The 142944-nt window shown below is 41.7% G+C and overlaps 6 protein-coding genes across 11 annotated transcripts in view; 4 read left to right on the top strand and 2 right to left on the bottom strand.

Annotated features, from left to right (window-relative positions):
• Positions 1-10485, bottom strand: part of pus10 (pseudouridine synthase 10) — a 10753-nt gene extending 268 nt beyond the window's left edge. The window contains exons 1-19 of one of the 2 annotated variants that reach the window (XR_007111233.1): positions 10364-10485; positions 9346-9473; positions 8968-9243; positions 8794-8880; positions 8670-8704; positions 8453-8567; positions 8292-8353; positions 7487-7532; positions 6757-6821; positions 6600-6685; positions 5674-5799; positions 5386-5442; positions 5212-5288; positions 3675-3730; positions 3399-3516; positions 2413-2555; positions 1599-1698; positions 556-687; positions 1-459 (exon numbers count right to left, since the gene is read on the bottom strand). The exon at positions 1-459 is cut by the window's left edge and continues 268 nt beyond it. Coding sequence is in view for 1 of the 2 variants with exons in the window: in XM_047574967.1 (XP_047430923.1) it covers positions 649-687; positions 1599-1698; positions 2413-2555; positions 3399-3516; positions 3675-3730; positions 5212-5288; positions 5386-5442; positions 5674-5799; positions 6600-6685; positions 6757-6821; positions 7487-7532; positions 8292-8353; positions 8453-8567; positions 8670-8704; positions 8794-8880; positions 8968-9243; positions 9346-9471 (1614 nt within the window). In the remaining variant the exon portion in view is untranslated. Of the gene's footprint in view, positions 688-1598; positions 1699-2412; positions 2556-3398; positions 3517-3674; positions 3731-5211; positions 5289-5385; positions 5443-5673; positions 5800-6599; positions 6686-6756; positions 6822-7486; positions 7533-8291; positions 8354-8452; positions 8568-8669; positions 8705-8793; positions 8881-8967; positions 9244-9345; positions 9474-10363 lie in introns of both variants that reach the window. The other variant, XM_047574967.1, reaches the window with a different exon arrangement.
• Positions 10486-11191: 706 nt separating this feature from the next.
• On the top strand, positions 11192-19962 carry cct4 (chaperonin containing TCP1, subunit 4 (delta)). Its single transcript, XM_047579128.1, has 13 exons — positions 11192-11481; positions 12102-12154; positions 12244-12333; positions 14033-14141; positions 14526-14790; positions 15712-15844; positions 16815-16954; positions 17053-17149; positions 17959-18069; positions 18164-18294; positions 18551-18785; positions 19593-19706; positions 19827-19962. The coding sequence occupies exons 1-13, from the start codon at positions 11364-11366 to the stop codon at positions 19839-19841; spliced, it is 1611 nt and encodes a 536-aa protein (XP_047435084.1). The 5' UTR covers positions 11192-11363; the 3' UTR covers positions 19842-19962.
• A 994-nt stretch (positions 19963-20956) lies between these two features.
• Positions 20957-30696, top strand: fam161a (FAM161 centrosomal protein A). The gene is made up of 7 exons (XM_047576023.1): positions 20957-21309; positions 23329-23597; positions 25025-26227; positions 26412-26579; positions 27555-27654; positions 29699-29841; positions 29934-30696. The coding sequence occupies exons 1-7, from the start codon at positions 21154-21156 to the stop codon at positions 30205-30207; spliced, it is 2313 nt and encodes a 770-aa protein (XP_047431979.1). The 5' UTR covers positions 20957-21153; the 3' UTR covers positions 30208-30696.
• Positions 30697-31740: 1044 nt separating this feature from the next.
• On the top strand, positions 31741-53573 carry xpo1a (exportin 1 (CRM1 homolog, yeast) a). Its single transcript, XM_047579326.1, has 25 exons — positions 31741-32424; positions 32916-33048; positions 33276-33377; positions 33893-33965; positions 34050-34111; positions 34213-34257; positions 34361-34542; positions 35388-35436; positions 35688-35807; positions 37142-37270; positions 38777-38935; positions 40182-40364; positions 40461-40599; positions 41757-41938; positions 42027-42183; positions 42282-42445; positions 42547-42681; positions 45902-46085; positions 47022-47128; positions 47492-47686; positions 47785-47953; positions 48557-48691; positions 49639-49798; positions 50358-50454; positions 52692-53573. Exons 2-25 carry the CDS (start codon positions 32923-32925, stop codon positions 52836-52838), a joined length of 3201 nt encoding a protein of 1066 aa, XP_047435282.1. The 5' UTR covers positions 31741-32424; positions 32916-32922; the 3' UTR covers positions 52839-53573.
• A 1350-nt stretch (positions 53574-54923) lies between these two features.
• Positions 54924-129745, top strand: usp34 (ubiquitin specific peptidase 34). Of its 4 annotated transcripts, none has more exons than XM_047577616.1 (78): positions 54924-55308; positions 66982-67072; positions 68467-69028; positions 70259-70309; positions 74573-74722; positions 75496-75563; positions 78965-79157; positions 79995-80056; positions 80569-80650; positions 80775-80867; positions 81584-81709; positions 81946-82075; positions 82841-82971; positions 83181-83911; positions 86610-86824; positions 86908-87026; positions 88130-88257; positions 88641-88730; positions 89518-89613; positions 89731-89813; positions 90557-90711; positions 91489-91602; positions 91732-91831; positions 92079-92241; positions 92649-92775; positions 94111-94261; positions 94941-95041; positions 95178-95393; positions 95789-95914; positions 96016-96138; positions 96644-96727; positions 96819-96905; positions 97010-97210; positions 97290-97372; positions 98431-98471; positions 98560-98684; positions 99476-99628; positions 100547-100651; positions 100815-100870; positions 100960-101264; positions 102734-102897; positions 103001-103066; positions 103184-103330; positions 103531-103587; positions 103790-103867; positions 103953-104047; positions 104146-104318; positions 106486-106636; positions 106739-106817; positions 106904-106957; positions 107041-107136; positions 108230-108294; positions 108406-108481; positions 108901-108948; positions 109043-109108; positions 109415-109495; positions 110169-110254; positions 110554-110722; positions 111739-111813; positions 111899-112050; positions 112694-112847; positions 112940-112984; positions 113106-113210; positions 114191-114338; positions 114487-114791; positions 115641-115970; positions 117311-117468; positions 117562-117640; positions 117951-118077; positions 119345-119452; positions 119554-119658; positions 121162-121286; positions 121968-122091; positions 122175-122254; positions 122339-122479; positions 123904-124044; positions 126897-127053; positions 127945-129745. In XM_047577616.1, exons 1-78 carry the CDS (start codon positions 55266-55268, stop codon positions 128721-128723), a joined length of 11049 nt encoding a protein of 3682 aa, XP_047433572.1. In that variant the 5' UTR covers positions 54924-55265; the 3' UTR covers positions 128724-129745. The 4 variants fall into 4 exon arrangements, with proteins under 4 accessions (XP_047433572.1, XP_047433571.1, XP_047433570.1 ...); XM_047577615.1 differs by having other exon boundaries at positions 104146-104351; XM_047577614.1 differs by having other exon boundaries at positions 100776-100870.
• A 3324-nt stretch (positions 129746-133069) lies between these two features.
• The window catches only part of LOC125003843 (cadherin EGF LAG seven-pass G-type receptor fmi-1-like), a 16076-nt gene continuing 6201 nt past the window's right edge, over positions 133070-142944 (bottom strand). For both annotated transcript variants that reach the window (XM_047578071.1, XM_047578070.1), the window contains 9 exons: positions 141895-142058; positions 141532-141683; positions 141136-141443; positions 137899-138009; positions 136529-136717; positions 135233-135372; positions 134973-135038; positions 133964-134000; positions 133070-133875 (listed from right to left, as the gene is read on the bottom strand). In XM_047578071.1, coding sequence (XP_047434027.1) covers positions 133988-134000; positions 134973-135038; positions 135233-135372; positions 136529-136717; positions 137899-138009; positions 141136-141443; positions 141532-141683; positions 141895-142058 — 1143 coding nt within the window. In that variant the 3' untranslated portion in view covers positions 133070-133875; positions 133964-133987. The remainder of the gene's footprint in view (positions 133876-133963; positions 134001-134972; positions 135039-135232; positions 135373-136528; positions 136718-137898; positions 138010-141135; positions 141444-141531; positions 141684-141894; positions 142059-142944) is intronic.

The raw sequence follows: 142944 nt of genomic DNA, 5'->3' as shown, positions 1-142944 counted from the left end.
TTGGTGAAAAAAAAATTTAAGCCAATTAACTCAAACTCTTCATCGTTTATTGTTGAGTTTTTATCAATTAATGACGAAACGCAACAACTTGAAAACACATGAATATGAACGGAAAATAGTTTTTTAGTTCATCTTCACCTCAGTGAAAACCCAAAGGTAAAATAATAAATACTAAACTAAACTTACACGTGGAAAGTGTTATGAGTTTATTTATTATTTTTTATTGTGTCTGAGGGTCTGAATGAGGAAACAGAAGAAAAGTTTTCCTCTGATGGAATAAAAACATTTTTCCCCGGTTCGTTAAATCTAAACTATGTGATAAAAGAGTTAAACGTGAACTAAACCTCCGTCCTGTTCTCAGAGGTCCAACTTCCCACAGATGTAAATGACGTAGATGATAATGGAGTCAAGCTGAAGATTAAACTAAACTCCTGGATGAGTCCAGGCTCGCGTCTCCTTTTAAGGCTGAAGGCACAGATCTCACCGGTCACATTTAGACGCAAGAACAGAAAATCCTTCCATGCGTCGCCCTAAAACTGAGCCACCAGGAGGTTTCTTCTTCTTCTCCTTCTCCTTGTTTCTGGTGCGTTCTTGTTCTCCACTGTCGTCCTGAAGGAAAACACCTCGGTCTAAAGAAGAGGTCGGCGTTCACTCTGGGATGGCGGGAGGCCAGTCCACGTCCACAGACTGAGACAGGAGACAAGAGGAAAGGCTCTTTTATAGTAAATATAGGACACAGTGACCTAACCACGTAGCCTACGCTGAGTTTCCATTCCCCCTAGAAATGCACAAAACCTAAATATCTCAATAAAAATAATACATAAATAATAATAAAATAATAAAGTAAAAACTACGTGAGGTTTAAGGCTCTTTTATAGAACTACGGGACATAGATGGCGTAACCTATGTAACTGTAATGACTCCTCCCCAACACAAGGCGGCGCTGTGTCTTTTTAACAACTCAGGTTCACTTTTGTTTCTACTTCCTGCTTCATTTTCAACAATTGTTGCATTTACATTCCCCTTAGAAATGTAAAAAACCTGAATATCTCAATAAAAAAAAAAAACTTCTCAAATATGTAATAAAGTTAAAACACTTTTACTTTCTCGTGAGGTGGTTTTTCAGACGCATCGATTCATTATCACACAGGATGAGATGATACAACCACTTGTGCTCAGATTTGAGGCAAAACACATTTAGAAGCCAACTTAGAAACCAACCAGCAGGCTAACAGCTAGCACTGAGCTAGCAGTGAGCTAGCAGTGAGCTAGCACTGAGCTAGCACTGAGCTAGCAGCTAGCACTGAGCTAGCACTGAGCTAGCAGTGAGCTAGCAGCTGGCAACCAACAAGAAGACAGTAGCTAACTAGCCTAGCTAATAGCAGTGGGGCCTCCCTTCTGTCATGTTCTCCCTCACACTCATTTCATTGTTGTGTGAAGTTCACACTCTAGGTAATATAGAAATATTTCACTTTAATTCGTTTCGTTTACTTTCAGGACTTAGTAATTATTATTATTATTTTTATTTGTGGCAGAAATGATGAATATTCTGAAGGTTTCAGATTCTTATTTCCCGTCCCGCCGCCTCGTTGTCCCACCTCCACGTCCAGCTCCAGGATGTCCGTGTCCGTCTTCAGCAGCTGACACAGGTTGGGTTTAGTGCGGCCGAAGTCTCCGTGGACGAACTCTTTCACGTAACTGTTGCTGCAGATTTAAGGAGCTTTTTCTCAAAAAAAAAAAAAAAAAAAAAAAAAACATTCACACAAAAACCCACATACGCGGTAGATTTACAGTATCACTCAGAATTTTCTGCGTTTCCACACAAAAATTGCTCAAAACTCAATAAAATTAATGAAATGGAGATATTGAGACTGAGATATGATTTATTCCTAACTACACTCTGCAGGTATTTACAGAGGGAAGTTTTCATACATCATCCAGAGCCTGATTTATAGAACATTTATAGAACATTTTACTCCTTAAAAACATGGTTAAAATTGATTTTTGTGGACTTTTGATACTATTTTGTGATTAATTAAGATGAAAAGAAACAGATATCCAAAAATCCCTCTGTAAATACCTGAAAATCGAATACGTTAATAAAATAAAACAAGAATTTTGAACCTCAGTTTAACCATTACTCAGATTTTTGTTGTGGAAAATTATGCAAATTAGCGCATATTTAAGTAGATGACTCCTCAGTTGCATATTTAAATATACATTTACAGAAAACTTGCAATACAAAAAAATATTGGATTTATGTAAATAACCAACTGGAGAACTTTCATCTATTGGTTAAATTTTTACCGTATTCATCTATAATGTGTTGAATCAGTCGATGTTATTACGATGATTTTTTTTACACTCAACGCTGTGTGCGCGGTTAAAACGTGAGATTTAAAGTGAGGATACGTCCCAGCTTGCGTCTTCAGCCCCAGGTGGAAGTGATGCGGGTCCAGGAAGCGAGCGTTCATGCTGTGGATGACGCGCTGTCGGACGGCCAGCGCCCGCCGGTGCAAAACCCTCAGAGGAGTCTTCTGGTCCAGAGTCAGATCCTGGAGACAAGACAAACAAGACAAACAAGACAGACTCATTTTATTTTTAGTGTTTTCACAAACAAGAGCGGCTTCGATGGTTTTTAAATCCTCAACAATTTCAGAAAAATGACTCAAAACTTCACCCAAGTCCTGAAAATAGACGGATGTTTGGTGGTTTCTTCTCATCAACTGATGCTACAACTTTTCTATTGTATTAAAATCAGGACTTTGACTTGTTCCTAAACATTCATCTGGTTCTTCTCTAGAACCACTGATGTTCTCTGGCTCGTTGTCGTCCTCCATCAACCAGTTTCTCTTCACATTCAGACTCTGATTTAACCTTTAAATTAACTAGAGATTCACTCACTGATATGTGATATTGGCTCATTTTCCTGAATAAACAAATTTACAAGTAAAATATTTCTGTTTCATGTGTTCGTATATGCGTATTTTCTGAAATGTGAAACAAATTCACACAGAGTTGTTTTCCATCTTTCTAATTCCTCTAATGTTTGTTTGGCTGGTTGTTTTTGTCCTGTGTGAGTCGGTGCTGATTAACGAGGCTTTAGTCTAAAATATTAAAGATTAAAATCAGCTTTCTGAGTTAAACTTGAGTCCACATTTCACTCGTTTACGTCAAACTCACATTTACCAAACATTAGATTCAGTATCGGGTGTGAAACATACGGCCCGTGGGCCAAAAGCGGCCGTTCCAGAGGCTCTAACCTGGTCCACGGGATGAATTTGCAAGATTACATAGAATAACTGCAACGAGTCAATGAGACCCAGAACTAAAGAGCAGAGTAATGTTGCACACAGATGAAACACAGTGTGTGTGTGTGTGTGTGTGTGTGTAGTGACCTTGATGTCGTCGATGAAGGCGATCTCCTCCCTGTCGATGGGTTTCTGGGTCCAGACCAGCGCCGTGTACGTCTTCGTCTTCTCCTCCTCCCCCTCCTTCATGCGACTCATGGCCTCTCTGCAGTTCAACATTTCAAGTCAAAGTCAAAACTTCCTCGTCCGTTCTGACATGTGCAGCACTAATACACTAAAAACAATCCTGTATATACTAAGTAGACTAAAAAGAAATAAAGTGGAGTTTAATAAGAAACACAAATGTCCTGGTCTGGTTCTCACCTGGAAACGATCTGCAGGTCTCTCACTCTGATTTTGTCGGAGGATTTGTTAATGATCTTAAAAAGAAAGACAAGAAGTAAATAAAACCGAGGACTTTTATATTTAATAAGAATACAGGACGTTAATGATGCAGCATCGTGTTACATACGAAATATTTATGTGTTTATTGTTTGTTTTATTCGTTTCCTGTGTGAACTGACCTTAAAACCATATAACTTTTATCCTTATCTTAGTTTTCTTTTTAAATCTTTTCCTCTTTCATTGTTTTATCTTTTACTTTTTTCTTTTTCTTACCCTCTAATGTTTTATCTCATCTTATTTTTATGTTATTTTACATTCTATATTAGTTTTTCAGATATTGCAATTAATCTTTTCTTTATCTTATCATTTGTCTTAATATCATCTTATCTTTTATCTTATCTTATATTTGTCTTAAATAGTATTTTTTTTGTTTGTTATTTTTTATATATTTTTTCTTATATTTATTATCTTTTATCTTATAAAGGTTTTCTACCTTTTTTCTTAATTTACCTTATTTTTTCTTTTCTTTGATATTTTTTCTTATATTTTATCCAAACTAATTTTTTATCCTACCTTATATTTTATCTCATTTTACATCTTATCTTGTATTTTATCTTATGTGTTATTATTTCTTATCCTTTATAAAAATTATTATATTTTTTCATATATTTTGTCTTATGTCTTATTTTCTCTTATCTTTCATAATTTTTTTCTTAACTTTTATCTTATTTTCATCTTAGATTCTATATTATTTTTTTTTTCTTATCTTATCTTCTATTTATTTATTTCTTATCATTTATCTAATCTTTTCTATCTAATCATGGAGCCTGATCGCTTAACTTTTAAATCACGTTTATAATGAGTTTCCTCCACGACTTAAAGACACAGAAAACCTCTGGACGATACATCTTTCTATATCTCAGGAGCAAAATGTACTTTATAACTTTTATTTTATCATTTAATAATTTTGGTATTTTTTCAAGTGAAACACATTATTTTCTTTCTCGTCATCGTTTCTGTGCAGTACTTGTTTTTTAGCAGCAATACTCCCTGTAGACTTATCATTTAGTTAATTTGCTAACGTAGTTTGATATAATGTATTATTATATTTTGTATTGAACTTGTCCTGCTGCTATAACGACTAAATTTCCCCTCAGGGATCAATAAAGTCTCGTCTTGTTTTATTCTTTAGTCTTCGGGCAGATAATAGAGACGAGTCGGTGGGTTTATGTCTACGTCTGTGGCTCCGCTCTGATACTGCTAAGCCATTAATTAGGTTTTTATTTACCCTGGAACAATAACACATAATAATATATAAGAAAGGAAGGATGAAGTTTAACATTGGCTATAAAATATTCTGTCTCTACGCTCAGATTAATTTAAAAACCAACGGATTTCCTTGGCTCCCAGATGATGAATCTTAATATTTTCTATCTAAATGTCTAAAATTATTTCCCCGTTCACTGCGCTGACTGTAACAGCAGAAACACTTAGAGTTAATGGAGACGTCCAGCACCTCCTGCAGCTGCTTCATCTCCTCCTGGTTCAGTCTGGATCTGTGAGGATTCAGCAGCTCCATCGCGAACGGTCGTCCTGCAAAATAAACCCGGAACAGGACGTTTTTTTATTATTTAGAATAACACTGGAGGCGAGAAGGATCCACTGCAGACACTTATTTTAACTTTCTAACCATTTCCAAGAGTTCGGACGTCCACGTCTTCTCTGCCGGATGAGGAGAAATTAAATCCTGTAACACGTGGGAAACTAAAATGAGAAGATTTCATCACATTTCACTGTCCTGACTATGATGACTGCGCTGATGGTCTGACTCCAACAGACCGATTAATCGCAATTAATCGCGATTAATCGCAATTAAATATCATTAATTTTTAATCTAAATTAAAAATAATCGTGTTTCATTTTGCACGAGCGAACAGATGAAACCTGAACGATACTGAGACGTGAAGCGTGGACTCACCCTCGGCCCTGAACGCCGCCAAGATTGGAGCTGCGATGAGCTCCTCCACCGACGACTCCATCCTCCTCTCCCCGTCGATCACCCAGGGAGTCTGAGGGAGACTGCGGCAAAACTTGTTGTATCGTCCTGGACACGAGGAGCAGAAATCAACGATTAGGATCTATAGTAATTCATAATAACATTTTAATGTGTGAATCGGCTACGTCAAAATTTCTGTTTTTTTAAAAAGAGTTCAGTTTAATTCACAGCTTTTCTTCTGTCTCTTTTCATCAAATCATCACAAAGTCTGTGTTATAAATTAAAGTCCGGACAGATGTTAGGTTGTAAAGTCCAGATGTTTCTCATTCATTCACAGAAAAAAAAACTTCAAACCCGTCAGAAGAATGAGATGCGTGGCAGTATTTTATTAAGTGATGCATTAATGCATAGATATTTCAGTAAAGGGATAAATGGAGACAGAAGACGTTATCTTTCAGTCAGCACTAAACTCATTCAGAGATACAGGAGCTGTCGCCACATTAGCCAAGACCTGTCAATCATAGTAGGCTCCGCCCCCACAGCTGCTGAGCCAATCACGAGGCTGCATATTACACACTGACTCTGTCAGGTTCCCGACAACTGGACGAGAGCCTGTTCAATCCCCAGGTGAAACCTGGACGCACGCTGTGATATTAGCAAAAAAGAAGCTAACAGTGTAGCTAGCTCCCATTAGGCCAGAATGGATCAGAAAAACGTTGAAGACCCCGGTTTATGTCTATATGTGTTCATCACTGAAGGTGGGGTTGATTTAAACACTGACTGATTACATCATGTTTTAGTTTTGGGAACATTTTAAATCTATTAAACTTAAGTAATTAAAGCTGTCACATGACGTAGAGGTAATTTCTAACTCAGGTAAAACTCCTCCTGAGTAAAATATAGAGTACCAGCTATGAAGACGGACACGTGGAGACACTGGACGTCCTGAGGGCTGCAGCTGCTGGTCGTCCGTGCTGGAGGACAAGGGTAATGTCTGGGGAATAAAAAGAAAAGCTTAAAATGACACGTTTTTCCCCAGTAAACTGAGAAGTGACGTGAACTTACTTGAGAAATCTGGCGTCGGATATCTTTTCCAGAGCTTTGACCACGGCCATCCTGGTGAAGACAGACTGACGAGACAAGAGAAGAGTCACTTCTGACTCCAAAATGTTTTTCAAACTGATGGAGGCTGATGGAGACATTAAGTAGGAACCCCCCACCTATTATATTGAATTTAATTTATAAATATACATTATTATTATCATTTTGCATTCAATATTAAGCCAGCTAATAGGCTAGGAACCTATGTAGAGCTACTGTTAGCATGGAAGCTATAAAGAAAAAAAGGTGCAGAAACAACATAGGACGGATGGTTTTAATAGTTTCATGATTATTATTATTTTTTTTCATCTGATATGACGTTGACTCAGTAGGGAGGAAGTACACAGAGTTGTCTGTGATCTCTAATAAAACCCCAGTAGAAAGTAATTAAATCTATATTCTTGACCTGAACACATATGCTGAGAACAGACAGTTCATGTTCTACGTACTATGAGTTTCAGATGTGTATAGTCTGTATAAAAACAGGCTGCACCTCGGCACCATCAGTAGCATTTAATAATACTCCACAGAGTGTTGTTAGATGGGATAGCATCTAATAGCAGGTATTTTTCTGAAGCTAAAGGTCTAATAACTTCATCAAATAGTTGATGTGCAGCCTCCTTCTATTATTCTGTTACCACAGGACGTTTGGTGAAGTTGTTCTGATCAACTGATTATTTCACTCGTTCCTCACCTGTTTGTTCTTGGTGGGTCTGAAGCAGTCAGGACACGTCGTTGCCCTTTAGGAAGTACAGAAGCAGAAGATCATCATCATCATCTTCATTATCTTGTTCTTCCTGTTTTACTTTATTATGAGGTAAATTTGCTTTTTGTAACCATATATTTATATATATATATATATATATAAATTTGGACATCATGTCTCCACTTCCTTGCATTTTGCCAAACTGATGCTACTTTCTCAGAGATATGGGCGACGCCATCTTGCGACTTTGGAACTTTGGAGTCTGATCAGTACAGTCTGAGGGCGGAGCCACAATATTTATGCCCCGCCCACACTTCCTCCAGACTATGAACTACCTAAAATTTAGTTTGGCACAAGTCTGGCCCACTGACATGGAGAGGGAGGAGCTTATGACCTATACTGCAGCCTCCAGCCACCAGGGGGAGCTCTACTTGCTTTGGCTTCATTTTACAGGGGTCCATCTTTATATAGTCTATGGTTGGTGGGTATAAATTTACTTTTTACTGTTTTATTTTAAAGAAATCACAAAATACGTCACATACCTGAGTCATAGGATTAAGAAGGGTGTTTTTTGATCCACATAACAAATTAAATGTGAATTTTTGTACCAGATAAAGTAATTTCAGACATTTGTTTTTTTAAAAATACCCTTTTTTTTGTATGTGGAACTCAACAGCAGTTTGTTTTTCCTTTAGCTGCCGTTTCTTTATTTGAGTTGTGCTCTTGCTCTGTGTTCATGTAAAAGTTAAAACTCAGAGGTGACACTGAGGGTAAAAAGGTTTAAGGGACTCACAGGAAGTGGCAGTCGGCGTCCGTCTCCGCGTGAGTGAACTCCACGCCGACCTCGAACGGACTCTGTAACAAATCATCCCTTGAAACACCGTCTTTAAAGTTTACTTCATCTGACATCATCATCATCATCATCATCTTTCCTCCTCCGCTTCCTCTGCCTACCCTGGTAACCACGGCGACGCCTCCCAGCTCCTTGGAGACCAGGCCCTGCATGATCCACTTGAAGGCCTCCTTCACCTGGATGACGTCGTCCTTGTCCTGCACCAAACCCTTCTCTCTGGAGGAACAGAGATGCAGCGTCAGTCAAACCTTTTTATTTTGAGTTGTTTTTTTTTTTCTGTCTCCATGTTGATCCTGACTCATGTAGAAGTCAATTTACCTGACTTCCTTCTTCACATGGAGCCAACAGGAGTGCTGCAGGACAAAATACAGAATTTATTATAATAGTAAAAACAGGCACATGTATCAATATAAATTCAGGAAAACGTTCCTAATATATTCACCTCGCGAACACACAGCTGAGCAGGAAGAGAAACAGACAACACCAGCGTGTCAAACTCATATTTTTCCGCCTTCACCGCCTCTGACATCTGTAAAAAAACACCAGAAACAGGTTCAGCTCAAACTAAACTAATGTGCCATCGATAATGAACATTTTTTCAGGACGTATAAAGCACCTTTGCGGCCGGGACAGGGCCACAGTGTTCCTGCAGGACTCCCAAACACACCACGCACACGGGCGACCCCTCGTCCTTCGGTCCGTCCACGGCGGCGGCGGCGGCGTCTCCCTCGGACCCAGCGGCCGTCACGCTGGGCTCTAGTTTTGCTCTCTTGCTGGGGGGGTCGTCAGGTGTTTCTGGTTCTGCTGCAGCTTGAGGCTCCGATGCAGCTGAATCTGGACATTTGCCATTTTCCGCGTCTGCCACGAAAGCTTGAAGCTCCTTGAGTGTTTCCTGTGTAAGATGCATGTTTAAATGTCTCTCACACACAACAAATTTCAATCTCTGAACTACATCTTTTCTCTTTTTTAAAGTGTGTCCTGGACATGGTGCTACCTGTTGTGGTTGTCGATAGGCGGCCTGGACGCTGACGCAGCAGAATCTGAGGATACAGCGAGGGCAGCAACCAGCAGACAGCAGCTTCCGGACGATGGGTTTATCCTTCTCCTTCAGGGGCAGCATGGCTACAGGCATTCAAACACCGATCAGGCATAACATTATGATCCTAATATAGTGGTCAACACCTTGTGCTGTTCTTCAAGTTGTTTTTAGTTGGGGAGGCCTGGTCTGGTCTAAGTGGGTGCTACATGTCTAAGCAACATCCAGACGAATTAATGCCAGGTCCAAACGTTTCCCATTATAACACCGAATTATCATAAAATGGTTTAAATCTCAGGTCTTCAACGGGGGGTGCGCGACCCCTAGGGGGTCTGCAGAGGTACTGCAGGTCGCAAAATCTTTGGTTGATTAGACATTTTTATATATTTTGTTTAGTTTTTCACAAGAAATTTAAAGTCCTTTAACATGAATCCAAACATATTTTAGTAAAGGCATAAGGGAAAGCGTAGTACCGAATGCATAATGATAATGTATATTTATGAAAAGCATTAGGCTGAGTCTAATTTAGAACATATATAGTAAGAAGGGGGTCACTAATTAATCCCTCCATCAGTTTGGGGTCCTTGGCCTGAAAAACGTTGAAGACCCCTGGTTATTCACTTCTCCTATCAATGGTTATAATATTGCGTGTATGTATATATATACATGTATAATTACAGCAGTGTGTAGCAAAAATAAATTCATGTTTTGAAGAGTAAAGCTGACCACAAGCTGTTAGCTGTAGAACTTACAGGAATGTATAAATTAATAAGATACTCAGGCAAAACAGGCGAGCATATCTTAAATCACAATCTGACAGAGGAGCTCAAAACAACCGCTGTTAAATCATGCTTCCTCCCCAGACTGCACATGCTAAGCTAAGTTAGCCAACACTAAGCATTTAAAAGACACGCTGCAAAAAACCTGAACGGAACTAGCAAAGTGTAATGATGCTAAACACGCGAAATGAACCTACCTTACACAGAGTTATTAACTGGGTAATCCCTAAATATATATTTAAGAAAAAGAAAGTAGACTGAGTTCATCCAAACATGTTCTTCCCTTCACGCACAGCGTTCAAGACAAAGCCAATCGATCCAAGATCAAATCAAGGAGAAGATTTAAGAGAGACAGAGACTCCAGAGACCCCAGAAAATAAAATCAAAATATAATGTACAACTATACTTCAGTCCACGGAAGAGAATCAGGGCCACCGCTAAATATTTATTCATTTACTTTATTTCTATTTCAGCTGGCACGAATGAGGCCAACTCTTCCAAGTTTGTGTGGATTATCCTTCAGAACAGTCGTGTATTTGTATTTCGACTTTTTCCTCGACATTGTATTTTTCTTTCTTGACATTTTATCTCGATTTTTTTTCCCATCAACATTATATTTCGTCTTTTTTCCACATTGTAAGTCGCCTTTTTTCCTCAACATTATCTTTTTGACTTTTTTTTCTAGACATTTCAGTTTTTTTCTGGACATTGTATTTCGACATTTTTCTCAACAATTTGACTTTTTTTCTGGACCTTATATTTCGACTTATTTCTCTACATTGTATTTCTACCTTTTATTCTCGAAGTGCATGATTATAAACAAATCCACCTCCTCTCATTTATTATTATTTTTTTTTCGCATGGGTGGTCCTAATACTCTTCCGGAATTCGGGGAAATTACTGTAAACTACGCGTTTAGACATGATACGAGCAAAAATATAACCGTACAAAAAAACAACAACAAAAAAATCATAAATTAAATTAGTAACATCGGCAATCGACGCCTTTTGTCTTCAGACGTCATCTCTAAGCGCCGGGTCCTTCTTCCTCCTGCTCTGGAACCTTCTGAGCCGGTACCGCGGCGACACCTGTTAATCTGAGTCCATCCGAGACCGAACCGCGGTGTTTCAGCTCAGGGACTCACTCGTCCCGTCCTGAAGATTCATCTTAACATTCTCCATCGATTATTAAGTCAAGATGCCAGAAGCGATGGCGGCACCGAGGGTCTCAAACGGAGGCAGAAACAAAGGGGGGGCGTATGTGGACCGCGACAAGCCGGCCCAGATTCGGTACAGTAACATCTCCGCCGCCAAAGGTGAGTTAAATTACACCAAATGCACATGAACCGCTAAACTACGGGCCTAAATATCCCCTTTCCGGTTCCATTCGTTCATTCTTGGTTGGGCGGACCCGTTATTCTCAGCAGTGTCACTTAGCGTAACCGGGTCCGAAATCTCATCTACCGAAGTCCAAAATTTAAAAAAATATATGTTCTGATAGCAATAAATAAAAGACTGGCCACAATATTTAGTTAGTGTTCAATATGTTTAAATATCGACATCAATTCGGCATATAAATAACACATAAATTAACTTCTCTAAAATGAACCTCAAATTTTGGCCCCTTAATGCTTCTTTCAAAGCAATTGACAGCAACTAACAATGCGAGGCTTGAATTTGCAAAATTTTGACTGGAGTTTGGTGTGTGCTCTCCCTGCAAGATGCTCATGACTCGACACAATCTCTGCAGGAGCTTGCTGCAGACTATATAAGGCTATATAAGGAAGCTAACATGCTAATGTCCACACCCTCCGATGAGTTGACATAAAAGGACACAAAATGGCGTGATTTAGGCTTTTGTTGCAAAAGAAGCTGAATGGAACTGGTTTGATTTGAAGATGTGTTGTCACTGATCACGTCCATCTTTGTTTGACAGCTGTTGCAGATGCCATCAGGACAAGTCTGGGACCAAAGGGCATGGACAAGATGGTCAGTGAACAGCTTCTAGCTTTACATGAACTTTACCCAGCTTCTCGGACATGCGTTTATTTCTTTTATCATTCATTTATTTATGGCAGATCCAGGATGAGAAAGGTGACGTGACCATTACCAACGATGGGGCCACCATCCTGAAGCAGATGCAGGTGCTCCACCCTGCCGCCAAAATGGTACGTTCCACCTCTCAGACTGTTGCATCTTGCTGGTGAAAACCAAATGTTGGTGCTTTGTTAACCCGAGAACACGAACGTCTTCATCACTAACGTCGGGTATGTTTTCACCCATTAAAAAAATACATCAAAATATGCAAAAGTACAACAGTATATGGTAAAATTAAGCACGTTTCTTTTATTTTTAACTGTAAAACGTCTCATACAAACAAAAAAAGATATCTTTTAAAGTTTGTGAAATATTAGGGACTCATTAAGGAATAGTTCCTTAAAAAAAATAAGAAATAATGCAACTAGGAACTTGAAATTCGTTCCACCCGATCCTGGGACATGCATCACTGACAATTATGGGAAAATGACAAATTGACTATTAAAAAATGTTTTTGACCCATTGAATTTCTTGGGAATTACCACTAAATGATATTTATTCATAAATATTTCACTAAATAAGAATTATATGCAATTTCCAGGAGCGTTCAGTTATCTCTAGTATCAATAATAAATATGTGTATCTGTGATTGCTGAAGTAAAACTACCTTTATTTATGTTTCATTACTCCGACGTTCGTCTTCTAGGGCAGTGGTTTCCAACCTTTTCCGACTCGGGGCGCATTTTTAAGTCTCAAAACATGAGAAACAAGCTGACATAGAACATGTAACATGTTGCAACACCTTCAGTGTTACAGCTTTAAGGAGCTTTCCATCAGAAGCACACAGATACCGGACATGACACGTAAGGGTCCGTCTGTAACAGGCTAATTAATAAATCATTCATAAATAACGGTGTCCGTCAACAATGGAGAAACACATTCTCATATATAACAATTTGACACCAGATATAAGATTGAAACAAAATCCAAATATCAAAAGAAGCTTATTAAATTGATAGGTTTACAAATAAACACAAACACTTATTATTGGATCCCCATTAGCTGCTGGAGCTTCTCTTCCTGGGGTCTCAACAATTTCATCAACCAAACAATGCAGCGAACATAAAGTACAGGTCTAGACAGATGAAACTTCAATTTAAGCAAAAGCAACAACATCAAAGAAACAAAAGTAAAACATCACATCATTCTTCCTTATGACTTTTTCCTTTTAAAATAAAAACTGCGGTGGATCATGTTTAGGTGTCACGGTGTTTGTGTTTGTGTTTGTGTTTGACATGTCACAGAACACAACCAAAACCCACATATCAAGACGAGCTGAAACTCATTTAATTTCCCTCCGACTCCCACAGACACTCAAAAATCATATTTCTTTTGGAAATGATTTTTGGGAGCCCACTTGTAATACTTTTGCTGCCGACGAGTTGGGAATCAACTAATTAACTGTTGTAGAAATTGTGATAAAGAAACGTGGAGATAATTTCTAACACTGACAAAGCAAGTGTCGTTTATTATACGGAAACTCTGCAACGTGACACAGCCCCTTATAATAACTGATATAATAACTGGCATTGCTACCTTAATGATGAATTATGTCCATAAAGTCCACTACACACGTCCCCCCAGAATTCACCGTAACAAAAGTAATAAGAGGAAGCGTTGAATAAAGATTATTAACGATGAGGCCGTAACGACATCTCAGAATCAGGGCATGGTCAGAGAACTTGGCGCTCATCATACCAGAGGCCTTGACAGGAGGTGGACAAACCAGGCTCGGTGAACTTTTCTGACGTTGACCCGTGTGTCTTTCAGCTGGTGGAACTGTCCAAAGCCCAGGACATCGAGGCTGGAGACGGCACCACCTCCGTTGTAGTGATCGCTGGAGCTCTGCTGGACGCCTGCTCCAAGCTGCTGCAGAAAGGTGAGAGGAAAAACATGATTATTAACTACACGTAAATAAAAAATGTTCTTTGTTTTCATTTATTATGCAGGGGGAGCAGGAAAATGTGAAAGATTTGCAAATTTAACATTGAAAGTTGAACTGTTGCTGAAAAAGCTTCGGCACATTTAAAGTTAGAAGATGCAAACGTGGAAATAAATTAATTTTACAAATTCAACAAGTGAAGTTAAACTGATCATCAGTGGCTGGATCCATTTTATTTTTTTAAATCCAAAGTCTTCATCAAGCTGGACTTATTTCACTTGGTTCGTTTTGTTCTTGGTTTAAAGTTTATCTGCTGTAACCATAGAAACCGGAGATGAGTTATTGCCACTAGATCATTAACGCGTCGCCCCGTTCTTTCAGGCATCCACCCGACCATCATCTCGGAGTCGTTCCAGAAGGCCATGGACAAGGGCGTGGAGGTGCTGACGGCCATGAGCCGGCCGGTGCAGCTGAGCGACCGCGAGACGCTGCTCAACAGCGCCACCACGTCGCTGTGCTCCAAGGTGGTGTCCCAGTACTCCAGCCTGCTGGCCCCCATGAGCGTGGACGCCGTGATGCGGGTCATCGACCCGGCCACGGCCACCGGCGTCGACTTAAACAACATCAAAATCATCAAGAAGCTTGGGTGAGTCACTTTATTTAATTAATTTTTAACCCTTTATGGGGCAAGGAACCGTATTTGGTAACTTCGTCACATTTTAAATTGTGTCCCCGTTCCTCGAAGCATGAGGTTTTCATTGAGCCGATCAGAGAAGATAAGGAAACATTCTCAGGTCTTATCAGGGTCTAATGTGGTCTACAAGGTCCACCTCTGCATGAACTTGAACTGCATGAATTTGCAAAAATTTGAAAATTGCATAGAAATTTCAAATGAAAACTTCTATTCTTAATGTTTCTAGTGTTTTACCAAAAGAAGTGAACACAACACTGAGACCCAGAACTAAACAACAGACAACAACGAGCCCAAATAATTTTTCTTAACCCTTGAAGACCTGAACATGCGCCTACCCATTTAAAAAAACTTGGTATTTGAATTACCTTAACTCACCGAACACTGGGAAGTTGTGCTTTCTAGGAAAAAAGCTGCCATTACGGTAATGATGACGCACCGCTGCTGTCGGCTGCAGGTTGGGGAGCGATGGGAAGACCAGGAAGAGAGAGTTGTTTGTAGGTGTTTGTTGTTGGTAAAAACAAAGTTAATTATACACGTGATCTCACAAAAGTCTTCGAGACAAAAGCACAACTTCCCAGTGTTCAGCCACACTGTGCGTTACGGTAATTCAAATACTGCAAGCTTTGATGTATCACCAAGCTTAAACAAGCTTTAAAGGGTTTAGATTTTATTTTTTAAAATACTTTTTTAAATGTAAACCTTCATGTTAACATTTGTTTACCACTTAAGGACAAGGAACCATATATTGGAAATAAATTAATCCTGATTTTCTCCATCAAAATGAAAAATTGAGAAAAAAAACAGTAAAACTCCAGGGTTGAAATGTAGACGTATGAAAGGTTAAAGCTTTGTTCTGTGTTGTGTTGCGTTCAGAGGGACCATCGATGACTGTGAGCTGGTGGAGGGCCTGGTCCTGACCCAGAGGGTGGCCAGCACCGGAGTCAGCCGTGTGGAGAAGGCGAAGATCGGCCTCATCCAGTTCTGCCTGTCTCCTCCCAAAACTGACGTGAGCTTCATCGCTTTACTCTTTCACACTGAACTCTGTCTTTTATCTCACGTGGAAGCTTTAAAATGAACCTACTCTCTCATCTGTCTTCATATTTTATTCCTCAGTATCAGTACATACAAACAAAAACTTAACAAATGAATATTTTTATCATGATTCTGCATCTGGTTCAAACTTCTTTAGTCTTAATTTTCTTGTACTTGATTATTCATTCAGACAGAAAGAAAGAAAGACAGCACAGTTTCAGCTTCAACATCATTTTGTACCAACAATTATTCAAGATTTTTGTAAAAGACATTTACATTGACGAGGTTCTACGTCTTAATAAAAGCCTTTAATGAATATGACGGTGTCCCAACTATTACAAACAATACACCAGTTTTTATACTGTGTTGATGGGCCGAGTAAAACTAGACTTGTACGAAGTAATTTACCGCACACACTCTGGTGGAGATCACTGGCCAGCTTCAAACGCTCGAAAGCCAAAAAAACTGTGGAAATAGTTATAAATATCTTTGTTGTTTGCAAAATTTATTCATAAGCTTTTGAAATTCATACTTTAGATTCGCAACGTAAGTTATAAAAGTGGTTCGTTAAATAAGTTTGTGGTTTTCACAGTGAAAAATCTAACTTTTTACTGCTCGTATCTTATGGTTCCAGCTGGTTTTAGGTCCAATGTGTTAATACAGTTTGTCGAAATGAAAAAATACTTGTAATATGACACAGGTGAGGTTCTGCTGAAAAGAATGAAACCAAACAAAGTCGTGTAAACCTGTTTTCAAGATGAGATATAAAGGTAAAACCAACAGTAGTAAAAAATTCTCTGGACTCCAGAGGGTTCACATCCTTCTGGGTCATATATGAGACAGCAGCAGCAGCTTTGTGGAGTCATTACAGGATTCAACCAATACATTTATTCAGAACAGTTCATTTTTTTAACTGTCCTGACCCGTGTTGTGTGTGGCTGCAGATGGACAACCAGATCGTGGTGTCGGACTACGCCCAGATGGACCGTGTGCTGCGGGAGGAGCGCGCCTACATCCTCAACATGGTGAAACAGATCAAGAAAGCCGGCTGCACCGTGCTGCTCATCCAGAAGTCCATCCTCAGGTAGGCCGGCCGTGCTAAGCTAAGCTAAGCTAAGCTAAGCTAAGGCGCTAATGAGAGTCTGCGTGTCTCGTACTGACGACTAAAGTGTCCCGTGACAGAGACGCTATGAGCGACCTCGCCCTGCACTTCCTCAACAAGATGAAGATCATGGTGGTGAAGGACATCGAGAGGGAGGACATCGAGTTCATCTGCAAGGTGAGCGTCAACCACGTTCAGGTCCTCCCACGTTTGCGCCGCTTTTCTTTTTCACGTTAGCAAGAACGGAACATTTTATAACCAGAGAACAGATCTGAGGAGACTGTTTCAACAACAATGAGACGACCCCCAAGACCAGGAATGGATTTTACATGTTTTTTCCCTCCTCTTCTCTTCTTCTTTTTATTAGTTTTGTATTTATCTAGAATCAGACTTTATGAGTGTGACCTGAGGTCATGAAATCCTCTCCTGTGCTTCTCACAGATGAAATGGGTTCATCCTGAGCACAAAAGGGTCTAGAGGAGCTGTGAAGAACTATAATAAGCTATTAAAATATTATTATTTTCAATTTCAAACATGTTCTTTACTGAACTATGTTGGATTCATTTTAATATGTATTTAAAGAAATTTTAATTTCTGGGGGGAAATTAAAATATATATAAAAATGTCTAATCAAATATTTTACCACACCCCCTGCAGTACCTGAACGCGTCCCCTAGGGGTCACTGCACCCTCTGACCTGTGCCATACACGGGCTCACCAGCGAGGGGGGCGGGGCTTACTGTGTAGAGGAGGCTTTGATTGACAGGTGTCGGCTAGTGTCAACGTCATTTATCCATTTACTAAAATATGTTACATTCATGTTAACGTGTACTTAAAGAAATCTTAAATAAATAAACCTATACATTTATAAAAAAAGATTTTGCGACCTAAAGACATAACCCATTACCCATAACCCCATGTCGGAGCAGTTTTCCACATTTATTCCTCAACGGTGAAGTGAAACGAAGCCTCTGTTTCTCTTTCAGACCATCGGCACGAAGCCCATCGCCCACATCGACCACTTCACTGCGGAGATGCTCGGCACAGCAGAGCTGGTGGAGGAGGTCAGCCTGGACGGCTCCGGCAAACTGGTCAAGGTACGAGCCGCCCCCCCCCCGGTCCGTTCTAGGTCGCCGTCAAACGCGACCCGAGCTGCCGTTAAACCTTGTCCTTGTCGCCTGTCGGTCACAGATCACAGGCTGCACCAACGCCGGGAAGACGGTGAGCATCGTGGTCCGAGGGTCCAACAAGCTGGTGATCGAGGAGGCGGAGCGCTCCATCCACGACGCTCTGTGCGTCATCCGCTGCCTGGTCAAGAAGAGGTGGGTCAGAGACCGAACGCACGACACACTCTCCCTCTGACAAAGGCGCTCTGGCATCTGTTCGTCCTGCCGGAGCGTAACAAACAGAGGAACAGCACCGTGGAACGTTCCCCCCCTTATTCACTCCTGGTTGTTTGAATCAGCAACTTGGCTGGAGAGCATTCACACATCTGTTTTAATTAAAGAGTCTTAAATACGAGCTTAAATATTTGGTTGTGTTGACGTCTCCTCCTCCTCCTCGTCCTCCGTCCCTCAGGGCTCTGATAGCCGGTGGCGGCGCCCCGGAGATCGAGCTGGCCGTGCGTCTGGCCGAGTACTCGCGCACGCTGGCCGGCATGGAGGCCTACTGCGTGCGGGCGTACGGCGACGCCCTGGAGGTGATCCCCTCCACGCTGGCGGAGAACGCCGGCCTGAACCCCATCTCCACGGTGACGGAGCTCCGCAACAAACACGCGCAGGGAGACAAGATGGCCGGCATCAACGTCCGCAAGGTTTGGGCTGCTCTCCCTGGTTCAGTGCGCACACCGATCAGCCACAACATTATGACCACCGGCAGGAGAAGTGAATAACATTTAAACCATCTTGTGACGAAACAAAGTTCTGCTGGGAAACTTTTGGACCTGACGTTCATTCATGTAGATGTTATTTAGACGTGTAGCCCCCACCTAGACCAGACCAGACACCCCCCCACCCCGTAACAATGACACTGCATGATGGCAGCAGGATGCAGCCTGATACAGACACACGCAAACAAATGGTTTAGGAACAACTAGAAAAAAATATGAAAGGCACCTGGCCTCCAAATTCACTAGATCCCAAAGTGATTAAGTATCAGGACCCTGTTTTCAAAGACCCCACTCCCCCTACTAACACCAGAGGACACCCTCAGAAGACCCATGTCCACTCTCTGATGAGTCACAATGGTTTTGGAGACACAAGGGAAACTTACACAATATTAGGAAGGAAGGAAGGTGGTCATAATGTTATGCCTGATCAGTGTCTATTGTAGAAACAATTCCAACGTATCTATTAAAATGCCAAATATTCACTAGTTCTCATTTTTCACTGCAGAAATTTGCTTTTTTTTTAAATTATTTCATTATTTACAGACATTTTGCAAAGAATTTGTCTCTTAACTGGAAAAATAGAAGAATTAATTAACATTGACCCCGAGAATGAATCCATGAATGTGTGCATAACTTTAAAAATCTACTAAAATACTACAAACACGAGGCTGCAGGATTATGATTGTTTTGTTTTGACTCATTGAACTCACCGGTTGAGTCTGTGTGCGACAGGGAGGAATCTCCAACATCCTGGAGGAGCTGGTGGTGCAGCCACTTCTCGTCTCCATCAGCGCCCTGACTCTGGCCACAGAGACGGTCCGCAGCATCCTCAAGATCGACGATGTGGTGAGTCCCCCCCCCCCCCCCCACCACCAACAACACATCCCAGACTGAGAACTGGTTTTTAGCCGTGAGCTTTGAGTCTCGTTTGTTGGTCGGTAATAAAATCGTTGTCTGTCGTTTCAGGTGAACACCCGATAAAAGTCTGCTCGTACCGCGAGGGATCAGCGGACTCTGTCAGCGCCGTCTGTTCAGTTCAGCTCTAGTTGTTCACGTTACATAATTTAATAAAAAAACGCTTGTTTTTTTTGTTGACACTCCAGCTCTTGCCTGTGTTTTTTCTTTCTTTGCAGTAAATTAAACCTGTGTCCTGATCCTTTACTCTATTTTACTGTAGTTTATAATATGTGTTTGGACTTTGTTTTGGCACAAGAGTGAAATAAAGATTCACACACAAGGAAACTAAAGCGTTGTTGACATTACAAATCTTTAAGGCTACAACTAGTCCATAGTTAAGTTTGTCTAAACCGAAGGTTCCTAAAAATATTCTACACATTTTAAAACCATTTGAACTATGATTTATGATAAAGAGCAATAAAGTTGACTCAATAGTCATTTGTCGTAATATAAAACTAATTTTATAGACAAAAACAAAAAATGAGCCAATATTACAAATCAGTGAGGTCCACCTCTTGGATTACAAAATAATTTAAAGGCTAAATCAGAGTCCATGTGTTCACAAGTGTTTCCATCAATGTGATGAGACTCGAGTGTGTTTCAGTTCCTGGTTTAGTTTAAATGAATCAACAGACAAAGGAGCTCAGTAAAAGAGTTGTTGTTGCTCATCAGGCTGGAACAGGTTCCACAACCATTTGTTCCCCTCCACAGGAGTGGTCCACCAACACACATCACTCCATCATAACATCATCAGATGTTAATGTTGATGAATCCACTCAACAACCAAAGACACTGCTCCCTGTCCACAAAGAACATTTCTATAAAACCATTAGGACAATGTTTAGTGGACAGATGAGACCAAGGCAGAATAGTTTGGTTTAAATGTTTGGGCATCGTCATGTTTGGAGATGAACCAACTCTGCATTCTTAGCATCAGAACCTCATCCCTCCATGAAACATGGTGGTGCATGTCCTAGTTTGGACCTGTTCTGAATGTTCTTAATGAATTGTGAACTCTAAAAGAAAAAAAAGTGTAATATTTTTGCTTTATTTGGTTCTTTTTGTCTTCTTCCAGGACCTGTGTGAAAATCATTTTCACTCAGAAATGTAAATTATTGTGAAGCTCTTAATTTGTAGCGACGAAGCTCACGTCATTTCCTCCCACTCTCCGTCGTCACTTCCTCTCCGACCAACTTTGCCCGTTGCTAAGGAGAGCACCTGTTGCCTGGTTACCACCTAACAGCGAGTCTCCTCTAACTTTTCACGCTTCGTAATAACCAATGAAATAAGAATTTAAATTCACATAAAAACGTAGATTCGGGTCCCCGGGGTTATTATGGCGAATCCTCACCGGACTAATGTTTTGGTCACTTCGTGTCTGAAATCGCCGGTAAACCCTCAAACCAAAGCGCCGTTAGCGTCCTATGAGCGGGAGCGCGTCCTGCCGTTCACCGCCTCGGGACACATGGACAACAGGGACTACGAGAAGGAGGTAAAGACCATTTAAAACTCTTTTACAGAGCATTAATAATGGTTTTCAGGGGCTCAGAAGCTCTTAAACTACATAAAACACAGCCAACTAATTACACCTGGTTGAAAACCTGGTTACAATTAAACTGAAATAATCATTTTAACCATTATATTATTTATCTTTCTGTGTTTAATGCCTCTAAATATACGATCAACTTTTCTCTTTTTTTGTTTAATTTTAAATAACTTTTCCTAATTTAATGTGGACACTGACTCTGACAAAATATATGTCATTATTCTTGATAACAGTTTGAATTTTATAGCTAACAACAGTATTTAATTATAATTATAATTTTATTTTAAGGTAAACCAGTGAGATTTTATGCCATTAAAATGATGGCGATCTGCATATTTCTCCATAGTCTTGTAACAGGTTTTCTGGATGTATATGTACATATATTATATAGTGTATTGTTTTATCTAAAGAGCTATTTAGATAATTAGTCAACAACAAAACAAACATAAAGTCTCTGACACATAAACTCGGGAGGTTTCAATTAGTGACCCCGAGTATAAGGAGCCTGATCTTGTCCAGACTACAGGGAGTTGACAGTTTCAGGTCATGTCCGTGTGGTGCTAATGGAGGAGAAAGGAAAGGAAGGGGGGGTTGATTTGTTAAACTCGTTGTCCGGACTATTTTTAGATTTCCGTCTTGACTAGATTACCAGACGTGGCGGTCGGTTCGTAATCCCAAACACTGTTTCATCCCCTGGACCTCGTCGCTGGAGCTGCAGTTCAGATCAGCTCACAATGAAAACTCTTATTATATTATCATAGTTTGAGCAGTAACGAGGCAGACCGCGTGGCCCTTGAGCTCTTTCACGTTAAGCTGCCTTTTGTGCTCCACCATATGGCCCCATGTCTCCACCACGGTAATGAGCTTAGACGTGCTTTAGTGCCACGGAGCAGTTCTCCTCTGCTGAGAAAACAAACAAAAAAACTATATGCACAATATTTACAGTTATAAAGTAAGTGATTTAAGTGGTTTGCAGGCTGTTTTACCCAGTGTTTTTGTGACCTCTGCGCTCTTTGGTAGTTTTGTTTACCACTCGGCCACTGGGAAGGTTCAGTAGTGTTTTGTGATTTCACCATTTGTGGATAATGGGTGTCACTGTGGTTCCAAGGCTTCAGACCGATAGATCTCAGTTACTTTCTGTCTGATTTGTTCCTGAGGATGTTTGAGGTCGACTTCACTTTTTCAGACGGGTCCTAGGCGAATGATTTCTAGACTGAGAGCAGGTGCGGCAGTAATCAGGCCTGGGTGTGGCTGGAGAAACTGAACTCAGGTGTGATAAAACCACAGTTACGTAACAATAACAACCTTTCGTTTTGTGTACCGATATTTAAATTAGTTTGATTATGTGAAACATTTAGGAAGGACAAGTGTAAGTAAATACAATAGAGGAAAAAAATCCATGAAATGAAATGGATTTACAACCGATAACTAAACAACCATGTGCAAATGTACCACAAAACAAAAAACATGGTGGTTAGGGTAGCACCCTGTAGAGCACAGGTGTCAAACATGTGGCCCGCGGGACAATAAGCGGCCCGTCAGAGGGTCCGATCTGACCCGCGGGATGAATTTACAAAGTGCAAAAATTACATTGAAGACATTAACTCCAAATTTTCCAATGAAAGTAACTACTTTTCCTACGTTTCACACAATTTTAGAGAGAGCTGTGGACATGACACAACACTGAGACGCGCAGAAATTGCAGAAACATCTGGTCGTTCATAAAAGATTTTGTAATAGTTCGTTAAATGTAAACACTTTCATAATGTACTTGTTTGTGCTAAAACAAAGGGAAACATTTGAAGTTGTCATTATTTGAAGGTCCGGCCCCTTTGAGATCATATTGTTTCTGTACGTGGCCCCTGAACTAACAAGAGTTTGACGCCCCTGCTGTAGAGTAACCTCCATAAAACACAACTTTTAAAAAAATATACTAATAAAATGAGCTTTTCTTGACCGTTGCAGCTGGAGTGTGAAGACTCTGGCTCGGATTTCTGCGACGAGGACCGTCTGGGGAGGGGGGGTCCGCGCATGATGAGCGACTACGAGGCTGCAGGAGACCACCTGGACCTGGGGGAGATCTTCTTCTCCAACGAGGAGTACTACAGCAAGCTGGAGGAGCTGAAGAGGGCCCACCTGCGCACCATGGCCGAGCTGGAGAACATGTACTGGCAGAAGCTGCAGCTCAGGACCGTGGAGCCGTTAGACATGACGGCGCTGAACGCAGGACACGGGTGGGTGACCACTTAGAAATACAATACGGTACAAGTATACATCTAGTAAAATAAAATAAAATGTAAGGACAAATCTGATAAAATAAAATAAAAATAAAATATAAGTACAAGTATAGTAATATAAAATAAAAATAGAATTTAAGGAAAAATCTATTAAAATAAAATAAAAATAAAATATAAGTACAAATATAGTAATATAAAATAAAAAATAAAATTTAAGGAAAAATCTGGTAAAAAAAATAAAAAAAAATTATAAGTACAAATATAGTAATATAAAATAAAAATAAAATATAAGTACAAATATAGTAATATAAAATAAAAAATAAAATTTAAGGAAAAATCTAGTAAAATAAAATAAAAATAAAATATAAGTACAAATATAGTAATATAAAATAAAAATAAAATATAAGTTCAAATATAGTAATATAAAATAAAAAATAAAATTTAAGGAAAAATCTAGTAAAATAAAATAAAAATAAAATATAAGTACAAATATAGTAATATAAAATAAAAATAAAATATAAGTTCAAATATAGTAATATAAAATAAAAATAAAATTTAAGGAAAAATCTAGTAAATAAATAAAAATAAAATTTAAGGAAAAATCTAGTAATATAAAATAAAAATAAAATATAAGTTCAAATATAGTAATATAAAATAAAAAATAAAATTTAAGGAAAAATCTAGTAAAATAAAATAAAAATAAAATATATAGAGATAGGTTGTCCATGATGGAGAGCAGTTTGTCCAGTGTTCTCCTGTCCCTCACTGACTCAAATGTCTCCAGCTCTCTGCCGACCACACGTCCAGCCTTTCAGATCAACTCACCTAATCACAAGACATCACCAGTCCTGCCATTTATGTGTGTAGATGAATAATTATTAGTCATTCCCTGTGGATAAGCAGCAAAGCTTGTACGACTAAAGCATTACCAAATTATTTTTTCAGAACCTGACAAACTTCAGCAGGAGTTGATCCTTTAACACATCACAATATTATAACTATGAGCAAACATCTCAACCACAATCAATTAAATCGTGCACAGAGGTGGAACTGGACGCAGTGATTGTTAGATTAGAAAAATAAGTGGCAAAACAGCAGCTGTTTGAACAACAGACTCAGATTTTTAAGAAAAAATAAACAGGTCAGGATGGTTTAGATACGAGGATTTGCAAGAAGAATTATATCGGTTTAATTCTACTTATATGTTGCTCTGGGTTCCAGGAAGCTCTGGTGGACATTTTTCAGTTCTTAAAAGTCAACAAGATGAAAATAGATGAATTGACAAAAAAAAGAACTTGAGCGTAAATCCTGGTTTTAGTTGGAGTGAGCTGCGTAGGAGATGATTTATACTTTCAACACCTATTTGTGTTCGGTGCTTTGACAACAAACTGATTTTGTGTTTTTTTTCTGTGGCTAAAACGCAGGCCGGCAGCTTCACACCGTGGTTTGAGGAAGTCGCTCTCAGCCGTGGAGCTCAGGTGGGAACAGTCGGACTCTTCGGACGAGGATGCGTCCGGCAGTAACGACGTGGAGAAAGGCCTCCTGTTCTCCCCCAAAGAGCACATCAAGAACATGTGGAGGGACTTCAAGCTGTCGCCGTACAGTCGACGCCTGTCCTCCTCCTCGCTGCACAGCCTCCCAGGAGCCCAGAAGAAATCCAAAAGGAGGAGGAGGAGGAGGAGGACGCAGGAGAATAATGACGAGGAGAAGGAGCACTGGAAACACAGGGTGACCGTCCCCAAACCCTTCCAGATGACGCTGCGCGAGGCCGAGAGGAGGAGGCGCGGCGTGAAGACGCGCTCGGAGGTGGAGCTGGAGAACACGGAGCTGCGGAGGCAGCTGGAGGAGCTCACCGAGTGCCAGAGGAGGTTCCGCGCCAGCCCCGTCCCGGCTCACGTTCACCTCCCGCTCTACGGGGAGCTGCAGGAGCGCAACGAGGAGCGGCGGCGAACCATGCGCGAGCGAGAGGAGCGGCATCTCCGGACCGTCCAGAAGCCCTTCAGCTTCCTGGAGCGGGAGCGGCAGAAGAAGGAGCAGAGGCAGAGGTGTCAGCCGCAACCCTCCGAGCGGGAGAAAGTGAAGCCCTTCAAAGCCAAGCCAGTGCCCAAGTCCGTGTACGCGGCGGCGTCGGGGGAGCAGATGAAGGAGGAGCAGCTGTATCGGTCTATAAAGATACAGATGAGAGCTGAGGAGATGCTCCACGGCGCCTCCATGCCTCCCAGCATGCTCGCGCGGCGCCTCAGCGACCGCAAGAAGACCAAGGACGGCGAGGGCGACGACGGCTTCTCGCACAGGCCGCACATAAACAAAGAGGTGCCCGACTTCGAAGCCAGCCACCGGCGCTTCCAGCAGCACCTGGAGAAGCGGAAGGAGACGAAGCCGACGACGGCGTGCGAGCCCTTCCGGCTGAGGACGTCCCAGATCCCCTCGCGCCGGGACCGCGTCCTGGCCGACATCGAGAAGGAGCAGAGCAGCCCCCGGGCGCTCCGCTGGCCGTACGCGAGCCCGCCGCGGGCCGGGCCGACCCGCACGCCCAACTCCAGCCTCTGTTCGTCCCTCTCCGGCAGCCTGGAGCTGCTCCCGGCCAAAGTCACGGACGCCACCAAGAAACGCCACGAGGCCGTGAGGTACCACCTTAGTGCCTCCTAGCGTTTCAGCCGACATAGAGAGAATCTCCCGCTTAGACGTAGAGGCCTCCTGTGTTTGAACTCCTTCGAGACCGACCCCCCCCACCTCCCGCCCAACCCTCCCTCCCTCCCTCCCTCCCTCCCTCCCTCCACATGTGACCACCCCCCTGTCTCCCCCGAGTAGAAAGGCGCTGGAGCAGAGGAGGAAGGCGGAGGAGGAGGAGGAGCGCTGGAAGGAGAAGCAGAGGCAGAGGGAGAAGCAGCTGCAGAGGTTGGTTCAGAAACGAGCTCAGGCCAACGACCCCCATCTGGCGCTTTCACAGACCCACCAGAGCAAGCTCAAAGAGTTCAGGTACCTACAGAGCAAACACGGGGACACGCCCGGACTTGGTTTACTGTGTCATCGAGACGTACAGTTAGGTCAAGAGAGAGAGAAATAAACAATGACAGAAATCAAGAAAGAAAGAAAGAAAGGATGGATGGAGGAGAAAGAAAGTCATATTTGTGTGTAATTCATTACATAATGCAAATACACTCACCGGCCACTTTATTAGGTACACCTTGCTAGTCAAAGGTTGGACCCTCTTTTTTCCTTCAGAACTGCCTTAATTCATTAATTCACACTTTCAACAAGGTTTTGGAAACATTCCCCAGAGGGTTTGGTCCATATTGACATGATAGCATCAAGTAGATGCTGCAGATTTGTCGGCTGCACATCTGTGATGAGAATCTTTGACCTGTTCTTCGCTGACAGGAGCGACACACGTGGTGTGATCTCCTGCTGCTGTGGCTCATCTTCTTCAAGGTTTCACCTGTTGTGCTGTGTATTCAGAGATGGTTTTCTACATTCCTTGGTTGTAACCAGTGACTATCATCTCCAACCAGTCTGCACATTCTCCTCTCACATCAACAACAGCCGCTCACTGGATATTTTCTCCTTTTCAGACCATCCTCTCTAAACCCTAGAGATGGTTGTGTGTGAAAATCCCAGTAGATCAGTTTCTGAAACACTCAGACCATCAACCCGTCTTACACCAACAACCAGACCACGTCCAAAGTCACTTAAATCCTCTTTCTTCCTCATTCTGATGCTCAGTTTGAACTCCAGCAAATTGTCTTGATCACCTCTACATGAATAAATACACTGAACTGAAGCCATATGATTGTCTGATCAGATATTTGTGTTAATGAGCAATTGAACCACCTAATAAAGTGGCCAGTGAGTGTGTTTTTACATCTGTTTTTCTGACTAAAGTTGTCCACGAGCTGAAGGGGCAGAGGTGGAGGAAAAAGAAAGAGCTGATCGGTGACTCTGTGCTCTGTGCAGGAAGCAGGAGGTTCAGAGGAGGAAGGAGTACCAGCAGGAGGTGAAGGAGATGAAGGCGAGGGTGAAGGGACGACCTCTGCTGCTGGAGCAGGTCGCTCAGGTGAGCACATAAACATGAACATCGTAGCCCTTTTAACGTGTGAACGGTGTTTGGTTGTGCCCGTCTACAGATAACACGCTAACGACGCCGCTCACGTTCATTTACGAGGCTTAATGCGGCAGGAACGGGTTAAACGAGGTCAGTGCACGGAGGAGGAAAGATGAGCTTTATTTAGAGCTTTAGCTCCTCAAATTAGAGAAGGAGACGACACGTCTGAAAGAGTCACTGGACGTAGCACATGCACTCACTTCTAGGAACAGCAAAGAAAGAAAGAAAGGACGAATGGAGGAAAAAAAGGAAAAGAAAGAAAGAAAGAGAGAAGTACAGTGGGGGAAATAAGTATTTGATCCCCTGCTGAATTTGTAAGTTTGCCCACTTCCATAGAAATGATCAGACTCTGGTTTTTATGGTTGTTTACTGGTTATGGGTATAGACAGAATATCAGTCGAAAATGCATAAAAAACACACAATCTAAAAGTTATAAATTGTTATGTATTTTATTAAGGGAAATAAGTATTTGATCCCCAAGCACAACACAAGTCAGTACTTTGTAGAGAAACCTTTGTTGGCAAGCACAGCGATGAGACGTTTCTTGTAGTTGGTCACCAGGTTTGCACACAGCGCAGGAGGGATTTTGGCCCATTCATCTTTACAGACAGTCTCTAAATCCTTCAAGTTTCTTGGCTGCCTCTTGGAAACTCGGAGCTTCAGCTCCCTCCACAGGTTTTCGATCGGGTTAAGGTCTGGAGACTGACTAGGCCACTCCATGACCACTCCTTTGTTGTCCTGGCAGTATGTTTTGGGTCATTGTCATGTTGGAAAACCCACCCACGAGGCATCTTCAGTGTTCTTGCTGAGGAAAGAAGGTTTTTGTCCAAGATGTTACAGTACATGGCTGCATTCATTGGCCCCATAATGCGGTGAAGTTGCCCTGTACCCTTTGCTGAAAAACAGCCCCAAAACATGATGTTTCCACCTCCATGCTTAACCGTGGGTATGGTGTTCTTTGGGTCATACTCACGTTTTTTCATCCTCCAAACACGGCGGGTTGAGTTAATGCCAAATAGCTCAACTTTGGTTTCGTCAGACCACAGCACTTTCTCCCAAGCCTTCTCTGAGTCATTTAGATGTTCACTGGCAAACTTAAGGCGGGCCTGTACATGTGCCTTCTTGAGCAGGGGGACCTTGCGGGCACTGCAAGAGTTCAATCCATAACGGCGCAGTGTGTTGCCAACTGTTTTCTTGGTGACGGAGGTCCCAACTGCTTCCAGATCATTAACAAGCTCCTGCCGTGTTGTTTTAGGCTGCTCCCTCACCTTTCTCATCATCATCCTCACTCCATGAGGCGAGATTTTGCGGGGAGCTCCAGACCGAGGACAGTTGATGGTCCTTTTATGGGTCTTCCACTTGCGAATAATGGCACCAATAGTTGTCACCTTCTCACCAAGCCTTTTGCTGATGGTTTTGTAACCTATACCAGCCTTGTGCAGGTCTACAATCTTGTCCCTGACATCTTTTGACAGCTCTTTGGTCTTGCCCATGGTGCTGTAGAAGTTGGAATGTAAGAAACTGATTCTTAGAGCAGGTGTGCTTTATATACATGACGAGTTAAGATCAGGAGTATTGGTAATTAGTTGACTGAGCACAGCTGTGTGCCACATGCGCACCAGCCAATCTGTAGGAGCCTGAATTCTAAGTGAATTGTTGGGGATCAAATACTTATTTCCCTTAATAAAATACATAACAATTTATAACTTTTAGATTGTGTGTTTTTTATGCATTTTCGACTGATATTCTGTCTATACCCATAACCAGTAAACAACCATAAAAACCAGAGTCTGATCATTTCTATGGAAGTGGGCAAACTTACAAATTCAGCAGGGGATCAAATACTTATTTCCCCCACTGTATGAACAGAGGAAACAGGGAGTGAGAGACAAAGATGAGAAAGAAAATATGTCAAAAGAAAGAAAGAAATGAGACAAAAACCAGACAGAAATGGAGAAAGAAAGAAAGATGATGCATCGTGTCTTTCCTCCTCCAGAGAAACGCCCGACAGGCAGCAGAGAAGCGCTACACCGACGCCCTGCATGGATGTGATGTGACGGAGGAGTTCATCAGCAGTAAAGCGGACGAGTCGGGACCAGCTCCACCCAGGACGTCCTGGTCCAGCACCGACACACACAGGTGACCCTGAAACTACCAACGTTCAGAACTACCAACATTTAATGCAGAACCAGGAGATAAATAACTGTTCATTGTCTCCATCCGTTCGTTAGTGAACTGGAGGAGGAGGACATGGGGTACAAACCTGTCCACTACAGGAAGGTCTACCTGGACGACGAGGACGACGAGGAGACGGGCTGCAGGGACGGGGGGAGGCAAGAGGAGGGCGACGAAGCCTCGATCGCCGCCTCCAGAGCCGACGAGGAGCAACGCGAGGACGATCGGCGCGACTCTGAGGGAAGCTGCCACTACTCAGACGATCACGAGGAGTTTTCAGACGACAGCGAACACGAGACGGACACGAGACAGGACAGAGACACAGAGTGACAACATCAGATAGCATGGGACAGAAGACTGGACCGAGTGTTACAACATAAAAGAAAGAAAGAAAGAAAGAAAGAGAGGAAAAGGGGAATAGGAGAGAAATAAATGAGAAAGAAAATATGGGTAAATAAAGAAAAAATTAGACAAAAATGGGAGAAAGGAAGAAGGAAAGAAGGAAAAGGTGAATGGAGGAAAAAGGATGGATGGAGGAAACAGAAATACATGAGAAAGAAAGAAAGAACTCATGGTAGTGAGTTCACAATAAACACTCGTAGTGAGAAATAAAGTGAGAATTTCATCGTTTTGAAACTTAAAAAACTTAAATTAACACATCTAGAAAATGTGAATCACTGCATCGTGAGAGTTTTGTGCATGAGGTGAAAAAGCACAAATGTTCCACTAAAGGTTGTGACTTTTCATTTGTACAGAAAACACACTTTGACTTGACATCATAGAAAAAGTACAAAAGTTAAATAAAAACATGAGTGTTTCTGTTCGCGTGTTCAGTGTAATAATAATTCTGATAAAAATCAGATTCTACCATTCATGTCAAAATGTTTTCTCAGGATTAATTTATCAACAGACCTTAAGGAAAACACACAAGTCTGTCAGTCTGATGTCAAACAAGAGCAAATATGTTAATATGACATGTTTCTGTAATATTTACAACTTGCTGCTTTAGGGTTTTGGATGTTTACACTCGTCATCCTGGACAGACTGGATATAAATGACTCAACACATCAGCAGACTTTCACACAAGTCCTGAAAGTAGACGAAGAAAACCTCAATTAATATTGATATTATCCATATTATATTATGTGTCTGTATATGACTGATCAGCAGTTACCAGAAACATTTAGTCACCAGGTGTCACTGACTTTTACAACTTTAGGTATGTACATGTTAATAATTTCTTAAACTTGAACAAATAAATGTACAATTGTAATATTTTTTGTTTTATTTGGTACCTTTTGTGAACTTTCAGGACTTGTGTGAAAATCTGCTGATGTTTTGAGTCATTTTCATGCAGAAATGTAGAGAATTGTTTGTATTGATATGAAATGTTTTCATTTTCCCAAACCAATAAAAACCACACATTCAAAACAACAACATGCAAGTCTAAAAGTGCTATTTCTTTTATCAAGACAAAAAGGAATAGAGAACATTTTATTTATTAGTATTATTTTATTGGTGGGAGTCCGGAGCTGAGGGAAAGATATGTCTCAGAGTGGTTGAAGACAGCAAAAATATGCGATGGTAAACTGCGAGGAACTATTATTCAATTTAAAGAAGAATAATATAACGAACATTTTCACTTGTTTTGATTTATTTTTAATGAATTTAAGGGGTTTGACTGAGGTTTAAGGTTGATTTTCTTGTCGTATGATCAGAATGGAGCCAAACACAGGGAGGGAGGGAGGGAGGAGCCTGAGCCAGACTGACAGCTCCTCCCAGCCTATGACAACGCACTGCGTCACCACACGGAGAGCCAATCGCGTGCCGGGTGGGCGGGCACATAGTCCAAATTTTACGCGGCGCGCGGCGGGCCGAAGCACCGAGAATGAATATCCTGGTCTCAACCGGTTTGAACCGGTCCGTGGCTGGAAGCATGAGCTTAGAGGAAGAGCAGTTAAACACCTCTGCTTCCCCACAGTGTGTGCGAATAGATCCAGAAATAAAACTCCGAGACTTCTCTTTCACTTCGCGACTATGACCCGGAATACCGCCTCAAGCGTGAATCCGTGAATCTGTGTTTTGTTAGCTTAGCTCAACTTTACATTAGCCAGCAGACCTAAATCCTCATTGACTTTTCCCATTAGCACGCTAGGTTGCTACTAGCCTTGGTGGGGAGTAGCCACTGGAGATAGCCGAGGGGAAAGATATGTTTCACAGTGGTTGAAGGCAGGAAAATTATGTCGCGGTAAACTGCGAGGAACAATTTATACATCAACGAGACTCGATAAGTATCCGACGTGAGGACGTCTTTTTTTTTTTTTTTTGTTTTTTTAAATTCTGAGTGGAAAGCTAACATTAGCTTTCAGCTATCGAACGTTAGCTGCAGTGTAACGTAAACGTGTGAAATGAGATTACGTTACATGGTTGTTTAGAACTTATTCTGTTTTTTGGGGGGGAAAAAAAAAATTGACGTTTCCATCTTCATCTACAAGACGCGCCACTTAATTAAATCCTTGTTTTCTACGAGCGGACACCACATACCAGGTAAGTTAACATCGCCAGCGTGGGCTAGCGTTAGCATGCGTCCATTTAAAATAAATAAGTGACTAAGGTGGGGGATTTGCGCTTTACGCTTTTTTTTTTTTACTGGTGCCTTCGCGGTCAGTTTCTCTGTGTTTTCATTGCGTTTCTGGTGATCTCAGACCGATCCAACTCTCGGGCTGTGTCTATGCCCCCGGTTCGCCAGGTGGTGGCGCTGTTTCGCATTTCATTTTTCACGTTGCCTTGAATGCCAATGTCATAATTTCACCACGAGGGTTGACTGAAGGTTCAACCTCGGTGCTTTGGCACATTATAGCTGAACGAGAATAACTGGTCTTCTTCCTAACCCATGCTTACAAATCGCTCACCTTTCCAGTTATTTAATTGTGGCAGCATTCAACGAAATGTGCAATTAAACGTCTCGCTTGTGACACCCGCTTGTACCTGTGCATTTAATGATGTGTCTTTTTTTTTTTTTTTTATTTGGCCGTCAGAGTCTCTATGCCAGCAGAAATGACGATGTTGGCAGATCACCCAGCCAGACAGCTGCTGGACTTCAGTCAGAAACTGGACATCAACCTGCTGGACAATGTCGTGAACTCCATGTACCATGACATTGGATCCCAGGTGAGGACGGTTCCTGTCCTGTGTTGGACAGGAAGAAGCTGCTGTATCTTTTTTTCGCCAATCTTGTCAATTTTTGTTGCTACTTTCTGCTTTATTTTCAACAACGGCGACTGCAACTTTGGCCAATTTTTGCCAACATTAAAGCAGAAACGCACTAATACTACTCGTGGAAGGAAAACTGAAAGACTTATTGCTTATGAGGTGTTTGTTGTGTTGCTCTCTCGTAGCAACGCGTGGCCCAGGAAGTGCTCACCAACCTGAAGGACCACCCAGATGCCTGGACGAGGGTCGACACCATCCTGGAGTTCTCTCAAAACATGAAAACTAAAGTCAGTACAGTTGCTGAACTCTCACGAAGCTTTAGCGATGAATGTTAAATGAAAATTATTGAAGTGTTTTGTGCAGTTATTGGTGTGATGCATTTGTCATGATCGTGTTATCCACAAGTTTGGAGTTCTCATTGTATTTCCACCATGTTTATTTGTTCTGTTATGACTCTGCGTTCATGCAAATTATACAGTTCTTTGACTTTTCTCAAGACCAAACCCAGTTGCTGCCGACAGAAGAGTTAAATGTTTAACTTTATCTCCCAAAGGACTTTGTCTGGGGGGGAAAACTGAAGTGTTTAGGGTTAGTGTGTCCTCTGCTCTCCTTGGTTGATCACAGACATCATTTATAAACAAAACTGTCATTTCCATTATTTTTAAATGACGTTTTTGTCGTGTGCTGCATGTGTGGTCTAACACTGCGTTTTGCTTATTTTCTTGTCTGTCAGTGAATGTGGTAGAAGAATATTTCAGACGACTTTTTCTTAGCACTGAAACGTCTCTGTTTTTCTCCTCAGTATTACGCACTCCAGATACTGGAGGCAGTCATCAAAACACGCTGGAAGATTCTCCCCAGAAATCAGTGCGACGGTAAGATCAGCCCAAGACGTGAAGCGGATCACGAAGATGATTTAGTTTAACTTAAAAAAACATCTGTGTTTCATCTGATTTCAGGAATCAAGAAGTATGTTGTTGGGTTGATTATCAAGACTTCATCTGATCCCGCAAACATGGAGGTGCGTTAACATGATGTTTGTACTTTAACGTATCAATGTGATGTCAATGTTTTTATGCTGCTTATTAATAAAATCATCCCTGTTTTCATGTGCATTCACAGAAGGAGGGCGTGTACATTTCAAAGCTCAACATGATCCTTGTACAAGTGAGTAAACATTTGATTGTTTGACAGATGACAGTAAAAATGATAACAGAAATGAAGCGATGGGTCTGATGACGCTGAGTCTTTCTCCTCCGGTCGGGTTCAGATCCTGAAGCAGGAATGGCCCAAACACTGGCCGACCTTCATCAGCGACATCGTGGGCGCAAGTCGGACCAGCGAGAGCCTCTGTCAGAACAACATGATCATCCTGAAACTGCTCAGCGAGGAGGTCTTTGACTTCTCCAGTGGCCAGATGACCCAAGTGAAGGCCAAGCATCTCAAAGACAGGTAACCGTGCTTCAACACTAGCGTTTTAATTAATAACGTCACTAATGTCGGGTATATAAAAAATACTTCTCATCAAAATATGTTGAAGTACAACGATACATGGTACGCTGAAGTACTTTTCTTTTATTTTCAACTATATAATGTGTCAGAAATCAAAAACAAGATGTTACTAAGGGCTTTAAAATTTGCAAAAAATTGAAAATAAATAAAAATAAATAAATAGTGGAGCTAGTAACTTCAAATTCCTTGCACACGTGGGAGAAATAGTCATAAAATGTGACTTTTTGAGTCAAAAATGAAGAATTGGCTTTAAAATTGCACGTTATTTCAATGCCTGATTTAATACACAAACACTAAGGACAAAATTGGAGCCAGGAGATACTCGTAGCTTAGATGGTGTCAGTGTTTACACGTTTGATTTACAGGGATGTGGTTTTAATATTTTCAATAATACTGTTTTCTGAGAAGGACGTGAAGTTTTCAAGTCTGAAGCCTGTATGTACCATCACTGGTCTGTCTCTGCTGGTTGAATATGTGGCACAGCTGAGAATGGTGTTGTAAAAAATAAAAATGGAGACGAGTTGTTTGTGTTACAGTCTTAGGAATGTCTTCCACCCTTTTTTTTTTTTTCCTCTCTAGTGGGAACAAATGATTTAACTGACTTCTCTTGAAACTGAACAGAAACTGAAAGTTAAAATGATCTCATCTAATTGCCAGGTTGTTTGTTTAGGCGGCGGCTGACTTTAACAACCAAATCACTGCTTCAGCTCTTGCCTTGTTGATTTAAAATAAACAAAAAATAAAATCTCTGCTGTCACTAATGTTCCCACCTCTTTGTTTTTCAGTATGTGCAACGAGTTCTCCCAAATATTCCAGCTGTGCCAGTTTGTGATGGTAAGACACAAGTGACACCACACGCAACTTGATTCATCCACAAGGGAGAAAATAATGCTTGGTCACAGTAGCTCAGTTGCACATTAAAAAAACAAAAAAAAACAGATGTAAGGTTTATATAAGCACAAATATACACAATTTGCATGTGTAGACGTGCAAAAACAACAAGTAAATATACACTATGTACATACAGGGAGGATAAATGAGAAGTGATTGCTGTTCTCACGTTTACTTGTCTGTTTATCGTGTAGGAAAACTCCCAGAATGCACCACTGGTCCACGCCACACTGGAGACTCTCCTCCGCTTCCTGAATTGGATTCCTCTGGGCTACATCTTTGAGACAAAGCTCATCAGCACACTGGTGTACAAGGTAAACCGCTGTTTATTCATTAATTAAATAAAAAAAAAAAAATACATGTCTGATTTGGCTCAGAAGGAAGATGAGATGAGACTTTATTTGATCCCTGTGGGGAGAACAATGGTGCAAAATACAATTGCATCAGGTTTAAGTAGCTAAACAAAAGTTGAAAAAAACTACAACTCATGTAAATTGAGGGTTGAGGTGGTAACTAGTCATTCATGAATATCATGAATGAAAAACAACCTTTCGCAAAAGCCCTGATCCCCCAGTTACTGGTGCTAGTTCCATCCCCAGTTACTGTTGATAGCCCCGCCCCCCCTTAGTTACTGTTGCTATCCCCGCCCCCCTTTAGTTACTGTTGCTATCCCCGCCCCCCTTTAGTTACTGTTGCTGTCCCCGCCCCCCTTTAGTTACTGTTGCTATCCCCGCCCCCCTTTAGTTACTGTTGCTAGCCCCGCCCCCCTTTAGTTACTGTTGCTAGTCCATCAAGCTTCTTGACACCGGCAGAGTCTCGACACAGAGTCATGGTGGAGAGAAGTGAACCGATACCTGTGCGATTTCCTGTAGATGGAGGCAAAAAGCTGTTACGTTACGCAGCGGAAGGATAAATCCAAGATATTAAAATGTGCAACGAAGGGGAAAAATACGGTTATTGAGGTGGAATCTGAGAAACCCCATGACCTCGACCTCAGATACAGTGAACACAGCCTCAGGTTCATTCACAAAATGCTACATGAAAGATGAAAACAAAACCAGTTTAAATCGCCTGTTGGGACGTTATGTTCAACTTTGATGTAAACTGACGATACGTTAGCGAGAGAGAGTTCACCGCATTGAGACCCAACGCAGCTACTAAAGTAAGCTAGCTAACTTTAAGTTAATTAGCACTAATTAGGCACTAAAATTACTAATATTCGCCAACATTAACCATAACTTATACGAGCGTCTTGCTAACTCGGCGATAGCTATCACTGTAGCTTTAGCCCGTTCTAGCCTTAGCTTGGAGCAGACGCCTGTTTATTTTCTTCAGATTTAGTTGGAGTTGATGCTTCCACTGATGCACTTCAGGCTTTTTCAGCTTTGGGAAGAACACGACTCCCTCAGCCAAATTCTGGGGCTACGTAGTGTTCACACCGCTTCACCGTTAGCTTGTCGGAGGCCGGCGGCTTAATGGACATTATTTACATAGTAACATTTGCTGAGATGTATGATTGGACAATGACCATTTGTGGGCGGCGTTTTGTGAAATGTCGATTGAAAGTAAAAACGTGACAACTTTAATGTTTTAATCAACAGAAGAATTTATAAATGTTGAGTTTTAACTCGTCCGGTTCCCGTTTCAGTTCTTGAACGTGCCCATGTTTCGCAACGTGACGCTGAAGTGTCTGACGGAGATCGCCGGCGTGAGCGTCAACCAGTACGAGGAGCAGTTCGTCAACCTGTTCACTCTCACCATGTGTCAGCTCAAACAGGTACGAAATCACTCTCAGCGCCACTTTGGCTGATTACAGACTCAGACGACGCACGCTGCGTTATCACACAGCTCCCAGCTCGTACCGAGGGATTACACCTGAACAGCACCTTTAATGTGCGTTAAATTATCACATTTATATCTATATATTATATTATATATGAGCACCACGTCCTGGTCCTGGATGATCCCTGCAGAGACTTGTCTGAAACCTTGTGGCCTCATCAGCGTTATAGGATCCGAGCGGAGGACGCTGCTTATCTTTTACCGCTTCAGCTGTTTATTTATCCCACGTACGGGAAATGTCCTTGTGAGTTTATACGTAACACAATAATGACGTAAAAATATACAAAAAATAACAACACTCTGAAACATGTATAGATACTATAGGTACTAGTTGTGGTCTGATGTTAAACTCTCTTGTCGTGCTGTGTAGGAGGTTTCTCATCTGTCTTCATTTACATTTTTCCTTTCATGTTGTCTGTGAGGAAAGTCTTTATTATGACAGTACATGTTTCTATAACAGCCTGAAGCACTAGATCCTTCTACTTGTATGATTCGATGTCACGTTCACCCACTGACATCGTGTTCCACTTCTCCAGCCTCAGAGATCGTAGCTCTGCAGTGACATAAGCATATTAACGTCTTACGTTTGCACCGCCAGGATTTTCTTTCCTTCATGGAGGCTTCAGAAGAAACGGCAGCTTTTTTAGTCTGGAATGTGTTTTAAATGTTTCGTTTTAATATTTAGTTTGTAAATGAAACCTCCTCCTGCTAATGAAAAACCGCCACCGTGACATGAAGTGAAACCAGACGACAAAACATTTCCATGTAACCTGTCACCTGGGAAAAGTCTTAAATTTATGTCTAATTTATAATGAAAAGCTAAAATTTGCATTAGCTTTTTCACTTCAAAATATGTATTTAAACTTTGAATTTTTATACCTAAGAGTTAAATTTAAATGTAATATATAATAATAATAATAAAATAATAATAATAATACTTATATATAACAATTATATAATAAATAACAAATTTAATAATATAATAATAATAATTATATAACAATAATAATAATAATAATAATAGTTATATAATAATACATTTTTCATTAGCTTTTCACTTCAAAATATGTTTTTAAACTTTGAATTTTTATACCTAAGAGTTAAATTTGATAATATAATAATAATAATAATAATTATTATATATAATAATTATATAATAAATTTAATAATATAATAATAATTATATATAATAATAATAATTATATATAATAATTATATAATAAATAATACATTTTTCATTAGCTTTTTCACTTCAAAATATGTTTTTAAACTTTGAATTTTTATACCTAAGAGTTAAATTTAAATTTGATAATATAATATAAGTGTTAAATTGATTTGAACTAAAACACGGCATCGATGCATTTATGTCCAAACAAGTGAAGCTGAAGACACGTTTTTAGAGAAGATGAGTGTTTGACGTCGTGTTTTGCTGCTTGTTCAGATGCTTCCCCTGAACACTAACATCCGAGTGGCCTACTCCAACGGCAAAGACGACGAGCAGAACTTCATCCAGAACCTCAGCTTGTTCCTCTGCACCTTCCTCAAAGAGCACGGCCAGCTCATCGAGAAACGGCCCAACCTGCGCGAGACGCTCATGGAGGTAGGAGGACGCGTTAAAAGCCCTGTAGTTTGTTTATCTGTGTGGTAAACAAACCTACTGCCCCACATGTTGCCTCTGAGTCACTTCCTCTCTAACGGGGTTATTAAACAGAAAACTCCCTTTCCTCTCTGCTGACTTGTTTTCCTGTCTCGCTGTTTTTTTTTCTTCCTGTGTCTGTGGTGTCCTGATTACACCTTTCCAGTGACACACATTTGGAAGTGATCACAGTGGGAAGTGGATCTGTCCTCTCAGTACGGACGGAGACGGAGGATGAAAATGTATTTTTTACTGCTGTTAGACAGAGAGAGAGGGGTTCAGTGATACTCACTCCGGGAAGGTTAATCATTCAGGACACTGAGGTGTGAAAACAGAGTGAACGATGTTCAGTTCTATAATATCTAGAGGCTGAATCTGTGACTCGTGTCAATTAAAGAGCTGCAGTTTAAAGAAAGTTAATGTGATGCTGGCAGAGATGCTTTAACTTCTAATGAGTGAATGTCAGACAACAGACATGCAAAGATGTTTACACTATATTTGCCCTTTACACTGATCAGCCACAACATTATGACCACTATCGGTAGACCATCTTGTGCTGGGAAACCGCATAGCAACGACAACGACCTACTTCATCAAATCAAATCGTACAAAAATAAAATGTAACCCAAAGTGCTTCACACAAATAAAAACCTATAACATCACAAGAAATGAATCGAGAACATGCACACACACAATCAAATTTACACTCTACAGAGACATGACAGCAGGAAGCAATCTGAGACACACACATGGTTCAGGAACAGCTCAAAAAAAACATGAAGAGCAGCACAAGGTATTGACTTGGCCTCTGGATTCACTAGATCCCAAACTGATCAAGTATTTGTGGGATGATCCACAGACGCCCCCTCCCCTCAAAGCCCCCACTAACAACATTGTGTTACCAGACACCTCAGAAGACCCACATCCATCCTCTAGATGAGTCGCAAGGGAAACGTACACAATATCAGGAAGGTGGTCATAATGTTATGCCTGATCAGTGTATATGGTCAAGTTTAATCAACATTACCTCCATCAAACAAGCTCTAGTTCAAGCTCCTGTCAGACTCTTGAAGACGTCATCCTGACTTTAACACAGTCTCCTTCTCTAAAACGAACCTATGGATAAGAGGTTAAATCTGTTATATTGTGTTATATCCTGTGACGTCACCGCCCTGTGTCCTGTGTCCTGTGTCCTGTGTCCTGTGTCCAGGCGCTGCACTACATGCTGCTGGTGTCGGAGGTGGAGGAGACGGAGATCTTTAAGATTTGTCTGGAGTACTGGAATCACCTGGCGGCAGAGCTGTACAGGGAGAGCCCCTTCTCCACGTCCAGCACCCCGCTGCTCTCTGACGTCCCCCCGCGCCGACACCTCTACCTGCCAGTTCTGTCCCAGGTGCAGTTACGACCTGTTTATCCTTTTCATACGGTCACGAACGATCCTTTCGCCTTTCGTTGACATCTTGTCGCTTCCTCCGACGTCTTCGTGCAGGTGCGTCTGCTGATGGTGAGCCGCATGGCGAAGCCCGAGGAGGTGCTGGTGGTGGAGAACGACCAGGGGGAGGTGGTCAGGGAGTTCATGAAGGACACGGACGCCATCAACCTGTACAAGAACATGAGGGAGACTCTGGGTGAGTTGGTGAAGCTCACGCTTCAGTTTGAGATCCTTTAAAACCGTCTCTTTTATTGTGAAGTTCATCTTGTAGCATTAACGTGTCTGGTTGACGGTGCCTCTACTTATAAATATATAATATTATATTTTAATACTGCAGGAAATGCACACAAATGCCTTTTGAAGGTAGCATACAGCCTTGTACCAACTCCACCTAAACACTCTGGAGTTCATTTGTTTCTACTTCCTGCTTCACTTTCAACGATGGCGACTGAAACTTTCCCTGAACGTTGAGTCGTACAAATGTCTCTGAGTTAACTTCACATATTCTTTATTGATCCAAAACACTCGATTAAAAAAAAATTGCTGAGATGGAGAAACGGATGAAAACACTAAAGCAGAAACATGCTACTACTGAGAGGACCAGTCACAGCCCTTGTGGTCTGTGGTTTAACGGCTCATGTGACTGGTTCAGACGGGACCGTTTTCAATGGTCATGCTTTTAAAAACGCACGGTGCATTGTCACTGAGAGTAGTTTGCTCCTCCACCTTAACCACCAGCACGTCTCTGAATATCAAGACTCTATGAATCAGAGCATAACTGGAAGACAGTCACAACCTTTCATCTAATGGGATATAAACATGATTTACATTTCTCTGTAAATGTTTCCTTTTTCTTAGGGTGTTGATATTTTAAGTGTCTGTGTATCATATGTTTGCCTTTAAGTCGGGAATCTTTTATGTTCTCATAATGATAATAAAGACGCTTGATTCTAACGCGGGGCCGTGCAAACCTGTTTTACTGCTAGTGTGGAGTCATTCTGCAATATTTACTCATGGTCACAGTAAAACAGTCCATCCTGAGTCGATCTGCTGCATTAATTCCTCTCTCAACCAGTAGAAAATGTTGCGAACATCTGATTATGCATGAAAAAAAAAATAGAAATACGGTCGTGTGCATGTTTGGTCGAACTGTGGGTTACTCTTGTATCGATCAAGTGACTGAGTCGTTTCAGTATCTCAGAGTAACTCCTGCTTTCATCACTACTGCTCCTACAGAGACAGAGAAACAAGACAGTTTCAGTCATGATGGCAACAACTAATAAGTTTGTTGGTCGATCTGTGTTGTCGTCCTGAGCTATATCCAGTTATTCCCTCCTCTCTCCCTGCGTGTAGTTTACCTGACGCATCTTGACTACGCCGACACTGAACGCATCATGACGGAGAAGCTGCACAACCAGGTGAACGGCACCGAGTGGTCGTGGAGGAACCTGAACATGCTGTGCTGGGCCATCGGCTCCATCAGCGGCGCGATGCACGAGGAGGACGAGAAGAGGTTCCTCGTGACCGTCATCAAGGTAGAGATGGCGGACGTTTTCCGTGCTGTGACAGAACGTGTCGGCGACGAGACGGTGACGTGAGCTCACAGTTTGAATGTGTTCGCAGGACCTTCTCGGCTTGTGTGAGCAGAAAAGAGGCAAAGACAACAAGGCCATAATAGCGTCGAACATCATGTACATCGTGGGCCAGTATCCGCGGTTCCTTCGCGCCCACTGGAAGTTCCTCAAGACCGTCGTCAACAAGCTCTTTGAGTTCATGCACGGTGAGAAACGCGTCCGATGAGTCGGCGCCGCTTCATTGAGGCTCCGCGGTCGACGAGTCTCGTCCTGATTCGCTGTCCTCCTCTCCGTCCCCACACAGAGACACACGACGGCGTGCAGGACATGGCGTGTGACACCTTCATCAAGATCGCCCAGAAGTGCCGCCGTCACTTCGTCCAGGTCCAGGTGGGAGAGGTGATGCCGTTCATCGACGAGATCCTCAACAACATCAACACCATCATCTGTGACCTGCAGCCTCAGCAGGTGAGTCCCGTCAGTTTCCCCAGAACCTGGTTTTAGGGTTTAGCAGACGCATCTGTATATTCGACAGTGAGTCGGGGGTTAAACCTTGTCTTTGTCTGCAGGTGCACACGTTTTACGAGGCCGTGGGCTACATGATCGGAGCTCAGACCGACCAGGCCGTTCAGGAGCTTTTGATAGAGAAGTACATGCTGCTGCCTAATCAGGTGTGGGACAGCATCATCCAGCAGGCAACCAAGGTGAGAGCAACGCAGAGGAGATAATAATAATAATAATAATAATAATAATAATAATGATGATAATAAACTTTATTTCACAGATAAACAAATCACAAAGTGCTTAACAAGTACAAAAAATGAGAGCAAATACCAATGAAATAAAAATAAAGTAGATGTAAAACAATCAATAAGAAACATTAATTAAAACATTAAGCATGTACATGTATACACATATACATGTATATGGTATAACATATACCGTATATACATGTATACACGTATATACATGTATACACGTATATACGTGTATACACATGTATATACGTGTATACACATGTATATACGTATATGTACACGTATATACGTGTATACACATGTATATACGTATATGTACACGTATACACGTGTGTATACATGTGTATACGTGTATACACGTGTATACGTGTATACACGTGTATACGTGTATACACGTGTATACGTGTATACACGTGTATACGTGTATACACGTGTATACGTGTATACACGTGTATACGTATACACGTGTATACGTGTATACACGTGTATACGTATACACGTGTATACGTATACACGTGTATACGTATACACGTGTATACGTATACACGTATATACACGTGTATACACGTGTATACACGTGTATACACGTATACACATGTATACACACGTGTATACGTGTACATATACGTATATACATGTGTATACGTGTATATACATGTGTATACGTGTATATACATGTGTATACGTGTATATACATGTGTATACGTGTATATACATGTGTATACGTGTATATACATGTGTATACGTGTATATACATGTGTGTATACGTGTATATACATGTGTGTATACGTGTATATACATGTGTGTATACGTGTATATACATGTGTGTATACGTGTATATACATGTGTGTATACGTGTATATACATGTGTGTATACGTGTATATACACGTGTGTATACGTGTATATACACGTGTGTATACGTGTGTATACGTGTATATACACGTGTGTATACGTGTGTATACGTGTATATACACGTGTGTATACGTGTGTATACGTGTATATACACGTGTGTATACGTGTGTATACGTGTATATACATGTGTGTATACGTGTATATACATGTGTGTATACGTGTATATGTTATACATGTGTGTATACGTGTATATGTTATACATGTGTGTATACGTGTATATGTTATACATGTGTGTATACGTGTATATGTTATACATGTGTGTATACGTGTATATGTTATACATGTGTGTATACGTGTATATGTTATACATGTGTGTATACGTGTATATGTTATACATGTGTGTATACGTGTATATGTTATACATGTGTGTATACGTGTATATGGTGTGTATGTATATGGTGTGTATGTATATGGTGTGTATGTATATGGTGTGTATGTATATGGTATACATGTATATGGTATACATGTATATGGTATACATGTATATGGTATACATGTATGTATACATGTATATGGTATACATGTATGTATACATGTATATGGTATACATGTATGTATACATGTATATGGTATACATGTATGTATACATGTATATGGTATACATGTATGTATACATGTATATGGTATACATGTATGTATGTATACATGTATATGGTATACATGTATGTATGTATACATGTATATGGTATACATGTATGTATATATACATGTATATGGTATACATGTATGTATATATACATGTATATTGTATACATGTATGTATATATACATGTATATTGTATACATGTATATTGTATACATGTATGTATATATACATGTATATTGTATACATGTATATTGTATACATGTATATTGTATACATGTATATTGTATACATGTATGTATATATACATGTATGTATATATGTATATTGTATACATGTATATTGTATACATGTATGTATATATACATGTATATTGTATACATGTATATTGTATACATGTATGTATGTATACATGTATGTATGTATACATGTATGTATGTATACATGTGTATGTATGTATACATGTATGTATGTATACATGTGTATGTATGTATACATGTGTATGTATGTATACATGTGTATTGTATGTATACATGTGTATGTATGTATACATGTATATTGTATGTATACATGTATGTATGTATACATGTATGTATGTATACATGTATGTATGTATACATGTATATTGTATATATACATGTATATTGTATATATACATGTATATTGTATATATACATGTATATTGTATATATACATGTATGTGTGTATATATACATGTATGTGTGTATATATACATGTATGTGTGTATACATGTATGTGTGTATACATGTATGTGTGTATACATGTATGTGTGTATACATGTATGTGTGTGTATACATGTATGTGTGTGTATACATGTATGTGTGTATACACATGTGTGTGTGTATACATGTGTGTGTGTATACATGTGTGTGTGTATACATGTGTGTGTGTGTGTATACATGTGTGTGTGTGTGTATACATGTGTGTGTGTGTGTATACATGTGTGTGTGTGTGTATACATGTGTGTGTGTATGTATACATGTGTGTGTATGTATACATGTGTGTGTATGTATACATGTGTGTGTATATACATGTATATTGTATACATGTATATTGTATACGGTGTACGTGTGTATACGGTGTACGTGTGTATACGCTGTACGTGTGTATACATGTATACGCGTATACGCATACGCGTATGTATATACGTATACGTATATACATATGTGTATATATATATATATATATATATATATATATATGTATATATATATATGTATATATATGTATATATATATATGTATATATATATGTATATATGAAAGCACTTTAAATGCGGGGCCAGATAATCGGGGTCACTCCTCCTTTGTACATTACCAGTAACTTAAGTTACTAAATGCTTATTTGAAGTATTTTTCTGTCTTTAGTTTCTTCTTCAGTTGTATTTGCGTTTTCTTCCCTTTTGAATGTTCGAAATAAATAAAACTAAACTAAAACTTGTAAGACAAGAAAGTCTTGGGCCACGTTATAGCAGCATTTGGTCCTTTCCACCTGTCACAGGTGAGAACTGAGGGAGGAACCATATTCACATCATTGAAATATGTTTAAAAATGATAGAATGACCAAAGTATTTTAAAGGTGGACGAAGCAAAGAGCATCATGTCATAAACAAAACATATTAATGTAACATCTGTAACTTTGTGCTGCAGAACGTGGACATTTTGAAGGACGCGGAGACGGTGCGTCAGCTGGGGAGCATCCTCAAGACCAACGTCCGCGCCTGTAAAGCCGTGGGACACCCCTTCGTCGTCCAGCTGGGACGGATCTACCTGGACATGCTCAACGTCTACAAGTGTTTGAGTGAAAACATCTCCTCGGCCGTCCAGACTAACGGTGCGTGTGTGTGTGTGTGTCTGTGTGTGTGTTTGTTTTGTCCTAAATATTAAGACTTTTTCACTATTAAAAACAAACGTAATTAAGAAAGGTTGACGTTAACTGTCAGACGGAGGTGTTTTAGTTTAGGGGCCACGGAAACAGTTTGATCTAAAGGTGCCTCACCAGTAACACAATGAAACATTTCATGAACAGTTACCTGAAATACCTGAACAATATGTTATATTTACTAAAAGAGTGAAACAGATCAGGATCATAGAGCTGCATGATTATTTAATCACCATTATTTATCATGTTGGGGAAAACATCTGTATTTTTATTGAACTACTTTTAACTAAACAATCTGTGAAAAGTTTCAGTGCAAAATGAAACTTTAAATAAGAATAAATGCTTAATCATATATATATATAAAAAAAGAAAAAGAATCTCCCGTGGTCTCAGGGAATAAATGTTATTACAGAGTGAACTCACAAAGAGCAGCTCATTCCCGTTCTAATGGAAACAATCACAGCTGAGACAGAAAAGGCAACAACACAAACACTGATCGACGTTTCCTTTCACCACGATGCTGCTCTTCTCTAACTGGAGCCGTAGCTTCTTCACATGACGACTCTCTCATCAGTCCACTCAGAGACTTCAGGCTGTTGTTATTTACGCTGCTTAATGAAGCTTCACCCATGCGTTGGTCTCCTGGTGGATGAGACACTGCTCGATTAGATCTGCAGCCTTTTAAATGGAAACACCACAGACGATCAGGTTCATTTAACCGTGTTCACAGTTAAAATCTGATTCATCGTGCAGCTACTTTTATTTAAAAAGGGCATTCGTTGTATTGTTATATTGAAGCGTCCTGATGTGCAGTTAAACCCACAAACCTTCATAGTTGGACGTTAGTGACACTCTCTTGTTACACTCGTTGTTGCTCCTCGTCTACAGGGGAGATGGTGACGAAGCAGCCTCTGATCAGGAGCATGAGGACGGTGAAGAGAGAGACACTGAAGCTGATCTCAGGCTGGGTCAGTCGCTCCAATGACCCTCAGATGGTGAGACCGGCCTCCTCCTCTCTCTGTGCTGTGATAGAAGACGGTTTAAAACGTGTTTTAATGTGTGTGAATAAATAATAACAACCAGTAAAACGTCTCTATGGAGCAGCTTAAATTTAAAATAGGCTAAATGTGAACTGGAAGTTGTCACAGCTGCAGTAAAAATGACCCTGAATCACATCTACTTCATGTGTGACTTAGAAATTAAATAACAATTATCTGTATTTAATGTGATTCAATATTTTCAATCATTAGATCATAGTATGGTTTTTTACTGAGTATATGACAACAAACATCTGGAATCTTCTTCTAAATTTGCCCTGAACGTGATTTAATTTTTTTATTTTTGTTGTTTTATTCCAGGTGGGAGAGAACTTCGTGCCCCCCCTGCTGGAGGCCGTGCTCATCGACTATCAGAGAAACGTCCCGGCCGCCAGGGAGCCCGAGGTCCTCAGCACCATGGCAACCATCGTCAACAAGCTGGGCGTCCACATCACGGGCGAAATCCCCAAGATCTTCGACGCCGTCTTCGAGTGCACTTTGAACATGATCAACAAGGTGAGTCTGGGCCCCGGGAACCGGGATGAAGAGGAAGACGAGACGAGGTTAAGTGACTCGTTCTAACTGCCTCTTGCTTTTCCTCCTCGTGTCGTCAGGACTTTGAAGAGTTCCCAGAACACAGGACACACTTCTTCTACCTTCTGCAAGCCGCCACGTCCCAGTGCTTCCCGGCTTTCTTATCCATCGCCCCGGCTCAGTTCAAGCTCATCCTGGACTCCATCATCTGGGCCTTCAAGCACACGATGAGGAACGTGGCCGACACAGGTCTGAACCCACCTCAGCTCCTCTTACACGATTAATCATCAGATACGTCTAAGAATGAAGTCGTAGCCAAGACGAGTCTTAAAACCTGATAGTCCCAATTAAAGGCCTGAGAAATTACGAGCATATTTTGCATTGTAGGTTTTGAATTACGTTCTTTTTACGTTTTTTTTTTGGTGGCATTCACAGTTAGATCCATTTAGTTCTTATGAAATATAACTATTAACAGTAAATAAAGCTACAAACGTGACTCAGCCTGGTTCTGAATGTGTTGCTGCACCGTAGCGTTGGATGGATTTTAGTCGCCTTTGGGATTCGACGCTTCTTCTCTTACATGAACCTTGTTGTCAACTTGAGAAATTTAATCACGCTGGTTTGAACGAACCGTGTGCAGAACAAACCTTTTGTTTAGGACGACACTTAAACTGTGCAGCCTGGGTGTGAAGGCTTTTACGTTAGTGGAGCAGGGATCAGGTTGATATTTAATGTCGATACGTTTTGTTATTTTGAAAGTAATTCTCTGTCTCTGATTTAAAAAGTCCGACCTGCAGGAACCTTGTGTTTAAAGCCCTCATTATTGTGTTGTTTTGTGGTTTTCTCCTGCAGGTCTCCAGATCCTGTTCACGCTCCTGCAGAACGTGTCTGCAGAGGAAGCAGCGGCGCAGAGTTTCTACCAGACCTACTTCTGTGACATCCTGCAGCACATCTTCTCCGTGGTCACCGACACGTCTCACACTGCAGGTAAACACACCGGCCCCGTGGACACTGCGCTTATTTAACTCTGTTTTCCCCCAAATTAAATGTGTTTATTATCATTTCTAACATGTTCAGACACACATCACGTACACGAACTCTGATATTTCTTCCTTTTTTTATTGAAATGCAGCAGTTTAATGTCTCATTTTACTCTTAAATTAAAGCATAGACCAAATAAAATAATAATCATTGAATCAACATATGCATAATGTGTTTATGCATCTTTGTCTGATTGTGAACACTTGTAATATTCTTTCTTTCTAAAATGGAAATGAAATATTTTTCAGAGAGTTAATTGAGGAATACGTTGAAAACTGAAAGATGAAATTAATTTATTGCAAAAGTATAGGAAAAAAAAATGAGCCAACCAAAGTTCATCAGTGTCTCTGTTTATTTCTAGCTCAAATGCACGAATAAAGAATCTGCTCTTCAGCAACAAAGGGTTCGAACAAGCAAACAAAAAATAAACACATACTTATTATATATTTTTTTTTAAGTGCAAAGGACTTTTATAAATAAAAATGACCATTCAAAGATAGAAAACTGCTGCACAACAAACCAACATAAAGTCCAAGTCATTCAGTTTTACTCAAGAAACTCAAAGATCAGTATTTTTCCTGTTGAGCTGTTTGAGTCAATAGGACCGTTTCTTTATTAATGAGAAACTAAAGTTCAAAATTAATTTAAAAATAAACCCAAAATGATTAAAGAGATGTCCCACAGGATAAACTGTAAACTGTTTCTGTGCTGGTAGAAAGTTCTTCAGGTGTATTTAAAGTCCACACGGTTCAGTATTAAAGGCGACTCCTCTTATATGTTCCACAACACATCTGGTGTAATAGCAACTGTTTGTTTCATGTAATACGTCCCTGGATTTATCAACTATCTGGTGACATGGCTCCTTACGCTGTGACCTTGTTCCTGCTGTGCAGGTCTGACCATGCACGCCACCATCCTGGCCTACATGTTCAACCTGGTGGAGGAGGGGAAGGTGAGCGTGGCTCTGAGCGCCGCCAGCCCCGCCAACAACCAGGCCCACGTGCAGGAGTACATCGCCAACCTGCTGAAGACGGCCTTCCCCCACCTCCAGGAGTGAGTATCTCTGCAGCTGTGACGCACAAACCAGGTTTCTCTTCAAAAGCAACAGCGCGTTCTTCTATAACACACTTATGATGAGGAGGTCGGGTTTGACACGAGTTTAGAGAATCTCACCCACGTATGAAGTAAAGCATCGTTATGAAATGATCGGAGAGGTGATGTTTCTGTCGTTCTGTGTGTGTCCGTCTACATCAGGGGTGTCAAACATGAGGCCCGGGGGCCAAAACTTGGCCCGCCAGAGCGTCCAATCTGGCCCCGTGGGATTAATTTGCAAAAATTACACTGAAGATATTAGCTGAAAATTTTTGACAAAATAAGAAATTTCACAGTTGTTCATTACATGTAGCTGTACTTTTTTTGCACTAAAGCAAAGGGAAACATTTGGAGTTGTCGTTATTTACCAGGTAATAAACTATTGGGTAACTGGCTCCGCCCCCTTGAGGTCAAATTGGGCTGTATGTGGCCCCCTGAACTGAAATGAGTTTGACGCCTCTGGTCTACATGCTTGTGCTGATTGGATGTCGTTCTTTTTTTTTTTTTTTTGTGTGTCCAGTGCCCAGGTGAAGGTGTTCGTCACAGGTTTGTTCAGCCTGAATCAGGACATCCCGGCCTTTAAGGAGCATCTGAGGGACTTCCTGGTTCAGATCAAGGTGAGTGACCAGATGAAGAGGAGCCCTGTGTTCTTCTTCCCATTTAATCACATACTTGTATAGATGTTTCAGTCCCTTGTGTCGAGATCTCAGACTAAACACAAATATGAGCCGACCAGCAGGTTAGCGTTCAGCTACCAGCTATAAATATGAACTTCGACCTGAAAGACTCTTTCCTCCCCAGCGCCAAAATAAAAAAAAACAAACATCATTGCGCTGCTGAAAATAAATATACTGGTTTATGCTGATACCGTTACGCTAGTTAGCTCTGTTATCTAGCCTGGTAGCATGAAGCTGCCTGAGTGAGCGTCATATTACTTTGAGGCACCGTAATGTTACTGACTCGTTAAAGTGATTAGCATAGCACTATTTAAGCTAGTTATCCTAGCGTTATGCTATCTTTAGCTATTACTAACTCATTAAAGTGATTAGCATAGCACTATTTAAGCTAGTTATCCTAGCGTTATGCTATCTTTAGCTATTACTGACTCGTTAAAGTGATTAGCATGGCACTATTTAAGCTAGTTATCCTAGCGTTATGCTATCTTTAGCTATTACTGACTCGTTAAAGTGATTAGCATGGCACTATTTAAGCTAGTTATCCTAGCGTTACGCTATCTTTAGCTATTACTGACTCGTTAAAGTGATAGCATAGCATATTTAAGCTGTTATCCAGCGTATGCTATCTTAAGCCATTACTGACTCGTTAAAGTGATTAGCATGGTACTATTTAAGCTAGTTATCCTAGCGTTATGCTATCTTTAGCCATTGCTGACTCGTTAAAGTGATTAGCATGGTACTATTTAAGCTAGTTATCCTAGCGTTATGCTATCTTTAGCCATTGCTGACTCGTTAAAGTGATTAGCATGGTACTATTTAAGCTAGTTATCCTAGCGTTATGCTATCTTTAGCTATTACTGACTCGTTAAAGTGATTAGCATAGCACTATTTAAGCTAGTTATCCTAGCGTTATGCTATCTTTAGCTATTACTGACTCGTTAAAGTGATTAGCATGGTACTATTTAAGCTAGTTATCCTTGCGTTATGCTATCTTTAGCCATTGCTGACTCGTTAAAGTGATTAGCATGGTACTATTTAAGCTAGTTATCCTAGCGTTATGCTATCTTTAGCTATTACTGACTCGTTAAAGTGATTAGCATGGCACTATTTAAGCTAGTTATCCTAGCGTTATGCTATCTTTAGCTATTACTGACTCTGTTAAAGTGATTAGCATGGTACTATTTAAGCTAGTTATCCTAGCGTTATGCTATCTTTAGCTATTACTGACTCGTTAAAGTGATTAGCATAGCACTATTTAAGCTAGTTATCCTAGCGTTATTCTATCTTTAGCCATTACTGACTCCGTTAAGGTTTTTAGCATAGTACTATTAAGCTATCCTGATTTAGTTATCCTAGCATCTCCAGCAGCACAGGGCTGCATGTGGATGTCTGGGAAAATATAAAATATAATATCGACCCGATCAGTCGATCTTTATTTACAATAAGTGTTCATATGGAGCCAAATATTACGATTAACAATCGGTTTAGAAGCTCAAACCGAATGAAAATGCTTCAAATAAACAGCTCAGTCAGAATAAACAGCTTCACAGGCTAAAATATTCCTTTTCCCAAACCGATCGAAAGTCATGTTAATGGAGAATCGGCTCCGTTCAGTCTGCACGTAAATGTGCAGTGACGTTCGATTGACGTTTCCTCAACTGGACACAACAGCTCTGAAAGAACCAGACGCTCAGACGGAGAGAAAAATAGAAATATTGAACCGTTTTTAAAAAGGTCCATCAAAAATTAATTGAAGCCTGGATCGAACCGAAGCATGAAACAAATTCAGAGCCGCTACAAAAAAACCTTAAAGACTTAAAGAAGTGGAAATGAGCCCACCAACGTTCTGAATCAAACCTTTGCTTCGATAATAAAACTGTAAAAACAACAATGACTACTACGGCCTCCATCTTTGATCGGTCACACGTTCTGATTAAAAGTTCATGTAAACATCAGATCAGAGTCGATCACTTCACATATAAACAGCTGAAACGACCAGAACGAGAATAGAGTCTGAACGTGAACCTGGCTCCTGTGATCATAGAGAAATAGCAGAATCCCGTCACCTGGACTCATTTTTAACTCCTGGGAACTCCCCTGGGAAAACGTCGGCTCGGCCAGTTTGAACATAAAAGCTTTCTAAAGCCCCGACCTCCTCTGCTTGTGTGGTCCCGCAGGAGTTCGCTGGCGAGGACACAACGGACCTTTTCTTGGAGGAGAGGGAGGCGGCTCTGCGCCAAGCGCAGGAGGAGAAACACAAGCTCCAGATGTCTGTGCCCGGCATCCTCAACCCCCACGAGCTGCCCGAGGAGATGTGCGACTGAAGCGAAAAGGTGGCTCCTCGTTGACGTGTTTGTGTGCGAGTTTGTGTGTCTAGAGAAAAAAAAGAGAATGTGTGGCTCCGAAAAAAACGGAGCCCAGCACTCGGTTGTACGTCGACCAAATCAATGTCAATATGTAAATGAGAGTCTTCCCCTCCCGTCCCTCCACTGGCACCGATTATTCGTTTCTTTTTCTCTTTTTGTTCTCCCTACAAACTTATTTTATATAAAGATTTTTTTTTTTTTTTTTGTGTAACATGTCATCTTTTGGTAATTATTTGCTATTGGAGCTTTGTGTTTGGCCATGCATGAAGTTTGGAAGAATTAAAGGTTATTTTAACGCCTCATCACTCACTCACTTCACCTCCCTCCTCACCACCTTTACTTGTTAATATGTAATATATATAATGTTGAAACACATGCGATGGTTATTGGACAGGTTGCGCTGGTTTCGGGAGTGCGGCCGCGTGCGCTGTTCAGGACGAATGTGACGCTCAAGGGTAGAGTTGTGCTCCCTTGCTTCCTTTTTTTGTCTTGTTTCAGTTGGTCTGTGTGTGTGAACTGTTTGGTTTTTTGTTTCTGTTTTTTTTTTTTTTTTTTTTTTCCTCTGGCTCTCTGAGTGACTCAGAGCTTCACCGGCTCTGCTTTTGGATGAGAAGGAACGTTGTGTGCATATCATCCTGTTTGTAAAGCTGTGTCTTAGTACTCTGAGAATATAAAGTGGCTATTTTTACAAAACACTCTTGTGTGACTCTTCTTTGTCAAAGTGTCCGGATGAAAACGTGACAATCCCTCAATGTTCTTGAGGCCGACATTTGGAAATGATTATTTGAGAGAACTGTGGGTAATGAAGCCTGTTTAGATTTAGATGTAGACTGATCAGCCACAACATTATGACCACTGACAGGAGAAGTAAACTACATTTAAACCATTTTGTGCAATTCAGTGTTCTGTTGGGAAACTTTGGGACTTAACATTCATTCACATGGATGTTACTTAGACGTGTAGCCCCCTCCTAGACCAGACCAGCCCCCCCCCCCCCCCCCCCCCCCACCCCACCCCATAGTGATGACACTCCTTGATGGCAGCAGGACACAACCTGACACAGACACATACACAAAAACACTTTAGGAACAACTGAAAAAAAATATATATATATATATATATTAGGAAGGTGGTCATAATGTTATGCCTGATCAGTGTATATTACCTTATAATGATCATTTATGTACCGAGATTGTAAGACTTCTACTGACATTGTCTCAAGTTCAGCTCATAGTGGATAACATGCATTAAAAATATTCATTTCATCACAGATAAAGAGGAGGGACAAAGTTTCTGCTGTGAAGAAATGTGAAAAAAAATGTCAAATAAAAAATAAATTGTGCACTGATGCAAAGTCATTGAGGGGAAAGAACGTTACTTTTGGTTATTAAATAGTGTAATAATATTATATTTCAATTTTGGAACTGGAATATGCCTAAAATATAATTCAAAGAACTACGAAGGACAGACTGATATATCCATAAATTTAAATACATATAGAATAATTTTAACTGTCATTGCACACAAGTTACAATCAATTTTGTTTGGCAGAAATCTCTAGTAACAACTTGAGGTCGGGTGTTTGTAAAAGTAATATATACTGTATATATATGAAATGGATAAAACATTTTAAATAAAATATTGGATATTAAAAATGAAATAAAACTGCAATTAAGTACATTGAACCAACCCTCTCCCAAAAATCTTGTGCAAAAAAATAAATAAATACATTACTAGTTACAGTAAGTGTGTCAGGAATTACACACAGATGCTAATTATTTTAATAAAACTCAATATTAAAACATATTTCTGTGAGATTCGAAATATCATAAAATAGAAGAATAAAGTAAAAAATAAAAATGTAAGTCATCAATATCTGAGTTCTGTGTAATATAATAATCACCGCATTTGCCCTTGAGATCTCCAGGAAAGGTTGTAAAACGAGACTTCTTACGCAAGGTATCGCGAGACTGCGAAGAAAGACGAACGGGCGAAGGAGACATGGCGGAAAAAGCCGAACCGTCTTCATGCTGTGTCCCCTCCTCCCTCCCCTCCTTTTTCAACATGGCCGCCGTGTCCACTCTCCTAAGTGACGCTCAGATCGGAGACTGACTCCATTTCCACCCTCCAGTGCCTCTCAACTTTTGGTGTACATCAACTTTGCGTGGATGCAAGTCACGCTCGCCACTTCGGGCTCTCCATTTAGTGGCATAACCTTCACCAATCACTCCCTCCACTGGGCCTTTTTTTTTTTTTTTTTTTTTTTTTTTTTTTACCCCCTAAAACAACCAACTGCCAGCCAACAACAGTTTCCAGTGCAATGGTTTGAGGAGGTGCACTCAGTTTTTTTCTCCCCCCTCTCCCCTCCTCTCCTCTTCATGAACGATGTGCGAAAACTGCGCCGAGCTGGTGGAGGTTTTAAATGAAAGTAAGTAAACAAATCCGTTTTATTTACACCAGTCGACGCTGGAGTTAGCATTAGCCGCTAGGTGTTAGCATCGGGTCCTCCACTGGAAGCTGGGTGCTAGCTCGGTGGCTAGCCAAATTAGGGTGACCAGCCGTCCCCGATTTCTGGGGACAGCCCCCGTTTCGGATGACATGTCCCCCGGCCAAGGGTGTCCCCGAAAATGTATCCGATTTTAGCGTTTTATGAATGAGGAAAAAAAATATTGCGCGTGAACTAGAACAACGGTTATTACGGTAGCCGGATAGGAAGCGCTAGTAGTGAGCATGTTGCGCGCAGACTCAAACTATTACGGTAGCCGGTTGCCCTGCTATTGACGTTACAGACATAGCAGTTTAAATATGTTTAAATGTTAACACACATGCCCAAATAAACCGGAATTGTCCCTGTTTTTTTTCCCATATAATTCTGTTGTTTTTCATCTCCGAGCTGCAAATGTCCTCGGATTTCAATTTCAGAAATCTGGTCACCTTAAGCTAAATATAAACTTTGCCTTTTCGCATTTCCATCCCGACTTTGCCACAACAATACAGCGCAAGTAGCGAAATGTCGGCTGGTTATTTTTCAAGCCGATGACAGTCACGTCCGAGTGTCAGGACTGAGGAGGTTTTTTGATACGAATGCAGATGCAAATTCACCCCCTCTTTCTCCTCACCAGTTTTTTTTGGGGCCTGTCTGTCAAACACTGAACTCCAGCTCCCGAATTAACTCATTAATCATTTATCTTGTGTGTGTGTGACATTACAGCCACGAGTTAAGATACTTCGGAAGAGGTTTTAGCCGATGCTGATGTTTATGGAGCTCACACGAAGACGATAATTGACATTTTTTCATGGCGAGTCTGGTGTTAAATGTTGCTCCAAGCCAAACCCTGAGATTTAATGGCTGCATCGAGGCGCATATTTTGGGACCTAGCACCCCGTTAATCCTCGACATCTTCAGTGTATTCCCCCCCGCATTTACCTCGGTTTGCTGGTGAATTTTAATCTACTTTTCCCACGGCATTTAAGCGTTTAATCCACGGGGCTAACTCAAGTCATCACACGTAAAATGCTAGGTTGCTAAATTGCTAAAAATGCTGCTATGCAGGCCCTGCTTCGTGTAGGGTTGCGTGAAGAGCAATTAGCAACACGTTATTACAGTATAACACCTTAAAATAACGTTGTTGTTCTTTGCATGGAGGGATTTTTGCTTTGTTTGTTGTTGTTGTTTTGTGTTTTTTTTGGTCGTTTTTCAGTTGTTTGTCCAGCCTATTGTGTCATGTGTGTGAAGTGAAAGCTCCTCCCTGTAGGAATACTCTATGAAACAGACCTGCACCTGAACGCAGCATGGCTCAACTAACTGAGGAGGACACAAAAGAAAATGTGGACGATTTTATTTAGACAGTTCTCAGTCTTTTCATTTGGTTGAAAACAAACAAACATTGTCTTCAGTCGTCTTAAATGTAAATATAAGTCGAGTTGTGGCCACTTGTTTCTGGACTGTCCTCATTAGTACAGAACACGTCTCAGAGTAGAAAGGTTACAGACGCATTATTGTGTATTATTATTACTCTGTTACTCCCTCTGGTCTTTGGTAGCTTCATGATGATGGAGAACAGAAGGTTGTCTCATCCAGGTTCAGTACTGTTTCAGTGTGGTCGACCACTAATGTGTGATTGGTCGTCTTGGTAGTAGCGCGTTTCCTCTATCGTGTTTCCGGCCGCTTGTCCATCTCCGCCATTATCAAATTGATTGTTTTGGATTATTAAAGAATCTGTAAGGTTAACTGAGGAGGTTCGGAGATGCAAACTCGTGCTCGGTGAAAGTTACAGTTGTGTTTCTGCTGTTGTCGTTCTTCTCCCTGGTGTTGGATGGGGTTGAGGTGAGGACTGGTTCATGGGGAGACGAGACCTTCCACAGAAAAAGAAAAACACTTTGTGGACCAGACTTGGCTTTGGTCAACAGGACATCGTTGACCCAAAGAATGACACTAATAGGTGGTTTAGACTTCTGCGTCAATTTGACGAAGAGCTGTGATTGGTTCTCTTGGTAGTAGCGTGTTTCCTCTCTAGTATTTCTAGCTGCTTCTCCATCTCCACAATTTTGGATTTGATTGTTTTGGATTAATAATTAACTGAGGAGGTTTGGAGATGCAAACATTTGTAAGACTTGTGTTCTGCAAAATTTCGGCGAATGATTCAGTCGCCATTGTTGAAAGTGAAGCAGGAAGTGGAAACAAAACTGGCTAAAAAGACACAGCGTCGACTGGTGTTGGGGAGGAATTGTTACAGACAGAGACGGACTGTGTTGCACTGGTGTTGGCTACGTGATTAAGTTATCGCGTCTAAGTCCTGCAGCACCATAAACAATATGTCAATATCTATTTTGACACAATTTGTCATACTTTCTTTTAATTGAGCAAAAACATGAGTGCAGTTGTGAGCTTGAATCGTGAACCCTTGTTCCTGGACTGTTGTTCTCATTTGTCTCAACGTAAAAAAAAGTTACAGACATATTATTGTGTTTATTATGACTCTATAACGTCCTCTGGTCTTCTATAGCTTTTGCTGCTGTTCTGGTTCTTCAAGAGAGTCAAGAACTCGCACAGAAAAAGAAAAAAAAAACATTTCTTCATGGACTAGACTTGGCTTTGGTCAAGGGGACATTGTTGACCTGCACATGAATGCAGCGCGGTGCACAAATTCAAACTAAGGAGGACACAAGAAAATCTAGCCGATATTATTTTGCAGATTTGCTCATTGAACTGTGACCTCCTGTTTTTGGACTCATTGTGGCTCAAAGGGAAAAAGGTTACGGACAGATTATTGTGTCTTATTGTGCAGCTATTACATCTCGTTCAGATTCTTATTCCACAGGAACTCGGTTCATGCGAGGAGGATGGTAGCTGACATGAGATGGGTACTGGTGTGTGTTTGTGTGTGTGCGGTCGACCCCTGACGTCGAACAATGAGACCACGTCTTGAGTTGAAGCAACGGCCGGTCACGTTCTTCCACTCTGGCTTTTGGGCACGGAGACATAGTGGAAACAGGAAAGGGCCAAACACAAAGCGTTTCTATGAAGCTGGAAGGACCCTATTGTTTGGAGCTTTTTCCCCTCAAATTTGTACCTCGGACCAAAACAATCGAAATCAACCCAAGCTCAGACGCACCGTTTATTTGGCTTCACAGCGAACTTTGAATGAGCGATTGTCCTTTAGTTGTTGTTAACTCCGTGGGACCTTGTTGCATGTCGGAGACTTGCACTGAAGCTCAGCTGCATTTACTTTTGGACTGAGCAGACACCTGGTTCACAGGACAATCGAGACGAAAGTTTTGCGATTGGTTCCGATTATTTTGCAGAACTCCACCCTCTCCAGCTCCGTTCATTTGTCCCAGGACAAAAGAGTACGATTGTCGGCCCGAAACGAGCCGACCTGAGGGATAAACGAGTCGGGTGTGACATCACCCTGAAACACCTGCTGCAGAGGCTTCATGTTCTGGACCGTGAACAGCAGACGGTCGTTAGCCTCGTTCCCGGTTTGCACGATTTCTGTTGATCCTCTGGAAAACTTCATTAGAAGTTGTTGTGTGTGTGTGAAATTCAGACCAGTTCCCGAAGAAATCCAGCTTTATCCGTGTGCATGTGTGCGACGTAGGGCTGCCGAGATTAGTCGACCAGTGGGGCCGGACGGTTTGGCCAAAAAATGTCTGTCATGGCATTTTTTTCCAAAATTCTGACGGTATATTATGATTTTTTTGCATTTTTTCATACATAGTCACATGGTCACAACATTCTACTGATTGAGAGAGGAATTAATGCAGTAGATTGACTCAGGTTGGACTATTTTACTGCGATGATGAGTAAATATTGTAGAATGATCCCACACTAGTAGTAAAACAACGTGTTAGCGCTGTCTGCTGATGTGAATTGGTGACATTTACAGTTTAGATGTAAAAATAGAAAAGAAAAAAAAACGAGAAATCAGGGGCGTTTGATCTACCTCACAAACCCGAAACCAAATACGACATGCCGGTGTATTAAAAATTCATATTATAGCGAAAAAATAAATACTGGTATTAGTTATTAACCACCTAGCTCTAACGATTAGTCACAATTACGCCCACTATCAAAATCGTTTTTGAGTAATTAATAATCAACGTCATTGTTTACTTTCTGTTTCTCTGTAATCTATGACTGTACCTTCCTCTGCCTGGTCGGCCTTTCTGTCCTGGCTAAACGAAAGCCTGAAAGCTTGGGAGAATTTCACCCAAAACATAAAAGAGGAAGAACGTGCGAGGCAGAACTTGTTTTTCATGGCAGCACGACAGTGAAGCACGAGCATCTGAAAAGGAAACACGTTGTGGCTGATTCGTTTTCTGATGAAGAGGGACAGTTGTCTCAATAATTAGGCTAATTAGCTAGTTAGCTGCTAGTTAGCTGCTAGCATTAACCTCAGCGTTGGGTAGCTATGTGTCTGTATATTGTAGCTGTAAATGTTAACATTGACTTAAGGCTAACCATGATGCTATCATTAGCCTTAGCACACATAGGTTATGTGTTCAGGGCTCTGTAGTCTCACACGTTTCAATAAGTTCACGCGCCCACGTGATGAAACATTAGTAACTTCGCCTGTATGTGAAGAGAGTAGAGAATCAGCCAATCAGAAAACAGTGTTTTAAAGCATTTAAAAATAGTTTGATGCCCGACAAGAGTGAAATATGTTTACAGGTATTTCTTTTTGTTGATATTTTGTACTCTCACTAGTGTGTAGTGTTCATCGCGCATAGTTTTTGGTCCCATTTTAAAATGCGCCACACATTCACAGGCCTCTGCCTTCAGTTTAATTTGCATCATATTTAAATATGTCAGAGATGCTGGTTCAAGCTTCAGAGTTCATTAAAAGTTGAATGTGCTGTTTTAATCATCTTCAGCTGTAGTTTGCGGGTCCGTTAATGCTTCTGTAAGAGCAGCTGCAACGTACTTAGGATCCGATTAGTCGACTAATCGCTAAAATAAACAGTAACTTAAAATGATGGTTTGCGTCGGCCCTGGTGTGATGACAGGTTCTCGCTCCACCTCAGCTCCACCTCAGCTCCACTCATGTAGATGTGGGCTCGTTTGTGTCTAAAATCAAAAATCAGGTCTTAGGTTTGCGTTGATATTGAGTGGAAAATACCTGAAATACTGTTTCTCTGGATGATTGTTGAGACTGAGTAAAAATGATGTTTAGTGTTGATTTTAAAGAACATTTAGTGAAGATGAGTCCGATTTGGTTTTATTTCGATTTGACACGATCGAGTGTTGAGTAAAAATTATGCTACGCTAACTTTTTGGCATCTCTACATTTTCGATTTCCATCTCCTCAATGAGTTTATAGTGATGGAAGATTAAAAAAAAAAAAAAAAAAACAGAACATTTCCTTTCCACTCATTCGTGTTGAAGGTTGCAGACACACACCACACATACAGCGTGTTTCATCTGTCCCTTCCCAGACTCTGAATGCTGCCCGATGAGCCTTTTCAACACTTTAACAATGAAAACTGTTGAAGTTTGGCGTTTGTTTTGCGGCGCTGTGGGCTGTGGGCTGTGGGTACGAGGCCTTTAAAACGTCGATTCGCAGCGGTGTAAATAACTCTGGTGGGCTGGTGGGGATGGGGTGTCCCACAGTGGGGTGCTGTCAGCTGTGACGGCTCAGTCAGCGTGACTGGCAGCTCCATGTGTTGTGTCTGTGGGTGACCTACGACCCCGGATTTGCAGCAACAGCAAGTGTTTGTGTCTGCGAGAGAAGCAGAACTCCACGTTACAACGGTGGGATCAGTGGTCGCCGGCTAATCCGCGTGGTTGGACCAGAACACGTGGACATATTCACTTCTTTTTTTTCTGTGTGTGTGTTAACTGAAAACCACCGGGGTTAGTTATGGAAATGACTATAATGTTCTTTATTCTGTATTAGGATCCTCATTAGCTTCCACGAGGCGGACGCTGGTCTTTCTGGGGTTCACACAGCAAATTCAGAAACAAGACAAATGTTTAAATTGTACGATATAAGAGAAAACACACAATAAATAAAATATAATAATAATAATCATAACAAATAAGTGAAGTCATCCTGGAGTAAAAATCAAACAACAATAACCAATATAAATGATAAATCTATACAGTTACTTTCCATGTACTTACCTATATAAGACAATATGAATTAATGTTTAAGTCCCTTTTTAAAAGAAAATCTACTACTGGTGTGTCTGACATGAAATGGGAGCATATTTCATCCATATTTATGGGAAATTACCACAGTAGCACAGAATTAGGCAAGAATATATATCAACAAAATACAGATTTGAAAATAATTTGGATGAATATACAAAAAATAACAACATGGACTAGGATGTAAAAAATGCTAAAAACTGGAATATAATAGAAATGCTAATATATATATAATATAATTACTAAGATACATGCGTAAACTGTATAAAGTACAGTCCTGTAATATCTATGTCAGACTTCTTTAAAGTAAGTTTTTATTTTTTTTGGCCCCACAAACCAATCCAGATCTTTTAATATTCAACATCAGACGATCTGAATCCCAAACTTCCCCCCGTGTGGATTCCTGAAGTCTCCCCTCGTCTTCCTTGTGTTCTCCCAGAGTCGGCTGGACTCAGTCCACTAAATCTTTCTGTGGTGGTTTTGTTTTATTGAGGACCTAAAATGAATTAATAACTACTAAAGATCCGACCCGGTCGTTTTAAAAGCGCGTCGCAGGCTACACTCTGTGTCAGTCGTCCTCTGGGACAGTGATCTGACTCAATTTGAGCTTTGCTACAGTGAATCCAGTTTGTCTCTGTGAGTTGTTTGTCCCACAGTGGGACGGACACTGGAGACGGTGGAACAACCGATAGATTATCTGGACTATAATGTGCTGAATGTGCTGTGAATAAACAAAGTGTCCTACAACATTTGGGATTTAGCCCAGTAGCGACGTTTGTCCTGAAAACACCACGAGGCATAAACCATGAAATGTAGAGACGTCCCCTCTGATCTGATCCGTCTCATTTTAACACATCATCTGATCTCAATCCAGATCTGATCTTAACTCTCTTGTAGATTCCTAAACTCTGTCCTCGTCATCTCCAAGGGTTTGACTAGATTCAATCCAGTAAATCTTTCTTTAAGTCGTAGCTTCTGGTCCTCCAACGCTGCCATAAACTCCCTCACCCTCTCTGGGAGACTTTACCTCCAGGAAACTTTTCTCTTCTTTCAAACAGTGTTTGTCGGTGTTGAATGTCGCTGCTAGAACTGACTGATGATCAACGACTGACACCTCAGCGAACTTCCACACTGGAAAATGAAGACAGAAATTCGTAAATTGTGCAGGTTCTTCCACACGGCAGACGTGTTTAGTGATTTTAGTTCTTCTTCTTCTACTACTTTGACTTTTAGCAGCTTTGACGCCAGACAGTGAAGAAGACGAAGACTTGGCTAAAATAAATAACGACTAAAGATCTGATCCGATGCACGTTGATATCGATCGGGACATAACTCGCTTTTAAGAATCTTTCATTTACAAACTAAACCATTGTTAAAAATGCAGCAAGCATCAAAGATAATTTTTGACTTGCTAGAAGTCAAAAATTTTCAATAAAAGGCTCATTCACGCTTTCACGACTTTGTGAGACGCTGTTATTCGTGCCCGTGTTTCTTGCCTTTAGCTCATTTCTAACTGTCGGCTGTGCAGAGATATCTAAAAACTTCTGATGCTCATCTGTTAAGAATAGCCAAGAATAGTCGTCTTCAAAATTACCTCAAACCCAGAAGGAAAGAAGAAAAAAACAAGTTGCAGCGGAACTTTTTTCGAGACATAAATTTTTGAAATAACGTCCACGACGAGACGTATTTGAACATTTCAGCCCTCGGGTTGAGCAAAGAAACAATCTGAACTTTAGAGCTGAGATTAAAAAATGAAACATGGCCGCCAAACTAACGAGAGAGGCGGAAACTGCTGCTGCTGTTCTGGTTGTGATTGTTTGGTTTCTGGACAGATGAAGTGTGGAGCTGATAACGCGTTAACCTTGAGATTCCAGCTCTGTTAATAAAATGTCAACTGTTGCCAGAACAATGTGTTGCTCAGTATAGAAACCTCATCATTACTGAGGGTCGTGAAGATTGTTTCTCTGAGTCGCTGAGTTCACGTTGATCCAGACTGAGACGCTTCACTCAGCAGATACGGTCAAAAGGTTTATTACTACTACTACTACTTCTTTGTCTTTTTTGTCTTCGTCTTCTTCATCTACTACTACTACTACTACTACTACTACTACTTCATCTTTTTAGTCTTCGTCTTCTTCATCTACTACTACTACTACTACTACTACTACTACTACTTCATCTTTTTTGTCTTCGTCTTCTTCATCTACTACTACTACTACTACTACTACTACTACTACTACTTCATCTTTTTTGTCTTCGTCTTCTTCATCTACTACTACTACTACTACTACTACTACTACTACTACTACTACTTCTTCGTCTTTTTTGTCTTTGTCTTCTTCATCTACTACTACTACTACTACTACTACTTCATCTTTTTAGTCTTCGTCTTCTCCATCTACTACTACTTCTTTGTCTTTTTTGTCTTCGTCTTCTCCATCTACTACTACTTCTTTGTCTTTTTTATCTTCATCTTCTTCATCTACTACTACTACTTTGTCTACTACTCCATCTTCTTCATCTTCTACTATATTGTTTACTGCTTCTTCCTTGTCTACTACTTCTTTGTCTTCGTCTTCATCTACTACTACTTCTTTGTCTTTTTTGTCTTCGTCTTCTTCATCTACTACTACTACTTTGTCTTTTTTGTCTTCGTCTTCTCCATCTACTACTACTACTTTGTCTACTACTCCGTCTTCTTCATCTTCTACTATATTGTTTACTGCTTCTTCCTTGTCTACTACTTCTTCGTCTTCTTCATCTACTACTACTTCTTTGTCTTTTTTGTCTTCGTCTTCATCTACTACTACTTCTTTGTCTTTTTTGTCTTCGTCTTCTTCATCTACTACTTTGTCTTTTTTGTCTTCGTCTTCTCCATCTACTACTACTTCTTTGTCTTTTTTGTCTTCGTCTTCTCCATCTACTACTACTTCTTTGTCTTTTTTATCTTCATCTTCTTCATCTACTACTACTACTTTGTCTACTACTCCATCTTCTTCATCTTCTACTATATTGTTTACTACCTCTTCGTCTACTACTTCTTCGTCTTCTTTGTCTAGTCCTATTTCTTCATCTACTACTACTTCTTCGTCTACTACTTCTTTGTTTTTGTCTACTACCATTTCTTCTTCATCTACTACTACGTCTTTGTCTACTACTACTTCTTCGTCTTTTACTACTCCATCTTCTTCAGCTTCTACTATATTGTTTACTGCTTCTTCCTCGTCTGCTACTACTTCATCTTCGCCTGGTACTACTTTTTCGTCTTCTTTGTCTACTGCTATTCCTTCATCTACTTATTCGTCGTCTATTGCTACTTTACTACTACTACTTCATCTACTACTCCTTTGTCGTCTTTGTCTACTACTATTTCTTCTTCGTCTGTTACTACTCTGTCTACTACGTCTTCATCTACTACTTCTTTGTCTACTGCTTCTTCATCTTATTTTTTGTCTGCTACTGCTACTACTTCTTCATCTTCCTTTTCATCTTCTTCGTCTACGACATCTTCTTTGTCGACTACTACTTCTACTTGGTCTTCTTTCATCTACTTCTACTTGTTCCTCGTCTTCTGCCAACAAACAGAGGAACCAAAATGACCCATGGATCTAGTGAATTTGGAGGCCGTGTCAACACCTCCTCCATGGCCATGTCCAGGTCACTGGTGTGTGAATGTGACTGTACGTTGTGTGATTGGTCATAGTTCTGTGGGAAAGTTAAATTTCAGGAAATGATCAAATTGGAAATGAAGCGTCAGTGTGGTCTCTGGTATTTATCGCTGTTCTGTGATTCATTGGGTTGGTGAGCAACGTGTTAGGCTTGATCAAGTGTCTCAGATGCGTCTAGGGACGTCTGTGTGGGAATTGTGGTCGATTCAGGCGGTTTACAAAAGATGGGATCAGTATCTGTCTTCAGCCAAGTCTGATGTTTAGTAGTTATTTATTTTAGTTCTGCCATGAAACAAAAGCACATCCCTCTACCGTCAAAATCTCTTCTTCTTTGTCTTTTCCATCTTCTTCGTCTAAAATAAGATGAACCAAAATGACACATGGGATCTAGTGGATCATACCCAGAACAAGACTATTGGCACATTTCCACCGGCGCGGTATTTGCGTGTTTCCACTAGCACGTAGGTCCTTGGTACCAGGTACTATTTTGGTATCGCCTCAGCCGTGATTCCAAGCGAGCCAAAGCGAAACTAAAACATAACGTCACCCAACTGCCTTCCACTGATTGGCCGACGAGTGTCGTCACTGGAAGCGAGTGAGTTACTGTCAATAAACATAAGGTTTCGACCCCACCACTTTTTAAAACCTAGCCTGCAGCCGTTATTGTACAGTGTAAAGGCTACCAAGCTAGCGTTATCAACCATAAGCCTACCCTCTAAAATCGTCTTTTTGCTGCTCGTCTGTTGTTGTTCTGGTCTTCTGGTTTTGCGCGTGGCTTTGCGCGGTGTAAATGACGTCACGTCACAGTTTCGTGCAGTTATGACGACTATGCCCACGTCAAGGAGGTACCACCCTGGTGCCGAAGCCTCTGGTGACTCTAATAAAGTGTACAGATAAAAGCCTTTTCCTTCAGTTTCATTGAGTCCTGCTTGGACGACCAAAAAGTGTCAGATTGGACCCTATTGTTGCTGTTTTTTGTTTTTTTTTGTTTTGTGTTCAGGTCAGTGATTCAGTTGGAGACACTTGATGCCCATAAACTGGGTGCGACTGCTGTGGCTCATTGAAAACCTGCACAGTAACGGGAACTTTAGACACGAGCCGTGGTGCCAGTATTTAATATCTGAGCCCAGCGTCGATATGATCTGTCTCTGTATTGTTCTTGGGATTATTTTTTTATTTTTAGGACCATTTTGTTTCGTTGTTTATCATCTAAAGGAGGAACGTTTATGTTTTATGACTCAAATTCCTTCACACTACATTTATCTTTAAATGTATCTTTAGGTACAATTTAAATGTGTCTGTATGAACGTATACACACATACTGCAGATATTCTGTGAATAGTTTTTAAAACACACTGCTGGAGGTCAAAGGGGAGTCAGTGCTGTAAATTTAGATGAATAAAATGTTTAATTCTTACAATACTTGGTCAGAACAAGTAAATTAAAGATACATTCTCACAACATGTGGTAATCTTTTGACATGATAGATATGAATCCTCCTCCTGTCTCCAAAGACTCTTTTCTTATGATCTTATAAAAGAACTTTGATATAATATACACACGCACCGATCAGCCACAACATTATGACCAATGACAGGAGAAGTAAATAACATTTAAACCATCTTGTGACAATTCAGTGTTCAGCTGGGAAACGTTTGGACCTGGAAATCATTCATGTGGATGTTACTTAGACATGTAGATGTAGGAGATACTTAAATGTGTTGTTGTCATTTTGTCAGGTTCCACATAGTAACAGGTACATTGTGTGGTTTCTCGTCAGTATCGGATGCAGACGGCAGTGAAGGAGGCTTCCAGCTGAAGAAGGAACATGCCCTGCGGGTGCTGGGTTACATCAGCTCCTGGACTCAGAGGTCAGTGCTGAAACGGTTTTAGTGGGACGAACAAAAAGTGAGTCCATTCATTAGTGACCAAGACAGGAAAGGAGAAATACCCAAGATCCAGATTGCACATAGCCCTGTTCCACATTACGTATTGCACCTAAGCCCTATTGCACATTTCAACTAGAATAACCAGACATCAGGCTATTACTGCCTTACTGGCTGGTTCCATCCTTACAGGACCGGGTTGATCTGAGCCTTCAGATGCCAATAAAATGTTTGTCCTTGGGTATTTTGAAGGTTCACTTCCATCCGTGCAGGTGAAAAGCTGACATGACGTCACAAAGCATTGGCACAGTAATAAAGCTAAGGGGGCTAAGCTAATTAAAAATTCACTGGCGCCCAAATGAAGCACCCATATCTGAGTAAGTCTGTGGGGGTTCTCAGTCATCCAGGTCGTGGTAATCCAAAAAGGCAACTGGACTCTACATATCTGAGAAGTTTTTTGGTCTGGTTACTACCGCTGGAATCGGTGTCATTATGGCACCGAGTATCGGTTCCCATCCCTATAGCTGAGCATTAAGATCAGGGATCAAGCGACAACCCCACAGAAAGGTTTTCACCACTGAGCTGCTTGGTCAAAGTACATGACTTCATTTCCAAAGTTCCCTCCTTACATCAAACTTTCAAGATGGCTTCCTGTTTTGTATGACATCAGTTATAGATAAACGACGATGTTGGGGATTCACAGATTCTGTAGAATTATGAATTACCCCCTGATACCTCCTCTTCTATTGGTGGAAAACCAATCAGGAAACGAAATGTCAGTGGTTTCTTAGGAAGAGGGGAAAGTTGTGGAGAAGAACCAAGAGATTTGGGACTTTTAGATATTGTTACTGATTGGTGTTGTAAATAGCTGAACACAAATGTGTCATGCATTTCCTGCATGTCAGTGTAAATAGTCCTAAATAGCTTTGTAGTTTGCTAAATTTGCACACAAGCCTTTGAAATTTACACTTTAGATTTGCTTATTAAGTTATAAAAATGGTTTGTTCCACATGTTTGTGGTTTTCACTGTGGAAAATCTAACTTGGTCTTACTTGGGTTTTATGATTTTAGTCTGGTTTTAGTCCCAATGTGTTGGTACAGTGCAAAATGAAAAGAATGAAACCAAACTAGGAACGAGGTGAACAGTTTTTAAGGTGAAATGTAAAGGTAAAACCAGAAGTAGTCAAAATTATACTCTGGACTCCAGAGGGTTAAAGGGGAAACCAACACAAAAAAAGTGTTTAATTTGCTTGATGATCTGAGACATTCAAGTGTGACAAACATGCAAAAAGAAATTCACACCACTGTTACACATATGTCTCAACCATAAACGCCTTCTCTAAAACATCCCCCCTCTTCTTCCTATGTGATGTCACCAGGCAATGTCTGTGCTGCTTCAAGGAGTACAAGCATCTGGAGGTTTTTAACCAGCTGGTCTACGCCCTCATCAACCTGGTCATCGCTCAGATCAGCAGCTTGAGGGACAGGCTCTGCAGGGTCCAGGACCACACCTGCAAAGGGGGCGCGTCCGGGTCGGAGCGGGCAGCGGGGTCCGAGTGGGGCGGGGGGGAGTCCGGGCACGGCGCCCTCCCCCAGCCGCCCTCCTCGCCCGGAGAGGATGAGCCCGTCAACGTGGAGAGAGACTCCGCCGAGGAGGACGCGGACGCTCCGGACCTGAACCAGAAGAAGAAGACGACGACCCAGAGCCAGGATCAGGGCCCCGGCCAAGCGGCGGAGGCCCCGGGGGAAGAGCTGGGCTCCGGGGGCGGCGATGACGGCGCAGGGGGGGGCAGCAGCGACTGCAACAGCGACAACCAGGATCCCTTCAGCTCCTGGAGCACAGAGGAGAGGGAGAAACTGCTGCTATGTGCCGCCAAGATCTTCCAGATCCAGTTCCCCCTCTACACGGCGTACAAACACAACACACACCCCACCATAGAGGTAGGAGCAGGGCTGACACGCCCCCAACGCCCACAGCCCCACCGTATTCTGTGCTTACGTTAATGTTTGAAAAGCCTGGCTAGCAGTTTCCCCCCTGCTTCAAGTCTTTATGCTAGGCTAGGCTAGGCTAAATGCAGAGACACACAACAGTAGACTGTAAATAAAGATGGACGCCATGACAGCTCCTCTAAAGTGAAGCCAAATCAAGTAGAGCTCCCCCCAGTGGCTGGAGGCTGCAGTGTAGGTCATAAGCTCCACCCCCTCCATGTTAGTGGGCCAGATAAAACGCTACAATACACGTCAAATACTTTTGTTTCCAACAATGGTTTCTGTCATTTTAGGTTGCTTTTGAATAAGTTTTGTTTTAGTTAATTTGACATGGCAACTGGTGGCAACAACGGCGACCACCAGTTGCCATGCCAACCGCTCCGTAAACTGGTCCTTTGGGGCCGTGGGAGTATTTTTTTTTTTTTTTTAAATAACTTCAGTGTGTAATCCAACATTTCTTCATAGCTTGTGCAAGTAGAACAGAGTGTATTATTAATCCAACGAAAATGTGAGTGAGTCTGGAGGAAGGTGGGCGGGGCATCGATACCGTGACTCCGCCCTCGGACCGTTACAATCAGACTCTGGCTCCAAATTCTTAAGATGGCGACGCCCATATCTTTGGGAAAATAGCGTCAGTGTGGAAGTTTGTGCGCATTGTCCGTATTTATATACAGTCTGTGGTTCAGACCATAAGTATTTGGACAGTTGCACATTTTCTTTCATTCTTTCGACACATTCAGTCTGAAATAAATGATTGAATTAATTATCATTAAAGTTTCAAATCTTTTTTTACCATTTACCACTAGCAAAAAGATTATTTCTGTTTATATATATATAAGTAAAGATATTGGGACAGATAAAAGGAAAAAAGCATAGAAAAACAATATGATCAATATTTTGTGGCTAATCCATGAGGTAATTATTCCTTTTTCTGTTAAAGACCACGTGTAGTATGTAGTTAGTATATTAACATATTCATATTGATTCAGGTTCCTTCAGGAGTTTTTAAATTCCACGTTTCCTTCTCAGCTTTTGACAAACTCTGCGCTGGAAAAACACTTTTTTCCCTCTTTTCTTTCAGCTCCTTCAGGACTCTCAGTTCATATGAGCCTTTAGTTTTAAACATGACACCAGTTTGGCCGCGTCATCTTCTAATACCTTTGCCTTTTTCTTTTCTTTCAGGACATATCTGCTCACGAAAGCAACATCCTCGGCTCCTTCTGTGACATGAACGTAAGAAAATATATATTATATGGACATTATATATTAGACCATATCCTCCTTTTAATGTTGATGTCAGTTCATCTCTGAAAAGGTTTAAAAACAACAAGTGCTCCACAGAGTAGTCGATGCATTTTATTATTATTACAAGACAATTAAGGGATTAAGGAAATTAAAACACAATAAGAAAAAAGAGCAGCTCTCAAAACAAATGAAATACCAAAGAATATCAATTAGTTTTAAGAAGGGATTTAACAACAGGCAGTGTCTGGTACGGCCAAGTGTAAAAGAGGCAGCTGAGAATCTCGTCTGAGCTTCAGCTTTGTTCTGGGGACGACCAGGAGACACTGGAGACCTGTGTTTAGTTACATGTTACAAATAAATAACATTTAAACGATCTTGTGACAATTCAAAGTTCTGCTGGGAAACGTTTGGACCTGACATTCATTCACATGGATGTTACTTAGACATGTAGCCGCCACCGAGACCAGACCAGCCCAACTCCCACTAAACAGTATTAGGAAGGTGGTCATAATGTTGTGCCTGATTGGTGTAGTTAGTTCAGTTGCAGAAGATGAGTTGCAGCGACGCTAATATGATTCATGATTTCTGTATTTTTAAGACAATGTTACGCAGAACATTGTCTGCTTGTGGAGTTTGTGTCCTTATTTATGACTCTATAGACGCCTTCGCAGCCTGTAAACTGTGACATATTTTGAGGGGCGGGGCTTAGCTGGAGGCAAAACATCCCAAACACGCTAGCTTGTAAACAGTGGTTACGCTTTTCAACATAATATAACATAATATACTAATACACTCACTATTTCAAGAAGCAAGTGGAACCATTGTGGAGGGTAACGTAGCAAAGCAGCTTCTGCTTGGACAAAGCTGAATCATACGAGTAAGGTTGAGTTAGCTAGCAGTTAGCATTAGCATCAACAAGAATTCCCCAAATAGTGACAATGTGGTCTAACCCATAACGTTATCCAGGCTGAAAGTGATGATGCATTAGATATTAATGTACCTGATGTGAAGTGTGCGCTGTGAGTGTTGCTGATTGTCTCAGTTCAGTCCTTTATTTTAATCACGTTCAACCAAAATTGTCTATAACTGGCAGAAGCTGATATGTGATAAAACTTCAAGTTAGTGTTTTTGCTTTTGGCACCAAAAATACAGCAAGACGACATTTTCATAGTTGACAGTGACCGTGTTCGTCTCATACTTCCCTCAGTTTTGCCTCCAGCTGACGTTGTGACATCACAGTGACGTATAGACCATGAAGGGGTCTGTTACTCTCGTCTTTATTTAGGCGGCGGTGCTACTCTTTGGACTCTCTGCCGTCCTTTTGTTGTGTGTTTTCCAGCTGCGTAGACTCATAAGTTGGACGTTGAGCTGATAAAATGATGGATAAGCTCAGAGGCTTGTGATTGTACAAGAGGACAGGTGTCTTTTAAATGCTCCAAGCTCCTCTTGTCACTTATTCCATCCTGAAAACAAGTTGAACTCGTCTGAGGCTTAAGCCCGACAGCTGTGCTGCATCCAGAGTAGGGGCGGGGAGGAGGAAATATGGCCTGGATGTGGGTCTTAAACATGCTGGGAATTTGTGTACGAGGGGTACGAGGACATCAGGGTCCCGTATGTGACTGACGGAGCCACATGAGCGCTGGAGAGTCTCGGGTTTATTGATCACATCTTCTCTCAGCATGTCGAACCTTTGCTCCTTCCACTCTGTAGTTTTAGTTGTTGTCTGAGCACAGTCCAGGACACACGAGGACACTTTAATGGGAACAAATAAATCCACAAACTCCCTAATCCCTTGGAAACAGAGGATAATTACTTACATGTGATTCAGTTTCTATTAACGCCTGGTGTCACCTGCTGGGAGTATTTTTAAAATGTCAAGGTAATCAGCAACGGGGACGATGTCAGGATCCATGAATTTAAATCGGATTCACAGACGTGATCAGCACATTTCAGAATAGTCGCGTTGGTCTCGTCTCTTTAAGCTCACAGACATTTTTAAACCCATAGAAATAGTCAATTTAAGTCAATTTAAATCTGTTCTTGAACCGTTTGCAGCTCAGGCAACGTTTAGGCCTCTTTTGGAAGATAAAACTAAATTTTCCAGCAGTCGTCTCTTGGGTCATGTGAGTTGTCAATTTGAAGTTCAGAGCTCTTTTGGTATCATGTTGTGGCTAATACATGCAAGCTAACATCATATTTCCTTTATCGGTCAAAGATTAGTCATTAAAATCTCAGAAAATGGAGAAATATAGCGACTCAGTTCCAGATGTCTTCTGATATTCGGTTTACTGTCTCAGAACCAGAACATATTTGAGACATAATGAATCTAAATAGTTGCAGATGAATTTTCCGTTGATTGAGCTCTATAAATAAAGTTGAGCTAAATAACGCCTCTCTGTCTGAGCTGAATTCAGCCAATGACAGAAAAGCATCTAAATAAATGAGTTGGTATCGTTGAACTTGGATTTCAGATCAGAGAAAATAACAAAGTCCTGAAAAATACAAGTAGATTATGGTTTAATAGATGTATTGGATGTTGCCTTAGACGGCACAAATGTATCTGATTAAATTTAGTTTCAGCATTTTTCTAATAAACTTTATAAAAGACAAAGTCGCTCTGACTGTTTTGTCTCAGATTTGACCGATTATCCAGATATAACCACAGTTTCCAGTTCTTTCCATCAGCTCTGTCGTTCTGTCTTGAATTCATTTTGAACCGGGATGACTTTTATTTTTGAGCAAAGTCCTCTAGGACAAAATAAAACTTAAAAAAGCTTAAACGTTTCTGTTCTTGAATTTCCTCGTGGAATATATCATTAGTGTAGAGATGTCCAGATCTACGGCTGTTGAATAACATTGGTGGTTGAACGATGATCAACTACAAACACCTCAGCAAACACTTAGTTCTTCCACACAGGAGACGTGATTTTGATTCTTCTTCTTTGGTAGACAACCTTTAACACAGAAGAAGAAGAAGTAGTTTTGAAACAAATACAGTTAATTACACTTAAATAAACTCCACAGGGATCCAGACAGGAAACTGCTTCATCACTGTAGCTAAACAAAAATAAAATAATACTATTACTAATAAAATAAAGTCAAGTTAATAATCATAATGAGATAAAAATAAATTGTGTTAGCAAAAAACAACAGGATAAAAAGTAAGATTTTAAAAATTATAAATAAATAAAATAAATTCAGATAAAACTATTAATAGTAAAATAAAAACAATTTAATAATAATAATGAAATAAATAAAATTAATTCGTGTAAGCAGAAAAGACAAGTAAAAAACGCTAGTAAAAAGAAAAATAGTAAGTGTTTTAAAAATAAAAAAATATTTGTAAATAATAATAATGAACTAATAAAATAATAAAATAAAATAATTAATAATTACGAAATAAATAAAATTGTATTGTATAAAATTGTATAAAAAAATGAAATGTAGAAAATGGCATTCGATAAAGCCAGAAATAAATTAATTGGGTTTAAATAAATGAATAAAACACAGAAAATAAGAGTTCATATGTTCAGATATGACGGTCGGTGCCAGAAAGGCCTGATATCATAGTTTAGCTTCATATGTTTATGTCATAAAAGGATTCATGACACATTTCCTGCCTCCTTTTTATCAAGGTCTTTATTATTACAGAGCGCTGACCCTGATAAAATCTACAGTACGGCCAGTTAACAGTGGTTCTGTAGGTTTTTTTTTTTTTCGTGCAACTAACTTTGAGTTTGCAAAGAAAAACATTCCTGAACTCTGCGTTGTCTTTTTGTAGAAAGGTCAACTGTGTTAACGTAGAACTAAGCTTTAACCGTACAGAGCTGGTGGAGACTTCAGTCTGCTCTTCATCTGGTTTGGTTTCCTGCAGATGAAGTTACTTGTCCCAGAGCGAGTGGTAAATGTGTCCCTGGACAATCTGCCTCCCCCTCTTCCACCACCACAATAAACTTTTCATTAAGCTCCGGGGCAGAGTTTGGGAAGGCATTAAAAACAGGATGTAAGAAACGTGGTGGGAGGACGATTGAGCAACAAGGCAAAGGAAATGTAGCGATCCATCCAAATAAATGGACGTTTTGTCCTGAAAGTCATAAAGAAGCAGACGTCTTTAAATATCCACACACCCAGTAAATGTAAAGGATGAGGTCTCGCTGTTCTGGGAAAAGCGAATGAAAACAACACTAGAATAAAAATGTAAATGAGGCTCGTCTCTGGACGCCGTTGACGTTTTGTTCCCCCGTCGACCAGGACGTGGAGGTTCCTCTGCATCTGCTGCGCTACGTCTGCCTGTTCTGTGGGAAACACGGCCTCTCCCTGATGAAGGAGTGCTTCGAGTCGGGAACTCCGGAGAGCCTCCCCTTTCCCATCGCCCACGCCTTCATCACCATCGTCTCCAACGTGAGTCTCCGCCAGCAAAACACCAGCAAAACACCACCGACACGACGCTGCCTCCAGCGTCTGGATTCACAGCTCGGATAAAAACATCCCAAAACAGCGAACGCTGAAGTACTCTGAGTGTAGAGCCAGTCAGGGATGAATCACTTGCATGCAGCCGCCCTGCAACAAGATAGTAACCTGAACTAATGGAGAGGTCAAAACATTTTGGGTGGTTACATAGAACCGTTTAGCTGGAGGCAGAAGAAACAGCATCACATTTGTGGGGATAGCTAGCGCCATGATGAGCTAACGTCTTCAATGAAATGGTGCTAGCTAGCCTCCATTTAGCATATCTGGTTTACAAGTAAGCTAGCTATAGATTTAGACTTTGCTAGCTAACGACATAGCTCATCTGTCATCTGTATCTGTGTTGTGGGCTCAGAAAAGTTGTTTTAGTAGTTCAGTATTGTGGAAATCATTGTGCATGTGATGGAGGAATGACCAATACATGTAGGGGATGTGGCCTCAGTAGCTATGCAGGAAGTAGTGCGTCATGATGGAGGAATAACATCGCATCACATCAGAGTGTTTTAGCCAAGATTATGCTCCAGTGTCTTTTTCTGCCGACGATATTTATGTTCTTCACCTCCAACTTTGATAATTCCCAGTTTATTCCCGTTAATTCCCATAAATTCTCGTCATCTCCCATGGGAACATTCCCAGAATCTTACAACCCCGGCTGAGGATGAATAAATTTGATCACTGACACTTTGCTTTGTGCCGTTGGTCCACAGATCCGAATATGGTTGCACATTCCTGCAGTCATGCAGCACATCATACCGTTCCGCACCTACGTGATACGGTGAGTTCACCTCCTCAAGTTCATTATTTATCCTCCGCTGATCCAGTACCGATCTTTTATTCTTCGCAAGTTTCTCCTCGTCTTCTCCAGGAGTCGCCTGCATTGAGTCCAGTAAATCTTTCTGTCAAAGCGAACGTAGTGAAGAGAGGGGAGCTCAACAAACACCCACCCTGAATAATACCAGCAGACTGATGAGACTTTAGTTCCTCTTCTTCTTCTTTGATTTTTAGCAGCTTTCACTCTAGACAACTTCCACTAAAACAGAAGAGCACAGGGACGTCTCCACGCTGCAGGGACGTGGTTTTGTTTCATAGCGGACCTAAAATAAATAAATGAATAACTGCTAAAGATCTGATCTGCAGGCTACACTCTGTGTCAGTCGTCCTCTGGGACAGTGATCTGACTCAATTTGAGCTTTGCTACAGTGAATCCAGTTTGTCTCCGTCAGTTGTTTGTCCCACAGTGGGACAGACACTGGAGACGGTGGAACAGCTGATAGATTATCTGGACTATAATGCGCTGAATGTGCTGTGAATAAACAAACTGTCCTGCTACGTTTGGGATTTAAACTGTAGGGACTGTTTTCCTGAAAATACCACAGACCAGGGAGTGTGGAGACGTCCCCCCTGATCTGATCCCTGTTTTATTCTGTCAGCATTTTAAATGTCCTAAAGGTCCTTCCCAGTAGATTCCTAAAGCCTTTTCTCATCTTCCTTGTCTTCTCCTGGAGTAAAGTTAATGTAGTGCGGAGAGAGGAGCTCGTACTTTGTGTTCTCTGTTGCCATAAACTCCCTAAACTCTCCCTGGAACACAGGAAACTCTTCTTTTGAACCCAGCGTTCACTGTTTGTTCTGGTTCAATGTAGCTCGTAGCACTGACTGAACTGCTCCCATTAACAGTAGAACCAGTAATTACTGCTAAAGATCTGATCCGATCACATTAAAAATGCTTCGATCAGTCAGTGATGCTGATGTCTTCTCAAACACAACTGAACTGTGTCGTCTAGTAGCATTAACGGTTAATGATCAGCTGCTCCCACCTCACCAAACGCCCACGCTCAACAATCTACATATTTCTCTTTTACTGCCTTCGTTTTTCCAGAGTAAAGTTCTTCCACACAGCCGACATGTTTAGTCATGTGGTTTTGGTTCTTCTTCCACTTCCATTATCGGCAGCTCTGACGCCAAACAACCTCCACTGAATCAGGAGAAGTCATCGTCGCCTCCGTTTTTATTATTATTTTTGGAGCTTTGACGCTTGACAGTGAAGATGAATGAGACATATTGAAGCTGCAGGGTCGTAGCTTTGGCCTGGATAAAATAAATAACAACATTGGATGAGGCTGAAACCTGAAAACAGTCCCATCCTTTTAAAAACACCTGGATTTTACCTGTCACCAATCATCACGGCCCTACTACGTATATAAACTTGGAAGCAAGTGTCTTTCTTAACAACCAGCGTGAGTTCTATGTATTTTGGGATGTATTTACTACACGATCAGACTTTGCGTTTATTGATATGAATCATTTTCCTCAGTTTACCTTTAGGTGAACGTTGATGTTACCAGAATGTGACTGAATAAATGTCAGCAAAAGAAAAGAAGCGCTTAGATTTAGGGCCGAGAAGATTTGCAAGAGTCACAACTTCAATGCAAAAGTGAAAAAAAATAAATAAAATCACAGTTTGAATTATTCACTTTAACTTTTTGGCTTTTAAGAGTCTACATACAAATATCCCTGGTTTATATCAGGCTGCTGTTAAAACCAGAGGAGGTTACTTTGAAGAAAGAAAACTCAAATACCTGATAATTATAGTAAAAATGTCTTCTCATAAGTTACTCTTTATATAATAATCATATTTATTTTGATGCATCGATATCAGTGAAACTATGATCTTTTATGTGATTTAGCTGCACAAACCTGCAGCTAAGTAGTGATAAAACTCACCTGGGAGGGATGAAGGGAAGAGTCTCTGTTTTCACAGCTCGTCAATTCATCAGAGACTAAGAAATAAAGAATAAATTAAAAAAAAAAAAACTTTTTATTTAACTTCCCGTCCTGTAAATAACTGAGCAGGTGCCATTTTGATCAACGCCCCCCGTCACTGTCGGCATTCAGCAGCGTAGTCGCCTCTCTCCCTCTCTGCCTCTCAAATACCGAAGGGCCGCGCGTCGCTACGTCGCCAGGAAGAGCCTCTGTCACCGTGGCAACAGTCGCCGTGGCTGCGGCCGAGCTCTCGTCACGTGACCGGAGGAGAGGTTGAGTCACGTGACTCCGCTACCTCGTCTGACTCCCTGAGCTTTGAATAAAATGATAATTAGAGGGACGCTCCTCTGCTGACCTGTGTCCTCCAGCAGAGCTCTGGAGGACGGACGCCTGGTTCAACGTGGACAGGACATGAGCAAATAAAATGCTTTTTTTTTTTTTTTTTTTAGCGTGTTACGGTTTAAATCAGAAACTGTCTGAGCAGGAAGAGGTGAATAGAGAAGAGTCTGAATCAGAAGACTTTTAGTTTAACGGCTTCATGAGGTTCATGTGGAGGAGATTTATACGCTGTGACTAAGAGGTTTGGTCCATGAATAATGACGGACTGGTGGACACAGAACTGTTCTCCTAGTGACAGGTGGACATGGAGCTGGTCTCCTAGTGACTGATGGACATGGAACTAGTCTCCTAGTGACTGATGGACATGGAGCTGGTCTCCTAGTGACTGGTGGACATAGAGCTTGTCTCCTAGTGACTGATGGACACAGAACTGGTCTCCTAGTGACGGGTGGACATAGACCTGGTCTCCTAGTGACTGGTGGACATGGAGCTGGTCTCCTAGTGACTGATGGACATGACTGGTGGACATAGACCTGGTGTCCTAGTGACTGGTGGACACAGAACTGTTCTCCTAGTGACTGGTGGACACAGAACTGTTCTCCTAGTGACAGGTGGACATGGAGCTGGTCTCCTAGTGACTGATGGACATGGAGCTGGTTCCTATATGGTGGACGGATTGTCCTATGACGGGTGGACAAGACTGGTCTCCTAGTGACTGTGGACAAGAACTGGTCTCCTAGTGACTGGTGGACCAATGTATCTCCTGGTACTGTGACGGGGTGGACATAGAGCTGGTCTCCTAGTGACTGGTGGACATAGAACTGGTCTCCTAGTGACTGGTGGACATAGAGCTGGTCTCCTAGTGACTGATGGACATGACGGGTGGACATAGACCTGGTCTCCAAGTGACTGGTGGACATAGAACTGGTCTCCTAGTGACTGATGGAAATGGAGCTGGTCTCCAAGTGACTGGTGGACATAGAGCTGGTCTCTGAGTGACGGGTGGACATAGAGCTGGTCTCCTAGTGACGGGTGGACATAGAGCTGGTCTTCTAGTGACAGTGGACATGTCCCCAGGTACCTGTGTAAGCTGTCGGACCAGGAGCTGAGACAGAGCGCCGCCAGGAACATGGCCGACCTGATGTGGAGCACGGTGAAGGAGCCTCTGGACAGCGCGCTGTGCTTCGACAAGGAGAGTCTGGACCTCGCCTTCAAGTACTTCATGTCCCCCACTCTCACCATGAGGCTGGCAGGACTCAGCCAAATCACAGTGAGTCCCTCCCCCACCCTCACCCCCACCCCCACCATGTAGGCTGGAGGCTGACACAGATCCATGGGTTTAACCCAAATATTACCTGTTCAGATGTTTAAAACCTAACAAAGAATTATTACAATTAAAAAGAACCTTTATGTTTGACTGAATAACTAAAGATGTAACGATGCATCTCCAGACAGATGAGTCGCGATTCCTTTTATAAACAGCAGAGGGCGTAATCTAGTCATAATCCACAAACTAGGAACACATTTAAGCCTTAGTTTGTTTATTATGAAGAGATTTAGTTTATTGATATTATTCATTTAGTTAATTTGATGTGGGATTTGTTTTATTTTGTTTTTTTTTTGTGTTGTTAAGTTAAAGTATAATTTCTGTTGCACTTTTAAGAAGAAGATGCGTTATGTTGCAAAGTTTACGCTACCTCAAACAAAAAGGATCCTCTTTCATTTGTTAAAGAAAAGATATATAATTTGTGTTAATCTAAATGTTTTTTTTTTTAAATACAGGTTCAGTGCATAGTTTGCATCTTGATGTTACATCCTACGTCAGAAATGTGCTTTTTGTCTGAGAAATAATTAAAGGAATCTTTTTCAGTCATATCTCTAACCCAGTGTCTGAAATCGTATCAAGTCTTGAGTTGTGTTTATCGTTACATCCTTATAAATAACTCTTCAAATAAAACAACTCACCCCACATGTCCAGAATATCTGTGGATCCCTCGTCTCATGTGGGTTAATGTTGCTGCACATCCTGGTTTCTCAAACAGAGGATGCAGGAAATTACATGCTTAAAATCTTTCACTCATCGTGAAACGCGTGTTTGTTTCCTCAGAATCAGCTTCACACCTTCAACGACGTCTGCAACAACGAGTCCCTGGTGTCTGACACAGAAACGTAAGTTTAAAGATGTTTCTACAGCAGCCAAGCGAGAAAGAACAAACCCACACGTGGCTCTTTGTGCTGACGATGACCTAATTTATTTAGTTTTTGTATCACGTGACATGAAAGAGGAGTCAGACAAACTGACAGACGAAGGAAATAAACATCCATGCTAATTGTCAGTGAGCCTGGTTCATAGTGAGAGATGCAAAAAATGTGCAGCCGGGTTCATTTTTGTTTCTACTTCCTGTTTCACTCTCAGCAACAACAAGACAAGTCGTACAAACGTCTGCGTCTCCAAACCCCCGTTAACCTCACAGATTCTTTACTGATCCAGAAAAGTCAGTTAAACAGTTGCGTAGATGGAGAAACAGGGAAACACTAAAGAGGAAACACGCTGCTACCGAGACGACCAGTCACAGCCTTTGTATAGTTACATTTCTGCAGAGTTGCACCTCACTAACACACCGGACTAATAACGTAAATATAAGTAAATCTCTCACTGTGATTGTCCTTCGTCCTCTCAGGTCCATAGCGAAGGAACTGGCCGACTGGCTGATACACAACAACGTGGTCGAGCACATATTTGGGCCCAATTTGCACATAGAGGTGAGACCTTCGATCCACTTCTGTGAACTCACTCACACAGTCTCTGTTTTATTTGGATTTAGTTTGTCCCCTAGTGATGCACATATTCTCAGTGTGTGTGTGTGTTTTTGTGCGTCTTCTCCAGATCATTAAACAGTGCCAAGTGATCCTGAACTTCTTGGCTGCAGAGGGTCGACTCAGCACTCAGCACGTAGACTGTATCTGGGCTGCAGCTCAGGTGAGACGAGGCGGCGCTGTCCTCAACAAATAAACGAATAAATAAATAAATAAATACAAATAAAAGTCTGTTCCATTCGTGGCCCAGAATCAACCCCCTGAGTGGCCCACACGTGGTCCGGCCCATCTGACCTGAGTTATACACAATGTGTCTTAAATTCCTACAGTGTTTCAGACCGTGAATGCAACAGTCTGTGTTGCTGACGGGACTAATACCAGGATATAGAGACTGAAATACGTCTTTTTAAACTCTGAAACGTAGAATTAATAATGAAAAGGGTAAATTTAACTCTGTCTGGAAGTTCAAACGAGTGCATTGGGACTGAAAGCTTTTTTTAAAAAACAAAATATATATATAGTTAAATGCTCTTTTTCATGTGTGATGTTCAGATATGACCAGAGACAGATGTTATTGCCACATCTGTGTACGTTTATATTTCTGCACGATAGTAGGATGCGACCAGTTTTTTTTTTTTTTTTAATCGCTGAATTAGAAGACGAGATTAATCCTTTAATTTATGGCACAGTGTCCTGAGTTGATTTTCCGTATGTTTCGTACTTTGCGTGGATCTTAAATTTAACCTTTAATGGTCTTGGTCTTGGTATAGTTCTTGATTTTAAAGCTCGTCCCATCTGAACGTGTAACATGTCTCCTCTACCTCCTCCACGTCGTCGATCGTCCGTCAGCGCTCACCTGCTTGTTCTTGTGTTTTTCAGCTGAAACACTGCAGCCGTTACATCCACGACCTTTTCCCTTCGCTCATCAAAAACCTGGACCCGGTTCCTCTACATCACGTCCTCAACCTGGTGTCAGGTCTCCACCCCAGCGCCCACACCGAGCAGGTAAACCAGAGTAGACCCACCCACCGTGTTTATTATATGACGTGAAGGGGCTGACGAAGCTCATATCGCCACCTAGTGTGGAGGAGGAGGAGGACACGTCCCCCTCAGTTATTCCTTGTAAACAGGGACGATGTCCGCGTTCAGAAAGTTAAATTTTGAGCGTAGCTCCATTAAACTCTGCGTGTGAACTCACTGAGTGACTTGTGTTGGATTTAAAATGCGCTCTCCTCCCTCAGACTTTGTACCTGGCCTCCATGCTGATCAAGGCCCTGTGGAATAACGCCCTGGCAGCCAAGGCCCAGCTCTCCAAACAAAGCTCCTTCGCCTCCCTGCTCAACACCAACATCCCCATGGGGAACAAGAAAGGTCAGTCTGCACCCACCTCACTGGAAACTCAGTGTTACACTTAGATCTTCTCTGTATCTCTGTTATATTTTAAGGTTTGGTTCAATTGTTTTGTTTTTCTCTAAAATGCGTTTTACTTTTGTTTTGTCCTTTTGTGCAACATTCTGTCTGTTTTATTGTGAAGCACTTTGTGGTTTGTTACCTGGGAACGGTGCTGTGTAAATAAAGTTTACTCATTTACTTACTGGCTTTAATGAAGTTATATCAGGCACAGAGATGCTCGTAACAGGTCCAAGGACTGATTGAGGATGTATTATTCTGTTATTCTTTGTGTCTCTAAACCATCAGATGATACTGAAGACTGTTCTTAAAGAACCTCATCAAGTCACATTTTTGATTTAAAAGTGGCTAAAATAAATATTTAATGGATGATTTGAGTAACATTTTTTTTAGCCTTTTAGATTTTCAGCCCAATTTAACAGAATAATAAATAATAATAATAAGTAATGACAAGTCAATACTTTTTCCGTTTGTTTTAGTGCAAAAAAGTCAATTAGGGGAATATTTATTATATATTTAATAAATTATCCTTAAAAAATCTTAAGAAAAATAAGTGCAAATTGCCACATTACTGTCAGCTGTTTAGTTAAGGGTCTCAGTGGATTAGCAATAGAAATTATTCCCAAGTTGCAGTAAAAATGCAGTCTTCTATGTAACTTTGGGCCACATGTTTGACCCCTGCGCCCTAAATCGTTCTCTAATCTGTGGTGATCTGTCCGACCTCAGGTTCTCCGGCTGCCAGTCCGGACAGCAGCGACAACAGCGACACTCAACACAGCGGAGGCAGCGACATGGAGATGGACGACCAGATGATGACGGGCAGTAAGAGGAGCCAGCAGAGACTCTCAGATACAGAGGTACAGGCAGAAGAAACGATTAAATATGAGTAAACTGTAAAATCATAATCAAGGTGCATGCAACAGTGGTGGTTGGTCCCTCTAGAGGACGATCAGTGACGTCACAGAATTACACGAAATGACAGCAAATACTTAGCCCAGCTTTAAGGCCTGCACACGTCTCTTCGTAAGGCTTCCAGGTGTGAATGAGTCTCGTGTTGTGTCCTCAGGAGTCGATGCAGGGCAGCTCAGACGAGACGGCCAACAGCGTGGAGGAAGGCAGCAGCGGTCCGGGCAGCAGCAGCGGCCGCAGCGAAGCCTCCAGCAACGAGGCCGCCTCCAGCCGGGCCAGCCAGTCGGCGGGGAGCCCCGGCAGCGAGATGCACTCGGACGACATGGCCGACAGCGAGGCCCTGAAGGAGGAGGAGGACGAGGAGGAGGAGGAGGAGGACGAGGAGGAGGACGACGACGACGAGGAGGAGGACGAAGACGAGCAGGGGAACAGGTCGGCGGCCGAGGGCGTCCTGCAGAAGGAGCCCAGAGAGCAGACCGAGTCGAGGAAGAGGAAGGCGGGGGAGGCTCTCGGGGAGGGGCCGAGCCAGGGGGCGGGGCCCAGCGGCTCAGGGGGCGGGGCCAAAGCCAAGACCCTCCCCTTCAGCCCGGAGACGTCTGCCATCATGGTGTCGGCGGCGTCGACGTCTCTCGAGGGCCGGATGAGGATGCTGGACGCCTGTTCTGCGTCTTCGTCGGCGCGTCCTGAGGGGGCGGAGCCCCAGCAACAGCCCCCGGACATCAGCCCCTCCCAGATGGTCCAGGGGCCTCAGGAGCCGCCCTGCCTGCCCAGGCCCGGGGACTTCCTCGGAGAGGCCATGGGCAGCGAGCTCTTCAACTGCCGCAGATTCATCGGGCCCCAGCATCATCACCACCACCACCACCACCATCATCATCACCACCATGAAGGGTAAGAAAAAATAAATAAAAATATATTTATGAATTCATGTTTCAGGTTAGAAAGTTTTATTCATTCCCCTCAATAAGCCAACAGGGAACCTGTGAATTAAGGCGTTTTATTAAATTATATTAAATTATTTCATTCAGCTCCTTAATTACAGATAAAATTTTGTGTGCGTGTCAGAATTTTCTGTATTTCTGCATAAAAAAATGACTCAAAACATCCCGAAAGTCCTGAAAGTGGACAAAGAGAACCCGACAAAACAAATGAAACACAAATATTACGCTGGTCTATTAATTTATTCAAGAAAATTGAGGGTAAAAGTTCCCTTATTATTACCGCTCTCTGATATGTAATATTGGCTCGTTTTCCTTAATAAACGTTTAATATTTAAGTTTGAATGGGTCCACTTTTTTTTTTAAATTAACTAGATGTTTTGAGTTGTGTTTATACAGAACTAATATAACTAACTAATATATAATATATATATATATATATACAGTGGGGGAAATAAGTATTTGATCCCCTGCTGAATTTGTAAGTTTGCCCACTTCCATAGAAATGATCAGACTCTGGTTTTTATGGTTGTTTACTGGTTATGGGTATAGACAGAATATCAATCGAAAATGCATAAAAAACACACAATCTGAAAGTTATAAATTGTTATGTATTTTATTAAGGGAAATAAGTATTTGATCCCCAACAATTCACTTAGAATTCAGGCTCCTACAGATTGGCTGGTGCGCATGTGGCACACAGCTGTGCTCAGTCAACTAATTACCAATACTCCTGATCTTAACTCGTCATGTATATAAAGCACACCTGCTCTAAGAATCAGTTTCTTACATTCCAACTTCTACAGCACCATGGCCAAGACCAAAGAGCTGTCAAAAGATGTCAGGGACAAGATTGTAGACCTGCACAAGGCTGGTATAGGTTACAAAACCATCAGCAAAAGGCTTGGTGAGAAGGTGACAACTATTGGTGCCATTATTCGCAAGTGGAAGACCCATAAAAGGACCATCAACTGTCCTCGGTCTGGAGCTCCCCGCAAAATCTCGCCTCATGGAGTGAGGATGATGATGAGAAAGGTGAGGGAGCAGCCTAAAACAACACGGCAGGAGCTTGTTAATGATCTGGAAGCAGTTGGGACCTCCGTCACCAAGAAAACAGTTGGCAACACACTGCGCCGTTATGGATTGAACTCTTGCAGTGCCCGCAAGGTCCCCCTGCTCAAGAAGGCACATGTACAGGCCTGCCTTAAGTTTGCCAGTGAACATCTAAATGACTCAGAGAAGGCTTGGGAGAAAGTGCTGTGGTCTGACGAAACCAAAGTTGAGCTATTTGGCATTAACTCGACCCGCCGTGTTTGGAAGATGAAAAAACGTGAGTATGACCCAAAGAACACCATACCCACGGTTAAGCATGGAGGTGGAAACATCATGTTTTGGGGCTGTTTTTCAGCAAAGGGTACAGGGCAACTTCACCGCATTATGGGGCCAATGAATGCAGCCATGTACTGTAACATCTTGGACAAAAACCTTCTTTCCTCAGCAAGAACACTGAAGATGCCTCGTGGGTGGGTTTTCCAACATGACAATGACCCAAAACATACTGCCAGGACAACAAAGGAGTGGCTCAAGAAGAAGCATATTAAGGTCATGGAGTGGCCTAGTCAGTCTCCAGACCTTAACCCGATCGAAAACCTGTGGAGAGAGCTGAAGCTCCAAGTTTCCAAGAGGCAGCCAAGAAACTTGAAGGATTTAGAGACTGTCTGTAAAGATGAATGGGCCAAAATCCCTCCTGCGCTGTGTGCAAACCTGGTGACCAACTACAAGAAACGTCTCATCGCTGTGCTTGCCAACAAAGGTTTCTCTACAAAGTACTGACTTGTGTTGTGCTTGGGGATCAAATACTTATTTCCCTTAATAAAATACATAACAATTTATAACTTTTAGATTGTGTGTTTTTTATGCATTTTCGACTGATAATCTGTCTATACCCATAACCAGTAAACAACCATAAAAACCAGAGTCTGATCATTTCTATGGAAGTGGGCAAACTTACAAATTCAGCAGGGGATCAAATACTTATTTCCCCCACTGTATATATATATATATATATATATATATATATATATATATATACATAAATCAGCCACAACATTATGACCACTGACAGGTGAAGTAAATTTAACATTTAAAGCATCTTGTCACAACGTTTGGATCTGACATTCATTCATGTGGACGTTACTTACACATGTATCCACCCAGACCAGACCAGACACCACCTCATAGCAATGACTCTCCTTGATGGCAGCAAAAACACAACAAGACTAACAACTAAAAGGAACATGTAGAACGTGGCCTCCAAATCCACTAGATCCCAAACTGATCATCATCAAACACTTTAGGAACAACTAAAAAATAAAACCCAGAACCACACAAGGTGTTGAACTGACCTGCAAATCCACTAGATCCCAAACTGATCACGTATCTGTGGGATGATCCACAGAGGCCCCGCCCCCTCATCAGGCCCATGTCCATTCTCTGATGAGTCACAACTGTTTTGGAGACTTACACAGTATCAGGACATCGGTCATGATGTTATGCCATAGAACGGATGAGACCTAAAAGTAAAGCGCTGGTTTCTGTCATGGTGTGTGCGTCACATATATTTAAAGACTCTGCTTCCTTTAACCCCCCAGTCCCATGGTGGAGGACATGCTGAGCGCTGATGACGTGAGCTGCAGCAGCTCCCAGGTCAGCGCCAAGTCAGAGAAGAACATGGCCGACTTCGACGGGGAGGAGTCGGGCTGCGAGGAGGAGCTGGTCCAGATCAACTCCCACGCCGAGCTCAGCTCCCACCTTCAGCAGCACCTCCCCAACCTGGCTTCCATTTACCACGAGCACCTGGTGCAAGGCGAGTAATCGGGTTAATGTTTCCGAACGAATAAATAACTAAAATAAAAGGGAGCCTGTCTGAGTTTGTGAGTGTCTCCACAGGTCCGGCCGTTCATAAACACCAGTACTCCAGCAGCCACGCGGTGACGGACATCAACCTAGATAATGTTTGCAAGAAGGGAAACACTTTGCTGTGGGACCTGGTGCAAGACGAAGACGCGGTAATGACTTCTGCTCCGGCTAAATCAACACAGCTCAGTGGTGTTAATGTTCACAGGGTTAAAAGAAGCTGCTTTTAGAGACTGGAAGAAAAAAACTGGTGCATCTGCAAAAATATATATACTATATATGTGTTCTATATTAAACTAGTGCTATTTATAAATACACATTATTGTTATTTTGCATCTAATAGTATTGAAATAATACACGTGTTCAAATATTGTTGGTTTTCATTCCAGTCTAAGCCTCATGTAGACAGTAGGCTCCGCCCCCATTGCTACTGAGCCAATCACAACGCTGCATATTACACGCTGACTCTGACTGGTTCCACTAATGAGAAAACAATTAAAGTTAAAACTGTCAATCTGTCAATTTTTTTCTTTATCTGTCAATTTTATACATATAAAATTGTTTTCTTGACAGTTTTGACTTTAAACGTAGCTAAATATTAACATACTAAAATACTTTGGAATTTTAGTAAAATGTATTTGAAGAAATTTAAAGGTGTGGGGGAAAATTTAAAAAAATATATATAAAAATGTCTAATCAACCGAAGATTTTGTGCCCCCCTTACAGTAACTCCACAGACCTGTGCTTTAAGGGATGTGTAAACTAAATATAAAGACAGTTAATATTATGTTACATTCACTTTTTATTGAACTCCGGAGCTTGTACCAGCATTTGTGACATCTTGAAATATGCTGGTGTAAATTAAAATGAAGGCACAACTCTGTCCTTTAACATTTTTAACACATAACCTACGCGTGCTAAGATGCTAATGGAGTCGTCGACATTAGCCTTAAGCTAATGTTTATGTTTATAGCTATAATATATATAAAAGACACGTTCTTCTCTTTTATATTTTTGGTGAAATGCTTTCAAACCTTCGCGCTCCGTTAATCGTGACTAGTCGACCGTAAATAGAACAGTTCATTAAATTACTGTGTCTGCACCTTCACTTTCCCTCTGCATGCGTCGGGGCAGGAGGGGAGGTCAGAGGTCCGGCGGAGGGGAGTGAAGTTGTTCGTGTTCACATTTTTACCAGAAAGGTGAGAGCTGCTTTAATCTGTGAGCTGTGTTTTTTTGTTTTTTTCGTCTCGTCCAGATTCATCTGTCTGAGGGTCTGATCAACGAGGCCGAGAAGCTGCTGTGTTCTCTGGTCTGCTGGTTCACCGACCGACAGATCAGGATGCGCTTCATCGAAGGCTGCCTCGACAACCTGGCCCATCACCGGTAAGGGAAGGCTGGTTCATTCCTGCATTACCAGCACATCCCCAAACTTCAACACAGTTATTCAGATATGGAACAATCATAGAACACACACATATATATACATATATATATAAAAAATAAACAAATTTGAAAAATTATACAAAAAATAGAAGAAAAAAAGAAATTTAGTTTATAGTATGCAATGCAATGTGTAGTTACTGAAAATGGTGACATATTACAATATAGTTGCTAAGATTAGAAAATGTAGATGTCAGGTAGCAGTTTGTACAAAAAAGGCAGATTTATTTATGTAAAAAAAAAATCTCTGCAAAACAAACTAAGACGCAGACGACTTTAAACCCTCGTGTGTCCGTGTTTAATCAAAGCGTTGACTCCTCCCTCAGGTCCGTCGTTGTTTCCCTGCGGCTGCTTCCCAAACTTTTCGGCACTTTTCAGCAGTTTGGCTCCAGTTACGACACTCACTGGATCACAATGTGAGTACAGCCTTCGTCTCCACGTCTTCATGTATCTTCTCTGTATCCTATCGTCACTGTTTTCTAGCAAATAAGCTGCTTAACTACAAGTTTAATTAGGACGTTGTGGAGGAAACTGTAGAGACTAATCAAACAAGTCTGAGATGTAAGGCTAAGACGTAAGGTTACCAGATTTCTGAAATAAAATCCAGGGTTATTTCCTTTATCATTATCAGAACACAAATGAGAATGAAAAACAATTCAGTTTCATGTATTGAATAGTTTTCTATTTAAACATATTTTAACTGCATTGACTGTAATGTTAATAGCTACCAATAAGCTACCGTAATACTTGTAGTCTGAGGGCAACGTTTTTTTCCCCTCATTAATAAACCGCTAAAATCGAGGACAGCTTTAGCTGGGGGGGGGGGACAAGTCATCCAAGACAGGGACTGTCCCTCCTCATTTACTGGAAGACGTGGCTTCTTTCTTTCTCCTGACTCATTTTCTGGCTCTCCTCATATTCCAGCTTGTGGTTGTATTTCAAGTGGTGGAATAAATTACCTATAATATATTTAATTTTTTTTAAACCAACCTTTTTTGTTCCACCTCATCCATCCTCTGATATCTGAACCAGTTCATGTTATTGATGACGTTTAGCCGTTAGCCACATGTGAGCTACGGCCGCGAGGGCGTCGTCATCTCGCGTTCATCACATTTATCGCGAGATCGCAAATTCTCATGGTGACGATAAATCCTGTACGATAAGTTTATCACTAATGCTCTGGCGCGGTTTGGTTTCTTCCAGGTGGGCTGAGAAGGAGCTGCACATGATGAAACTGTTCTTCGACAACCTGCAGCATTACATCCAGGAAGTGAGAGAACAGCGGCACAAGGTTGCACTGTGAGTCTGTCCACGATGATGAGATTTTTTTCCTTTTAAAATGACTCACTATAATATATAATGTAAACGCTATATAATGCTCTAAAACAAACCTGTGTCCTGTGTGTGCGCTTGCAGGTACAGCCACAGTGCAGAGGTCCAGGTCCGTCTCCAGTTCCTCACCTGTGTTTTTTCCACGCTGGGATCTCCAGACCACTTCAGTAAGACTCGGCTTCATCTGTTCTGCTCCAGAGACACAATGTTTCACGCCACACCACCTTTATCCACCTTTATCCACCTTTATCCACCTTATCCACATCCAAACACCATGACAGCTCTGTAATTACTACAGCTGAGACAGTTCAAATTCCACCTACGTTTAGCGAACGTGACATGATCCAGGAAAAAGTGAAAATACAGAACACAAATTTTCTGTCACGACTCCCTTGTGGAATTTGGAAAGTTTTATTTGAAACCAAGAACTTCTGGAAATGTAATTAACAGAAATGTTGGACTGTGTGACGAATACTTGGACACATTGACTCCTAGAAGACGTAACCAGCGCTGACATGTGACAGGTTTACTGCAGGAGACAGACTGCATATGAATATGGACAATATGTCTCCACTTCATGTCTGATTAAGTCCATTTTAAGATTTCGAAGTTATTTATTATAACAGACGTAGGTGCTTAAGTGTAAATGATCCTAAAATAGTGTTTTTTTTACATATTAGATAGTTTTAACGTAAAAAATTAGAGAACCAAATAATCCAAAAGTGTCACAAGTTTACAAGAAAATTTGCTAAAAGTTCCCACTCAAGAAAATACACTCAAGTGTAACAGGAACATTTTCGATTTCTCGTCATTTTGTTCGATGTTTGCAATTTAAAGTGTAAAGTATTTGAATCCGTTTGTCTTGAAAGGAGTTCGTTCCGTTGTGTAACTGTGTGTCTCTGTGTCTCAGGGCTGAGTCTGGAGCAGGTGGACATCCTGTGGCACTGTCTGGTGGAGGACGCCGAGTGTTACGACGACGCGCTGCACTGGTTCCTCAACCAGGTCCGCAGCAAAGACCAGCACGCCATGGGCATGGAGACCTACAAACACCTCTTCCTGGAGAAGGTACAGACGAGTTCAGAACATCCACATTACGGTTGAAGACGGTTTTATGGAAATATTGTATTGTATGTGCAGAGAATGGACCTGGATCTTCTGAGGGGGTCCTGTTGTTAGTGGGTCCTGTGGGTTGAGGGGATCATCCCACAGATACTTGGATCAGTTTGGGATCTAGTGAATTTGTGGTACGAGCCGTTAACCCTCACCCTGGTCAGTTCGTCTCTCTCTGTAACACCTCCTCCCAAACACTAGTCGGCGCTAGTGTCTTTTTTTGCCAGTTGGGTTAATTTTTGTTTCTACTTCCTGTTTCACTTTCAGTCAGAATCAGGTTGATTGAGCGGGTTTTTGTGCACGTACAAGGAATTTGACTCCACTTAAAATAGAAATGTGCATAACATAAATAAGACTTTCAGAATAAAATGGCAACAATGGAACAGTAGCATCACAGGTGTCACACATAGGACCAACGGGCTAAAATCTGCAATTTGTCCAATTAAATTAGCTGCTATTTCTAGGTTTAAAGTCCTATTAAGAATTTTAGGAATAACACAACACTGAGACATAGAACTATACAGAAATTAAACTTCTTTTTCTTTAAAAATGTGGTTCATAAAACGTTTTGTAATAGGTTCTTATGAGGAACCAACTGGACTATTAAAGATTAATTATTATTATTATTCTGTTCTATTCTATTCGGTGAAGCTACTGGACACTGGATAAATAAAGTATCTACCCACTCTAATCTAAACGTAAACATTTTCTTATGTGCTTGTGCGTCTCCAGATGCCTCAGCTGAAGCCGGAGACCATCAGCATGACGGGCCTCAACCTCTTCCAGCACCTCTGTAACCTGGCCCGTCTCGCCACCAGCGCCCTGGACAACGCCTCCAGCTGTGAGGTACACAAACTCCTCGCAATCGACTAGAAAACAAACACACAAAGAACTCGTGAGTCGATGGTTCATTCGGTCTGTGTGTGTGTGTGTCTGTGTGTGTGTGTGTGTGTGTGTGTGTGTGTGTGTCTCCAGCTGTGTGGGATGGATCAGCTGTGGGGCATCGCTCTCAGAGCTCAGTCTGCAGACATCAGCCGCGCTGCCATCCAGTACATCAACTCCTACTACATCAACGGTCAGTTTACGTCTACACACACTCAACACTTCCTCATGCATCTTAACTTTGCTACGTTCACATGTTTTAAGTGTTTTTCAGTAAGAGCCAAGTTTAAATTAGTGGATTAGCTTTAGCTCATGTCTACACGGAAACAGAGCCTTTCAAAACTTAGCGTATACAGGCTCCTGAAACAACCGTCCCATCCCATGATCCCTAACCTTAACTCCCTAATCACAATAATCACGCTACATTTGTGCGTCTCCAGCTGGTAAGACGGGCCTGGAAAAGGAGCAGGAGTTCATCAGGAAGTGTATGGAGAGTCTTCTGATGGCCTCCGCCAACCTGGAGAAGGACGCTCACTCCAGCCTGACCAGCATCGAGAGGGGGCTGCTCATGCTCAAAACCCACCTGGAGGCCTTCAGACGCAGGTAAACAACACGTTTGGACGTGTTTTCCCATTTATTTCAAGCAAGTGAGTAAAACATTTTACAACAAAAACGACCTGCATATAGTAGGATGTAATAATGCAATTAACAGAAAACATAAAGGTTCAATATTCAAACTGAGTCAGAAAAGTGCTCATTTTAACACGTTCATTTTAAATTCAAAACCAGGACATTGAACAAATAGGTCTATACTATATTATTTTACGATGTACACTGACTAAGTGTTAAATTACATTATAATAATAATACATACCAACAATGGTAAGAAACGACAGTATCAGTAGGTAATGGATAATACGTAGCAGCTTGGTGAGGAACAACAAACGCAGCTCAGCAGAATATTGATTTACATCAGTATTAATACAGGATTTGTTTCCGGTCTCTGGCAGGTTCGCCTACCACCTACGACAGTGGCAGATCGAGGGGACGGGGATCAGCAGCCACCTGAAGGCTCTGAGCGACAAACAGTCTCTGCCGCTCAGGATCGTCTGTCAGCCGGCCGGTCTGCCCGACAAGGTGACGCACTGACACATGACGTAACACAACACCAGACTCTTTTTACACCAGCATGCAGCGAGGGCCGATGATAACAAATGTTACAAGTTTCAATTTAACCAAAACTCAAACTCAAAGGATATTTAATGGTCATATTCATACAAAATAAAAAGTAAACAGGTAAAAAGAGGTAGAGCACAAGCAGGGATCGTCCCTGAGGGTCAATGAAGACATCATTCTGTCCTTAGTCTTTGGACTGAACAGACTCTGCAGACTCTGATCTATGCTGCTTCACCTTGAAAGAAGAATATCTGTTAATTACTTTCTCAATCACCTCCTTGAATGGACATCACAGCTGGAGTCTGCTTTGGCTAATTATATTTAGCTTACAGGCAGTATTAGTTTCACACCTTGGCTTTAACATCAACACATATTACTACCAAAAGCTTAACAACAGCACAACAGCTCCAATCTAAACTGTAGACAGGGGTTGAATGACCTCCTGCACTATTAGTTTAGGAGAGAGAGAAAAAAAACAGTAAAAGTTAGAGCTGTTGCTAATGACTTTAATGTGTCGGTGCTGAGTGATAAAGTAAACAGAGCTTCGTTTGGTAATCGTTTTATTTCTTTTAAATAACCAAAAAAAAATGTTTCCCAGTTTCCATCTGCACACACTCTGCTAGTGGGGGAGGGTCGATGTATGGGCTGCATGGGTCCGCAGAGCCTCCAGCAGCACAGGGCTGCCTGTGGATGCGCCTGTCTGTAAATCTTGCCGGGGGAAAAAAATATACATCTGTCGGCCGATAGCCGATATATCGGTGGATCTCTAGTTAGACCCACACTTCCACTCAATGGCAGAAATATTCTCATTCATACAGTTTATAGCTTCTCGTCTCGTTTTTGACTTTTTTGTTGCTGCGTTTTATTTTGCATTTGTCTGCGTTTGTCCTCTTAGTTTAACACCACAGGGTGAGACATTGTATGAGATTGATGCAGTCGTATTCTTGCAGCTGATTATTTTTTTCCTGGAAGCTAGTTTGTTGGTCTTTATTGAGTGGGGCAGGGGCAGTGCTACACCTCAGTGATCATAAAGGGGGGAATTAACGGGAAGTGTAGGATTCTGTTCTTTTCCTGTCAACTCATTCATGATTAAGAGAATCCAGAGGGTTTATGTGTAGATCTCAGGAGAGATGGGAGTCCAGGGAGGTGAAGGTGCCCCAATAGAGGAGCCAAGTCAAAGATAAACCACATAGTAGATAGATGGACGGAAAGAACGGCTCAGCCCAGGATTCGTCAGTTCTTTGTGATCCAACACGAGCTGGCAGGTGACGCCACACACTTGTGTTTCTTTGGCAGATGACCATTGAGATGTACCCCAGCGACCAGGTGGCCGACCTGCGAGCTGAGGTGACCCACTGGTACGAGAACCTGCAGAAGGAGCAGATGAACCAGCAGGCTCAGCTGCAGGAGTTCGGCCAGAGCAGCCGGCAGCCGGGAGACTTCCCAGGTCACGACCGGCTCACCTTCTTCCACTTCCTCTCTGTCGCAGTTTTACTCGCGAACACACATCTCTGGTCAATACACAGTGGACCAGACTTGACATTTATTGAGCAGTTTTTCCCTTCTCTCCAGATATATAATGATAAACTTTTAATGACATTATAGGTCAGAATAAATCGTGACTGAAATTACGTTAAGTTAATCGTTATTTAGGGGATTCTTCTTCTAATGCTAACCGCAAGCTAACACAACATTAGTTGTGTGTTTCAGGGGTGTCCAAGCAGAAGCAGCATTCACTACATTACCCTCCACAGTAATTTGATAAAGACAGACCACACTTTGTCCCCTCCGTGTCCTCCTTTGTTCAAATCGTCCATCCTCATTATATAACACTCACAATCTCGTAAAGTGAGTGTATTAGTATAAATATTAGTATCTAACATTGAACAGTGTCCATTTAAATACGCTAACCGCCGTTTACAGGCTATAGTGTTGAGATGTTTGGCGTCCAGTTAAGCCCCGCCCCTCAGTTTGTTTACAAACTGTCAACGGGTCTATAGATTTATAGGTTTGACATATATGAGTTAAATGGTTGGTCCAGTAGGTCCAGGCCGTTTGTTGCTGTTTTAACACGATCTGTGAACTTGCTTGAAACCTTTTTTTTTCCTTATATTTTTGTCCTGCAGGTGGTTTGATGGGACCAGTCAGGATGATCTCCTCCGGTCATGAACTCACCACAGACTACGATGAGAAAACTCTGCATGAGCTGGGCTTTAAAGACATGCAGGTAACGTCTGATATATGTCTCTTCAGGGTGGAAGAAGACATCCAAAACCACGAGAGAGGACAGTTTGACTAAAATATTTTGTGTATTAAACTGCAAAAAAATAAAAAATAAAAGAGTTTGATCTGCTCGATCCCAGATGGTGTTTGTGTCGTTGGGAGCTCCGCGGAGGGAGAGGAAGGGGGAGGGCATCCAGCTGCCGGCGTCCTGTCTCCCCCCTCCCCAGAAGGAACACATTCCCATGTTGCTGCTGCTGCAGGAGCCTCACCTCACCACACTCTTTGACCTCCTGGAGATGTTGGCCTGCTTCAAACCGCCCAACCCCAGCACCGAGAAGGTCCACGAGAGCCCCGAGGTGAGGAGCCCAGTTCATCAAGTGTGTGGAGATGCTTCACTAAAGATGAAGCCCATACTACTGTGACATGTGAAACCTGAAATACAACTAAAGTACTACTGCAATGCATCTGGAAAGATTAGCGTTTGCAGAGGAACGGTTTAAATCCTCTAAAAATCCGTCAATTATCACCTTCACCAAACGTCGTGTGGTAACAGAGAGAAGGAGGCTGAACATTGATTATTTGATAAAGACCTTTAGCTTCAGAGCTAAATACCTGCTACACTATCCCATCTAATAGCACTTTAACATGATACTGATGGTGCTGAGGTGCTGCCTGTTTTTATACAGGCTATACATATCTGCAGCTCGCAGTATGTAGCACTAAAGGAACATATCCTGTGTCTTTTATCCAGAGTGCACGCTGTGAGGAGCTTCACCTTCATGCAGAAAATCTGTCTCGTCGGGTTTGGGAGCTTCTGATGCTTCTTCCTACGTGTCCCAAGATGCTGCAGGCGTTTCAGAACATCTCAGACGACACGGTCAGTCGGCAACAAATGCCTCATTGTGAATGTGGGAACAAACAAAACATCCCTGACAAACTTTAAGTTGTTGTTGTTGTTGTTGTTTTTTTTGCCTCCAGAACGGGGAGGGTCTGTGCTGGAAGGAGCTGCTGAGGATTAAAAGTCCCCACAAGCTGCTGTACGCTCTGGAGATCATCGAGGCTTTGGGCAAACCCAACCGACGCATCCACCGGGAGTCAACAGTGAGACTTCTTTAAAAATAAATCATTTTACTTTCTTTAGAGAATAAGCACGAAAACAGTTTAGTTTCTTGGGTTTCTAGAGTTTTCTGCTGCGTCTCATGGTAAATAATCGTCGTTGGTGAGGGGTGGGAAAATATATTGCGATACCTTTTTATTTTCCAACACAGTATCGATTTTGAATGTCTTGATATCGTTTTTAAAAGGAAAGTTATGTTTTGTGCCGATAGTGAACAAATTCCACACCTTCACCACCACTTGTTCTGTACAAGTGTAGTAAATATTGTGTTCTTGACTCAGTTTGTCCCATTAATTATCACTGTCAACAAACTGGACCAACTAGAATTTTGCAATATATCGCAGTATCATAATATCACAATAACGTGTTGTATCGTGACTCAAGTATCGTGATATCGTGAAGTCCTTGCCAATACCCACCTCTAGTCGTTGGTTTTATTGTTGGAGCTTGTGTTTAACCATTGGTGTGTATATATATGTGTATTTCCAGGGCAGCTACAGTGACCTGTACCCAGACTCGGACGACTCCAGTGAAGATCAGATAGAAAACAGCAAGAACACCTGGAGCTGCAAGGTACCGTACAAGTCTGACTCAACCCAAACTAGAGGATAAACCCACAGAGTGAAAACGTTTCTTTAATGCCATTTCTCATCCTGTTCTCCAGTTTGTTTCGTCCGGAGGTCTGCAGCTGCTCCTAGATATCTTCAGCTCTGGCATCCTCGAACCAAAAGACCAGGAGTCTTGGACTGTGGTGAGAAAAATCAAAAAAAAATTATCAAAAACAACGTTGCGTTGATCATTTTGTAACATGACTAATATCTCCAGCTCTGTTTGTGTTTCTGTTCTCGTCTCCAGTGGCTGCTGGACTGCCTGGCTTGCCTGCTGAAGCTCATCTGCCAGTTTGCCGTGGACCCGGCGGACCTCGACCTGGCCTACCACGACGTCTTCTCCTGGTCCGGCCTCGCCGACAGCCAGCGCAAACGGGCGTGGGCGGGAAAATCGCGCAAATCCACAGTAGACCACGGGAAAGGCCTGCACATTCCTCGACTGACCGAGGTAAAGCTTCCGGCTCGTCGTTAAAAGGCCGAGCAGCAGAAATTGTCTAGATATTTGAGTCGTGTCTGTGGGTTCACAGGTTTTCCTGAGTCTGGTCCAAGGCACCAACCTGATCCAGCGACTGATCAACGTGGCCTACACCTACGACAACCTTGCACACAGGTACAATAGCCAGCGTCACTATAGAGGGTATGGATGTGACGTCACAGCTAGAGAAGTCTCCATGGTTACGACTACTGAGTGGAAAAAATTGACAGATGAACGTGGAGATTAGCAGCCTTAGATTGAATCATAGGGTTTAATAGCATCTAAATGGTGAAATTAAATAAGAAAAAGGTGAAGAGCTGTTGTGCCATTTACTGAACCAACAGATTTGAAAAGCAGTTTCAGATATATATATATATATATATATATATATATATATATATATATATATATATTTTAACAGATAGAACAGAGAAGTAAATTGATCACTGCATTACTAAAACAACTGGAATCCAGACACAGAAACCTGGTGTTCTGGTTCACATTTAGTGTCAGGTTATATTAATTTATGCTGTATTTTTTGATGAAATCAAACCTTAAGTTACGTTACATTCTGGAGGGCTGTCGATGTTGTTGTCTTATCGTAGATAAGGCTGACAGGAACTATTTCAGTTCCAACAATAAATAACAATAAAACAATAAACTAGAATATTATAATGCTACAGTATTGAATCACTAACTTTACTTCTCAACAAAGCTGCTTAGTGCATCTTTAATTTAGCTACATTTATCATAATGACATGACCCAAAAAACTGAGACTGAGTCTAATCCACTTTTCCAAATCCACACTAGTTTGTTTTGATCATTGTTGAGTCCAATTGTCCTTGATTTGATGTGATAATCCACATTATCTCTCTGTATTTACTGATACATTTCACCATTTTTTTGCCAACTATGAGCGTAGGCATGAGTTTCACTCAATCTGGAGGAAAATGACAATGTTCACCCCTGTTCAGGAAAGAAACAAAGAAAGAAAGAAGGAGAAGCAGGAGACTGATCCACACAAACATTTGATGGAGTTATTTGAAAAGAGCAGCACAGATCCTGGCAGGGGAAGAAAAAAAATCATGTTTTTCTGTAAATTGTGGTCGTCAGGTCTGAAATAACAAGTCCAGACTTCCACCACTGATCAGATGTCGTGAGGGTAATCAACATGTTTTTGTTTTCGCTCTAGAGTCCTCAAGGCTCAGTCTGACCACAGGTCTCGGCACGAAGGTGAGCAAATTTAACATTTTATAGTTTGGATCACCACCGGCTTGGGTTTGTTGAGTCTGGAATAACACGGTGGTTCGATTCCCTGCAGTGACTCACTACTCCATGTGGCTGCTGGTGAGCTGGGCTCACTGCTCGTCCACAGTGAAGTCCAGTCTGGCCGACAGCGACCACCTCCATGACTGGCTCAAGAAACTCACCCTGCTGGTGCCTGAGGTGAGTCGGTCTCAACACGTCCATCAACCTCACAGGTCTAAGCTCATGATACCTGGACACTCACAGTACTAGCACAGAATTGTATGAGTAGTTATGCTCAGTGCATCATCCCAGCAGCCTAGACCAGGGGGGTCAAACATAAGGCCCGGGGGCCAAAACCGGCCCATCAGAGGGTCCATTTTGGCCCGTGGGATGAATTTGCAAAAATTACACTGAAGATATTAGCTGAAATTTTTTTGATAAAATAAGACATCGCACTTGAACGTTGCACTTCTTCAGAAATGTAATGTTGTTCGTTACTTGTAGCCATACTTGTTTGCACAAAAGCAAAGGGAAACATTAGGAATTGTTGTCATTTACCAGGTAATATTGTGTTACTGGTCCGGCCCCCTCACATCAAATTGGGCTGAATGTGGCCCCTGAACCAAAATGAGTTTGACCCCCCTGGCCTAGACCTATAGCAGCATAACTAAGGGATGGTTCAGTCCAGCTCTAACTTTACAGTAGCTAACTTACACTTAAAGGAAACACTATTAAAACCACAATTAAAAAGAAAGATAAAATAAAATATAAGTAATATCTAGTAAAGTAAAATAGAAAATGGTGTAAGCAAAAACAAAATGTACAGGACTGAGGTTATTATCAAAAATAGTCATTCACCTTTTATATTCATGGTTCATTTAACGGGGAGATAAACAGCACAAGTAGAAGAGATGAATGTGAAATTCTGTCCCACATCAGTGTCATTTTGTTGACGTGTGTTGTCGCCGTGGTTGTGTTGTTGTGTTTAGCCGGCGGTGAGGCACGAGGCCTGTAACGGCCTCTACAAGCTCTCTCTGTCGGGTTTGGAGGGAGGAGAGTCCATCAACAGATCCTTCCTGCTGCTCGCCGCCTCCACGCTGCTCAAGTTCCTCCCCGACGCCCAGGCCCTCAAACCCCTGAGGGTGAGTGTTCACCACAGACTCTCACCAACGGCTACACTCAGTGTCATCGTCCCCTGGACCAGGATTTGATGTAGGGATGTCTGATATCAGCCGTCCGATATTATCACCCGATGGAAATATCGATATCGGATTTTGTAACCGACATTTAACCGATGTAGCGTTTCCGAGCCTCCATGAACGCAACATGCAACGTTTACTGGTGCGCACTTGTGACGTATTAAAACAACAACAACAAGTGAATCGCTAGCCGTAGCTAACAAGCTAGCCCGTCAACATTCCATATGTTTACATGCACATGAAAAAAAAAAAATATTACCTTAATCCGACTATAACTGGACAACTTCAGTTCATCTAAACACGTTAGTTTGACTAAAAATCAGAGTTCTCCTTATCAATTTTCTCTGGTGTGTATACGCCTTAATTGGACTTTAACCGGCATGTGCACATGCTCCACAACCACTGTACTGGCGTGTGATCCCAGAACAAAAACATCCAAGAAATGGATCATAGAAGAAGGTAAACAGAGCCGGCAGAAGAACCACCTGAGGGATAGCGCCGTCTTATCTGCACCAGAAGTAGTGCACACGTTACGTACGAGATTAAAAAAAGTTGTATTTTTATACATCTGGTTGTCGTATAAAGTAATAGGTCAACCAGAAAGGAGGCTGTATTGACCTGCTGAAAAGACAAATATCGCCACCTAGTGTGGAGGAGGAGGACATGTTCCCATCAGTTATTTGATTTTCTCCTTTGGATGTAAACTGGGAAAAGGACCACGTTCAGAAAGCTAGATTTTGACCACAGACGCCCTCAGAAGGCTCCATCAAGCTCATGATCCATTTTTGAGACACATACGTATTTGAATCTTCCTGTTATATTAAATGTTAGTTCTGTTAATAGTTGTTTGTGTTTCTGCAGGTGGAGGACTATGAAGAGGAGCCTCTGCTGAGGACCGGCTGTAAGGAGTACTTCTGGCTTCTCTGCAAACTCATCGACAACATCCACGTCAAAGACGCCAGCCAGGTGGGAACGACACACCTGACGATGATCATGTCGGCCTGTGGTCGAGCCAGTAGACTGGTCTGATTGAACTGTCTGATTTTTTTGTATTGAACTGTTGCTAGCGTTGGTCTGTTTGAACTCACAGAAGGTCTCTCCCTCTCTGTCGCTGGCCGGCTCGATGCAGACCACCCTGCTGGACCTGGACGCCCTCGCCCGACACCTGGCTGACTGCATCAGGAGGTCAGGCAAAGAATTCATATTTAATATTAAGAATGAAATGATTCATACTCGGGAGGAAATCATTCACGCTTCCGTTTCCCTCCCATCAGCCGTGAGATCCTGGACCAGCAGGACGGGACGATAGAGGACGACGGGCTGACCGGCCTCCTGCGTCTCGCCACCAGCGTCCTCAAGCACAAGCCTCCCTTCAAGTTCTCCCGCGAGGGGCAGGAGTTCCTGCGGGACGTCCACAACCTCCTCTTCCTCCTCCCCAGCCTGGCCGACCGCGCTCAGCCCAAATGCAAGTCCCACGCGGCCCGGGCTGCCGCCTACGACCTGCTGGTGGAGACGGTGAAGGGCTCCGTGGAAAACTACCGGCTGCTCCACAACTGGGTCATGTCGCAGCACATGCAGGGTGAGGACGCCGCCTGCTGTGTTATTTACCTGGTAGTCACACCAAGCAGGAGGTTTGACAACTCCTCTGCAGGCTACACTCTGTGTCAGTCGTCCTCTGGGACAGTGATCTGACTCAATTTGAGCTTTGCTACAGTGAATCCAGTTTGTCTCTGTTAGTTGTTTGTCCCACAGTGGGACAAACACTGGAGACGGTGGAACAACTGATAGATTATCTGAACTACCTCCTAGATGTGCTGTCCTGCAGCTTTGGGAACATAATATAATATATATATATAAATATATATATTATATATATAAATATATATATATATATATATATATATTATATATATAATATATATATAATATTATATATATATATATTGTGTATGTTCCCCTGCAAAAACCAGGAAGTGTGTCTCTTCTTTTAGACGTTGCAGTCTTGGTTGTTGGTTTTAAATTAACGTGGTAGATCTGAATGATGATCAACTGCTACCACCTCAACAAACCCTCTTCTTCTTCTTCTTCTTCTTCTTCTTCTTCGTCTTCTTCTTCTTCTTCTTCGTCTTCTTCTTCTTCGTCTTCGTCTTCGTCTTCGTCTTCGTCTTCGTCTTCGTCTGCTGGGGTTTTTGTCGGCTTTGCTCTTAGCCAATCGCCATTAAAACAGAAGAGGTAGTTTTGATGGTACAAGGACGTGGTTTTAGTTCACGGTAGACTCGAAACGAGAAATACTTTTGAAGTAGTATTTAATAGAAGTGATAGAAATAGATCAGACTCGGCTGAAGCCAGATCAGATCAATACGCACCACAAGATCCATGATCTTTGAGAAAGACTGACTTTTTTTATCCACGAGGGAAATTACTTGGTCAAAGTAGCTCAGTTGACACTCTTAGAAAAAAATAAAATAAAAATAGGCGTAAGATAGTTAAAAATAAATAAAATGAAATAGTAAAAGCTATATATATGTGTATATGTATACATGATTTGCATACTGTATTATATCATTTATTTTATGTTATTTGATAACTTATTTTCTGCATTTCTGTTAGTCTTAAAAATTCTAAAATTAATCCCACTAAAGGCCTTAAAAATAGTTAAATATGTCTATATTTTATCATATTTAACCAAGTCGTAAATCCTTATGCTTTATGGGCAGTATTCTGATTAAAATTAAAATTAAATTTCGCCCATAATCGTCTTAAAAAGTCCCAAATTTCACTTGAAACCCTGATTTTGAATATGTTGAAAATAAAAGAGAAGAAAAATGGTTCCAGATGCTTTTCTTTTGCAAGTTTAAAGCTCAAAAATGAGTAGAAAGAAGTAAATACATAACTAACCCAAATGTCAATAGAAATACATCTATAATAATTACAGTCAATGAAGATAAGACTAACGACATCTACAAAGACGATTCCAGAAAAAATGAACCAGATGAGTGTGAATGTCTCTTCCTCCCTGTATTTATCCCTCTAATGTTTTCCCCTCAGCCTCTCACGCTCCGTACAAGTGGGACTACTGGCCCCACGATGACGTCCGGGCCGAGTGCCGCTTCGTGGGTCTCACCAACCTGGGGGCCACCTGCTACCTGGCCTCCACCATCCAGCAGCTCTACATGATCCCCGAGGCCCGTCAGGCCGTCTTCACCGCTAAGGTCAGTATCTACAGGACAGAGAGGGGGACGGAGGACGTCAGGAGACACAGCAGACACATTAAAATGAGACTGTGTGTGTCTCTCTGTGTGTGTGTGTGTGTAGTACGCTGAGGACATCAAACACAAAACCACACTACTGGAGCTGCAGAAGATGTTCACATATCTCATGGTGAGTTTTACATGTTTAACTCTTTTAAAAACGAATTGTTAGAAAGCGACGGAGTGAGATGGTCTGACTGTTTGTTTGTTTGTTTGTGTGTTTGTTTGTGTGTGTGTGTGTGTGCAGGAGAGTGAGAGGAAAGCCTACAACCCCCGGCCCTTCTGTAAAACCTACACCATGGACAAGCAGCCTCTCAACACCGGCGAGCAAAAAGACATGACAGAGTTCTTCACGGACCTCATTACCAAGATAGAGGAGATGTCTCAGGAGCTGGTAACTACCCCCCACGTACACTCACTGCGACGCTTCGTTAGGTTCACCAGTGGGGAACGGATGACTCCCCACAAACATAACGTAGACCACGAGAGCTGTGATTGGTCGTCTTAGAGCGAGAACTCTTCAGTTATGTTGCTTTGCCTACGAATTGATGTAATAAATGTGGATTGTATTAAATTATTGACGCGCGTTCACAGAAAAACACGGTGAAGACTCTGTTTGGAGGCGTCATCACAAACAACGTGGTGTCTCTGGTGAGTTCGTCTATTTGAAATGAGAAATACATTCAGCTCTTATTGTATTTTATTAATTTCATTTCACCCGGTGATAATTTTATGTTAAAATATGGTGTTTTATAAGAGTTAACATTCTTAAACGTGCACCACACACATGAGTATTTAGCGTCAGAGCTGGTGGTAAATATCCTATATCAAAGTTTTGTCGTGTTTCCTGCAGGACTGTGACCACGTCAGTCAGACTGCGGAGGAGTTTTACACAGTCCGGTGTCAAGTGGCAGATATGAAGAACATCTATGTGAGTACTGGACAACCTCATCAAACCCCCGTTCGGTTTTCGACCGCGTCGTAATTCACCATTGCTTCCTGCTTCCTGTCTCCAGGAGTCCCTGGACGAGGTGACCATCAAGGACACTCTGGAGGGCGACAACATGTACACCTGCTCGCAGTGCGGCAAGAAGGTCCGCGCGGAGAAAAGGTCGGAGTAAAATCTGAACGTTTCGAACAGAAATCCGTGACGTAAAGTCCCCCCCCACCCCCCTCTCACCGAGCTCCGCGTCTCTCTCGTCATAACAGAGCCTGTTTCAAGAAGCTGCCTCGCATCCTGAGCTTCAACACCATGAGGTACACGTTCAACATGGTGACCATGATGAAGGAGAAGGTCAACACACACTTCTCCTTCCCCCTGCGCCTCGACATGACGCCTTACACCGAGGACTTCCTCATGGGCAAAGGAGAGCGCAAAGAGGGTTCGTCTCAACGCTCTGAATTCACTCAGAAATGTCAGTTTCCGGGTCTGTTTTAACCTCTCTGGATATTTAAGGGTTTTGAACTCGAGCTCATACGACAACAAACCAAACAGTTTGTCCAAATCTACATTTTAAAATGTTAATTTCACTTAAAAGCACATTGGACGTTCAACACTGAGGCTCTGAAGCCTGTTTCGCACTGTGACGTGGTTTGTATCACGTCTCCGTGATCACATGGCCGATGACGTAAAGCTTCATACGTCACAATGAAACACCAGAAGTGTGCGACTGCTCCGAAACTTTCCAAAGCAATCGGTTGCGTAACTGTCACCACTCCTCCCCATTCAAAAGATTTTTTTACCTACGGGTCAAAGACGTATAAGGATTTTAAAAGTGAAAAAAAATCTAAATCAGCTGCTATTAATAATAATAAAAGAACAACAGTACAACATCAAATCAATGTCTATAAACTTACAGCTACTGCATTGATTAACATGTCCAGTCTCTCTAACAGAGGACATGTCCTGGGTAACAGGACACCTTTGTTATCCAGGAAGGACAAAACAACTGTTTCTCCTTTATAATCAGGCACTAACTGGGTCTACTGTGTAAAACATTAGCTCAATATTCAAAACATCAATGTGATATTTCACATGAAATAGGTCATTTTAAAATGTACAAAAATTATAAATGTGTTATAAACGTTATCCAGAAAGACACATCATGGTTGTACATCACCTTCCACTGAGCGAAAAGGTCAAAATATCAACATTTTAAGAGAGATTTACTGACATTGTTTTCTCTTTTGGGTCCTTCAGAATCTGTTGGCTGATACAACACCCTGTAACATGAATGTCCAAATCCAAATATGGTCATAGAGCCACTTTATGTGCGATACACAGGAAGGACATTTATTTCTTGAATAAAAATGTAAATGAGCTTAGTGTTTTTACTATATTTGTAGGTGTCATTACAAACACCAACACAATTATGCCCCAGTGTATCATTAATGCCTTTATTAAGATTTTTGACATTTTTAGCATAATTTTGCACTTAGATCTTTAGCCTGGACGTTATCCAGGAAGGACAGTTTTGTACTTTTGAGCTAAATAGGTCCTTAAATCTTAATTTCTTACAGTAAATACTCATATGAGCAAGTAATGTGGGGAGAATTGAGTAACAAATTGTACTTTTTAAATTTTTTTATTTATTTTTACTATTATAAATATGCCTCAGACACCAGAATTGACATGTCTCGTCTTTGACCCATACATACGTTTTGAAAGTGCTCAAATATTTATTGAATAACTGTACAAACATGTACAACAAAGTGTTATGTGGGCTGTGTAATTTTAAACATCGCAATTAATATTCTGAATCTAAACAGTACCATTTATATATCACCTGAGGTTATCGACAGTGTCCTGTTGAAATGACGACGACGACGACGCTGGTGTAGAAGCCGGCTTCTTAAAACACAGAGCAATTCTCCACCCTGAAGTTTGTTCCATGTTTGATGAGATGCTTCATCATGTCGCTAGTATTCCCCGTTTTCTCCGAAATTATCTTGCTGCATTGTAAGCATCTATTTGTACCCGGCCCTACAGGCGTGTAGCATAGCCATACTCTTGAACGTTTTGCCGCCGACATCTCGGAAACAGGAAACAGTCATTTTTTTGTTGATCTGGGTACAAAACAGAACCGAATGCAAGTATCGTTTGATAGGCTTGACAGTTTCGATACTACTTGGTATTATGTTGTTTCAGTCGATACCTGAAAGTTATCGAGTACCGATACCCAGACCGAGTGACCATCAGTAAAATGTGTGAATTTGTGGCTGCTATAAATACAAATGGCCACTAGATGTCACTAGTGTGTTTTGTCTTTAAGGCTGCGAAGCTTCAAATTTGTTTTTGGTGCAGTCAGGAAGAAACCCCAGAAGGCTTCGTGCTCATCTCTAATAATAGATATATTTTATAGATAAAATGTTATTTATTATCCATCTTCTGTAATATATCATTTTCTAAATGTTTCAAAAGTATCTGGTCTGGTCTGTGAGGTATCGATCATTCACTATCGATCTGCACATCACGAGCTTTGCGGTTAAAAAAATACAGTTGAACGTAGTTGCTGAGTTTCTGTTTAAGTTTTTACTTTTTCTCTTCAGGTTTCCGTGAGGAGGGAGAGACGAAGGTGACGGAGAGCTACGAGTACGACCTCATCGGCGTCACCGTGCACACGGGCACGGCGGACGGCGGCCATTACTACAGCTTCATCAGGGACATCGTCAACCCGCACGCCTACAAGAACAACAAGTGGTGAGGACGCACGCGCGAATCGGAGACGGACGCGTCACCACTTTCACTTTCACTTTCACTTTCGGGTTTTCTCACTCGTTCTCGCTCCATCGGTTCTCGCAGGTACCTGTTCAACGACGCCGAGGTGAAGCCCTTTGACTCCGCCCAGCTGGCCTCCGAGTGCTTCGGCGGAGAGATGACGGTATGTTCACGCTCAGACGAAACGTACAAGAGCTTCGCTCCACGTGTCACGTTTCAATTCACTCAGTGTATTTATTTGTCTTTTAGACCAAAACCTACGACTCCGTCACTGACAAGTTCATGGACTTCTCCTTTGAGAAGGTGAGGAGAATATCCAAGCTGTTGTTCTTTTATATATTTTTATAAGTATTTGTGGGTGACGTTGATTATTAATGGCCTTTCAGACACACAGTGCCTACATGCTCTTCTACAAGAGGGTGGAACTGGAGGAGGAGAACGGGAAGGACTTTAGTTTTGATGTGTCTCCTGATCTACTTGAGGTACTTCTTCTTTTTTTTTCTTTTTTAAGGTTTAGATAATAATTACAATCATAAATAATAATTACAAAATCCAGTTTTAAACCTCCAGAGCTGTATATACAGTAGTAGCACACAATTACATGACTAATAATAGAGATAATTAGAGGATAGGTGGGAGGGGCCAGAATTGTCTTGGGGAGGGAGGGTCTGAGGCCATAATGTTAATTTTGCAGTACATTAAGTTAAATATGGGTATTACACAGCATGCATGTGAAAAATGAACACACAGTTATTTCGAAAAATGACACTGGTTATTGTGTAATATGGAAGTTTTATAGAGCCACTTAAAAAAATTAATAATAATTGTATTCCAAACAAATTATTATTTTTCTTTTAGTTCTGACTTTAATCTGACAAATAAGTCTGAATTCTAGAAAAAAAAGTAAATTCATTTGCTCAAACTACGTTTTGTTTTTTTTTTTCATTGGTCCTAATCCTCTTCCATAATGCATCACATGTACATTCAATAAATGACTGAACATCTGTTTGGCTTCTTTAAATAAGAAAAACAATTAAAGCCCTCTGAAATATCTGAAGACAGGCATCGATCATTACTAGGCCTCAAACCTATATCTCAACTTTATTTATATAGCACTTTAAACAACAGCTACAGCTGAGAGAAAGTGCTTTACATGAATAAAATAAGAGCATTAAAACATAACACAATTAAAAACAATAAAACAATAGAAAGTAATAATAGTAGAAAGCACTAAAAGCACCAAGCGAGGGCAGACTCTCCCATAAAAATGGGTCTTAAGACGAGTTTTAAATCGTGAAGATGCGCCGATAAATAATAAACGCAGCCAGGAATCAGAGAATAGAGGCTGGATGTGAGAGAGCAGAGAGCAGAAGTGCATCGTTAGCTTGATGAAAAAGGAAAGTAAAAGCGTAGAGAGGGCGTCTGCCTCCTGAACCCAGACTAGGAGCTGGTTCCACCGACGGAGGATCCTGCCGCCTGAAGGCTCGACCTCCCGTTCTGCTCTTTGAAACCTGCACTTTCAGATCGAACGCATTTGCCCACATCTCAAAACGTCGCTGTGTGTCTTGTTTCTAGTGGATCTGGCACGACAACATGCAGTTCCTCCAGGATAAAAACATATTTGAGCACACCTACTTCGGGTGAGTTCTGAATCCGTCGACCTTTATTAATCTTCCGCCTCGCTCTTCTGTGATTGCGCCGTTTACGATTTCTTGTTTTTTTTTTAAATTTAATTTCATTTTTTAATTCAGGTTCATGTGGCAGCTCTGCAGCAGCATCCCCAGCACACTACCAGACCCTAAAGCCGTCTCCCTCATGACCGCCAAGGTGAGAAACGCAACACACTTTCTGTAAAAACAACACAAATTATGGTTAATTAACGGGCAACAAACTGAGTAACGGCACAATCAAAGATCTTCTTCTCTTAATTATCTGTGGTTTTGTTTGATTCTTTCGACAAAATTAAGTAAATATCTCAAGATGGTGTATTTTAAAATGTGGCTTTGAATATATAATATTTTAATATCCACATCAATTAAGAAAATAATCATATGCAGCTTAATTAATAATTTTTTTTTAACTGTGTGCTGTTTTATTATTCCATGAATCTCATGTCAAACCGTAAAATAATCTTGTAGCACGTCAAATTTATCTTAATTAGAAAGTTCCCCTAATGATTCATGAATTGCTGCATCGTTTCATTTGAGCCTGGGTGTAAATGTAAAGCGTCTCTCTCTCGTTTGCAGCTCAGCACGTCCTTCGTCCTCGAGACTTTCATTCACTCCAAGGAGAAGGTAAAGTGTTTCGTGTGTTAACTGCCTGTAGAGGCCTGGGACGAACGTCCGGGACGAACGTCCTGACTAACGCGTCGTCTCTTCTCGTCTCCAGCCCACCATGCTGCAGTGGATCGAACTTCTGACCAAACAGTTCAACAACAGCCAGGCCGCCTGCGAGGTTCGACCCACGGCCGGCGTCACCCACAGTCCCCCTGATACAGCGATCAGCCACAACATTATGACCACTGACACAGACGCACACACTGACACACAAACACTTTAGAGACAACTCTAAAAACATGAAGAACAGCACAAGGTGTTGACCCTCAGAAGGCCCATGTCCTGGTTTGAAAGTGGTCGTAATGTTATGCCTGATCGGTGCATGTGCTATGTTTTCATGATTCAACTTTTTTCCCCGACCGACCTCGTGTTGTTCCGATGAACGTGAACATATTTAGTGTTGACCCGTTCCTCTCTGCTCCAGTGGTTTTTGGACCGGATGGCCGACGACAACTGGTGGCCGATGCAGATCCTCATCAAGTGTCCCAATCAGATCGTCAGACAGGTCGGTCCTCAAGCAACAACGTCATTCACACGTAACTCAGGGCTTCGAGTATCAGGGCACCGCGTTGGTTCTCCGGCGTGTGGCGTTTGACCGCAATTAGAAAAAAAGAAAAAAAGATTAACAATTAGAAAAATCAGATGTCAAAATCGGAAAACTTGGTTCAGATCCAGCTGATGCTGCATTCAAGTCAAGTTGGGAAAAAAAAAATGAGCTCTGAAAATTGCTGCTTCTAAAATAAAAAATATCTGCTGCACATATTTTAATGTTGATTTCAAATATACCAAACTTATTTTTTCCATATGTGACGCTATGATACTGGAAGTGTGAAATTACCGAGTTGGGATAAAGAATTTCCGAGTTTTAATGAAGGCATCATGTAAGATGGTAAATTTATGAATTTGTTAGAATGTCTCCAACTGTAAACAAAGGGCTTAAAAACAAAAACAAACAAACAAAAACAATCATTATGTTGAGTGTTAGGATACAAATTTTGCAATTTAGAAGTGTAACTGAATTAAATGGTTAAATTACTAAACAAGTAATTCCTCAAATTAATGAGCTTAGACTCCAGGCTCTGGATTTATTTTTTATTTTTTTATTCCTTCCCAGTATTCCTTCATTTTTCACGTCTGGTTTATGAATGAATTCTCATCTGTGTGGGTTTGTCGTCCAGATGTTCCAGAGGTTGTGCATTCACGTCATCCAGAGGCTGCGTCCGGTCCACGCTCACCTCTACCTGCAGCCCGGCATGGAGGACGGGTAAGACACGACTCCGCCTCAGATCTTAACCACGGCGTGACTTTGCCATTGAGGTGTGCAGCACAAAACCGACAGTGTTGTGTTGTGTGAAATCAGACGGCTACAGAGATCCAGACAGGAGCTGTGTGTCACTCAGTCCCTCCCTCCCTCCACTCTGGGCTCTGAGAAAGATTCTGGCTCCACATTAATAATCAGCAGTTTAGGGTCTAGAGTCGGTCCACGGACATGAAGACGACGCTGTGTGTGTGTGTGTGTGTGCGTCCTGAAATAAAACCCTCTCCTACCTCGTCTCTGTTCAGCTCCGATGACATGGACGGGCCTGTGGAGGACATCGGGAGCCGGTCCTGCGTCACTCGCTTCGTTAAGACGCTCCTGTCCATCATGGAGCACGGCGTCAAGCCGCACAGCAAACACCTGACCGAATACTTCGCTTTCCTCTACGAGTTTGCCAAGATGGGAGAGGAGGAGGTCAGTCTGAGCGTCTACGCGGCGTCTAATCTGTAGTGTCTAAAGTACGGGTGTCAAACATAAGGCTCGCAGGCCAAACGTGGCCCACCAGAGGGTCCAGTCTGGCCCATGGGGGGGGGATGTTTTCACATAAATTGCACTTTATTTTCTTAAGAAACGTCAGGTTGTTTATAAAATGTCTTGTAATCGTGCAGTTCATTAAATGTAAACACTTTCATCATGTTCTTCTTTGCGCTAAAACAGAGGGAAACAGTTATTAACACTGTTGTTACTGGCCCCGCCCCCTTGAGATCAAACTGAGCTGTACTTACCCCCCCTCCCCCAGGTCTAAAGGCTTCGTCCGTTCGTATTTGATGCTGTGGAGTCTCGGATACATAGGATTAGGGCTCGATGTCGTTCTTTTTTTTTTTTTTTTGGATACGATGCCAATTCCGATACCGGTTCCAGAACGATACTTTTTTTGATACCAGATATTTTGAAACTAATTTAAACAACAAAAAATATAAATACATTGGCATTACAGCACAAAATATTTATTTTCCCCTGGTGAGTCAAAACTAACTTAACATAAAGAAATCTTTTGTCGATCACCGGTTTAACATCCAGACTATTACATGGAGCAGTTACCGGTTTACCCCACAAGGGGGCGCCTCCCTTGTTTTCACCGAACAGAACAGCAAGCGTGACTTTTCCATCCGTCTCTTGACTTCCTTAATTTCAGTCGTGTGGAAGCTTGTGAAGGCTGCAAACCGGCAGCGGACTCTATATTTGTGTTAAATAAATAAATGCAGCGTGTGGAAATCCCTTCACTTCGTCTCCTGCCGTCCAACTTTATTAGCGCCGACGCTGTTTTACTAGCAACCGTAGCTAAGCTTCACGTTACACCAGCGACTGTAGGATCCTGACACCTTGATGAAAAGTTATTATTAGCTCGCAGTGGCTAACATTTCAGCCGGTGCAGTTAACTTCTCCTTAAACATCATAAAATAAACAATGTTTTCTGTGTGTGTCCACAGAGTCAGTTCTTATTGTCACTACAAGCCATCTCCATCATGGTGCATTTCTACATGGGAACCAAAGGACCTGAGAATGTAAGTTTATTTACTGCTTCAGTGATTCATCATTATTATTATTATTATTAGAAGGAGCAGAGTGAGAGATTAAGTTGCTCCTCAGCCTCAGGTGGAGGTGCTGTCTGAGGAGGAGGGGGAGGAAGAGGACGAGGAAGAGGACATCTTGTCTCTGGCTGAGGAGAAGTATCGTCCTGCAGCTCTGGAGAAGATGATCGCCCTCATCGCTCTCCTGGTGGAGCAGTCTCGCTCCGAGAGGTACACAACCACGGACGACGTGATGTACAATTAGTCACATTCTCTTCTTCTCCCGGGACTTAATGGCGTATTCTTCATGCTAGTCCTCATTGCTTCCAATTCTTTTAATTCTATCATTAATCCATTTTCTGTGGCTTAAGATAAACTATTTTTCACATTTTTAATGATTGCAGTGTTTTTTTCTTTCTTTTAACTGGTGTTTTTGAGCTTTTTCATTCTTATTGAAATGAGCAGGTTATAGAAAACAAAATAAGAGGAATGTGGCAACTTTTACATTTTATCATGGGAGAAGCAAAAGTGTCCATCTACGTCTCGAGAACAAAATAAAAATGGAAGTGCCTGTCGTGTAGCGACGCAGCCTCAGAGGCTGGAGAAAGATCTAAGAAGCTTCTGAATGTGGCGTCACAAAAATATACTGTGTGCGGTTTTAAATAATGAGCTAATTTTTACAAACATACTAAGAGATTAAATGTTTTTTTTTGATTGTTTGTTTATTTATTTCAACTTATTCATATATTTTTTTTTATGTACGTATAAATAAGAAAAATAAGTCTCATTTTGTGACAAATGTGCTTCTAAAATTGAATAAAGTGTGGTTGTAAAAAAATAAAAATAAATAATAAATCTCCTCCTCCTCCTCCAGACATCTGACTCTGTCCCAGAGCGACATGGCGGCTCTGACCGGGGGGAAAGGCTTCCCCTTCCTCTTCCAGCACATCAGAGACGGCATCAACATCAGGCAGACCTGCAACCTCATCTTCAGCCTCTGTCGCTATAACAACCGTCTGGCCGAGCACGTACGTCGACGGCCGCTTCGTTCGGGATTGATCTTACTTCTATGGTTGAAAATGGAATTAATCGACTCTGTTCCGGTTCGTTTTTTTTGCAGATTGTGTCGATGCTCTTCACCTCCATCGCGAAGCTGACTCCTGAGGTGAGGAACCTCCGCTTTGTTAAGAGTAGAGTGAACACGGTGAAGGACGACTGTCCCTTTACTCCTTCGCTCCCTCTGGTGCCAGCAGCTGATCGTCTCTTTCCGTCTCTCTTTCCGTCAGGCTGCCAACCCCTTTTTCAAGCTGCTGACGATGTTGATGGAGTTCGCAGGTGGACCCCCGGGGATGCCGTCCTTCGCCTCCTACATCCTCCAGAGGATCTGGGAGGTAAACGGATACAGAAACTACGTGACGATGCTGGATGTAGAGTCACTTCTAGTTACGGCAGCTGCCGCTCAGAGTGAAGCAAAACCAGTGTTGAGAAGAAAGAGCAACGCAGGCAATTAGAATAAGAAAACACGCATCTTTACTGTGGGTGTTACACATGGTGCTTTAAGACGTTCGCCCGTTTGTCTGCAGACGCAGAAATACTTCAAACTTGTTATTATACGTCCAATTTCTTTTTCTTGTTCCGTTTTATTTTTATTTATTAGTTTTGTTGCAGATACAACCATAAAACTTCTTGTCTTTTGTTGACACTTATTCAACAATGGTTTTGCTAACATTAATTCATACCTAAAGGTAAATGGAAGGAAAACGGTTTATATCAATGAAAGCAAAGGCAGATCATGCAGTAAATACGTCCTAGAGAAAGACGTTGTGAACAGAACCTTGAAGTTGCTCCCAGATGTTTGACCTTTAGTGTAAGTGAACGCGTGTTCTGAGTTGTTGCTCTATCGTAGCGTTGGATGTGAGGTTTAGCACAGCTGGAAATTACTGCATGTGGTGAATCCAGAGTCAAGCCATCTGTGCATACACACATGAGAACTCCTGTGTAGTCGCCCAGAGACAAGAAGACACAGGAAGACACACAATTATAACTGTATAACGTATAAAAGTGCATTGAACCTAATATAAAAAAAAAAGGGAGATTAAACCACTCTAATATTAATCCGTTGTATTTGTGTTGGAGCGTCACTGTGGCCGTCCGATAAATATATAAATAAACATGTGTGAAGTGAACATGAGTTATTGCACAATTATCAGTATAAATATGGATCACTGCATTATTGTGTGGCAGTGTGTGACCGTCAGAGTGAGGAGTGCTCAGGAATGGTTTGTTGCTGTGCTCTGTACGGTGCATGTAGTCGCTTTGTTCTGATTTCCCGTCTGTGTGTGTGTGTTTGTGTGTGTGCGCCTCCCGTCAGGTGATCGAGTACAACCCGTCCCAGTGCCTGGACTGGTTGGCTGTGCAGACCCCCAGGAACAAACTGGCTCACAGCTGGGTGCTGCAGAACATGGAGAACTGGGTGGAGCGTTTCCTGCTGGCTCACAACTACCCGCGAGTCCGCACATGTAAGAGCCTCGGCCTTGTCTGCATCGTGAATACGTTCGCCTGTGTGCAAACCAAAGAGTAAAGAGCCTGATCTCTGCTTTGAGGTCAAGTTTCCTCCTGATGCTCGCTGAATCTGTGCCTCCACCATCTTTCTCCTCCTCCCTCCAGCGGCGGCGTACCTCCTGGTCTCCCTCATCCCCAGCAACTCCTTCCGCCAGATGTTCCGCTCCACGCGCTCCCTCCACCTGCCGACCCGCGAGCTGCCGCTGTCGCCCGACACCACCGTGGTCCTGCACCAGGTCTACAACCTGCTGCTGGGGCTGCTGGGACGCGCCAAGCTGTACGTGGACGCCAGCGTCCACGGAACCACCAAGCTGGTGCAGTACTTCAGCTTCATGACCTACTGCCTCATCTCCAAGACGGAGAAACTCATGTTCTCTGGATACTTCATGGACCTGTGGAACCTCTTCCAGGTACGTCTGCTTTTTTTTTTATATTCAAATAAAATTCAAAATAGGTGTAAAAGTTCTGTTTTTTTAATGTAAGTGTATAAAATAAGTATTCTTTAATTAACCATTATAGTAAGAATGAATGTTTAGACTGACTTGAAGGAGCGAAGCATGTCTGTGATGATGATGTGGTGCTTGTGGGTTCGATCCCCAGAATGTGCTACATGCTGAAGTGTCCCTGAGCCAGACACTGAACCTCCAGTTGCTCCCATTGTGTAGCACTGGTGTGTGAATGTGTGTGTGTGCTTGTGTGAGCGAATGGTTAGATGTGTCTGTGACTGTAGAGCTCGTTAAGAACCAATAAAACCAGATCATTTACCTGAATTACCGAGCTAACGAGCGCTAACGGGAGAGAACCTGACTGCAGACGTCTCAGCGTAAAACAATGGAGTAGTCTCCAGTCAAACTTCACTTCCCAAAAGATATTTGCTGCCTCCGTAAACCAGTTAAGGTAAAAAAAAAAAAGAATCTATTGGATGCAGTTAAGTTGTTTTTCATCCAGTCGGAGCCTCCTCTGTTACAGAGTCCAGACTTTTCATCCTGAATCTGGGCAGACGCACAAATATTCACTGAGGTCACATGAGGAAAGGCAGCTTTTTGATAGGACGCTTGTCTCCTTCTTCTAATTGTAAAACTATTTGTTCAAAATGAGTATTCCTGAATAACGTAGGGGTGGAGCCGAACCAGAATAGTCAGAAATGACCTTTGAATCATTTTTCTCTGTTGCTTTATATGTTATTCTTGAGCTGCCACTGGTGCTTTGCCTGAATCCATTTCTCATGTCATATGTCGACTCCCCCCCCCTGGATTTAGCCCAAACTGTCGGAGCCGGCCATCGCCACCAACCACAACAAGCAGGCGCTGCTGTCCTTCTGGTACAACGTGTGCGTGGACTGCCCGGAGAACGTGCGGCTGGTGGTGCAGAACCCCGTGGTGACCAAGAACATCGCCTTCAACTACATCCTGGCCGACCACGACGACCAGGAGGTGGTGCTCTTCAACCGCGGCATGCTGCCCGCCTACTACGGCATCCTGCGCATGTGCTGCGAGCAGTCGCCCGCCTTCACGCGCCAGCTGGCCTCGCACCAGAACATCCAGTGGGCCTTCAAGAACCTGACGCCGCACGCCAGCCAGTATCCAGGGGTGAGTCCACGCTCCGACTTAAAGTCAGATAGTCGTGGTTGTGTTTGGGAAACTGGTTTTAGATGGGGGGGGTCCCGATCCGATCCGATCCGATATAGATATGGTATCAGCCTGATATCAGCAGAGTATCGGATTATATCGACCTGCGCTTAAAATCTCAGATGAAAGCAGTACTTTTTATTATTATTATTTGTAAACATTTAACAGGACATACAAAGGTGCTATATGAATAAGAATATACAAGTAATAACAAGGATTTTTTAAAAATATTTTCATCTACAATAACAATAAAATAAATACAACTAAAAAAGGCAAAACCGGACCAGTAATAAAACGCAAATGAGAGGAATAGGGGATATCAGTCACAAGTGTTTGTACGATAGAAGCAATACAAAACTCTTCATATGTGAACGTTAAGTTTTATTTTTGTTGCAGCTTCTTCATTTAGACTTTTATCCTGACAACTAGATGCTAGTTGGTGTAAAAACATGATAAAGAGCGTTTCAGCGGATTCATTCTGCATCCGATCACGTGACAAAAGTGCAAAAATGTGCAAACCCTCATCAAATTTCATAGCTGAAACCTGTTTATTCACCTGTATTAACTTTTTCTGGTTTAATATGACACAAATGCCGTCAATAGTAATGAGCTGCAACTTCTCTAATTACCAAATACTCATTTGAGGACATTGGGACTTCGTTATTTGCATTTTTGTCTTGCACAGCCAGGATTTAGTCATGACTTTATCAAAATATACAGTGAATTAATCTGCATGTCCACATATGAGGACATCAGTTTTTCCCAAAATCTTCTTCCTTGTTTGAACGTTAGTTTTTATACCCTAGACTAATTGAAAATGCATAGAAACGAAAAGCTCAGGTCTCAGGAGGTTGAACACGTGGAAAAGAAACGTAAAACAAATAAGCAGCATGCAGAGCCCACATGATCACAAGATTTAAACTTTAATCATCGCTACATTTAGCAGACCACACATGCTCTCAAATTAATGAGATGTCCGACCCTATCAATGCCACTTCAGACATTATAATTATCTGAGCATTTTCAGATGATTATAATGCAGTATCTCCGTGGACCCATGGCATAATCCTCGAGGCTACATTGTCGGTGTCGTAAGTGAAATAGTCGTATCGGGACACCCTCTGGTTTTGGAGCTGATGATGGATTCCTTCTTTGGATTCATATTTATTTATTTATTCATTTACCTGATGACGGAGTCATTCAGATTCACACATGAAGTGATAAGATTACAAAAAAGAAAAACAAGGCCATAGCTGAGCTGCTTGAGCTGGAGCGGACTGCGTTTGTGCTGCCCCCTGCAGGCGGTGGAGGAGCTGTTCAACTTGATGCAGCTGTTCGTGGCTCAGCGAGCCGACATGCGAGAGGAGGAAGTGGAGGACGTCAAACAGTTCAAGAAAACCACCATCAGCTGCTACCTGCGCTGCCTGGACGGGCGCTCCTGCTGGACCACCCTCATCAGGTCAGTGCGTCCTCGGAGGCCTGATCATCAAACCTTTGTCAAACTGTTTCTGAAATGACACGTGTGTGTGTGTGTTTGCCGTTTGCCTCTCAGTGCCTTCAGAGTCCTGCTGGAGAACGACGAGGACCGACTGCTGGTCGTCTTCAACCGAGGACTCATCCTCATGACTGAGGTACGTTCAGGATCGCCTCTTAAACTCAGCTTTATAAACATTCAGTGTCTCTAACTACTTTATGTCTCAGAATAAAACCTGAGGGGGAAACTATTCATAACTATTTCCATTAAAGTACATTTTTGTTTAGGTATTTATAACCACTTACAAAAAACATAATTGGCAACCAATGGTTGCTCTTATAAACCACAAGTAAAAAGAAAGGTGCTTTAGGAGGTAAAAGAGGAGGGTTTGTAGGTTGGCTGTTGCAGGAAGTGAAGCCATACTCACCCTTCCCTTGTGTCGCCCATCTCCCCCCCCCCCCCCGCAGTCCTTCAACACGTTGCACATGATGTACCACGAGGCGACGGCGTGTCACGTCACCGGAGACCTGGTGGAGCTGCTCTCCATCTTCCTGTCCGTCCTCAAAGCCACTCGGCCGTACCTGCAGCGCAAAGGTCAGAACACTGCGTGTTAGATAACCGCTGGTTGCACCTGGACACATCTACTAATCTGGGACGAAGCAACTTGACCAGGGACAAAAACACTGTTTTTTTTTTCAATCCACTAATCAATTTTGAGATTTTTTTTTTTTTTTTACTGTTTTTCTTCATTAACATGACTTTTATCAAAGGAGTTTTAAAAAGTGGTCAAAATGCACACTGAGGTGTTCATTCCACTACACTTTGTCTGTGTTCAGCCTCTAATTTAGTCCTAAATTCTCTAAAAGTCATTTTTTTTACTGTGAGTCTCGTCTCTACCCGGTGTATGAGCTACTGTTGTGAAGCTCTTTATCTCCTGCAGAAGTCTGTCAGGTCCAAATATGGTCATATCCTGTCTATTGGCAACCAATCGTGAAAGTAGAAAGGCCGATCTGAAACTGAACTCTCATTGGCTGGTGTCGATTTCCCACCACGTGATTGGTTAAAAGGCGTCACGTGACCGGATATTCCACCGGTCAGTGTTTATGTGCGGAGGACATTTAGAAATGTCGTGAAGTCTTCTCTCGAGAAGAAAATTACAGCTCAAATTAGCAAGAAAAGTTAAAGAAAAGACACAGGAAGGAGAGAGAGCAAGTCAGACTCATCTGAGTTCATCCGTCCGTAAATTGTCTTTGGTAAAAGGAGACGAAGGTGGATCAACATGATCAACATGAATGATGTTCATGTTCGGTTTCCAATAAAAATATACATGATTTTACAATTTAAAACTTTAATACAACTTTAAAGGCATTTTACTCTGAGCCACAAATCTCCACTTCAGTAGCACTTACACAAACCAAACTTTCCACATTTATTCCTAACTACATTCTATAGGTATTTACAAAGAGGTTTTTAATATATCACTGAGCCTGATTTACAAACATTTTACTCCCAAAAACATGGCTTTTTTTTTTTTTTTTGTACCGTTGACAATATTTTTTTTGTGTGTTATAAAAGGAAATATCCAAAATTCCCTCTGTAAATACCTGGAAATCTAATATATTAACAAAATAAAACAACAATTTTGAACCTCATTTAAGCCATTATTGAGATATCTGTTCTGGAAAATTATGCAAATTAGTGCAAATTTAAGTAGGTAAATCCTCACGTGAGCAGCCTATTTAAATGTAGATTCACAGAAAACTTGTAATACAAAAAAATATTGTATTTATGTAAGTAACCAACTGGAGAAGTTTTCCTCTATTGCGCTGATCAGGTTTTTCCTCTTTTCTCGACTCCCCAGATGTGAAGCAGGCTCTGATCCAGTGGCAGGAGAGGATCGACTTCGCCCACAAGCTGCTCACGCTCCTCAACTCCTACAGCCCCCCCGAGCTCCGTAACGCCTGCTTAGGTAGCGCTCAACATCATTTTCAGTTTTCACGTCTTACGCTACTTGTTTGAAGCTGATTTTTCTTTCCTGCCTGTGGTGACGTGTCCTCCTGCTCGTTGCAGACGTCCTGAAGGAACTTGTTCTGCTGAGTCCACATGACTTCCTGCACACACTGGTCCCGTTCCTGCAGCACAACCACTGCACCTACCACCACAGCAACATCCCCAGTAAGCCTCCTCTCTCCTCTGATCTCCTCCTGGCCCCTCTTTCTCCACACATCCTTATTTGCAAGGAAACAAAATGAAATGCGTGGAAGCTGTTTATTTATCATTTACATCTGCTGATAATTAACGGGAAGGTGCAGTAAAAGAACAGAGACACGTTTTCTTCTCAGGTTTGTGTGTCTGCAGCTTGTTGATGATGGAAAAATCAGCATTTATGAAACAATTTAGTTTTTGCAATTAAGTGCTCTTAGAAAAAGAAAAAAAAAAACGGATGCCACTTCATTGGGTACACTAAATGACACTGAACGAGTGTCTATTTCTGATTTAACTTATGATGTTTAGTTTGTGGTGAAACTGTTTCAGAAAGGAGGTCGTTCACCGTTTTGAAGGATGTAGTTTCTGTTATTTAGATTCGTCTACTGACTAAAAAACAGCTGTCAAAATAATAGAAACGTGTGTTGCATTTGAGATTTAGTGCAGGTTTGTTTTCACTAGTGTACCAAATAAATTGGCCGGTGTGTTTATAGTTGAACATATGTGAAGGACAGTATCCTCTCTTTCTTTTTTATATATAAAATAATATAAAAATGGAGGTGGAACAGCTCCTCTAAAGTGAAGTCAAAAAGTAGAGCTCCCCCTGGTGGCTGGAGGCTGCAGTATAGGTCATAAGTGGGCGGGACTTGGTACAAATTAAAACACTAAAATACACATGAAATATTTTTTTTTCAAACCTGGTTTCTGTCATTTCAGGTAGTTAATACAATGTTGACAAATGTTCAGGTGTTGATTTTTTTTTTGGATAAGTTTCGGTTTAGTTCGTTAATTGATGCTATAAAAAAGGATGTGATGTAATGGTGGCAGCCAGTTGCCATGCCAACCTCTCCATAAAGCTGTCCTTTGGGAAATAAATACGTTCAGTGTATAATTCAACATTTCATCATATCTGGTGGAGGTAGAGCAGAGTGTAGTGTTAATGAAACGAAAACATGAGTGAGCCTGGAGAAGTGTGGGCGGAGCAACAATACCGTGTCATCCATATTTATATACAGTCTATGGTTGAAGGTAAACAAGCCATACGTCATTTTTTTTTTTCAGGCTTCAGTCACATCTTGCAAGCTGAGCCTCTTCATTTGGACATTTTCAGCAGCTTTTTAAAAAGAAACCAGACAGGAGAGTTGGAAAATGTTTCATTGGACGTGGGAGTAGACCTTTAAATGAGAGGAGGATTCAGTCTGGTAGAAAACATGAAATAAGCGTTGTACTATGAGGCAAATTCAGATTGTTCACATATGTTCAGATTTATCCTAAAATGAATCTTGAATAACGTCTTCGTCAGTGTAATGTTATTCAAGCTAGTCCTCGTCCCGTCCATGTGGTAGATCCTGTTCATTCTTTAAAGTTTTCATATAGAACAAGTGCTTTACATACAAAAAACTTCAATTGAAAAAAAAATCAGTTGAAAGCAGGACTAAAAAGGTCCCGTTGTCCCTGCCTGTCCATCCACAGTGTCCTTCGGGCCGTACCTGCCCTGCAGAGAGAACATCAAGCTGATGGGAGCCAAAAACAACATCCGACCCCCGAGGCCCGAACTCAACATGTGTCTGTTGCCCTCGTTGGTGGAGAGCAGCAAGGTACGTTCACTGTGGAAGGCTGGGTTTGAAATGTAAATCCATTCGTTCACTATTGATTTGTTGCTTCATTTCTTTTCATTTAATGTGCACCATCACTGGACAGGTTTTTGCACAACAAAGGAGCAGAAGGGTTTAGAAGAAAGAATTGTATCGCCTCTATTTACTTTCATCCACAAAAGGGAAACACTTTTGTAGTTTATGGAATAACTTTTTTAGACTGACACATTTTACACAGTTTAACATTCCACCTTTTAAATGATTTATGAAGCAAATAAGCAGAAAAAAAAACATCGTATCCATGCACGTGTTCCCAACACACTGTTAGTGTCTCCTGGCTGGTGTCACAGCATTTCTGCATAAAAATTAGTTAAACTCCAATCAAACAAAAGAAAGAAATGAAAAGAAATATTGTACTTTTTTATGTTTATTAAAGAAAATGAATCATTCGTTCATATCTGTTATTAAAGTCAGTTGTTTCCAGTATCTGCTGTGAGCTCCTAAATATTTCTGGTAACTGCTGATCAGTGTCGACAGCAGCTTGGAGGAATTTGATCCCTTTCCTCAGAACAGAATCACTTAAGTTCTGAGATGTTGGTGGTTTCCTCTCATGAACTGATTGGCCAATGCTGTTGTAAAAAAAAGAAAAAGGCGGTATGGCATTAATCTGTGTGTGACTCTCAGGGCAAAGACGAGGTTTATGACCGGATGCTGCTCGATTACTTCCTCTCCTACCATCACTTCATTCACCTGCTGTGTCGCGTCGCCATCAACTGCGAGAAATTCACCGACACGCTCGTCAAACTGAGTACGTATCAACAAGAAGAAGTCTGTTACACCCTCAGATAACGTCAGAGACGTGGACGTTAACGAGCTCTGTCTCTGTCTCAGGTGTGCTGATAGCGTACGAAGGACTCCCTCTTCATCTGGCCCTCTTCCCCAAACTGTGGACGGACCTCTGTCAGTCACAGGTACAGCTGGACTCCTCTGCTTGGTGTAATCTTTAGTGAACAGGAACAGTTGCTCAGGCTGAATTCTTCTCACTTCTCTTTCAGTCCGTTCTGGCTAAGACATGTGTGAAGCTGCTGTGTGAAGATCCCGCCTTCAGCGAGTACATTAAGTGTATCCTGATGGACGAGAGGACGTTCCTCAACAACAACATGGCCTACTCCTTCCTCACCTGCTTCCTGCACAAGGTACGAGTGATATTTTATCTTGTTTCCTTAAATCCTAGACAGTATGTATCTGTGGATCAGATCGAGCTGTGATGTATGCAGCTCTATCCCTTTAAGAATCATCCCCAAAACATGATTTATAAATGTTTTTAGGAAATGACCTAATGAATAAAATTTAAACTGTGCAAGAAATGCTTTTTAAATTGATTTCATTTTTTTTTTTTTATTAGCTTTATTCAGGTTTTTAGGAAATGTGTCATTGCTTCTTTTAATGTTTCACTATAACTAGGGATGTCCAGATCGGTACCTGAGCCGATCCATGTGTTTTTAAACTGATCGGATCAAGATGAGGCTGAAACCAAACCGGCTCCAACTCATCCTTCAGATCAAACCTCATCTGTTCAGACTGGCCTTCTCTTTAAATTTGGACCTAGCTTCGTGACCCGTTTGGTTTATTTTCATTCTGTCTGTCCTGTGACTTTAAACGTGTAGAAAATCTTCACACTCTGGAAAATTAAGTCAGTCAAACAATTCTAAATTGTACGAAGTGGCCAAAGTTGATCATCACCAACAAATCCTGAAGGTTTAAAAGAAGAGAAAAGTTTCCTGGAGGTAAATCTTCCACAGAAGGTTGGGGAGTTTATGGCAGCGTTGGAGGACCAGAACATTTCTGGAGTAGAGAACACAAACTACAAACTCCCCTCTCTACATCACTACATGAACTCTGACTGAAAGATTTATTGGACTGAATCCAGGTGACTCTAAGAGGCCAAGGACCCCAAACTGATGGGGTGTAGAGAGAGTGTTTTTGTTGTTGTTTAGGAGGAGCCTTTGTCTCAGCTTGTCGCACATTTGGTTTTGTGTTTATTTTTGTAAAGCACAAGAATTAATAATAGCATTCTTCTTCTTCTTCTTCTTCTGGGATTATTGGCAGCTTTGACACTAGCCAACCTCAGTGTGACTCCACAGGAACGTAGTTTGAGTTTAAACTTTTGAGACCTAAACATCCGCCTGTGGATTATAAAACAAAAAAAAAAAAGCTTGCTGTATTTGAAATATCCTAACTCACCGATGAACAAAATTCAAAGTGTAGCTGAACACTGGGAAACAAAAAAAGCCATTATGGTGACAATGAGGGGTTGGGGGAGCGACGCAAGACCGTGAAGACCCAGGAAGAGAGAGTTGTTTGGAGGAATTTGTTGAGATGTCACGACAGTCTTCCAGACTAAAGCACAACTTCCCAGTGTTCAGCAACACTGAGTTACGGTAATTCAAAAACCACAAGCTTTAACGGATGGCAGACGATACCGGAAACGGATAATAACTGGAGATCCGATCATTTTAAAAACACCTGGACTTTTTTGTTTGTTTTGTTTTGTTTTTTTAACAGTTAAACTTAAAGAAATGATGAGGCAGGAGAATAAAGTGCGGTTTGATCTGTGCAGGTCCAGGTTTTGTCTGGTCCCAGCTGCTCCAACCTGATCGGGGTCCTGGTGACCAACCTGCTGAGTGAACAGAGCAGCCTGCAGCCTGAACTGGCCGCTCACCGCATGGAGCTCAACAAGACCAGCAGCCTGCTCAACGCGGTACGCAAACGCACACACACACGTATGCTACTGATGATACTTCCGATAAAGTAAAGTAAGTCCGGTAAAGGGAAACGTCCCCACACCTGAGACGGACCTCTGCGATGGAAACCCTTAAATTCAGACAGTACATAGTGAAAATACATCTGTAACACTTATGAGGGATTTCGCAAAACCAGGACTTGTGTATATATATCGGATAGATTCGACTACTGGAGCCGCGTGACATGTAAGAATGACACTCAATTTGGGTGCACCCTAATAACCTAAATTCTTTGTTTCAATTTCAAACTTTAGTTTCTCTGATCCAATGTAAGGGTTTTCAATAAACCAAAGAAAAAAAGTTAGAAAGTTAGTCAGTTAAAATACTACACAACGCCATTCACTTGAGAAGAATTATCCTACACAACAGCAGTGCGTTTACAATCCCAGGAGAAGTTCAATGTCCAAAAAAAAGACAAAAGGTGAGTGCTGGTCTGGTGTTTGAGGGATGGAGAAAATCTAAGTTTGGTGAGTTTGAGGGTAGGGGGAATTGTGTGAGAGGGCTGAGTGTGAGGGTGTTCCAGATGTTGGGCCTACCACACCAGGGAGTGTAGCAGGACCTGTCCGGTGACAAGGGGATATCTAGGGTTCACTTCACTCTAGATCAAGTGGGTGGCTCGCCTTCACTTCACTTCACTTCACTTCACTTCACTTCACTGGAACAGGTAAAACAAACAAACAAACAAAAAAAACTGACCTGTTAATGGACAGGGTCAGAGAAATATCATCAGTTACATAGTACAGTTCGTCATTCACAGTTACCATGGCAACAGTTACCATCTTAGTTAAACTGCTTCTTGTAAATAACCGTTTTAACGTCTACATTCTATAATACATTCATGAACCAATCCAAGTGTAAAATAAAACAAAAATAATTCAATAAAACCAACAATCATGCTCACCGATCTCTGTGTTCGGCGGGGCACAGGCACAGAACGGCTCTGGCGCCCGGTACCGCAACAGGGGTCCTACACAAAAAGTAAACTAATAAACAAAATACTTTTGGTGACATTTCAGCGGAACACATCGTTCATGGATTGTGCCTTTACCTTGCTGCTGAGAGCAGTAACAGATGAGGGGGAAGTTGTCCACACACAGACACACCGACGAGAGTCAGGAGCAACAGCTAAGCGCTAGTAGACGAGCTAACGTTAGTTAAGAGCTAATCACAGCAACGGTCACAAACGTTTGCCGGCGAGTTAACGGTAGTCAAGAGTCAATAGCTTTAACGGCCAACGGCAGTAACGGCCAAAAACAACAGCCGTTACCACATCTACCATCTACTCGCTTTTTGTTGCCTTTTTTAGCAAAAACTCACTGATTGTTCGTTTTCCTTCAGTAGACTCCGTTTCACTGAATTTATCTCGTTTTTCTTCCTTTCGTTCACTTCGCTCACTTTCCAAGACTCTGCTCCGACTAGATGCTCTGTCTCTGCATAGACTGACACACACTCAAACATACCGGTGGGCGGGGCTAAACTGTGTTTACAGTTCTCTAATTGGCCGATCTGATCTGATGCATTCAGGGGACATAAAAACATGGGCAACACTGATACTGGATGAAACCATACATATAGTTTTCTTATTAAACTAAACAGTTAATAAAACATTCATTTCCTTTCTGTTTCTTTTCTAATTTATTTATGTAGTCCAATATATTAAAGGCTTGTACACGTAGACCATGTCATTGTACTGTTGTTTCTTAACAAAACATATAAATGGGAGATGATAGAGAATGTAGAATGCGTCTGGTCCAAAAAGAATTATGTCAAAGTCAGAGCGACTGGTCTTAGAGATTTTTTTAAAATGTGATTTACACATATTGTCTCTAACTGCTCTGATTAATGAGAAATTTGATATTTGGCAGCTTGTTTAATTGTTATACAGAAATATAAAATACATTTTTTCATTATTGCATTCACAAATGTGAAAGTCATTTTCATAGACACAAGTCGAACATGTATCGGTATTGGGATATTAGCCTTGATATTACTTGGAAAATAGTGATATCAAACATCGCTCGCCGGTACTGCACGTTTCCTTTTTTGTGTGTGTGTTTTTTGTTTTTGTTTTTTTCTTTCAGGGACCGTATACTAAATACCGTACTTCCTCTAATAGTAGCCGGTATTCAATTAATACCCGGGTCTCTCATAATGGCCGCGGGCGTGGTTTACAGGAACAGATAAAGATCGGCCTCGAATACAGGTCGTCAGTAGTCACCCAATTATAGATGTAGTAACACACAGGTACCACAGGTGGCAGTGGATTTGAAGTGACACATGAACCCAGTTTTATTTTAACGAAATACTGTCAAAACAACAGAGTTTTAGCAATCTGGCGCAAACAAGAAAACTATGAATCTATGAAGTATGCAGAGCAAAATAAAGCAGAGGCAGCTGAGAAACACTTAAATATTGACCCCTGAAGAATAAGTTACCCTCTGGCACGCTATGGCCATTTAAGTTGCGTTAAATTTTTCAAGTGTGTACGGTACCATTTAAAAACCTTGTCAATTTGCCCAATAAATGGAGCCTGTTTATTTTTTTTTTTTTTTTGTATGTATAGTGAACCTGCTAAACTGAAAGAAAAAAAAATGTGTAAATGGTTGGAAAACTGAAATGAAACACAGGTAATTTCTAATAAAAGTCTGCCTCCAATAATGTCCGGGTGTTCTGGGCGGCTGAGGAAAAAAAGGCCCTGGCCTCTATTACAGGAAATACGGTACATTAATTACATAGTGCAAAGAGATGTTTTCTACCAGATTACTTAAATGCTAATTTCCACGAATGTGTGTGTGTGTGTTTGTTATAGGACCTGAGGGCGTTGGTGCTGCTGCTGTCCGTCCAGCCTCCTCAGACCCTGGACCCAGCCCTCTGCCCGGCCCTGCAGGAGCTGCTGGGACGCTGTCGTCTTTGTGTCCAGCAGCGCAGCGCCCTGGAACTGGAGGCCAAAGACCACAAGGCCAAAGGTAACACATAGCTCCTCATCTTCCTCTTCCTGCCCTGAAAACAAACTGCCGTTGTGGTCGCTCTGTCGTCTGGTGTCTTACATCAGCGGTTCCCAACTAGTCAACATACAGGATACGTCCATCCACCCGTTGCACCAGTCTCTCAAGATTTCTAATGTGAAGACACAGGAAATGGCGTGTATTTAAAAAAACAAAAACAATCTTTCAGATTAAAATGGTTTTGAATCTGAAGCATAGACTGTATATAAATATGGACGACACATCTCCACTTCCTCTCATTGGCCAAACTGATGCTATTTTCCTGGGGATACGGGCGACGGCATCTCATGAGTTTCTCACCATAGTCTGATCAGTACAGTCCAAGGGCAGAGCCTCAGTATCGATGCGCCGCCCACACTTCCTGCAGACTCACTAGCGTTTTCATTTAATTAATTCTACGCTCTGCTCTACCTCCACCAGCTACAAGAAAATGTTGGATTGTGGTCTAATTTTTAACAATTGTTTTTATAGCTCTCACCTTCCCATGACACCACTTTACGGATCGGTTGGCATGGCAACTGGTGGTCACATCCTGTCATGTCCTGTTTTTATAGTGTCAAATAATTAAAACAAAACTTATCAAAAAAAATTATACTTGACACTCATCAACATTATATTTACCTAAAGTGACAGAAACCATCCTTGAAAATAAAAAATATTTGATGTGTATTTTTTTATGTGGCCTAAGTCTCGCCCACTGACATGGAGGGGGGTGGGGCGTATGACCTATATTGCAGCCTCCAGCCTGCAGGGGGAGCTCTACTTGCTTTCAGTCTATGATTTGAACATTATTATTGTTTTTGAATCCATTCATGCCACCTTCATTTAACTCGTTGTTTGTTTGTGTGTCAGCTGAGGATGAAGGGGCAACCCCGGTGAAGCGGCGGAGGGTGAGCAGTGACGACGACAGAGCCGGAGACGCACCGGCTCCCCTCTGCGTGGCCTCCACCTCCTCCTCGGCCCTCCCGCCCTGCAGCGAGCCGAAGCCCGACCACCAGGAGGCGCTGACTCCCACCAGCACCTCGGACACGGAGACCCGAGACTCCTCCTCTCTGATCGACCCCGGCACCGAGCAGGACCCGCCCTCTCCGGACCCCGCCCCCGCCGTCTCCGGAAACCTGGACTCGTCCCCCAAAGAGGAGAAGATGGAGGCATCTTCATCATCCTCCTCCTCGTTCTCCTCCTCCTCCTCCTCCCTGCTACAGGAGCCGGGCGAGGGGTTTGCGCAGGGGGAGGAGCCTGAGCTGGCGCAGCACGTTGCGACGGGTGAGGAGCAGCAGCAGGGGGAGGAAGAGGAGGAAGAGGAGGAGGTGGAGCAGCAGCAGCAGCAGCAGCAGCAAGAGAGGAGGAGGAGGGGTGATGCGATGTCTGCCGCCACAGAAGAGGTAAAGGAGGAGAAGGAGGCGGGGTCTAAGACCAGCAGCTCAGCCCCGCCCATCTCAGAGGACGCCACTTTCCCATCAGCCCTGGGGTTGGTGGGCGAGGGGCCGGACGGGGGTCATTCCTCCTCATCACAGGGGTTCCCAAGCTCCGGGCCCCCACCCGACATGCTGGACATGCTGTACAGGACGGTGGAAGCCACCATCGCCATAGTTACCAAACTGTCCGTTAAAGGCCCGGCGTCGTCATGACACCCTCAGCTCCCAGCCGCCACGAGATCTTTTCTTTCCCTTCTCTCTCTCTCTCTTTCTCTTTCTCTCTTTTGTAAATCTGAATTCTGCTCAGAGGAAAAGGACGATATTTCTATATTTCTTCTTCTTCTCCTGCTGCTGCTGTCGTGCTGCTGTTCGTTGCCTTCTGCTGATGTCCAGTCGGTCGGTCTCTCCAGCTTCAGTGGCTCCCGCCGTGTCGTCCCGCGCCCTCTCCACAAAAAAAAAAAATAGAAACGAGAAACCCCGACTCGCCCCCGACCCCGCCGCACAAACAACCCCTCGTTTTCACAAATAAAGAAGAAAAACAGGAAAAAAGTTGTACAAGCTACAGCACATTTATTATTATTATTATTATTTTCCTCAAAAGGGCAAAACTAGTTTTGTTCTGTTTCCTTTTTTGTTTGTTTGTTTCTTTTTGTGTGTGTGTGTTTTATACTGATTTGAATTTGATTTTATTGTTTGAGGTTTGCTTCTACGGGGAAAGGTTTACAGAACTTTAGTCTCCTGTATGTAATTTAATTTCATTGCATTTTTACTGTGTATAAAAACGGTCGTCCTCTGTGCCAGTTTTGTACTTTATGAACGAGGCAAAAAGAAAGTTGCCTTGAGTTTTTTCTGTGGTTTAATTATCCAGAAATGAGTTTACTTGTAAATTAAGAGAACCACAAGAAACTTGATTCTGTAAAGAATCCTCTCTAGTCATTGCCTGAAGGTGTATATGAAAACTATATAAATATATATATAAATATCTTTATATATATATGAATATATAAAAGTGGTGCTTTATTTGACTGTGGTTGAAATAAAGCCCCCGTCTTGGACCAGCTGGAGCTTTTATTTTCTTTACTGAAGTACATTCCATAATCTATTGTTTATTTTCGCTTCTTCTGCTGTGTTCTGATTATTATTATTATTATTATTATTTGTTTTTTTCTTCTGATTTTATTTTAATAGAGAATAAATTAATAAAAAACATTTTACTATGAAGAATTATGAACTGACATTCATATGGAGCAGTGAGGTTTTATTTCTCTGTTCAGGAAAAAGTTAGAAAATCGTAGACTTATTCAGACGTACCTGGAAAATACTAGTATTTATGTCGCACATAGACTAAATATGGACAACACATGTCCACTTCCTCTCATCAGACAAACTAACGCTATTTTTCTGGGTACGGTCCGAGGGCGGGGCCACGATATTGATGCCCCGCCCACACTTCCTAAGTACTAGCTCATTTTTTTATTTAATTAATACTACGCTCTGCTCTACCTCCACCAGCTACAAGGAAGTGTTGGATTGTTAGAACTCATTTTCAAACAGTTTTTACAACCTCAAGGTCACTCGGAACCACTTTAAGGAGCGGTTGGCATGGCAACTGGTGTTCACAATTATGTCACATTCTGTTTCTATAGCGTCAAATAGCTCACTAAAGTGAAACTTATCCAAACAGTTGACACAACTATCATCAACATTACATGCCTAAAACGACAGAAACAATCGTTATTTATTTATTTATTTTTTACTTTTACTTCGGCCCGCCCACTAAACATGGAGGAGGTAAAGTTTATGACCTATACTGTAGCCAGTCACCAGGGGGAGCTCTAATTTACTTTAGAGCAGACTCGTATATCAGAGATTATACATCAATAATAATAATACATCAATATGTATTATTATATTAGAGAGAGTCTGAGCTATCCCTCTATGCTGATTGGTTCTGAGCTGGTCACGTGTTTCATGGGCGCCATGTTAGACACATCTAACCCATGTTCACCCATAAAGAAGTGGCAACAATAGAGAATAAAGTTGGATTAAAATTTAAAATACGCCACAGTGCTCAGCCTACGGCTTCAACACAGGTCAGGAAAACACGGAGGAAACTCCACCGTTTCCCCAGTGAACAAAGATGGAGAAAGTTATTGGAGCAGAAGATTAAAAGGAAGAACTGGATGTCAACTGATTTCTCCCTATTATGTGAGGTAAATGTCAATGTCATATTTTACGTTTGTTAAGATTTTATGTAGGAAAAATAAAGTCATACCATCATTAATGTGAACCGTCATCTCAAAAACGCCCAACACTGCTTTACAAACTAATGAAGTTTGAATTTAACCAAGCCTTATGCTAACCTTATGCTAGCTAGCTAGTTAACTAGACGAAAGGCTTAGAAAAATAGCAGCTACTGTGCTACTATTTATACTGTGAAACCCCCGTGTGAATACAATTTAATTAACATGTAACTTTGCCTCGGTTGCTGCTAAATTATTATGGCTAGCGTGCTAATGTTATAATGATAAAACTGATGATAACACTAAATAACAGTAAGACTAGCTTAATGTTCACTATTTCTGAGTGTATATACACAAAGGTAAGTACTGAAGGAAAATAAAAAAGGTTTGGTTACCCAAAACTGAAAAATAATGTACATTTCAGAATTATACAAAAAGGCCTTTTTCAGGGAACATGAAGTGGGTTAACAATTCAAAGCTGTTCTGCAGCAATGAAGGTTGAATCAGCCTTGAAAGCTGGTGCTACTAATTCCTACAGGTGTTCCAACTTTTCTGGATTACTTACAACCCCCTCTGTCTGCATAAAAGCAGTGTTGGAACACATTGTGGTACAGAAAGTAGTGTGTTGCTACAAAAATGGAGAGAAAAAGGCAACTAACAATGGAAGAGAGACAGACCATCATAACACTTCAAAATGTAGGTCTTTCCTACAGGGAAACTGCAAAGAAAGTCAAGGTGTCAGTGAGTACAGTTTTCTTCCATCAGAAACTGGGGGAAACTCTGACAGGAAGTGATCTGGCAGACCCAAAGCCACAACTGAATCAGTGGACAAGTTTCTGAGAGTGAACAGCTTGCGTGACAGGCGGCTCACAGGACAACACCTTCAAGCACAGCTTAATAGTAGTCGTAGTAAGCAAGTCTCCATTTCAACTGTGAAGAGAAGACTTGGAGCTGCAGGTTTGACAGGACGAGTTGCAGCCAGGAAGCCATTGCTAAGATGTCAGAATAAGACGAAGAGGCTCTCCTGGGCCACGAAACACCACCATTGGGCTACTGACGACTGGAAGAATTTACTATGGGCTGATGAATCAAAATTTCAAATCTTCGGTTCATCACGCAGGATCTTTGTACGACGTCGAGTAGGCGAGAGGATGGTTCCACAGTGTGTGACATCACTGTCAAACATGGAGGAGGAAGTGTGATGGTCTGGGGCTGTTTTGCTGGATCCAGGGTTGGTGACTTGTACAGAGTGAGCGGTACCTTGAACCAAAATGGCCACCACAGCATTCTGCAGCGCCATGCAATACCCTCTGGTATGTGCCTAGTTGATCATAGGTTCATTCTACAGCAAGATAATGACCCAAAACACAAGTCCAAGCTATGTCAGAACTACCTCAGGAAAAAAGAACAAGATGGTAAGCTTGAAAACATGGAGTGGCCAGCACAGTCTCCAGACTTAAACCCCATCGAGCTGGTTTGGGATGAACTGGACAGAAGAGTGAAAGTCAAGCAAACTTCAAGTGCCACACATTCATGGGAACTTCTGCAACAGACTTGGGAAGAACTTTCTGAAGAATATTTGATGTCTATTGTAGAAGGAATACCACGAGTGTGTTCAGCTGTTATTTCTGCCAAAGGTGGCTACTTTGATGAGTCTAACGTTTAGAATACATTTTGGTCTATAAATTGATTCCATGATGTATTTTTCAACTTAAATTGCTTATTTTTTCTATGCTTTAATTTCAGATAAACACACAATAAACTAAAAAATTGTCAGTAAAAAAAAAAAAATTGAAAAAGTGTGGTGTTCTAAAACTTTTGACCAGTTGTGTGTGTGTGTGTGTGTGTGTGTGTGTGTGTGTGTGTGTATTGAAACTTTTAACGGTGCTGGATGAACAACTGAGAAGGTAAACACAGCTCCATGACTGATAAGGTGATTGGGCTATAAAGCATTTTACAGACAGATGTGACAGACGTTGGCAATAACATTTATAGGCCTGTTAATGGTGAAAATAAAACATTTATTTGAACATAGCACGTCCGCCCCATAGGGACACACTGTAGAATCTTCCCTCCGATGTAGCAAACATGGAGCCCATGATTTGAGTGTACGGTTCTGCTTAAGAGGAACAGTACCACAGGTCCATCTTTATACAAATGAACATGCGCATTAGTGTCTTGTCTAGTAAAACAAAGCCTTCCTCAAACTAATAACTGCAACCGTGCATCAACTCATGAGTTTGTGGACAAAAAAACAGAAACTAGATTTTTTTTTTTTTTTAAATAAAGTTTGTCATTTTATTGTCAGACAAGCAGTGGATGATACCAAAGTTTTATTTGAGCTAGAGATCACAACCTGATTTATGTTGAAGTGAGTTTCTGCTCTTAAAGGTGATAACAGCTGCATACATAATAAATAATAAAAAAAAAAGCAAATGCATTTTCCACTAACATGAACAAAGATTATTTTATTTGACAGAGAGGCTGCGCACATTTTACATTCAGTCTGTTCTCATAAAGTGCTAGATGAAACCACTGAGTTAGGAGGCTCAGGTGGATTTAAGGCAAGCATTTAAAAATTAAACCAATTAAATAAATTAATCAGAATAAAAGTGAAGTGAAGCACTTAAATTTAACTCATAACGGCCTTAAAATTGTCTTAAAAAGTCTTAAATTTCACTTGTTCAAACCTGCAGAAACCCTGGGAACATCCACAAGTAATTTTTCGAGGCGAAACAGAACTTCCTGGTCCATTTAAGGAAAATAACAGCTGTTTCTATTTATTTATTTTAGTAGAAAGAAAACCAAGTCTAATGTTAACTTTCTCTTTTTGGTTTTAGATAGAACAAAATAAATGTTTCTGTTTGTTGGTAGGATTTAATGAAGAGTATTTTTTTCCAGTTTTAAAAACAAACTTGAAATACCAAAAAATAAATAAATAAAATACACACATCAGAAGACCTCCTCTCCATCTGATGTTGAGATAATAATTCATTTACAAGAGAAAGAGATTCAGGCAGGATTCAGATTTACGTCGCATCTGTTTGAAGGCTTTGAAAGCTTCTCCCGTCCAGAGTTCATAGGGAAGACACGTGGTTGTCATGGCCTGTGTCCTTATTAGCCTGCAGACACAAGACACAGCTCAACAACATGTCCACTACCACCATCTCCTGACATTTCCACCCGGCACTTTTACCGTTTGTCATTCACCTGATTCCAAGGATTAGCAGCGCCCTAAGACCAGTACCTGAAACATAGGAGGAAAACTACATTAGAGTCTTTACAGCAGCTACGTCAGGGCAGCAATAAATGGAGCCGGGTCAGACGTGTTAGACGTCCAGAAGTCAGCTGGTTAGGACAAGTTTCAAACCAATACAGACCAACGTCATGAGAAACATGCACTTTTTATTGCAAAAATGCGCCTGAAAGAGTGGCTACATGTCGCCAGTAGCTCCATGATGTAAACATTTTTAGGTTAATCTCAGTGTGTTAATGGTTGTTTTTTTGTCTGATTTGTTCTTGTTTTTCTGAGCCTTGGTCGTTTTTGTGCATTTTGTATGTAGTTTTTTTCTGGACTTTTTTTTTTTTCAATTCAATTCAATTAAATTTTATTTATATAGCGCCAATAACAATACAAATAGTCTCAAGATGCTTCACAAAAACCAGCCTGCAACCTCCAGAGCAGCCTGAGGGCGATGGTCTCAAGGAAAAGCTCCTTTTTAACAGGAAGAAACCTTGAGCAGAACAAAGTTCATATGGAGGGACCCATCTGCCGAAGAGACACCAGGGAGTGAGTCATGAGGAGCGCTTTGGAGACCTGGTTCATAGGACCACAGTACGTCGTTTGCCGGATTCAGACTCCACGGGTTGACAGACTCCGATGGCGTTTGCATCCCTCCCTCAGCGGACAAGGAAACACCATTAGACACAATCCATGCCGCTGTTGCTATGCAACTAGTCAAACAACCCCATCACCTCAAACATTTTATTGAGAAAATCTCAGACAAGTTTTAAATTTCCACGTTTTTTGTTTGACACATTTTTAGGTCTCAAAAAGAGGATGGGTTCGGGAAAAGAGGACGTCTGGTCATCTTAACGTCGTAGCCTGACATTCACCTCCGCAGAAATGTAACTACGCACCACAGGGATGCAGAGAAGCAAAGAGAGCTGTGATTGGTCCGTTTGGTAGCAGCAATCAATTATTCCTCAGACAACTTACATGTAGTCTTCAGAGTCAAAGTTGCCTTTGCCTGGTTTTTTGTGAGGTTTCCCCTTCATCTTGGACCTGAGCAAAATAAAAAAAAAAAAAAAATCATTATGACGGGAGAAGGGAATGACTGTAATCCATAGTCCCTTAACATAAGACAGTATAATACTATATAACAACACAACAATGCATGTAAGAAAAAAAAGAGAAAAGCAACAATAAAAACAATGAAAAGGCAAACTCAGAAGAAGAACACCAGACTCCAGTCTTACTCGCAGAGAAGGACGCCGGTAATGATGAGTGCAATGAGGGTCAGGCCCAACAAGACGCCCAGAGCGATGAGCAGGGGCACTTCTCCACTCCAGTCGGAGTCGGAACTCTCAGGCGTCATCTCCGTTACCACCACCACCACCTCGATAAGATAAGATGATGCAATTGACATTTGCCCTCAAGACTTCTGTGTACTACCTCCCTACAAATGGACATTGCCTCCATATAAATGATTTTGGTTTAGTACCACAACACAAAATACTGGGAAGGCGCATCCTCTTCAAGAACAAATTTGTATATTAACCTCATCCTGAACTCCTTGTTGAGTTTCTGAGTCCTGCTCAACGAGTTGTGTGAGTTGCTGATGAACACCAACACATGTGCCCATTTATTGTGCGTTCCATTTACCTCGGAGGGCGGAAGTCGGCACTGGGAATGACGTCGCACTTCAGTTACCCACGTTCCAGTTACAGAAGTGGGAAAACTATATTAAACTAAACTCAGTATTTCCATTTTTTGAATGCAGAGTGAAATTTAAAATTCAAAATATTCTCGAACTATGAGTTTTTTTTTACTTTTTACTGAATTATTTATAGTGGTGAAATCTACAAGACCACACAAGTCAGAAGTTTATAAAAATATTCAAATTTTCTAATTGTTAAATTTAAATGTAGAAAGAAATTCACTCTTAATCCTAGTTTGCCACGATGGTGTTTCACACTGTTTTGGTTTTACGAACAAAAACTAATCAGAAGTGCTAATAATCGGAATATTACAGGAGCTTCTAATTACTGTTTACGGACGAGGCGGCCACCTTGGTAACTCAACTTGGGCATAGTGAGGATTCTGTGACTTTCTCAGTAGGAAATCTGACTTCGGGGGCATTCCAGTTGAAAATACCAACTTGGAACTCGGAAATTCCGACTTCTGAGTACAAATGGGACGCATGCTTAAACCTCAACTCCTCCACTGGTCCTTTAGAACGGAATAAGCTACTCAGGTGAAACACCTTCGAGAGACTCGAGATGCCAAGCTGCTCCTTGTTTCAGCAGATGACAAAAACAAACCTCCAGCTGAACCAGTAACTATCAGGTATTCAACCTCACTCATCCCATGGCTTATGAACCGCAGGGGTGTCATGGAGGAAGCTTGGGCCATCAGGGATCTTCCTCCATTCAACCTACTGTCAGTTATTCTTACAGCTAATATGAGTTTTCTCTAAACCTCCTGAGTGTTGTAACCAGACTCTTCTTAGATTTAGTCATATTTCCAAAGACATAAAAGTGATCTCATCTTACTTCCAGCTTGGCTGTAGCCTGTAGTCCTCTGCGGTCTGTGGCATTCACCTCCACCGTGGTCGTCTTTCCAGCCAGATCCGCTACAGAGACCACAGACACCTGCCCCGTGGACGAATCCACCTTGAAATGAGATTCATCTGACACAGAGTAGACCAGACCAGCCTCATCTCCAACATCAGGGTCTGAGGCCTAGAGGAGGACAGAGGAGGACTCAGAGGATGGTAGGACCATAGTTTACAGTAAAATAAATAAATTGTCTGATGTGTAAAGTTGAGTATCACCAGTTTGAAGGATGGTAGCTCCACAGTTATCAGGGACAAAGATAAAATTCTTTATTGATAGAAATTAAATGTGGTTCGTCTCAGTTAGCTTCTTGGTATTCATAATGAGTTTTCTTAGGGTAGAGGAACATTAAAGTATTTACATTCCCCACATTTCTGCATAAATATTAGTCAAAACTTTAGAGGATTTTAACAGAAATTCTGAAAGTAGACAAAAGAGATCCAACTCAAACACATGAAACAGAAATATTATACTTTGGTATTTGTTTATTAAGAAACTAAGTGAACCATTTGTGCGGCAGTAACCGCAACTAAATGTTGTTTTTGGACAAAGAGCAGCGTCTTTGTCCATCACACCATGGTGTTTCATCAACATTAACATCAGCCAATGAGAGAGAGGCCTTTAGCTGCTTAGAAGTTCCACTGGGTTCCTCTGGGACCTTTCCCACTATTATGGAGTGATCTTTGTTGGTGGACCACTCCTGTGGAGGGGAACAGTCGTCTTAAATCTGTGTGTCTCTCTGTGGATTATTTGTGGCTTCCAAACGTTTTAGAGATGGACAGGTTTTGGAACCTTTTCCAGCCTGATGAACAACAACAACTCTTTTTTCTGAGCTCCTCACAAAGCTCCTTTGTCCATTGCCATCATTCACTACCACAAACATGTGTTGTGAAGATCAGACTGAGACAAATCCCTGATTTATTTAAACTAAACCATTGATGGAAACACTTCTGAACACATGGACTCTGATTGGACCTTACAAAAAAAGCCACTAGATCCCAAACTGATCAAGTATCTGGACCCAAAGCCCCCCACCAACTGCATTCACAGGTGTGTCAGAAGGCCCATGTCCATTCTCTGATGGATACACTACACACTACTAGGATGGTAGTTATAATGTTGTGTCTTATTGGTTTATAAACCATACACATTAACCTCAGAGCATGACTGCAGGAGGGTTTCACCTCAAAGTAAATGATGACTTCTTTTTTTTCACCTGCCATAACCCCAAAAAAAAAACAACATAGGCGACAAACAAACGTGTAATGATGCTGTATTTCCTGATAGCAGAGGCCAGGTGTGGTTACCTTGACGTAGGTGACTGGGGTATTAGCTGATGCGAGGCTGAACACGGAGGCTTTGTAGACGTCAGGGGAAAACTGTGGAGCCTCATTAACATCCTCCACCTGAACTCTGACCTGAAAGAGAGACAAAGAGAGGACTAACTTTTATATTCCATCCTCTAAAGAGGTTTATGTTCAACGAGATCACAAGATGAGAGCGGCCACATGAGGCTTCAGAACAATTTTAATGTTCGTATGTCGCCTTCAAGAGAAAGGATCCATATGCTCCTGGTGTGAGACATTTTTATTTTAAGAGGTGTTAATGTCAATTTTGTAATCAGGAAAATTAACAGAGAAGTGGTTCAATGACCCTGTCCACACTCTGAGGTGTTGCTGTATACAGTTCTGTGCAAAGGTTTTAGGCAGGTATGGGGTGGAAATGCTGTAAACTAAGCATGCTTTCAAAACTATAAATAATGAATGTTTATTTTTATCCGTGTAAAAAAAAATGCAAAGTGAGTGAACAAAAGAAAAGTCACATCAATATTTGGTGTTACTACCCTTTGCCTTCAAACATCAGCATCAATCCTTATAGGTGCACATCCTACAAAGTCAAGGATTTTGTACGATCATAGACACAGTGGTCGGCCAAGGAATCTTAGTGCAGCAGAGTAAAAACACATCAAGATTATTTCCATTTGAAATCTGAAGATATCCAGCAGTGACATCAGCTCAGAACTGGTAGAAACCAGTGGGACCCAGGTGCACCCATCTACTGTCTGGAGAAGTCTGACCAGAAGTGGTCTTGCAGCCAAAAGTCCACCCCCCTGACATGGAAATAAGGCCAAAAGACCAAAACATAGGAAATGGGCTCAGAAAAGGGGAACAGCTGGTGCTCTGGACTGATGAGTCAACATGTGAAATATTTGTCTGTAGCAGAAGACAGTTTGTTCATTGAAGGGCTGGAGAGAGCTTCAATAATGCGTGTCTGCAGGCAACAGTGAAGCATGGTGGAGGCTCCTTGAAAGTTTGGGGCTGCATTTCTACAAATGGAGTTGGAGATTTGGTCAGGATTAATGGTGTCCTCAATGCTGAGAAATACAGGCTGATACTTATCCATCATCAGTACCATCAGGGAGGAGGATGATTGGCCCCAAATTTATTCTGCAGCAGGACAAAGAGCCCAAACATACAACCAAGGTCATTAAGAACCATCTTCAGAGTAAAGAAGGACCAAAAGTCCTAGAAGTGATGGCATCTCAACATCATGGAGTGTGTCTGGAATTACATGAAGAGACAGAAGGATTTGAGGAAGCCTACATGCACAGAAGATCTGTGGTTAGTTCTCCAAGATGTTTGGAATAACCTACCAGCTGAGTTCCTTCAAAAACTGTGTGCAAGTAGAAGAAGTGATGCTGTCTTGGCAAAGGGTGGTCACACCAAATACTGATTTGATTTAGATTTCTCTTCTGTTCATTCAGTGCATTTTGTTAGTTAATGAAAATAAACCATTAACACTTTTCACACCTGCCTACATTTTTGCACAGTACTGTATATACTTCATAGTTATTTAAATGGTCCAGATGACTGCCACAAGCTGAAACCTAGTGATGACCTTTAGAGTCGTGACCGTTCTGCTGTTCTAATGTTTACCAGGTTCACCATCCTATTTGCTGTTTAGGCTTCTGCGTCAATTTGACCCTAGCGTCATAGCTCGACGTGCTCCTTCCCAGAAATGCAACTACGCGTTGCAGGGACGTAGACTGCAAAAGTAGTGATTAACCTGGCCGGTTTAAAAAGATACAGCCAACATCGTTTGGGTGGAGTTGTTGCAGAGTGAGGCAAAATCGAAGTCCTTTGCAATCACAATAATATTACAGGGGAAAACTGCTTGAATGGTAGCCTATTCATTTATTTCATAAGTGCAATCCCGCAGGGGAGAAGCGCACTTGGCACCAATTTAAGTTGAAATATAAAACATTGTTCAAACAGGTCAGATCTTGGCATGTCATATTGATCATGTTTTACACTGTAAAGTAAATATTAAGTGGTTGTTTTATCGCCAACATAATGCTGTTTTCACACGCATAAATGTCTTCTCATCTATGTCATGTTCTGTTAAATAATTAAGCCTGTTTAAACTAACACAGACTTCTACTCAGCCAACAGAAAGAAGGCAGGTGCCCGTAAAACGGGTGGTGGTCCAGCACCACCACCTCTAACGGAGGCACAGGAGCCCTAAGCCAGAATATTGGAAGGCCAGTGGCTGAGGGAATCCCTGGAGGGAGTTCATCCTCTGAGTCCACCCCAGAGAGACACTAGTGCCTTTGTAAAATGTAACAGGCCTATAGATATCTTTTTGAAGCCTATTCATACAAATATGTATTTGTCTTTTGTGTCTTTTTTTTTCTTTTGTCCTAACAGATTCTAATGGTGCCACTCAAAAAGATAATTGTCTGGAAATGCTAAAACATCTCTGCCTGGTCTGATAACCATCTCCCGACGAATATTTAATTCTCTGCGCAGTAATGCTGCACCTTCATCCACGGGATCGTCGTCAATAGGACATGCCATGTTCGTGAAAAAAGTCGCTCGTAATGGACTTCTGATATAGCTACTGACTCAGATTTTTTTAAATGATTTTTACAGACGGCAGAACAAGGCTACGCCAAAACTCGCCTGCTGACTGAATGAATGAAAGAGGCAATCAATTGGCGTGTGTGGCTGAAAGAGGGTGGAGACAGAGGGAAACTCGAGGTTCATTGAGTAAAACCTGGTCCCGACCAGGTTAGGTTCATGGAGTCTGTTACTACGGTTACTGACCGAGAGTTTAAGTTACCTCTCTCTGTAAAACAGCCTAGAGTTATCCCACTTTCTCTGGTTTGAGTTACCTCCCTTTGTGAAACAGAAAACTCAGAGTTTCCCTCAATTCAGGGTTAATAAACTCAGAGTTTTCACTAAACCTGATTTGTGAAATGGAGCCGTTATCTTTAGAACATGCACGGGTTGGACACTGACTTGGTGGATAGGTATAAATATATGAATAATAAACTGGACTGGTCTGATAACACATTTCCTGTAAAGGAAGGGACAATGTCGCTTCCTTTTTGGCACGCTGTGCAGGACTCAGGACATTTCACAACATCATGATTGCATCAACCTTCACCTACACCGTGGATTTGTGTTGTTGACACAGCTTTTTGTTGCATTAGTACAAATCCAGTTGTTTCTGTGAGGTGAGGTTGCAAATAAATGTCCTACCAGAGCCACTGCTGACGTACTGGGGCTGCTTGTGTCCACAGCCTCCACGTCCAGGATGTACCACTCCTGCTGCTCCTTGTCCAGTGCTGTTCTGGTCGTTATGGCTCCACTGCTGTTGATGGAGAACAGTTCTCTGTACGTTCTCAGCTTGTAGGCGATGTTGTAAATGCCGCTTCCCGCTGAGGCCCGCACCTCCCCAACGACAACCCCCTCCGGCTGGTTCTCAGGCAACTTAAAGTGGTAGGAGGAATTCTGGAAGGCCACAGTCTCCACCACGCTGATGATCCTCAGATTCACTATGACATGAGCTGCAGGAAAACATTGTGGACTCTTAAACAGGTTTACAAAGGATTGCCGTCTGCACTCAGGACAGGGCTGTAGGCATTGATTCCTTACCTGTGGAGTTGAGAGGAGGCACGCCGTTGTCTTTGGCCATGGCTGTCAGCTCCACTGTGGTCTCCTCATTAACATCAGAAATGGCAGAGGTCAAAGTCACAGCCCCAGTCTCACTGTTTAAGGCCAAATATGGAGAACTTCCAGCAGAGAAACTACAACAACAGAAAGAAACACATAACAGATTTTATTTCAGTACAACGAAACAATGAATTATCACACGGTAAAGTACATATATACACACTTGAGCAGTTTTAAAGGGAAAGCTTGGAATTATTCTCACATCACCCACATCTCTAAAAAATCTTCTGAGTCTCTGAACTTTACCGTATAAGAGGTGGTTGTGGAAATCTTTCAGCCACTCACCTGTAGCTGATGACTGCATTTTCCCCAATGTCCCGGTCGGTGGCAGACAGTGTCAGCAGCAGCTTCCCCTCCTCTGCGTCTGTTACTAGGCTGCTGGTGTAGGTACTGGAGCTGAACTCAGGCCGGTTGACATCGGTGAGACTCACTCTGATGGTGGCGGAGCTCTGGTGGAAAACAAAAAACATTTAGTTGCAGTCTGGATCAGGTGCACTTGTTTCTGAGTCCCTTCATCATTCATATCAGGGTCTGTGTGTTCATCAGGTCCATTTATCTATAGGGGTGGGCGATATGACGATATTAAATCGTGAACGATTATAACGTGAAGACGATCCGTCAAACTGTAGAGATCGTGGGATCGTCTAGGGCAAATAAATTTAAAAAAATATTGCGGGCGTTAACGTTACAATTTACATCACATCTGGGGTGTACTGTTAAATAATTTGTGTTTAATAAAAAATATTTAATAAAATAAAAAATAATGTGTGCCCCACCCACGCCCCCACCATTAAAATCGTAACGGTGATTAAAAGGACAACGCAGGTGTACAAATTATAAATGTAAAACAATGTGTGTTCCATCACCCAAAGTCGTTTGGTCCAGAAAGCTCTTTCAACCGGCGGGGCTTTTTTTTTAACAGTGCATTGTGTTCTATCAAAACGCAGATTAATCCACCAATACACAAGGCTCGTGTGTCCTTGTTAAAGTTTAAATTAAGTCTCTAGGTGATAGTATGCCTGAGTAGTAGACCTTTAAAAAAATGTTTTTTGCGTGTTTTTTTTTTTCTTTTTTTCGGTCGTCCCATTCATTTTCAATGGAAAAATCAATGGGACTTACGTCGCGAAAAATTCGAATTTCGGAAAGAAAAGTAATAGCATACCGATCCCGATCGAACCGCACGTTTTGATATATAACTCGTCAGTTAAGGGACGAAAAAAGTGAGGAAGAGGAAAAATAAAAATAAGTAAAAAAATAATAAGAAGAAACGCGGGATAACAATAGAAAAAAAAAATAAAGCTGACTACTTCACAGATTTCGCCTATCGCGGGTTCT

Source organism: Mugil cephalus, chromosome 2 (assembly GCF_022458985.1).
Source record: "Mugil cephalus isolate CIBA_MC_2020 chromosome 2, CIBA_Mcephalus_1.1, whole genome shotgun sequence".
NCBI classification, from domain to species: Eukaryota; Metazoa; Chordata; class Actinopteri; order Mugiliformes; family Mugilidae; genus Mugil; species Mugil cephalus.
Note: the sequence above shows the minus strand (reverse complement) of the source record. Positions and strands in the feature narration are given on the sequence as shown.

What these genes read in the sequence shown, in the direction of transcription:
- cct4 (XM_047579128.1), top strand. Translation starts at nt 11,364, where the DNA reads ATGCCAGAAGCGATGGCGGCACCGAGGGTCTCAAACGGAGGCAGAAAC. An exon ending in CAAAGGGCATGGACAAGATG is followed by an intron (nt 12,155 to 12,243) that starts GTCAGTGAACAG and finishes TATTTATGGCAG; the next exon opens with ATCCAGGATGAGAAAGGTGA. An exon ending in GCTCCGGCAAACTGGTCAAG is followed by an intron (nt 18,070 to 18,163) that starts GTACGAGCCGCC and finishes TGTCGGTCACAG; the next exon opens with ATCACAGGCTGCACCAACGC.
- fam161a (XM_047576023.1), top strand. Translation starts at nt 21,154, where the DNA reads ATGGCGAATCCTCACCGGACTAATGTTTTGGTCACTTCGTGTCTGAAA. An exon ending in GCGCTGAACGCAGGACACGG is followed by an intron (nt 23,598 to 25,024) that starts GTGGGTGACCAC and finishes GCTAAAACGCAG; the next exon opens with GCCGGCAGCTTCACACCGTG. An exon ending in TGCTGGAGCAGGTCGCTCAG is followed by an intron (nt 27,655 to 29,698) that starts GTGAGCACATAA and finishes TTCCTCCTCCAG; the next exon opens with AGAAACGCCCGACAGGCAGC.
- xpo1a (XM_047579326.1), top strand. Translation starts at nt 32,923, where the DNA reads ATGCCAGCAGAAATGACGATGTTGGCAGATCACCCAGCCAGACAGCTG. An exon ending in ACCATGACATTGGATCCCAG is followed by an intron (nt 33,049 to 33,275) that starts GTGAGGACGGTT and finishes GCTCTCTCGTAG; the next exon opens with CAACGCGTGGCCCAGGAAGT. An exon ending in CTTTGAACATGATCAACAAG is followed by an intron (nt 47,687 to 47,784) that starts GTGAGTCTGGGC and finishes TCGTGTCGTCAG; the next exon opens with GACTTTGAAGAGTTCCCAGA.
- usp34 (XM_047577613.1), top strand. Translation starts at nt 55,266, where the DNA reads ATGTGCGAAAACTGCGCCGAGCTGGTGGAGGTTTTAAATGAAA. An exon ending in CAGCCCGGCATGGAGGACGG is followed by an intron (nt 110,255 to 110,553) that starts GTAAGACACGAC and finishes GTCTCTGTTCAG; the next exon opens with CTCCGATGACATGGACGGGC. An exon ending in CGACACGCTCGTCAAACTGA is followed by an intron (nt 122,092 to 122,174) that starts GTACGTATCAAC and finishes TCTCTGTCTCAG; the next exon opens with GTGTGCTGATAGCGTACGAA.